Source organism: Phytophthora sojae (genome assembly GCF_000149755.1).
Source record: "Phytophthora sojae unplaced genomic scaffold PHYSOscaffold_2, whole genome shotgun sequence".
Lineage (NCBI taxonomy): Eukaryota > Oomycota > Peronosporomycetes > Peronosporales > Peronosporaceae > Phytophthora > Phytophthora sojae.
In genome coordinates this window covers 364,727-501,081 of record NW_009258116.1, presented here as the reverse complement: position 1 = coordinate 501,081, position 136,355 = coordinate 364,727, and the positions used below count along the sequence as shown (strand labels likewise).

Sequence of the window (136,355 nt, the reverse complement as noted above, 5' to 3'; positions counted from 1 at the left end):
CAAGAGATCAAGAAGCTGGTGCGCGAGGGAGGCCTGACTGACCTGTCAAGCCCTGTGCGTTAGGGCATCCTGAATGGCGAGGCCAGTTCTGAGGGGAAGCAGTTAAACCACTAAGCCCGCTGAATGGGGATTCGGTACGCGCCGGGCATAGGGAACCCTCAGAATTGTGTGTCTTAGCTTACGTCGGCCCTGAATTGAGGACCAAGAACCGAGATAACCAACAATGCCTGATTGAAGATGGAGTTGTGTCGTCCACGCAAGACCTTGTGGACTATTCGAGACCGCCCCCACCCTTGGAGCCTAAGGAGCCGGGTGAGAGGTATGGTTGGTGGGCCGAACACGATTCCGACGATGAAGGACGTAAAGTAGCGTTGGTTCACGGTTCGGTGGAGAATTTCAGGACGCAGATAGTGCTGGACACCGGAGCGTCAGTGAGCATGATAAGTTTGACTTGCGCGTAGGCTCAAGCTCAAGTTAAGCTCACATCGGCATATAAAGGTGTCCGGATTGGGTGGCGTCCCGACTTACATCTCCTCCAGCGCCCAGGTGAAGATCACTCTGAGACCTCGAATCGTGTACGTTGTGGATTTGTGGGTCACGAACATTGGAGAAGACGTGGCCGTGTTGCTCGGGATGGATTTCATGTACTGTGCCGGAGTTAGGCTCAGCATCCGGGAAGGACTCATTATGCTTCCTGATGAAGAGGCGATTCTCATGTACGGTGACACGATCCGGAAGAGTCACGGTATGGACATCCCGGTTGTTTCCCCTCATGACTTATACCTTCGGCCAGGGGGAAGCGCCACTGTGCGCGTTCATTATGGCAGGAGTAACCCGCAAAGAGATGTGGTTTGGGTCGGACGCGGAGACCGCTGGGTCACGGAGGCAATTTACGGAGCGAGATCCTGGGTCAAGGCCATCCGCGTGGTTAACATCTCGGACCGCGATCTGTGGATCGATACCCGTACGCCGGTCGCCCAGGTTGTGGAGTACGGACACTTCCGAGTAGGGGGTGTTTCGTGCGCCCTGGGGTGCGCAGGTATCAGGAATGGGAACGGTTAATCTATGAGAGCACAGCCTCACGTCGGGCTCGAGATGAAGAGGAGCGCCGGGTGGAGCGTTTTTGGGCCGCCCAGCCCCCCGCCGTCCCAAAACGCGCATATCCGTGGCCAACGAAGTTGATGACCCGGTCCGACAAAGACGACAGAGTAGTTACGAGACGGAGAGCTTGCCCTCAACCGGAATGAAAAAGGTTACGTTTCAGGAAGAAGCTGAGGAGATACCCCGGGGCGAGGAGTCAGACGTGCCGGACGATCAAGCGTCGAATGAAGATCCTGATCCCGGACGCAACACCCTGGAGGAATACTCGGCGAGCAGCCCGGAATTAGCTCCGGACTCTGGACCTGAAGGTGAAGTCGAGGAAGAATGCGAGGGAGATTTGCCTACGTCCGCGATGGACAGCACTGCACTCAGGCAGCTGGAGATCGAATAAGCTCGCTGCATGAGAGTGAGCGCTGAGGAGTTGGACCTGGATCCCGCGGTGTACGTTCATGAAGGAAGTGAATTGGTAGCATAGCTGAGGGACCAACTGGCCCTGCTCCCCGAATTGCATGATATCAGCCCGGAGTGCGACATTGACAAGATGAGCCCGGAGTGAGCACTCCTGCTCAGGAGAGTAAGCTGAAGGACATTCTGAAGTACCACAGGACAATCTTCCTGGGTGACGGGAACGCAGCTCCAGCGCCTGCCCGAGGCGTGGTGTGCGACCTAGACGTCGGAGACGCGAAGCCGGTGGTCCAACGGCCCCGAACCGTGGCTCCACATCTTATGGTGAAGGTTTACGAACTCTTGAAGAAACTTTTGGAGACGGGACTGATCGAACACTCTGAATCGCCATGGGCTTCCCTGATTGTGATCGTCCTGAAGAAGAACGGTGTCGACATTCGGATGTGCATCGACTATAGAGTCGTGAACGGTTTCATTCAGCTGTCCAGCTACCCGCTGCCTCTGATTGATGACTTGCTAATCGGTTTCGAGAAGGCGATGTGGTTCATGAGTCTGGACATGGCGAGTGGTTTTGGGGCGATTCGGATGACGGAAAGAGCCAAGCTCATCTCGGCATTTGTGTGCCCATTCGGGCATTTCCAGTGGGTACGGATGCCATTCGGGTTGAAAAACGCTCCGCTCGTCTACCAACATGTGATCAACAACTGTTTGTGGGGATTCGTTCGGTTGCCGCCCGAGGAGGAAGCTATGGTAGATCAAGATGTGCTGGATTACTTAAGGTTGGATCCTTCGCAGCCAGAAGCTGAGTACGACGGTGACGACGAAGCCGCCCCGGAAGAGGGACGTCTGCCCGCCCTGACTGACCAGATGACGGTGTTCAAGCGCAACATACCTGCACCACCCCAAATGGGCCCGGTCCTGGGGCAGAGCTCCTACATCGACGACATCGCACATGGAGCCACCACTTGGGACCAATTGTGTGACCACCTGAACGCGCTGTTGTACCGACTGAGGTACTGGAACATTTCGTTCAGTCTGCCCAAGAGTGAATTCGGGAAGCGGACCATTCCGTACCTGTCTCATGAGATCGGAGCTGAAGGGATTCGAGCGACTCCAAAGATTGTGAAGGGTATCCAGGACTCGCCGTTCCCGAAGACCCTGAAAGGGATCCAATCTTTTCTGGGAAGCCTGAATTATTACCACAAGTTCATTGAAGACTTTCCAGTGGTCGCTGTGGTGCTGTATGAGTTAACGGACGATCAAGTGCGGGACGGTCGAGATCTGACTCGGGCGAAGGAGGCGATCGACATCCTGAAAAGAAAGATTGTATCCACACCGATGCTCAGACACCCGGACCGGACTAAGCCGTTTGTGATCATCCCGCATGCAAATCAGTGGGTGGCATGTGCTGTCCTCGGACAGGAGTATGATGGCGTGATCCAACCTGTACGTTTCACGGGGCGTGTCCGGAATGATGCCGACCTCCGGTATCACATCGCCGAAAAGGAAGTGCTCGCGGTCATCCGGGTACTCCAAGTGTTCAAGGCCCTGGTCAAAGGATGCCCGCTGGTTGTGTATACCAGGTACTCCGTCCTGAAGTGGGTGATCAAGTCGAAAACCGCGGATGGTCGCACGGTGCCTTGGGGCGTTGCCCTATCACATTACGACCTGAACATCCGGAAATAGCAAAGGGACGAGGACGGATTGGCCGCCATCCTGGGTGCGGGTATCACGCCCAGAGAGCATCTAGATGAAGTGGCCGAATCGCTGATCCCGGCCAAGGGGCGAGTGAAGGCGCCGCCTGTGGTGAGTGTGGAGATGTTGGAGCCAGACTATTCGGGAGTCGCACTGAGTTTCGATGGCGCAGCTAAGACGTCCACGAAACAAGGAAGTTGCGGGTGTATACTGTGGCAGCTTCCCGAATGGACTGTCATCGAGGCTCGCGGCTACACCCTGGATGGAGTGACAGTCAACGCGGAGTACTATGGACTACTGAAAGGCATGACCATGGCGCTCCAGCGGGACATCGCGGACCTGGTGGTCGTGGGTGACTCAAGGATCGTCATTCAGCAGGTACAAGGACTCATCAACTGCAACCAGCCTCCCCTGCAGCGGAGGCTCGCCGAATGTCATGTGCTCAAGGAGAAATTCAGGACAGTCGGACTGGTACACGTCAAGCGTGAATACAACCAGGCCGCGGACTACTTGACCTCCAAGATACTGGCCGTGGGCGAAGATTGCGCGATTCAGGATGACGAGGAGCGGCAGCACTTGGAAGTGGTGTCCAAGATCCGAGAGCAATTGGTGAAGACGATTACTGCTGACCCAGATGAACAACCCACAGATTCGGGAAGTCCTTCTGACTCCACTCCCGGAATGTCTGCTGAAGTGGATCCGGGCCCCGGCCCGGAATCTGCCCCGCTCACGGAGGGAGCCCGGGTAATGGCGGTGCTGACAAGGACTCAGGCAGGACGCACGCAGGACGAGCCCCCACCCATGGGGCCCTTGGAATACCAGGCAGAACGGTGGCGCCGCATCAAGGCACACCAGGAGCAGGACGACTACTACCTCATGGAGATTCGGGACTTCCTGAATGGAGAGACAGATGACTTCTCCCCTCACAGGTTGCGAAAGATCGCCAAGGCGGCAGACTTTTTCGCCCTGGACGCTAGAGGCGTACTCTACTGACTTGCTCGGTCCACCCGGGATCGCCCATATGACGCCCATGATGAGCCGCGCTTGGCCGTCCCGGAAGCGCTGCAAGAAGATCTACTTCATTATGCACACGAAGACTACCAAGGTGGACACCAAGGTATTACGCGGACGCATGAGCGTCTACGTTCGGAGTTCTACTGGCCAGGCATGCATGCAGACGTGGAGCGTTTCGTGAAAGAGTGTATCGACTACGCCAGTGGCAAAGGGAGACCTCCCAATCCAGGACCGTCGCCAGGCAACATTGAGCCTAGACGCCCATTCGAGGTGGTCTCCATGGATTTCGTGACGCACATGCTCAAGTCAGCGCGAGGAAACACGTTTCTGCTACTATTCCAGGATGCTTTCTCTGGGTATGTAATATGTCAACCGATGTCCTCAACCACCGCCCAGGACGTTGCCGAAGCCTACGAGGAACGTGTCTTCAGGAGTTTCGGGGCGTCCTCCATGATTCGGTACGATCAAGATCCGAGGTTCATGAGCGAAGTTTTCACCAGGTTCCGGGAGATCCTGGGCAGCAAGCAACGAGCCACTCTGACCTATCGACCTCAGGCGAACGGCCAACAAGAGCGGTCGGTCCAAACGGTGATTCGGAGTGTCAAGGCGTAGGTCGCTGAGGCAGACCAGTCAGATTGGGACGACCATGCTGAGAGGCTGATGTTCGCCCTGAATACCTCATTCGACGCAACCCGACTTGACATCCCGTTTTATCTGGTGCACGGTTAGGATGCCCAGGGCACGGTAACTGCAATGTTGGGACCCAGACACTCCAGCCTTCCTGAACTGACGGCTTACGAGTGGAGACGCAAGTTCCAGCGAGACTACAGTTACGCCCGAGCATGTGCCGAGGATCTCCAGAAGAAGGCGAAGCGCGCCCAGTCAGAGGAGCAGACCCGGAAGTGGAACGAACTAACGGAGCGACTCAAGTCTGGATTCGAGAAGGGAGACGCCGTATGGCTCTACATCCCGAAGGTCCAGCCTGGATTGAGTCGAAAGTTGGCACACCTGTGGCATGGCCCGTTCCGCATTGATGAAAATCGGGATGATTTTCGGGTGCGCCTCAAGATCGAGGACACCGGCTACCGGGTTAACCCATGGGTCCATGTGAGTCGTCTCAAACCGAGGGCGGTCTTCCCGAAACGGCCCACGACTGAGCTGGACCTCGAGGATGAGGATGATTTCGACGCCGCACTATTGCCCGAGGACAGTTGGGAACCCGATCATGCCAATGCTGAGTACGAGGTCGAGCCGATCCTGGATTTGAGATGGATCAAGAGGACGCGGATATCCAAGCGCACTCGAGAATACCTGATCAAGTGGAAGGGGTATGCAGACCCCGAATGGATCCCGCTGTCCCGACTCAGCTGTGGGGCGCTACTGTACAAGTTCAACCAAGGGGCGAAGGCTAAGGCACGTTTCCAGGCTATGCAGGCTGGAGAGGATCACCCCAGGCAATATCCATCCTGAATGGATAAAGCTCAACTGACCGTACCCGTAAGTTGTGAGACGACTGAACCTGTTTTGATTACGAATGGAAATTTGGAGAGTATCGAATTGAGACAACGCACTTTCAGGGTGCGGACGCTATGATGAACCTAAGTGTGACGGTGAATGCGCAAAGATGAGTCGTTGAGATGATGAGAGCAAGGAAGACATAAATGACATCGAGTCTTGGATTAGTGGGTGTTACGCTATGGCATGCAGAATTGGGGCTGAGTTCCGAGCTCGACGCGGAAAACAGATCCTGGGCGCGCTACAGGAACTTCTTGGAAACCAGGTAGGGACAGCGGTCCGCCTCTGGCAGGAGTCGGAGGCCCAGCTGGGCCGGCGCGTGGCCGATGCGCTCCTCGTCCGAGGAGCAGGAGTTCCACTGCACCTGAGCGGGCTCCTGCTGGTCCGTCAGCGCGAGTTGCTCCTGCAGAGAGTACGGCTTGCCTTCGGCATTCTTCTGCGAGGGCGCCATCCAGATCCAGGAACAGCACTTGGCTAAGAACGTCCAGACCCCGGGCTCCTCGAGGTACGACGGCTCCAGACCATCGTCGACCGCGGCATCCAGCAATTTCTGGTAGTGAGCCCGGATGCTATCACATTTGGGTTTCCGGGTGTCAGCGAACTCCTCCGAATAGGCGTCCAACCGGTTGTAGATCGAGAACCAGTGACTAATCAGCCAGAATGTGCAGCGGTGGTCGCTCATAAATGTGACGACCTCATCCAGGCGCGCCAGAGCCTTCGTTCCAGCCTTTGGGGGCGCATGGCAGACCGGGAACTTGGATCGGTTGTCGAACATCTCGTCCCAGGGCTTGGCGCTCCACAGCTCCTTGAACGGCCCCGAAAGCCAGCGTGCCCGAACGGCGTCGCGCTCCTCAGGCTTGGACAGATTCGGGGTGTAATCCGGGAATCCACTGGTTTGCTCGACCGCCTTGGCAGTATCGGGCTGGAACTTCACCAGTATCCTATAATGACGCCAAGAAGTGACCCCGCGATCCGGGACCTCGATGATTTGGAGCTCTTCTGGGGTGAGCTCAGCATACTCCTTTCGGGCGAGGGTGGACTGCGTGCGCCGTTGGGCTGCGTGCGGACGCTTGGCCGGAGGAGGGGCGACTTCGGAGTCAGGGTGCTGGGACCCGGTGGTACTTGAAGTAGTGGAAGATGTGCTGTTGTGACGTTTGGCCTCTCGAGGGGGTGTGGTACGCAAGTCGAGCTTGACCTTGAAATGCTTAGTCGTCCTGAATATCTCGTCCCGCGTCTCGTCGTCAATGTCGTCACCCACCTCGGAATACATCGCCTGCATCACCTCCGCCTCCTCGTCTAGGCGGACGCTTTTCAGGGTGGGCCACTTGTCCGGTGTGTACGTGAGCTGCTCCAGTCTGGCATCGGCCTTCTTGTACTATCAGCTCGGGACGTAGCTCGTCCAAGGCGTCTGGTCCAACTTGCGCCGATACATGATCCGAACGAGGAGCTCGAGCAGGTCCCGGACGTGGAACCGAGGATGCACGTAATTGTCCCCGCAGACCAGGTCGAACGCGTCCAGGTAATCGAGTCCAGACTGCATCACCAACTGCACATCCAGGCGAAGCTTGTCCCAGATCACGGCATGCGCCACCAGCGAAGCCCGTGCGTCCTCCACCGACCGTGCATACGGAGTCAGCGGGTCCATCGCGTCCAGCTCATTCGGGGTGTACACCTCAGGGCGGAGCTGGAAGTGCCGCCCAGTTGCGCCCTTCGGCGCTCGGGATGTCTTGGCGGAGCGGGACCTGAGTGACGAGGGCGTGGACGGAGCAGACGAGTCTTGGGTGAAGTCGAAGGGCGCGTCCTTGGATACCTCCTTCGCGCCCGGGCCATCGTCGTCCTTCTCTTCCTGATCGTCGTCACCGTCGTCCACAAAGATGTAAGCCACAGGCTGTGCCCCGAAATCGTCGACCGCGTTCACCAAGATCTGAGTGGCCCAGCCGTCCGGAGGAAGTTTGTTGTCGTTGGCGGATTCCGGAAGCGCTTTCAGGCGAGGCCAATTGCCGTCAAGCCGAGTGTTGTGCCGATTCAGGAAGTTCATCGTCTTTCCCACGTTCATGGAACCGGCCTTCAGCCGAGAAGTCAGCGTCCGGACAACGGAACGGAGATCGTCATTTTCCCGGGAGAGCTTGTCGATTTGGAGTTGCAGCGCCTGTTCCTGGCGCTCGTGTTCTTGCGCAGCTCGCTTGAAGTCCCGGTCGTGATCCTTGATCCCCTGTTCGCGCTTCTTGGTGGCGACCTCCAGGGTCTCCTCCCAGCAGCGGTTCAGGACGGTGATATCGCGCTTGGCCATCTGCAGCTCGCTGTCCTTAGCCAGGTAATCCAGGCTGGCGGTTAGCCCATTCGAGCGAAGCTGGCGTCGGGCCTCCCGAAGTTGACGTAGCACGGCTTTCACCAGCGACGTTGTCCCAAACACCTTACGCGCGACGCCGTCGAGGTCGTAACACTGCAGGAGCGACGCGAGTTCGCGCTTGGCCGCAATACTATCCAGGAGTCCGTGGAGCTCAGAGATGGAGCGCCCCGTGTCGGAAGGCCGCAGGCGTAGCACAGTGCGGTGGAGCTCCATGCCCGGGTCCAGCAAGTCAATCAGCTCTTAGATCTATTTCTCTGTGAGACTTTCCATGGTCCAGAGCGCCTCGATGCCCCCAAAGCCGTCGCGCAGGAAGCACTCCTCGTAGCTGTCGAAGACCCGAGCCGGAACACCGACGAAGGTGAGGTTGAGGTCCGAACTGACCGCGAAGCGCGCCGGAGGTGCTTGACCCGCAAATTCCGGATGGGAGGATTGCGCCGCACGCGAGCGCGAATCCTGAAGACTCAGCCTGCCCTGAAATTCGCATTTGGCAGCCGAGGACGAGAGTGGTTTCATTTTCGTTCGGACATTCACGTGCAGAGGCACCTGAGGTGCGTACCCGAAAAATCCCATGACAGCGGCATGGAGGCGATCGGCGCTAGCGCTGCGACTCACGCACGACGTGCCCCCGAAGGCCCCCGTCTTGCCAGCCGCGTGGCCACCGGGCCGGCTGTGTCCTTCGCCTTGCTCTCGGTATTGCCGTCGCCCTTGCTACCGGCTGCACCAGTGTCGTCGTTGCCCTTGCTGCCGGCCGCGTCCGTGTTGCCGCTGGCGCGCGGATGTGTGCCAGTGCCCGCGGTTTTGACCACCACCGTCTTCGACTTGCTTGACGCGTCGTCAAGGGCGTTGGCGTTATCCTGCTGCTCATCAAGCGAAGCCTGGAGCGCGGTCGGCGTGTCCGCATGGCCAGAAGTTGCGCCGCGGTCGCCCTGCTCACCAGCCGAGCCCGAAGCACCCCCTCCAGTGGGAGGCGCGTCCGGGAGTTGCTCGGCGGCACGTGCAGGGCCGCCGCCATCAGACGCCTGGCACGCGTTGCAGTCTGCGTCGCTCATCAGTCGCCGGAGCGAGAGGATTTTGCGTTTTGAGCGCGGTTGCTGTTCTCGGAGAATGGGTTTGGATCCGACAGTTGGAATGGAGATGGTACTTAGCACGCTCGCCAATTTGGGAAGACGAACGCCGACCGTTTGATTCGGGATGACTGACCGCCCGGGATGGCTGCGCGCTCGTGGATGTCTGCCCATGGTCTGACACTTCGATGGTGTTTTCCTCAGTGTCAGTCCGTAGCCAGAGGGGCGGTTAACACGAGGCGACTTGAAATTTTGGAGAGTGCCCGCGCAGCTGGCCCGGGCGCCGATCCAGGGAGAGCGACAGTGTGGGAAAAGAAGAGTCGATTCAGGATGACGTACCTGTGGAACGCCCGAGCATGATGGATGAGATGTGGAGTGTGGATGCCTGGTCGCGTTTGACCTCAACTGGCCGGAGGTACGCAGCACCCAGTCCGGCCCCTACCTAGTCTGACGAAGGGAGACCGTGAAGTATCCCAGTGAACGTATCCCGGAGAGCTACCCTTCTTGGCGAGGCCAAGGCATCCCCAAGGTACTTCGAATCCCCAGCAGCCCGAGCGTGAAGCTACTCGAGCACACCAAGCCATCGATACCCTGAATTGTACCACCACCATGGTGAAGATGAACATCTAGGATACTGCGACTACGAAGACCCCGAGTGTGACCCGGCAACGAGTTGAGGACCTCAAGCAGCGAGACCAAGTGGACACTGAAGCTCGTGGAGCCGACGGCAGCCTGGATGGATAACCGACAGCTCGAATGGAATGCAACTACCCCGAATGGTGGATGACCATCCTGAATGGACAACGCCCGGAGTGCCCAAGTGCCGACCATCCTGAATGGACCATGACTGCCCTGAATGGAGAAGCCCCAAGACATCGCAGATATCTGCCAATGGACCAGCGCCCAGGAACGTGCCAAGTCAGCGAAGTCAGCAACCAAGGTCCAGTTCCGAGCGTGACTTGGTTTCACTATGGAGAGTGAGCCAGTCTGAGTTCGATGTGTCAGCAGTGCAGCAGATCCCCAGGTCAGGCACCCGAGTCCCTCCGACATCAAGTGATGAGTGTGCGCCGCGACGCGACGCCCGGATATACTGGAGCCAAGAGAACCCGAACAAGTGTATGAAGATATGAGCAGTGGAGACCGCGTGAAGAATCCAGCGGCCCTCAAGGTAACAAGACCATACGAAGACGAAGAGAAGTATACAACGAAGAAGAGAGAGAGATACAAAATAGAAGAGAGATAGCCAAAGAGAGAGAGAAGAGGATAAAGATCAACAGAGTTTATTTTGCGTTCAAGTGCACAAGTGCCTGGTGCGTGATTCGTCTAAGGACAGCCGCCGCCCACGGGAGAGTGTACCGCCTAGGAGCCCACGAGAGGGTGTACCATTCGGAACCCCGCTGCGAGCGTTGAGTAACGCCTGGTCCAAGGCCCTCGAAAACTTCTCACTACATCATCAAGCCAAGTCAGGTACCCAAAAGTATTGCCCATTCGGGTTGGTACACCTGGTGCATTTCCCAGTTGCGGCGTACACTCTCAGTGTGCGCTTGCATTTCATAATCCCTGTATTTTAGGAGGTTGTGGCAATCGCCCCCTAGGGCCCGATTGGAGATTGCGTGTGGTAGGAAGGTACCTGTATTATTCTCCTGACATTCAGGAGTGGTGCGTGTGGGGCATCCCGAATTTACCTGTATTCGGGGTGCAACCTAAATTGACAGGCTGCATATTGTGTGTACAGACTCTGTATTGATATTGGTTATTTTGGAGAAGGTCTTTGCTCGTGATCTCACTCCCATTCAGGACTCCCGGAACGAGTAGCGCCCGGAAGTTATCTTTATTCTGATCAATTGCGATTCCCAAGGTTGAAACTCGGTCCACCGAAGATAAACGACACCTATAGGGATTGCGCAAGGTCGCACGTCAACCGGAGCTTATATTCATTGTAAGTTTCGGGTTTCCGTAAGCTAAACCCTCCCGGATCTAAGCCTACCGGACGTACGCTATACACCCTGGACGATAAAGGCGTTCACCCGCCTCGCCTCAAAGCCATTGGTACGTGCTGTAGTATTTCTATAAATGAAGTGACTCACTATTTATCCAACAGATTGCAGCAGTGAAGATCTGCGACCTGACTGTCAAAGTAGTTTCTCTGAAACCGGTCTCTCTGCTGCCGGTAGGTATATTCACGACGATCATCTATCTGAATGGTGTAGATTCTGCGATGTGCTCGTTCCAGTTAAAGAGATGTTGTCGGTGCGTGGCACGAAGCCTTATCGTTTTCATCACATTTGTTTTCCTAGTGTTTTTTGTGCTACTCATGGTTTCTCGACTTTAATGTCGATACTAAGAAGCAACCAAGAAGTGCAAGTGGTCGGCGAGGGTAGGTTATAACCCAGTGCAAACCACCATCACTTTCAAGAGTCCGAGGCTTCAGCGCATTGTAGAAAAAAACGTGGTGGATCTTTTCGAAGTCAACCTCATTTTTTGTATTCGACAATCGTGACTCACGTCTCCAGCGATCATACCAAGGGCCTTCAGATCGTCGGTCTTCCATTGTACCGTGGAGCGGCCACTCAGCTGGTCGAACTCTGGCTTGACGATGTGGGTCAGCAGTTCATTGCGTGCAGCTGCATTCACATGTTGGCTTCCACGAGCTTCATGGTGTCTGCGTAGCTTGGGCTCATAACCACTTGAGATTATGCCGGCGAGACTTGGTAGTCGAGTGTTGGTTAGGAAGGAAATCCGAAAGTGTATTAGAATGAGTTAGGCCAAACTAACTATCATATCCAAGTCGCCTATGCTTAAACATGAATCGTACCAACGCACACCTCCTACTTCCAAGTATTAGAGGCTGGGGATCAAAAAGTAAATGCTGCAGATGGTATCCAGAAAGACAAGTTCAACTCGCCTTTCTCTCAGCCAATCAGAAGTGCCAAATCTTGGGGCTCCGCCAGTCAGATCCCAGTATTCCACCGTGTGTACCACAATTGCGAACCATCAGCAACAACTTCACAGCAAGCACGTGCCTCGATACAGAGACACACAACTAGACTGCGAAGTGTACAATTGCAACAATTGGATCAATCCGCAAGATATGCATAACTTGCAGCTACTGTGCATATTTGCAGATTATTCAAGTGATCGATTGCCACTATCCAGACGGTGTGTTGTGCTCGCCAGCCCAATCGGCGGCAATATTCTTCTCTATCTCACGAACCGAAAGAAGTTCTGAGGTTTTGAAGTTTCCGATCGAGCAACTTTGTGCTGCGATGGATTTATTAGCGACTGCAACGAGCAACGCCCTTATATTGTCATCCATTTGAGGGATCCACCTGCAGTGTCGTTCTTCTGTTAGTCAAACAGACAATAGACCAGCACTAAGAGCGCTCAACATACTCGACACATTTTCAATCAATGTTTGTGGCGAGCTGATACTGCCCAAAACTGTTTAAAAGCTTGCTAACAGAAATTAACATGATAATGGCACAATACACCTTCGAGAAGCCGTGTGTTACAGTGCTCGCTGCATGGGGATTTACATGTAGCGTTTATCAACTCCGTTCCCAGTTCTTAACCGCCCGACTGAAAATTCGATGCGACATGGGGAGCGTGGCTTGGTTGCAAAATTATTAACAGCACTATTTATTTTCCAGAAATTAATCCAAACATATTTTTTTCAGATGAGGATAGACAGAAGACTTCACAACAGGTCAGTAAATTTTGTAAAAAAGTCTTTGGATCTTGACGATTCACAAAGGGCAAAACAGAATGCTACTAAACCTTCCCAGCCCAATGACTCCAGTTATCACATGTAGGAATCATTTCATGTACGAAATCCCAGATAATGCATCCTGATCACACTGCGCAATTTCCTCTAAAGCTATCTATTACTCAACATTCAAGCGTATTCTGTACTCGTAACCAACATGCAGGCAGGTTCTACCACCGAACCAAAACGGTTATCTTGGTCTGGCTTTCCAACACGCTTCAACTACTTACCACAGCTGTAGCGACATTTGATGTTCTCCAGAATACTGCGGACCCGCCAGCCATCGGCATCGATAAGCTTCATGTCGTTGTCCATGACGCAGGACGGGAAGCCGGCAGGTTTGTGCTTGTCCACGTACATATCCGGAATGCCGAGGCCGTGAATTTCGTGCAGCAGCACCCCCATTTGCTCTTGGTCCATCGTGGCCAGCATATCATCTACCTCGACGCGCTGGCCCCAGTCACCGCCCGTGCCAATAGCACCTTCTCCGGGCTTGGTCGATGGCCACAGCGACATGTCAAATGACTTGCCCTTGCAGCCACTAGTGTCGGCATTGGCAGCTTGGCCCTGATGCTTGTAACACTCATCGGGGCACTTGGGACTTCCTTGGTCATCCAAGATGCCCTCGTAAATCGTGCCAAGCGTGTCGTCGCTCCAGTCCATGATGGACTTGTCGCGCACAGCGTAGCCCACGATGGTAATGTCTATCTTGTTGAACGGCCAGCACTCGTATCCTACCAGCTAGCGGTTCCACAGGTCCATCTACTTCATCAGCATGGCCTCGAACTTGGACGCCACTACCTTGGTGAGCTTCTTGTCGTTGTCCCAACGCACGCGGTAGGTGAGCTTGGCAAGCTGTGGAAATATAGATTGTTTATTAATTGATCTCTGTCCGCTGGAACAATCAATGATTGCAATCTCAACAATCTCAGCTACAATTATTGCAATCTAGCATTCTTTCTACTCTTGCTCCGCTACCTCATCTTCATTGTTGGCTTTTGACTGCACAATTGCTGCTGACACATCGGCCAGCGTCACAAGATCCCAGTTCAGCTTCAAGAACATGATGACTTCGAGAGTCTCGGAGCTCATGCTCTTCCGCAGGTACCCGATGGTGCTCTTAACGGTGGAGAAGAACCGTTCAACGACAACAGACGTTGCCGGAATCCAGCTCACGGCCAAGTACTTGGACTGACGAATGCTCATCTTGCGGGCCTTCTTGTTGATCTTTTCGTCTAGTGCTTCCGCAGCCCTTTTCCTCTTGGACTTGTTCGTTGCCGAGGAAGTTGCTACTCCAACTTGAGACGTCATTCGCTTCAGAGGGGTTGCACGATCCATCGCCTTGTAGCGGATGGCAGAGCGAATGATATCGTCATCAACGTGGGCGAGAGGGATGTTCTTGAGGGCGACCAGCTTCGTCCATCCGTAGGTATCAGCAGCATCCTTTTGTACGAACAAGCTGCGGATCGGAGTACAACCTTTCTTAGCACACTCCTCCGCTACAGCCTCGAACGTGGTGGCTGCGTAGGTGCGTCATCAGGTTCTTGTAGCCGGCACTCTACAGCTGCTTCACTACGACATCGCAGACGGAGCATGTACGCTCAGTTCGGGCGGGGGTCTTGAAGAGCAGCTTGACGACTTCAGCGTTCTTCATACTGGAGGTGTGGGGGGGTTGCTTTGGGTTCTTGTGCTTGGTGCAAATTGAAGAATGATGAGAGAAGCAAAGAGCGGTTTGGTAGTGATCTTACAGCTTTAACGAAATGGCGCGAAAGCGAATCTGGTAGCTGCTTTTTCTCCTCCAGGCTCGGTTCTAGCTCTATGGTTGGCGGAATGCAATGGATGCCGCTGTAATTGGCTCTGCGGCAATCTTTCGATTGTGATTGCCGATTGGGATCCCTCCACAATCAATTATTGTGATTGACAATCTTGACAATCTTGCAATCGCAATCATGTTTTCCACAGCCCTGTGAGCTTGCCCTTGTTGGTCACGAGCTGGTCGAAGATGAGGTTCTTGAACTCGCCCACCTGGTGTTCTCCCAGACCCAGTCGATATCTTTTCGCGTCACGTACGTGGTGGGGTCACCCTTGACGCACTTGCCACTGCCCGACGTGACCTTACCAAGGGGAGCGTGTTCGCCAGTCGAGGTCGAGGTCGAGGTCGAGTCTGTCTGGGATATATCACCCGACGAGCCTTCCGTCTGGGAAGTGCCGGTGTTACTCGAGTCAATCGACGACTGGAAGTTGAAGGAGTTGCCGGGCCCCGTGTGTAATGGGCCTACCTTGGCTCACTACTTTAGCTTACACGTGCGCGCACGTGTGTGAGGAAGCGTAGCGTAGTTTAAACTAGAGTTAATTATACTCGGGCCTCCGAGTATGGATTAATCTAAATAAACGATCCAAATAATGTTTTGGGGTTAAAATGAGAACTGTTATTTGTGATTTATGTTTTGACTTCCCCTAAATGTAAGTGCACGTTGTGTATTCCGGGTGCGGTGCGCTTGAGCGACCGCGACCTAAACGGGTACACGACGATTCGTGTACCTGCGAGTCTCAAGGATCTCCGTGCCAAGTTCTTGGCACGTGAGGAACGCGACGATCGTGGGACTTCGGGCGCTGTAGGTGACCACAGCGCTCGCACTACCTTCGCGTCGGCAGTGCGTGGTGATCTTCGTACGCCCTCACCATTTCTGGAACGTCCTGCAGTAGGACGTCCCGTGGCTCCCATGTATCTTGGTGAGGCGGAACCCTCTCCAACGAATACGATAACGAACCTGGTGCCGGTTCGTTTTCGGGATACTATGGTTCACAATACGCTCAACAATCCAGCGTGTTGAGCTGCGGGCGTCGCGGATCGGAGGCGGCGGTGGTGGGAACACGCCCCGGGTATGGTCAACCTGGGGTTGACCTTGGCCCGACGCTCGAGGAGCGAGTCGCTGCTGTGGAGCAGCTTCAGAGCCGTGAGTTCGCCGCTCTGAAGCAGGAGATGGCGACCCTGAGAGATCAAGTTGATCAGGCCTCGCAGACCGCGTCGGACATCTCTATCGACGTGGGAGGTCGCGTCGTGCGCTTGTCCCAACGCGTTCACGCGCGGGAGCAGAGGTTCGCTTCCGCTGGGGCTTCCGCTTCGGGCCAACCGAGCTAGGTGGCTCGTGCTGCCGGTATGGCTTTAGCCGCCCGACGTAAAAGGTCGGATGGAGGCGCATGCTAGATGGAATATCTAGCGTGTAGACGTTGCCGTGCCGTGCCAACACCGTGAACGGCCCGATGAAGCGCGGAGCGAGCTTGCTCGCCCCGAAGTCGGAAACTGCATGTTTAGGCAGGTTTTGAGTTGCTAACAAAACCAATGAACCCTTCTTGAATTCATTAGTATTGCCCCTACCAACATTGTCTGCGTTCAGCTTCTGTCGGTCGACAGAAGCTGCAATAGCGTCTTGGACAAACCGAATGACGGCTTGTCTGCGCTGCACGAATTTGATTGCGTCCGAGCTGAACTCGTTCAGCTCGTTTCCAGCAGTAGGCCCGGCCTCTGCGTTCGTCTTCGTGGTGTCTGTGCTCTGCACAGACACGTTCTTCTTCTTCTTCTTGCACTTGCCGGCGTCTGTGCCCTGCACAGACGCGTGCTTCTTCTTCTTCTTGTGTGTAGTCGCGGCTGACACTGTGCAAGTGTCAGCGGCATTCTGCGGCTGCAGCGGTGCAGTCGTAGATCCTCCCCCACTTAAGGAAGGAGCCACCATCCCAAGAAGACTCGGAAGGCGTGGGTGCCTGATGGCATTCACGTAGAACGGTGTATGCCCGGTCGAGGCAGGCACCGAGTTGTTGATGGCGAACTCCGCCATCGGCAGGCACTCGCTCCAGTGTTGGAACGAGTGAGCGCAGCTCTTAAGCACGTCTACGAGCACGCGGTTCACGCGCTCGGTCTGACCGTCCGTCTGCGGATGGTCCGCAGTCGACATCGAAAGTTGACTCCCAAGAAGTGTAAACACTTCTTGCCAAAGGTGTGCAGTGAAGCGCGGGTCTCGATCCGACACAATGTCGATCGGCATGCCATGGCGTTTGGACACCATGTCAACGAACAGACGCGCCGTCTGCTTCGCAGTCACTTCAGCGGGTACCGCAGCAAGATGTACCATCTTGTTGAAGCGGTCAACAAAGACCACAACGCCCGTGTTCCCCTGGCTGTCCGGGGGAAGACCGAACACGAAGTCCAAAGACATGGACTGCCAACACTCCGACGGAGTCGGCAGTGACTGCAAGGGAGCCCGCGCGAAAGGCGCAGGCTTCACACGTTGACAAACCTCGCAAGCACGGACGTACTTGCGCACCCATTTATACTGGTGGGCCCAGTAGAAGTCCCGCGTGAGAAGAAGATATGTCTTCTCACGGCCCGGATCCCCCTCAGTCGGTGCATCGTGATACTCATACATGATCCTGAGCCGCAGGTCATGGTCATTGGGCACGACAACGCGGTCCGCGTTGTCGTCGACTGCACGGTAGAGTAATAACCCATCGTGCACCCGATAACGGTGTGCACGAGCACGAAGATGCTTCGGCAGCTTCTGACGAGCTTTGTCAGAAGGTGCTGAGCCATAGGCCAGCAAGAGCTTCGCGTCAGCGTCGTGCGCGTACGCGGCCTTCACGTCGTCCAACAGTGACGACGTTGGGGTGATCGATCGCATGGCGTCAATGGCATTGACGTCGTCATCAGTCGTGGCGTAGTCAGGTCGACGCGAGAGCGCGTCGGCCACCACATTGAGTCTTCCGGGTTTATACTCAACCCGGAAGTTATACTCTGCGAAGAATGAGAGCCATCTCGCCATCCGTGCGAGATGTGCGGCGACTTCACAGCCGTCCGCAGCGACGCGTGGTCCGTATAGACCACGAACGGTTTGCTTCCGAGTAGATACACTCGGAACTTCGCGAGTGCGTACTTCATGGCAAGGAGCTCCTTGTCATGTACCGGGTAGTTGCGCTCAGCTGGCTTCGGCTGACGCGATTGGTAGTAGACGACACGATCACGGCCCTCGTGATCGTGCTGCATCAACGCATATCCGATTGCGAAGTCGGATGCGTCACACACAACGTGGAATGGGCGATCTTGGTCGGCCACCGCCAAGATCGGCGCCTCAGTCAAGCCCCGCTTGACTGCATCGAAGGCCTGCTGACACTCAGCAGCCCAAACCCACTCGGCGTCCTTCTTCAGGAGCTGTGACAGCGGGCGTATCATGCCCGCGTAGTCCTTCACGTACTTGCACAAGTACGTGGCCAAGCCAAGGAGCTGTCGCAGTTCCTTGACGTCCGACGGCGTCGGCCACTCATTGATCACTCTGACCTTCTCAGGGTCAGGGCGGACACCGTTCTTCCCGACGAGACACCCGAGCACGGGTATCTCGCTCGCCCCGAAGATACACTTCTTCAGGTTCGCATAGAGCTTGTGCTTGCGCATGAGCGCAAGCAGCTTCCGGAGATGCACCTTGTGCATCTCAACATCGCTCATCCCGTCCGCAGCCCGGCTGTGGACGAACACATCGTCGAAGTAGCTCGGTGCGAAGTCGCGCACCGAGCGCAACAAGTGCGTCACGCACCTGTTGAAGGTCGTAAGGGCGTTCTTCAGACCCTGCGGCATCACTAGCCACTCCCAGAGCATGCCGCTCGGCGTGCTCACAGCCTTGAGAGGGATATCGCTCTCACGCATGAGGATCTGATAGAACCCATCGCGCAGATCAAGAGCACTGTAGATAGTGCTCCTGGCCATCGAATCGATGATGACATCTTTTCGTGGTATCGGTGTCTGCGCCGGTATCGTCGCATCGTTCAGCTTGGTGTACGCATGAACGATGCGCCAGCCGCCCTGTGGCTTCTTGACACAGAACGTCGGAGCACTGTGCGGGGACTTCGATTCCCGCACTTGTCCAGCTTTGCGACGACTCTCAAAGAAGTCGTCGATCGCCTGGACCTGCTCTCGCGGCAGTGGCCACTGCCGCGTGACACAGTACTTCGTCCCCGGCACGAGATCAATCTCGTGCTGGATGCCCTTGTCCTGCGGAAGCTCCGCAGGGATCTCTTCAGGAAGTACGTCCGCGTACTCCCGTAAGATCTCGTAGTAGGGACTCGTCTTCAACGAGTCCCAGCTCAGCTCTTCAAAGCGTTCCTTCTTCGTCTTCGCACTGAGAGTGTCCTCACTCTCGGTGGTGGTCTCCATGAAGAACTGCCTCAGTTCTTCATTCTCGCTCTTCGTTCTCTCGGCGTCTGAGAGAATGCATATTTGCTCGATGCGTCCATCGTGCAAATCACGCGTGAAGCGCTTCCAGCTCATGACTGGGAGCGATGTCAACTCCGACGCTTGCGTCGGAGGGTTAGCGAGAGTTATCTCCCTGTACCGGAACCCGGTACAGGTACGCGTCAAGACGTTCAGCGTCTCGACGTCCGGCTTCTCAGCCTCCGTCTGCCCGGCAGACATTTCTTGTAGCGTCTCGGCCCCGGGCCGAGACTTGCGCAGCGACCTTCGCATGCGCCGTCTTCTTGTTTTGCGGAGCCCGGCTCCGCTTGGTTCTTGACCTCGTCCAGGCCCAGCCGTGGACGGGTGTTCTTCTTCAGTACCGCCGGCGGGTTCATCCCGCGGGCGAGCGACTTCAAGCCCGGCTTGGTCGCCCGGAGCTTCGTCGTGCAGCCCGGCTGCACGACAGCATGCAAGTTTTTCCGGTGCGGGACGTTTGCAACCGTCCGCACCGCCTGCAGCGTCGGCTCCCGGAGCCGGCACGCCATCTTCACCTCGACGCCTGTTATTGGCGGAGCCCTCCATTACGGAGGGTGCGTCGGCTCCCCGAGCCGACGAATCAAATTCACCCAAGCCATCGACTCCCGAGTCGACAGCGTTACGTCACCTTGGCTCTTATTATTGGTCAGACCTGATCCAATCAGATTCGCGTCAGCCTCCACGGCTGAGGCGTGTGACTCGCCTGCGTCATCCGTGCCCCTTGAGGCCGGAGACTCTTCCTGATCCGCTGAAAAGCGGGTGTCGACCTCCGAGGTCAACACATTTCCTTCATTAGCTGTCGGCGGCAACGCCGACGCTAGCTGCTCTTGCGCGCGTGCTCGCGCGCGCCCAGGGCGCTCTGGGACAGCGGCATTCGGCGATGTCTCGAGTGGGGAGTCGCGCGCAGCTGTCGGTGCGTGCGTAGCGGCAACAGGGCCATCGCTCACTGTTCCGCTGTCGCGACCGAAGCGCACGAGAGTGCGCTTCTCCCAATCGATGACCGGATCATGCCGTGCGAGCCACGGCATGCCCAATACAATGTCAAACTTATCGTCCAGATCCAGGACGATAAAGGTCTCGACAAACTCTTGATCTTCATACGTGAAGCGCACGCGTACCATGCGCTTCTCGGTCTTCACGACGGCACCCGTTGCCAGTCGTACTTCCAACATACTTCGAGGTGTCTTTAAATCCTCGAAGTCAAGCCTTGATAGACTTCGCAGTCGAACAAAGTTCTTCGACACGCCAGATTCTACCAAAGCACGAAAAGAGCCGCTTGCTCTCATCGAGTTCACATTCAGGATGACAAGGTCAGGCTTGTCATCTTGATTCTTGCAGTGAGAATGAATCTCACTGAGGGCTGCAGTCCTCAGTGTCGCGTGTCCAAGGTCGACACGCGGAACTGCATTACCAGTAGGGCGCCCCGCGCCTACTGGCGTCCAGCGTTTTTTGTTTGGTTGCGACGGTGCCCGACACCGCCGCGATAGCCATCCTGCTGATGCACGGGGGCCGTGCACTCCCGAGCAAAGTGACCGACTCTACCGCAACGGTAGCATCGCACATTGTTTCCTTGCGACTGCTGGGGTCCAGCAGTTGCAGCACTCGAGAGGTCCATGGGTTCTGGGCCTCCCGTCCTCACTACCGGGCGTGGCTGTGGCCTCGGCACATGTGCATGCAGCTTAGCCTGCCGTAGGCTAAACTCCTCCTGCATTGCAAGAGTAATTGCCGACGATACGTAGAGCCGCAATGGCAGTGTCGAGTTCGACAAGCCAACGGAGGAGAGGTTCACCCTCTCTTCCGACATAGTTACTCACACTTAGCTTTAGCGATTGCGCGCGTGGTGTCGTCCCGGACGACACCGCGGTAGTAGCAGCAACATCGCGTTGCTCCATCAGGATGAAACCCAGAGCAACACCATGTTGCTCTGTCGGCGTTAGCGTACGCAGCATCGTAGCTACAGCCGCCTCACCAATGACTGTTGACAGTCGTTGGAGAGCCTCCCACTCTGGATCCGACAGGTGGGGACAGTCAGCGCGTGCAACGTGAGTTGCAGGCGTAGTGGAGCTTTCCATGGACACCTCTGTATCCATGGGAAGGTTCTCAGCTCCGCGTTCGTGCGGTGACGTACGAACTTCGGTAGTCGGTCGTTGGACGGACTACAGAGTGCTACCATGTGTAATGGGCCTACCTTGGCTCACTACTTTAGCTTACACGTGCGCGCACGTGTGTGAGGAAGCGTAGCGTAGTTTAAACTAGAGTTAATTATACTCGGGCCTCCGAGTATGGATTAATCTAAAAAACGATCCAAATAATGCTTTTGGGTTAAAATGAGAACTGCTATTTGTGATTTATGTTTCTGACTTCCTCTAAATGTAATATTCTAAACTGGGAATCTGCCAACGGCTGGTTGGCAGAATTCCAATGCTATGCATGTCGCTCATTGGCTAAAAGATGCTGCTTTCAGCCAATAGGAATCCTAAGTCTCTATGGACCACCCGTCGTGGTGGTCGTAAATGTATGTAGCATTTGGTGTGTCTACACCAAGGTCGAGAAAGTCTTTCGAACCTCTTACAGACGTCGTGTCTGTTAGAGTTACAAGTGACTGTAGCCACTTGTGCGTGTAACCCTGTTACACCGTGCCGGCATTGGAGGCAGTGAAAGGCAATATTCCGTATTGATATTAATGAAGTGTGTGAAGAGCAGAGAATAAATAATTACATTATTTTGCACTACGTCTAAGCGTACATTTGTATGAACTTTTGTGTGCAAAGAACATGACGCTCCGTATGCGTATGCCACATCGTACATGTGCATGCACCCAGTACTTATTTTGTACTAGTAAATGGGGGCATTGCAAGTTAGTTGGTACCGTAGCATGTCTTAATTAGTGTTGCAGTTTTTAATAGCACGTGAACAACATACTTCGAAGTAGTAGATTTCCTCACTATTGTAGGACACCTTAATTAATTGAATCCATCGGCTGGCGAACGACGGGAGGACAGTACGAAGTTGTCGGCGGTTGGAACAGTAGCTGGACGATCCAGCGTACATGCTTCCAAATTGGCTTACAACTATTTAAACAAATATACACGTGTAAGTTAACCCGATCAGAATCTATCGATAGAAAAATAAATGGTGCATGGTCTTAGCGCTAAACATCAATCGGATTGATAGACAGAGTATGACTTCACCGTTTGCTATGCTGATGCAGTGGGCGCTGAAGCCATCATCAGCGATGCCTTCATTGTTCGCTCACTTTCGATTTCGCGCTCGATCACTTAAGACAACTACCACTACAGGCACACATATTTTCGAGAACTCATCACAAAACTAAATCACTACCCGTCTTTAGCGGTTAGCTACGACGTCGAATTGGAACAGTAGCTAGCTACGGCTGACCGATGGTGACGCTCGGTCTCTCTACAGTTTTTCAAGGCGGCAGATCTGCGCCGACAACGCTGTGAGCACGATGACCAAGATCTTGCTAGATGAAGCAAGTGCCAGCACGGATGCCAGCCACAGACGCCAGACGTTCCGTCCGCGCGTGGGACGCGGTAGGAAACCCCCGATTGTGCAGATGTCCCAATTCGGGGACTGGTGGTCCGGGGGTTCGTAGTTCGCGGGAGTGAAAATATATCGATATCAGATCCGACAACACGGACACACCGGCCAAAGCATTCTACACAAACAGTACTACGACTCAACGAAGGCTGCCATGGGAGCCATTATTTCAACACTAGAGTGTTGCAGATCAGTAACACTATACGTAATTTATTTTGGTTGCACCATCCCAGTTTTATCTTGCAGTGTAAAGTATCCCGAAACGGGTGGCTCCGTGTCATTTCAGAATTATCGCCTTGGACGCACAGCCCCTCCCGCTTCACGAGCAGGATAGCTGACTTCAATCGAAGCCTGCTGCGCTGGAATTGCCGCACGTACTCCTGACGAAGGTAAGTCTGCAAATAGGAGGTTAGAGGTAGAGGTTACTGCTGCTGACTTGGAGGGTGGGATGCTTTGGGAGGCGATATCTGGTCAGGCTGTTAGTTTTGCACGGTTCGTGCTTAACATATTGAACGAATGAGTACTGGCATCGAATGCTTTCGCAGACACTTGGTTGATCATGTATCCGTCGCGATACTGTACATGATATCGCGAGCTCTACCGGGTACATATTAGCTGACATGCCCCGGCAATGAGGAGAGTTTCGTTCTCGAAAGAAGGCGATTCGTCTTCTTGTTGCTACACTGCTCTATTAGTACTCGTACGTACAGGTAGTTGTGTACTGTTGTATGCTGAGTGCCGCTGCGTCCAAGCTGGACGAACCGAGCAGTATGTAGAACCACAACGAAGTGCTACAGACTCTTTACGTGTATTACATGTATACTGTACCATGAGTAAGCTGTTGTGGTGGGAAGGGAGAGGAGTTCTTACATCGAAGCACTTAGTGTTGAGGATATGTACCGATTCCTATAGTAATCGCTACGGTGGTAAAGTGGTCTTCTTTTTGAGCTGAATTCACTGCTCTCTGCATGTAGAAGCTACAGTAGTCAATTCGGTGCATGCATTGTGTACATATTGCACTTGTGGGTTGTTTGGTCTATGGCGGCACTGAGCTTTCCCCACACTGGTGGAATTGTCCTTATGAGGTTGTCCACTGCAAAATACTCGGAGTATAAGACAGAAACATTAAGATTCTCGGTCGAAAGCGTACACGCTTCATTGAAGTGGGTGTTACTGCCTGGCGATCATCACTTCTGCATTGCTGCTAGTGAGCGTCAAGCCTTGGTAAAGCTGCAACTCACAGCTTAGGAAGCGCCTCTCATATCGTTGATGTTGACTCCACATAAAATTATGTGTCTCTACATACGGTAAAATAACGCTACATGCATTCTGCAGTGCAATAAATTGCCACGGTAGTGTTGCGTTCCAGTAACACTGATACCACAATGTTACCGATGCCCAACACCGTAGTGTTGCAATAATCAGTGCCGGCTGCCATAGGGAGATTTGGAAATACTTCTCTGTCCCACGAAAGTATGATGATTTCGAAATCGTGCTCTATCTTCGCTTCTACAGCAACGGACAGAATGTAACTGCCAGCATTGATTGATGGTGAAGACTCTAAGCTCGCTCATCGATGTACCTTACTAAAACACCCGCTCCAACTGAAGGTATTCTATTGGTAAACGCATTTATTATGAAGATTTGCGCAAATTTATAGTATATTAAAGTTTGTATTGAAAACATAATCCATAAACACAAATCTAATTTGATTGGCCAAAACAATAAATTAGGGTGACACGGATAGTGCATGGTATCTTAGTTTATGCACACGGGTACCTTGCCTTTGGTCCGGTGGCAGTTCCTGGTGTCGGCAGTTGCATTCTGTCCGTTGCTGTACTCAAGAATTTTGGCCATGTGAGGCCTTATCATGAAGCTTAGAGGCAGGCGCTAACGCCTGATTTTTGCTCCATTATCTGTGAGAACTGAAGGAGGCACAACGCTTTTTCTGCCAGCAATTTTAGTCCTCCGTAGGTTTTTTTCGTAATTCTATCAAAAATTAGCGATAATTCATCGAAATTTCAGGATGAGTTGCTATTGCCAATGTTAGCTTGGTGAACCAATTACAGCTTGTGGAAAGGCCTGATAAGCGAGATATCTCGCTTCAAAATTAACGAGGTTTTTCTAATCAAGTGTGCTATCATTGGACAAAAACCAATTTTTGCCCTAACCAACGTCAAATGACCAATGACATTCGTTGTGTGGTACAAAAAAAAACTAACTACCTATTCTTTCGTGGGACAGAGAAGTAAGACTTCTTTCGACTGGTGCGAAACTCCAACCTAGCATATGTCATATGAGGCCTTGGAGAGACCGTTTGCAACCGGAGCGTAGCGGAGGTCTGCAATGGTCGGCGCGTAGGCCGGAGTAGTTGCACTGCGAAGTAGTTACTATCTTTTTACCGACGCCTTGCCCGCCATGAGCGAAGCGAAGCGTAGCGGAATTGGCGGTGCAAACGAAAAGCTCACCTGTTCTCGGTTAAATACGATTCGCACCAAATTCGCACGGTTTTGAAAGACTGTCGCACCAGGCGCGTGTCATCGAACGACATTCTCACGACTTTCGAGCGACACACCATTTTAATGCCGTGCCAGCGAGGTTTTGAGTAATTTACAATGTTCTATATGCTTTGAAGTGCGCACGGGGCAATTGCTGCGGCTATGAAGCAGCCGCAGGAGATGCCGATAGATCGTAAAAGAAGTACGTCCTAACTCAAAATACTAAAATAATTTTCGAAGTCACGTACTTCTTCCACTGAGGCCGCCTAACGACAGTTCTTCGAACTGCGAATACTAGCGCACCTGCAACGTCCTTGATCAGACTGGCAAACCACAAGCAATCAGGTAAGAACCACGGCTCCAGGTACAAGGCATATCGCTAATACATGGCGGAATAGATAATTCCACGCATAGCTATTCTATGTTTACACCATGGGCGTATATTTCTTCATCTTGGATAAGGTCGCACAACTCTAGTAAAGTCACACCTCTATAAATGACACCCAGTTAAGACGCTGTTTCAGTTGGCCTCCAATCAGGGATCCGTAAAACATAATAAGGCGGTTAAATATATTCCATATTAAGTATTTAATTATTCATTTTCTACGAGAATATGATTTTCGCGTATTTGCAGCATTTTCAAATACGCTGTGCAATATGCTAGACAGCCAAAGGATGCACATTTCTTGATCCAGATCTCGCATATCGCCAAATACAGGTCGCTCGAATGTATCTTTTTGAGGTGTTCCACACAACCTGCCGCCACAGGTAACATTCACCTAAAATATCATCTTAATCGGGGTATGCGACTTCTGTTTTTCCACTGTACTCTAGCTTAACTTATTGTTTGTATGAAATCCTCCAGATACTGCTTGATGTCGATGAATCAAGTTGGTCAGGTATGGGCTGAGGGATTAATCAGGCCAGGGATTCCAATCGCTCCTTAACTCTGAAATAAATTTCAGAGAACATGTAAATGCATGCACAGTGTGCATTGCACACGGTAGGTGGGGATTTACTCAAATGTAAGCGGCTGATGCAGCTTTATTTTTCTTAATACACGTAGCGGTAGATTTCTCAGCTCGCGCTCTGTTTTCAACTTGGAAAATATTTTTTTTAATACAATGCCTTCAGGTTGGGTTATCTATTGGTAATAAGTAAGTGGACGAAGTTCCCCCATGCAGAAGTGGCATATTTCGCGTCGTTGATTAATCAAGCAAAAAGTAACGAGAAACTACAGACACACGAACATTATTATTAACCTTATCAAGCGCGATACGACGACAGCTTTTGTCGTGGCAACAACTCTGACGTGTACGTGCAATTGCTCGTGTGATCGTCTGCATCCCATGTGTACTGTACGGTAGACAGATGTATTACGGTGGCTCGACTTCCTGTAGCGCGAAATCCGCCGTTGACAGGAGAAAATATAAAAATCACCATCACCACACTGAATAGCACCATCCAAACCTGACCTGGACTTTCGCCATGCAAGAGATATGCGCCCTTGGCAGAGGCCGTTTCAACGAGCGTAAATGTCGCACTTTGGTGTACGGGTCGTGTTAATTTGTGTATTGCTAGTGTTTAGATTGGGTGCGTTTAATGTGTCACAGCATGTCGCCATCCGTGTACGATTGGTGTGGTAGGAACAATCGCAACCCAGCCAGTTGTCATTCGGACCTGCAGCAGGCAACGGCGAGACGGACAAGATGCGTCGCGTGCGTGACAAGGAGTACGAAGAGAAAGCTGCGATCAAAATTAAGAGTGAGATGCTTCAGAATAGTAATGATGACAAACCAACAGCACTGAACTTGTCTTGCATAAATGTTTTGAAGGATGAAGTGTTCAATAAGGAAAGAGGAAACTACAACAACGATCTTAAGAGTATGTATTTCGTTTTGTGAGTAAGATATCGTTTTGTGAGTAAGATTCTCTAGAACAACAGCTCAACCCTACACGAACCGAGGCAATTCCAGTGTGATACCAGTGTGATACCAACATCCGTACTACCATTAGAAAGCGTAACGCATGCTCTTGCCTATAGCAGCATTGTTGTGCTGTAAAGCGTAGATCTACGCATGAGGAGCTTGAAAAATCATTTCCTTACCTCAAAGTATGACTCTGTGAGTATGACCGAACAGGAACTACAGCTTCAGCAAGATTAGTTCCGTAATGGCTTGCATACATGATTTAGCACTACCACACTTACTGAGCCGTAGTAACGCCGTTAGCTTGGACGTAACGGACAATTTCGCGGTCGTTAGCAGAACCAGTGCCAGTATCAAGTGTTGCCCTGAAATTGTCGAAGTAACCACTGATTGTAAATAACTTAATTTGGATTGTGATGACACCGCCAGAGAAACGTGAAGTTCACTGGTAGATGTGTATGAAGCCCTAGAGGTCGATGCAGCTTGCTTCCGTAGTACCATTTTGAACCGTAAGAGGAGACGATTCCATTGATATCTCGCATGACCACAAAACTAACATATTGTGAGTGAGATGCTCCAAATTGTATATTGTTGCTTTGCTCGGTACGGGACATAGCGTTGCGACGTCAGCTAGTTCCGTAGTACCGTTCAAACACTAAGACTACGCCGATCCCGATGATTAAGCTCATGTGTATCAAAGCTCCAACGCGAGAGTGAGAAGCCCCGGAAAGTGATCTTCTGTGGTTTATGTCCGATCCAGCGCAAACCCGTTGAGTGGGGGACGGCCTGGTACTTGCAGTTGTTCTTCATTGACGGCCCTGTTCCCTCCAGCCCCACGACGAACTCGGCGGCTCACCAGAACTTGCTGCATGTTGCGATCGGTCATCTTGAGGATGTTGAGGCTGTGCAGCAAATGCGTGCAAACTCCGAACTTGAACCAGTATGCACATGGACAGTGAAGCAGTTCCACATTGACGCTCCAACCTTCCGGTGGTTGGTCAAGCCACTCTGCCCGTGCGTAGTTCTCGCCGAAGTTCGACGTCCGGTGCAGGGATTCCTTGGTACGATTGGTGTCGGGGTTATATGAACGTTCCGGGGCAATCATTTTCACGAACACGAAGGCGGGATCCGTCGGAGATGGTAGCGCAAACAGCATATTCTTCTTCGCCAATTCCTTCGCGCGGCGCTTGAGGTTGCTAGTCGGGGTGCAGTTTTCGTTGAAGGGGCGCAAGTTCACCGACTCTGTGTGGATGCAGAGCGCAAGTTGCTTCAGGAGAGCCCCCATTTTCAAACGCGCACGTCGGGTGTAGTCTCGTTTGAGCAGTTTATTAAACTGCTCAACCGGGTTGTTGGTAGACGCGTAGCCGGTAGGAGTATGATAGCATTGCCAACGGTGCGGATGCGTACAGGTTTCAATACATGTTCGGCGAGGTTTCGGCAGAAGCTTTTCTGGGCTTCCGTTAAATGCCTTCGCCGCGGTGACGCCTGCGCCACCAGGTGGACTCCATCTTCAAAGATCGAGATGCGCTCAGACTGCGTACAGGTGAGAATCTTCGCCTGCCAGTGGCATGCCAGGAAGGGGATGCTCTCCGAGCACGTTGTCGACGTGCACTTGACTCGCTGGTAACGCGAGAAGCAGACTGTGCAGTCCATGAGTTCACTCTTCACGTACTTGTGGCTCTTGAACGCATCGATGAGCGCCATGCCGTCTTGGTTGGATGCCCCCTCAATGACAGGCACCCATGGGATGCGAAGGCGCGCTGCCATCGGGCGGGTGGTGGTGGTGGTTGGGGGGTGTTGGTGCCTTGAGTCTTGGTCTTGCCGCTTGATTCCTGGACCGCCAAAGGGAAAGTGAGACGCGTTCATTGGTTAAGACACTGGTTTGGTTGGTGTGGGTTAGTTGTCTTGTCGTGCGGTCCAGTGAATCCAGGTGCCGATCCGTAGTGGATGGTGCAAAATTGCATTGGATGGTGATTTCAGTGACTTCGTATACTAAAACGTAATGGACGGTATTTTTACCTGTTTCTCCGTTGAAAGCCACAAGCGACTTGATCCTTGAAGATTTGCCTAAGAGAAGAGCCTAAAATCCACAGACAGACTATGCCAAGCATCCCACGAGCAGAGAGGCAAAAGAGCACTACAACCCAAATCTACGAGCTCGTGCCTGCCAAGCGAGCACGAACTATGGGGTTTTTCAGCTTCCCCATTTAAATACGGCACCCCGCGAGCAGCGCTCGTTACGGATCCCCCTTATTGGGCAAAATAAATTAATTCAGCACTACTTGAACGTGCCGCCACCGTCAGACGTCGCCAAGAGACCCGAGTGCTACTCCGTCCCGTGCAGGAGAAGGCGTAGCAGCAGCACCAGCGCCAGCGCGAGCAGCAGAAGTACGAGCAGCCGCCCGTAGTGCGAGGCCCCCAGCGAGAGCTACCTGCAGTAGGAGGAGGCCCCCACCACCGCGTGCCGCCCGCAGACGTCACTAAGAGGATCGCGAGCATTTCCATTGCGTTGGGTAGGAGAAAACACGAAGGACGGTGGTGGGTGGTAACAGAGAGCTTATTGGCATGGTTCGACCACCTGTTGCAGTTCGTGAGGCCGTTCAAGCTTATCAACCCTCTGCGGGCTACACGCTTAAACCGCCTACTGTCGCGGAGAAGTCATTCATTTTTGAGTGGGGTGTACGCGTGGAGTATATCGACAATGATGAAGTGAAAACTGGTTGGTTATGTCTTGCCGACGAGGCGTGTCGACAGGCAGGTGTGAAATTGGTGTTGTCACGAGCAAGAACATCTAGAGCAACGGAGCATTTACGAAAGGTGCATCGAATCTCGTCGAAGAAAACGGCGGCTGCAGTTGAAGGGAAACGAAAGCGAGATGAGACGGTTGAACGGCTGCTCTCGTCGAATTTGTATCGAACAAACCCTCAATGCCTTCATTTGCTGCTGGAAACCCTTCGCATCGTGAACAATAACTTGTCTTTCTGTAGCGGCGAGTACGAAGAATCCCGAGTAATTCGGCAGGTGGTGGTGAGAGAAGAGATGCAGACTACGGTAAATGCAGAGCGAATTGCGAAGGCAATTGTCGAGCTTTACAGCTCGACCAAAGCGGAGTTAATTGACTTCTTAGAACGTAATCGCTCCGATCGCGCGAATTTTGTGATCATGACAGACTTTTGGACTTGTCGTACAACTCATCGGAAATATTTAGGGTTGCGGCTTTATCTCGTGGATGAGTATTGGCAAATGCGATCGGTGATGCTTGGAACGCGAAAATTTAGCCCATCGTATGGAGATCGCGACGTTGGAATTCAAGGTCCATTTTCGGCGTGGCTGGAAGAAATTCTAGTGGATTTCAGACTTCGGAAAGATTTTGTTTGCTGCCACGAGCGACGCTGGGCCTGATGTCAAAAACTTGCTGGCCAACAAATTGAAATACAGGTGGGAATGGTGTGTTGCGCACATGGCCCATGCAGCGACAAAGGAAGCATGTGGAATGAGAAATGATGAAATTAAGTCGCTGAATCCGGGGATGACTAAGTTGATTTCACGAATTAAGAAAACGATTTACCAAGTTCGCACTGTGGAAACTACTGGCAATTTGTTTCAAGAGCTGTGTAGAACACAAACTGAAACTGGAACAACCCAACTTCTTGATTACAATCCAGCCCGATTTTTAAGTCTGACGACAGCAATTAGAAGGATTCTGGATAAATGGACTGCGATTGTTGCCTGGTATGATGAGAGGGCACGAAAAGCAATTTGCGAAAACAAAGTTCCGCCTACTTTTCCACTACAAGACGATCAGCTAGATTTGATTCATCTACTCTCATTGCTACGGCCGGTTGCGGGTGTTAAGCATATGTGTCAAGCTGAAGAACCCTCGACATGTATCCTGCGCATTTCTTCCTGGGTCTGGACGCTCAATGTCTCCAAACGACTGGTAAGGGCTGCCTCCGTGCGCACATCGTACTCGTTTTGCATCTTAGCGAGAGTATTCAGATGCGTCTCCAGCATAGATCTCGTGTCTTGCAGATCCTGCTGGAACTGAAGGGTAGTCGCGTGTTGGCGTTCTACTAGCAGCTGCACTCCTTGTTGCGTTGACGCCTGTGCAGTTAGTAAAGCCTCGCCTTGCGCCTAAGTTTCTTGTAGGGCCGCATACTCCGTTGCTAATGCCTCTGTGCGCACCCAAAACTGGTTAACGACGCTCTCCGACTGCCCATCAATGGCCAGTAGCTGTTGCGCGCGTTCACCATCGTCAAACCCACCCATCCTTCTCGTAGCAACAACTATTTCTTGATTAGTTGTGTCATCGCTCCGATATTCAGCAGCTGCGGCAGCCCTAGCTTGCTTTTTAAACAGGTCATGACCATTTTCGCTCCCCAACTCGTACGCCAATCCCGCAACCCAAGTCGCTTACCAATACGTCTGTGCGCAGCACGTGGCGGTGGGGGTCTCCTCCTACTGCAGGTAGCTCTCGCTGGGGGCCTCGCACTGCGGGCGGCTGCTCGTACTTCTGCTGCTCGCGCTGGCGCTGGTGCTGCTGCTCCGCCTTCTCATGCACGGGACGGCGGAGTAGCACTCGGGTCTCTTGGCGACGTCTGCGGGCGGCACGCGGCGGTGGGGGCCTCCTCCTACTGCAGGTAAGCTTAGCCGATATTTTTACGGAAAAGATAGCGCCCATGTTTTCGGTTGGAGGGGGTGAAATTGACTCAAATCAATCGGGAGTGTCTGAGCAAAATGGACACCAGTGGCATTTGAGAGGCACGAAGAGCCTGCAAACTTCACCCCAGTGCCGTGGCTGCCCATAGTATTCCCTGCTCAACGCTGGGTCGGTCTTCAGAGGGTTCTTAGCGCCCGCAGAGCGACGTTTGGCAGCTTAAGGTCACCTTAGCCCATGGGCTTTGCAGCATGTTTGCCGGCCATGACACCCGTCCCACAAGCCGAACATGTTTGGAAATGCTTGAACATGTTTGACCATGTTTGGAATTTCTTACTTGTTTTCAGTATGTTGACTACCCTAACCCGTTTAGAAAACATGGGCTGTATCAACGGCCTAATTTTTTTATTATGTTCCGTACATTTTTGCTGTTTTTTAGCCAATGAATTCTTGTTTTTTTCGAGCGGGCTCGTTGTGCTCCCCTGTAAATCGGATCATGGAAGAGCGCCCAAATCCCAACGAGCGCGCTCGCAGGCTTTTTGCTGCTCGCGCTCGTTCCCGCGAGCAGTGCTCCTGCTCAGCTCGTGGGATGCTTGGACTATGCAGTTTATAACTTGCACTAACAGCGTAGTCGGTGGCGGGAGCGCTTCGAATGGTGGTGGAATACCACCATCATACACACGCACATGAATCGCGGGCAGTCACACGAATGCGCATACTAATCAGTGTCTCCCCGCATGCTTCTACTGTTGTCAGTGTAAGCCTTTGAGGACCGGCTTGCGCTCCATCACAACCATGAGGTTGCAGTACACTTTACGGACAGAAAAACGAGCTTCAAAGCTCGCTTTGGTCCCACGACCCAGCTGGAGTCCCTGCGTGTGGCCCCAGGTGGAGCCCAGCTTGGGATACACCTGACGCTGACGCACCCGCCCTTGCTTATACCGGTAGCTGATCGCCTACAGCGTCCCTTTTGATGGTAAACACGTTCTTTCGTTTTTGGCGCTTACTTAAAAACTGATATTACTGGCGCTAAGCAACCACGAATGCCACGCGAATACGGTCCCCAACACAAGGTTACTGTATTTAAATAGGTTGCATATTGCTTGTGCTTTCGTCTATCATCAAACTCCAACTTGCACTTGGTCAAAGCATTGCTCAATTCTTCGCTGCCAGTCCGTTCACAGCGCCGGCACTCTCCTTCTCCTGCACTGCTGGTTTGGCTTCAGTGTCCGTCGTCTCTAATTTCCGCTTTCCCCCTTGTTGGGCGGATTCTTTTGGCGGCGCCGTGGATGGTGCAGCTGCTGGTTTCGCCACAGTAGTTGTTGCACCCGCGCTAGACTGCACTGGGGCTGCTGGTTTAGCCGGTGCAGCTGGAGCAGCAGTCGAAAGGCCTGCTACCGGTGTAGACGACGTCGTCACCGTAGGCTTCGGTACTGTAACTTTTACCGGGAGAACGGTTGCTTGCGTCGACGACGGTGTTGTAGCCACTGCCGGTTTTACAGTTGCAGAACTCGTTGCTGCGGCTGAAACCCCTCCTGTCACCGCCGGTGTCGCTGGTACGGCAGCCTTCGGGGTAGCGGTCTGTGGAGCCGCGGTCACTGAGCCTGTAGCCTGTACTTGTGACGCAGAGGACGAAGTGCTTGCTTGCATTTTCGCCGTGTTTGCCATCATTGCACTCATAGCTGCTGCCACTGCTGCAGCCGTCGAGCCAGGAGCAAACTTCAGTTGGAGCGCGGAGGGCGACGTCATCTGCTGCAACAAGGAAGACGCAATCAATGGCGTCTGCGGCTGCTGCTCCTTGGGGCGGCGTGGTTTCACTACCTTCTCCGTGGGCTTCTCGCAACTATCGCGGAGTACGATCTCACGCCCACCCACGACAATTTGCTGCGTCTTAGGTCGGCGGTTCCGGCGTTTCTTTGGAGGCTCGATAATGGAAGCCGCGGTCGTCGTGGTTACAGCAGTTGAAGTAGCTGGAACAGGTAAAGCTCCAGGTCTCACAGCCGCACTTGTCGGGGCAGGTAAAGCTCCAGGTCTCGCAGCTGCAGTTGCAGGAGTCGGTAAAGCTCCGGGTCTCGCAGCCACACCTGCCGCAGTAGGTAAGGCTACGGGTCTCGCAGTTGCACTTGAAGGAGTCGGTAAAGCTCCGGGTTTCGCTGCGACACTCGTTCCAACACCCGGCGCACTCACGGTACGTTGTAGACTTGCTGCTGTAGTGGACGGATGCGCACTTGTCGTAGACCGGTTCAATGTCACGGTCGGAATCGTAGATTTCGCTCCAACCGACGCAAATGCCAGGGGTAGATGGGATACGCGCATCGAATTCGTCCCTTGAGGGAAAACTACGGGCCGCATGAAACCCATAGGAATCCCGGCAGCAATGATAGTGTTGGCCGTGATGACGGGTCTAGCCGAGGCAGTAGCAGAACCTGCCGTTGCTGCAACTGCTGAAGTTGATGCTGCTGCGCTTGCTCCCAGCAGCTGTCTTCTCCAGTACTCGCTTGCAGCAGTGGTAGTGACGGGTCTTGGGGCGCTGGGCTGCTGTGCACGAGGGATCTCTTTCTCCAAAACACGATATGTCTTCAAGCGCAACTTGCCATGCGAGTGCGGCAGCTTCTCCGACGACTTTTTGCCCTTGTCCATGTCATTCAAGCGAACAACGAAGCGTCGGCCCGAGTTATCCACATCCAAGTTTCCGCATGCGTTGCCAAACACCACGTTATCTTCCACGATGACGTTCCCCGCGTGATAAAGCAGCCGCAAGCCAAATCGAGCATTCCGTTGAATCTTGTTTCGGCGCAGAAGCGCTTGTCCGCCCAGGACCGTAACACCCGAGTGCGCATTGCTCTCAACTGTGTTCATAAACATCACCAATGAACCACGCATCAGAAGCACGCCTGAACTGCCAGCGCCTCGAATTCGACAGTTCTGGAGCACCAACAACGTATCCGCTGCTGGGATTGTCGACGACGATGATGACGATGTCGCAGCAACCGCTTCTGCAGTAACCCGCGGTGTAGAAGCCGCCGACGCAGCTCCCGGTATCGAAACTCGCGGTGTAGTAGTCACCGGTACCCCCACAGAACCTGGTGTGGCAACTCGAGGCGTCATAGTCTCTAACGCCGAGGTCACCGGTGTGGTAACGCGAGGTGTAGTTGCCACTGCTGCAGGAACAGCGGTCGGGGTAACCACTGACGAAGTAGTTGCTGGAGGGATGGCCTTCAGGGCTGCAGTCACCGGAGCGGCAGCAGCAGCTGGTGTCTGGGCTCGCGCTGTAGCCGTCACTGGTGCGGAACCGTTAGGTACTGCAGAAGCTGCCACGGATGGAGTAACGCGTGGGGTCGTAGTCACTGGTGTGGTAACCCGCGGAGTTAAACTCGCCGGTGCTGCAACTGCCGCCGCAGCAATCTTTGGCGTGGCAATAGCTGTCGTTACTGCAGCTGACGCCGTTGCTGGTGTAGGAGTTGCTCGCGGTGTGGCAGTTGTAGATGCCACTGGTGTAGTAACTTGGGGGGTACTTGCACTTGAAGAGTCTCTCCGCTTCTTTTTCTTCTTCTTCTTCTTCTTCTCGCTGCGACCCCATACGCACACGCACGCATTACCCAGCCCATTGCCGTCAAACTCACAGTACTCCACACGCAGTTGTCCTTCGCCCACAACGCTCAGCAAATGCTGCCAGTTCGCCAGCTTCTTGTCTTTCTTCCGCAACGCGCGCCGACTTTCTTTGACTGCAGGTGTCTTTTCAGTGGCATCCGAGCTAGGTGTGATCTCCAGCGCAGCCGAATCAGGAGCACTACTGGTGCGCGTGAAGTGAAAACCACAAATCACACCACCACGAGCACTCCAGCGAAGTTGAGCACGGCAGGAACGCATTTGCAGCTCCACATGAGAGTCGGGAGTTGCCAATAATCGCAAGGATTTCGAGATTTCGAGAGTATCCTCGAGCTGGTACACTCCAGCACCAAAAAGAACCGTATCACCAGGTGCAACCTTCGCCAAAACCTTCGCCAGAGATTCAGGACATCCAGGCTCGAAGTCGCTCGCGCATACCTTGACAAACAACGACTGGTGCTGTGCAGCAGTGTGCCAACTCCGACAAACCATCTGCGCCCGATAACGTTCCGGAAACGGGGCCAACATTGCCATCACACGATGTAATGCAGGCGGTGGCAGACCTTCATAACCTCTCTCCAGAGCGCTCTTGAACTGTTCGTTCGCAACCCAAACCGGAGGGCATTCCCACGTTGCTTCGCGAGTATCAGCATTGAAATAAAACGGTTGGCCGGTGTTCACACATTTCATGAGGGTCCAAGCAGCTCCGGTCAGACGACGCTTGCGTTGCTCAAAGAGGACATGAGCCCGTTCACGACGATAAAGCTCCGTGTAACGCTCTGTTATCTGCTCGGCGCTGGTTTCGTCATCTTCATCCAATTGACCGACCACGAGTTCACCTTCAGCAATAAGGCGAGCTTCTTCTTCTCGCTTTTCAGCTTCCGTTTGTTCTATATCCTCCAACAACGTTGGTGCAGAGGGGTTCGAGTCGATACCAGCAAGTGCCTCCGCTTGTTGCGCCGGGGTGTAAGCATATAGAGGATCAATGTCTTCACGGAAATGGAGAGCATAGCGGTCCACTGGATTCAGCGAGTCCTCAAACCCTTGCAGCGACGATATTGAAGCCTTCCAGGCCTGCAACTTTTGTTCCTCAGCAGCATCGCGCGCTTTCTCGCGAACCTTTTCACCATGCTGATCTTGAGATTCTGACAATTTACGGCGCTTGGTAGGCTTCCGTTTATCCTTCGAGCTATGCCGTTGACGTTTTCGATTCGATCTGGCTCGGCTGGTGTCATCATCTTCATGATCATCGTCGTCATCCATGCTCTCATCGTGTTCCGACGCGTCGGGGGTTCCCAAATCACGCCTACTCCTGCTCCTTCTCCTTACTGGTGCATCGGTCTCTTCAGCGTTATCATCTTCTGCTGTTTCGTCGTTTCCGAACTCATCGTATTCTTCGTCGCCCCTCTCACTCGCAGGAATGCTGGGTGACACGGAGGACGGCGTTGATGGTCTCGAAGACGCGGCGTCACCTGGATGAGAAAGTCGAGCCTTAGACATTGGGGAAGCGACGGTACTAGCACCACCTCCATCTTCATCGAACTCGTTCTGCTCCTGAAGAAACTCCGCTCGTGCTCCCTTCATCGCCACGACATCCTCCTCGTCCTCAAGCTGCGCCATGGCGTTCTCCACGGTATCTAGTGACACCTCGTTCTCATCATCCATATCTTCGTCCGTTCCTTCCTCTTCAGACTCGGATTCAATAACCTCCGGCTCTTCGCCTGTACTACCAATCATAAGCTCGCGCAAGCTGGCTTTGGAAAAGAAATCCGTCGTAAACTGCCCCTCCGACATCACGAGGTAATCCAAATGCCGTTTCTGCTGCGCCTTGCGAAGGATGTTCTCTTCCACAGTGTGTTCGCTCACAAGTCGGTAGATATGTACATCACGAGTCTGTCCAATGCGGTGAGCACGGTCTTGTGCCTGCGCATCCATTGCTGGATTCCAGTCCGAGTCGTAAAAGATCACAGCATCTGCACCAGTGAGGTTGATGCCTAAGCCACCGCTCCGCGTACTCAGGATAAAGCAGAATATTTTCTCGTCGCGATTGAAGCGTTCCATGAGCATCTGTCGTTTGTCCACCTTCGTCGCGCCATCCAACCGGAAGTACGTGTGCCCATGCAAGTTCAAAAACACTTCGAGGATATTCAGCATAGAGCTCATCTGTGTGAAGATGAGGCAGCGATGGCCACCACGCTTCAGCGTGCGCAAAAGCGCGGCTAGTTGCTGAAGTTTACCACAGTCAAACTGCACCAGCGCCTTGTCTGGAAAGAACAATTGCGTGCGCTTAAATGAGTTGTGGTATGGAGCCAAAATGCGAGTGGCCACTGGGCGCGCGTGATTGGCCTCAAGCTCCTCGGCCTGCTTTCTGCGTGAAAGAACAAAATTGTCGTCGTAGACGAAGCCACCGCCTCCGTATATAACACGAGCAGGCCGGGCGCGGGCCTTCGGTACATAACATACCGACTTGTTCACCGCCGGTTGCAACGAAGCTAGCCTCTCCTCGGGATCTCGCACCATATCCTGAAGGGCTTTTGTCGGCTCACGGGCGCCGAGAAAGGGTTTTGCGCGGTGCATATGTACCTCCGTAGCTGGCGAAATGAACGTTGGCATCGTACAAGCTCGGATAACAGCATCTCCAAGCACAGGCTCATCCAAGTGCAGCCCGACCTGGATGCTCTGAAGCTGTGCGACACTGGTGCGTTTTTCCTCCCAGTACTTCCGACGCTTCGCTGCCAGTATCATGATTCTCCGAACTAGATCTTTCTTTCCCTCGTACGCCGGCGGCACCATTACAACGGTGTCACTCGGCAGTGGTGCACTCACATCGTAGAAAAACAGTTCTCTCCGTCGCTTTGAAGTGTACCTCTCGCTGCGCGACAACTCCAAGCCTGGCAAATTATTGCCCGTCCAAAGTGCCACGCGCGGACGCTCATTTACGATTTCGTCAACTAAATATCCGCACCGTGAAGGCACGTGCACGTGAATACTGGGCATATCCAACGGGGACGCGATTGGACGCGGCTCAAACAGATCCGGGTGGTTACAGACCTTCCGCAGCTGCATGAGGACGTTCATCATGCTCATAAAGTTGGCACCGCGACCTTTTCCACGACCAAACATTGCGCGACGAGTGCTGCTGCGCGAAATGAAATCCTCGTACAGAAATCGCTGGCGCTTCGACAACTGACAACTGATCACGTGTTCGAACTTGCCTGGTAACTGCTTCGCCACGTCTTTCTTCAACCGCCGCAGCACAAATGGACGAATAATACCATGTAATTGCGTCACCAAGTCCTTGCCACCTTCAACGCCATTATCCCCCTGTTGAGCTGGGTCCGTGCCATTTTCGACCATGAGTGCTAGAGGGTTTTGAAACCAGTAGCTGAACTCCTTCCGGGACGCGAACACGTGTGGCATGAGGAAGTGCATGAGAGCCCAGAGCTCCAGCAAGTTGTTTTGCAGTGGAGTTCCTGTGAGTAAAAGGCGACGCTGCGAGCTAAATGTCAGCAATGTTTGCCACCGTAAACTCTTCCAGTTCTTGATGTTGTGTGCTTCGTCCAAAATCAGGTAATACCACTTCTTGCGCTTGAAGCAGTGCGCGTCTTGCACCACGAGCTGGTAACTAGTGATGCAGACTTGGAACGCATTTTGCTTCGACCATCCCTGACGAAGTTCCTTCCGGCGTTTTGCCGATCCAAAATATGTAAGAACTTTGAATGCTGGACACCAACGCTTAAACTCCATCTCCCAATTCACAAGGCAGCTTGTAGGAACCACGATAAGGTGAGGACCCCATAGTCCTTGAGCACATGCCAGATGTGCCAGAAGAGAGATAGTCTGAATAGTCTTGCCGAGACCCATCTCGTCTGCGAGAATGCCGTTAATACGCCTTTCGCACATGCTGATGAGCCAATTTACACCGGCCTCCTGATACTCCCGCAAATCCAACCGCGACGTCAATATGTAAGGCCGCTTGTATCCACTTTTTCGTGCTGGCGAGGTATCTGCTGTTGTCGAAACTGAGGGATCCACCACTTCTGCCTTGTTGTCGTCATGTTCAGGACGGCCCTGCTTTCTATTCGTCTCTACAGCATCGCGTCCATCTTCTGATCGAGAGCTCTTGTTGTCGTGATCACCGTCTTCGTCATCATCTGATATTGCGGCGTATCGAGCTCGAAGCTCCTCGATCGACATTTCACCCTCTTCTTGCAACAACCTCAACTCTTCTGCAGTTTGGGATGGCGACGCACCACCATTTAATCGTTCCTCCTCATCGATAGTAGTCTCATCGTCAGCTTGGTCCACTTCTTCGCGTCTTGTCGGCACAAAGTCACCGTCTCCTGCGTCGCCATCCTCTTCTTCCTCGGCATCCGCCATTTCAACATCTTGGTCAGATTCGGGGGCGGCATCCTCCTCCTCGCCCTCCAAAGCGTGTGCGTACCGAGCGCGCAGCTCCTCAATGGACAATTCCGCTTCATCCTGCAGCTCTGCGACTTCAGCAGCAGCCTGGCTCCTGGGCACCGGTCCGCTGCGTCGTTCCTCGGCGGCAATCGTGGTCTCATCGTCCTCCTCCTCGTCCACCAGCTCAAAATCGCCGTCCTCGCTGCTGTTGTTCTCCACGGCGTCTCCATCTGCTGCACTCTCATCCTCCATGGCAGCATACCTCGCTCTCAATTCATCCATCGACATCTCGGCTTCCTCCTGCAGCATCGCCACCTCCTCTTCTACCTGCCGCCTCGACACGGGCCCGCTCCTCCTCTCCTCCTCGTCAATCGTGGTCTCGTCGTCCTGCTCCTCCTCCAGCATCTCAAAATCCCCATCTTCTTCCTCTTCTTCTCGTGGCTCTGCTTCCTTCTCCCCCTGCTGCTGCGGCGGCTGCTGTGTCGTGTCCCCCTGGGCCTCCTGGAAGCTGGCGGCCAGCGCGGTCGCGTACTTCTCCGTCTGCGCCACGAGCTGCGTCAGGTGCTTCTGCATGTTCCGCTGCCTCAGCTCGTCCGCCTGCAGCTTGACCTTGAACGCGATGATCTTGTCGATCTTGGTCCAGAACTTCTTGACGTCGCGCCCCACGCGCGCGGCCGTGCGGCGGCGCGCCAGCTCCTCGCTCTTCTTCTGCCGCGCCGCGCGCGCCTCCTGCCGGTCCAGGTGCGACACCAGCGCCTGGCTCAGCGCCTTGGCGTTGCGCAGCCGCCACTTGCGCTCCTGCGCGAAGTCCGCGGCCATCCACTCCATCTCCTGCAGCAGGAAGTCGCGCTGGCAGCGCGCGGCGCCCGCGCGCGCGGGCTCGGGCTCCTTGGCGATGGTCTTGCCCAGCGTCAGCGCCGAGAGCTTGAGCTCCAGCGCGCGCCTGCGCTCCTGCAGCGCCAGTTGAAGCGCCTCGCGCTCGCTCTGCGCGTCGCTTGACGGCTCATTGCGCGGCGTAGAGGCGCCCGACGGGGGCGCGGAGGGCGCCGGCGTGTGCGCCGTGGGCTGCTCTACAGATTGGGCGGCGGCGACGGCGCGGGCGGACGCGCGGCGCCGCGCCTGCTTGAGTCTCGCGTTGGCCATGGCCGCGGGCGGCGCGAGTGCGGGTGCGGATTGGAAGGTTGGGCGCTTCGACCGGGGAAGCGCCGGATTTGACTACCCGGAATAAACCAGCTGACTACCCAGGATGTAAATACGGTGTTATCTACGGGATAGATTTATAGGAAAATACCCATATTATCTATAAAAAAAGATGCGGTTTTTAAATACGGAATCGTGCTCATCACGATTCCGTATTTAAAACCGCATGGTGTTTTCTGCAGTGAAGGCTACCTCTACGATTCTATAGGCTGGTCTTGGGAATAAGTTTTCCCACAACTCCGTGTTTGGTCGCAAAAGGTTGAAAATGTCAAACGTTTCCCCAGCACTCCGTATTTTGGGAATTACCCCCTCAACGGCGGACGTTTAGCAGAAAGGGACCCAACCACTGAACAACCAACACAGCTGGACGCTACAACCCCGCATGTAGCGCTAAAAACTAGCCGCCAACCAACATACTTACGCTCCTGGAGCCGACCCGCGCACGCCACTTGGATGGCTTCGGGGAGCCATGTCGCCTCGTCACGAGTGGACTTTACCCTGGGCTGTTATGAGTGCGTCTCGGCCAGTGGAGATCCCATCGTGAGCTCAAGCTCGCAGCATCTCAGAATCGATTTGGTACTGGGGTAGACTTCCAGTCAAAGTGTGAGCAGCAATGCACAAGTCGGAGCGCAGGCCTCCCGTTCACGACTCGGATCGCCCGCGAGCCACGGACCGTCAGGTTGCGTACATTGGTGAAGGGCTCAACGACCCGAATGGGCTCGAGATCGGCGATATCGACATCGACGAGTCTCCGCGGGACAGGCGGACGGTGCTGGACTCGCTGGCAATCGACGTGGGTGAGAAATATCTGGACGATATCTACAGAGAGAACGGCAATGGCGGCGTCAACCCAGCCGGTGGCAGTGCTGATGAACCTCGAGAGGAACCCCATACGAATCCGTATCCGCCCATGGTGATGCCCGTTGAGCGCCGCACGGATAAGGAGTTGGCGTGGTTGAAAGTGCGGCAGCTGCTGATCGAGGAGGAGGAGTAGGCGTCGACCCAAAAGCGACCACACACGAAGAGCACTGGCAGGCCCGAAGAACTCTCAAAGGTGAAGAAAGCTCCGTGCAACACCGTGAAGCTGCTGGACTCCTTGGCGCAGTCGACAGCTCAGCACTTCTCGTATACTAGTGGTGGCCCTTCCGAGGCGGAAGTGAACAACCCCCCGCCGCAGACTTTCGTCGATCGAATGGGCAGCAAATTCTCCCAGTTCATGCGAGGGGGGAACGCTTCGTCTTCGGACGACGAGAGCAGCAACTCGACCAAGTCGTGGCGTTCTAATCACTCCGGGTCGTACAGCGAGTCTGTCGCCCCTGGCGGGTCTTCATCATCGAACTGGACGCTACTGGCCGCGCTGGAGCAGGTGACCAAGACGTGCCAGCGGATGGAGCTCTCTGACGCGTCCATGGCTCGGATTTCGTCCCATTTGGCCATGATCGACCAAATCGCTCGTGAAGACACAGGCGCGCCGGTGAAGCCAGGATCTCGTCGCCTCTCAGTCACGCAGTACTCGAACGAGTCGAGTGAGTACGAGAAGGAGTTCCGTGACGTGCCAAACCCGCTGGCTAACGTGCAGGTGAAGGTCGCTCCAAGCGTCCACAACTCCTTCAAGGCCTTCACATCGGCCCAAGACCTCAACGACACCATGGCAGCTTTCGACAACTTGATGGCGGACTGCGGCCTCAACGGCGTCAAGGTGGAGGAGCCGACGCGCGGTTCAGTATGGACGTGTACAAGGGGAGACCGGCGGTGGGCAAGCGCGTGTGTATTGTCGGTGCTGGTCCCGTTGGACTGCGTGCGGCGGTGGAGTTGGCGCTGCTTGGAAGCCACGTGACCGTGCTGGAGAAGCGGAAGCGATTTAGTCGGGAGAACATGCTGCACTTGTGGCCGTGGGTGGTGCAGGACCTGGCGTCGTTGGGAGCGAAGGTCCTGTTTCGACACTTCTGCAGGTCTAAGACGTACTTCCACGTGAGCACTCGTCAGCTACAGGTGATTCTACTCAAGGTGGCGCTGCTGGTGGGTGTCCAGATCCACACATCGACGGACTTTGAGAAAATTCTACCTCCTCAAGCGGACGTAGGCGGCCTACCGTTCTACACCGTCAAGACCTCGCCTCAGATCCCGATGGAGGAGTGCACCGCAATTCTAGGCGCCACCGGAGTGAACGACCAACTGGCCGAGCCTGCAGGCATCAACCGCTTTGTTTTCTGTCGCAATGAGAGTCTGGGCATCGTATGCTACTTCCCCAACCTGGAGACGCCCGACGAGATGAAGGTCAAGGAGTTCTCGTGGACGACGCAGCTCAAGCACCAGATGCTCAACAAACTGCGCGAGGTGGGCATCGATCTCGAGAACATCGTGTACTTCCGAGGCGAGATGCACTACCTGGTGATGACACCCAAGCGCCAGAATCTGGCGTGGTGAAGAAAAACTACCCGGACTCCAATGATCTGGTGAGGAAGGAGAACATCAACCAGATCGCTCTTCACGGGTTCGTCAACGCCATTATCAGGTACGCTGGCGTCCCGAGGAGGGCGGACTTTGAACGGATCAGTCTCTTCGACTTCAGCTCGCTCACTCGCGCTGATAAGGCCGCCAGCGTTCTCACGTCGCAGGGCAAGAAACTCTACGTTGGTCTCATTGGGGACTCGCTGCTGGAGCCTGCGTGGCACGAAGGAGTGGGCACTTGCCGCGGATTCCTGGGTGCGCTGGATGCCGTGTGGATGCTCGCACAGATCGGGAAGAAGGACGACAAGCAGCTTCTGGCCGACCGCCAGTTGGCCTACGAAGTGATGCAGCGCCTGTCGGGCCACCACCGCGATGAAATGCAGAAGAATGTGCGCAAGTACACAGTAGATCCGAGGTCGCGCTACACGGTCGACTTTTCTCGCGTTGCTTAGCTATAGTTAAAGGTAAGTTGTAGGTTTATTGCTAGGATAGGTACCTCTAAAACAACAAGTTATTAGCTCAACACACAACTATATATATTGGTTGAAAGGGCTAAACGACTCGAGGAAAGTCGATCATGTACCGTGACCTTGGGTCAACAGTGTACTTGCGTACGTTCTTCTGCATCTCGTCTCGGTGGTGGCCTGAGAGTCGTTGCATCACTTTGTATGCCGCTTCTCGGTCGGCCAGTAGCTGCTTATCCGCTTTCAGACCGATCTGCGCCACCATCCACACGCCATCCAGTGCTCCCAAGAATCCACGACAGGTTCCGACGCCTTCGTGCCATACAGGTTCCAGCAGAGAATCACCGATGAGTCCGACGTAGAGTTTCTTGCCGTAGGACGTCAAGACGCTCGCAGCTTTCTCCGCTCGAGTGAGGGAGCTGAAGTCGAACAGACTCACGCGCGTGAAGTCCGTCTTCCGGGGGATGCCAGCGAACTTGACGATAGCGTTGGCGAACGCGTGTAATGCGTTGTGGTTCACGTTGTCTTCCTTGACAAGGTCAGCGGAGTTGGGGTGGTTCCTATTCACCACCCCACGCGCCAGCAGGTTGTGCCTCTTTGGCGTCATGACCAGGTAGTGCATCTCGCCTCGGAAGTACACGATATTTTCCAGATCAAGGCCGACGTCGCGCATTTTGTGCAGCATCTGGTGCTTGAGCTGCGCCGTCCACGAGAACTCCTTGACCTTGGTCTCCTCCGTTGTCTCCAGGTTGGGGAAGTAGCAGACGATGCCCAGTGACTCCTTTTGGTTGAATACAAAGCGGTTGATGCCTGCGAACTCCGCCACTTGATCGTTAACACCCGTAGCCCCCAGCACGGCAGTGAACTCCTCGACAGGAATTTGGGGCTGGGTTTTGATCGAGTAGAACGGGTTCTCCCCACTCTGCTCCGGCCCGGGAGGGACGATAGCCTCGAAGTCCGTCGATGTGTGGATCTGGACACCCACCAGCAGCGCCACCTTGAGTAGAACGACTTGTAATTGGCGCGTACTCACGTGGAAGTACGTCCTGGATCTGCAGAAGTGTCGGAACAGGACCTTCGCTCCCAACGACGCCAGGTCCTGCACCACCCACGGCCACAAGTGCAGCATGTTCTCGCGGTTGAACTTGGTGCGCTTCTCCAGCACAGTCACGTGACTCCCAAGCAGCGCCAACTCCACCGCAGCACGGAGTCCAACCGGGCCCGCTCCGACAATACACGCGCGTTTATTGGCGGCCGGTCTCCGCTTGTAGACGTCCGTGTTGAACCGCGCGTCCAGAAGCTTGAAGAGCTGCTTCTGACGGAAGCCCAGCTTGCTGTATACAGCGGATCGGATGTGGTAGTACACGTACCAAGGCTCTTCGACTGTGACGCCGCTGAGCCCACACTCGACCAAAAGGCGGTCGAACGCAGCCACCGTGTCCATCAGATCTTGCGCTGCGGTAAATGCTTTGAACGCCTCACGCACAGTGGACGCCACCTTCACGTGGAGCTTGCCCAGTGGGTACGTGGGCACTCGGAAGTCGTAGTCGCTCGAGTCGTTCGACCCCTGGGTGCTCGAGAGTCGGCGAGCTGCTCCAAGTTTCTGCTGGACGTTAAGTTCTTCGCGTACGATGCGGTCGATCGTCGCCACGTGAGTCGAAATGCGCGCCACTGCCGCCTCCGAGAGCTCCGTTCGCTGACAAGCGACAGTCACTTGCCCCAGCATCGTCATCATAGCAGAGTGAGTCGACGACTTCCCAGGAGTGAGAGGCTGCTGGCCGTAGGAGCTCGAACTTCCGTGCGATGGCGGCCCGCCGCGCTGCAGGAACTGCGCCATTCTGTGACCCATTCGGTCGATTTGTCTCGTGAACATCGCAGGTGTCGGAGGTATCGCCGCATTCACCTTTGGAGTTGAGCTCTCGGACGACACACTGCTGTGAATACTCCCCGACCGCGCCAAGGAATCCAGCAGCTTGACAGTGCCGTAGCAGTCGATGGCGTACTCTTCGTGAGAGTCCACGGATTTCTTCCGGGTCGATACCTTCTCCTCCTCCTCGATCAGCAACTTCCTCACCTTCAGCCACGCTTGTTCCTTCTCCGTCCGGGCTCGCTTGTCGATGGGGCTCAGATGGTACGCGGATTGAGGGTCATCACTGTCTTCGTCGTTCGAGGTGTTACCCCCGTCATCGTCTTCGTCCCCTTCGCCCCTGTAGATATCGTCGAGATACTTCTCGCCCACGTCGATCGCCAAAGAGTCCAGCAGCTTCCGGCGGTGCTGTGGAGACAGATCATCCGCGTCGTCTTCACTCGTCAAGGGGTCTATGTCGTTCGGGTCGACGAGCCCTTCGCCGATGTAGGCGACTTGGTGGTGATTCTCCACGGCTCGGTGGCGGTCGTGCACGGGGGGCCGGCGGTCCAGCTTGTACATTCTTGTGCTCGCCCAAGCAAATACAGGAATGACGTCGCAAACTCGGCCGTTAAATGATACCAGCCTCAATTGAAGGCGAGCGAGTGGGTCGAAACGCTGTGAGCAAACGAGGACCTCGAGGCTTACGCCTAAGGTGCATTACGTGCCTGCGATGCAGCGCCTAAGTGATGAAGTATTATTGATACCTGTTTCGCAAGACTGGCCCCACTTCCATGCTCCCGGCACTTCGTTGAACCGGCCTCAAGGCCGTCGTGGCAAGGCCACAGGTCGGACAACCGATACCTTGAACGCAGAGTTCAGGTTGATAGGTGTACGAACGACTGCGCTTTGCCATAAGTATCGCCGAGCTCGGGCAAGAGTCAAACGCTGCGGTGCAATACTACGACCAACGTGCCCTGCCGTGGTAAAATACGATGGAGATCTTCCAGTTGTAGAAGTCAAGTGAGACGAAGCTAATACTTGATTCGCAGCCATCCCCCGCGGGGTGAAAGTCTCAACTCAGGGTTCATCTGGTCAGCAGATCTTCGCTCGAAAAAGGTTGTCAAACCGCCTGTCGTTCCCGCCGGAAAACCACAAAGCCACGTGGACAATTGGTTGTGAAACTTTTGCTTCGAGCGCACCGAAATGACGGGGACTGGCACCATTTAGCGTGTCTTTCGCTTTGGCCGTCGTGCAATCGCGCATCCCCAAAACATGCCACACTCTGGGTCGGTTGCCAGCCAGAGAGGTGCCGTATAGTAGCAAATCCCGGTTTGCGACTTTACCATTCAACATTTTCATCGCCGCCTGTTCTTAACCGGGGTTGTACGGGTGTACGTACAACCTGTGCAAGAGACATACCCGGTGTACGCTACACCCGTACTACCATTGAACGAGAAAGAAAGTGATCCGTTCACCTCACATTTCCTTATCATATTTTCTCATCTCCAAAGGGACTATATGCATGCTTCAAGTGTATCATGATTGATAAATATCTGATGCTGAGTATGTAGCAAAAGAGGCAGAACTTGGCAAAGATACACGAAAAGGTCCTCGTTTTACATGAAAAGGTACATATATATACAGGCGTCCCCGGCCTATTCGCCACAGTGGTACTTATGATGTTTGCGAATCAACAAGATTCACGCGGTCTGAATAGATGAGTATGTACTGACTTACTACAAGATGAGCTCAAGAATACGTGGAGGTATTCCCGCAACGTGCCACTTGTCACAGTAGGTCTCGCTGTACACTCATCTAAATCGATATGTTTGCAGAAGTAGCGCGCAAATCTTGAGAACTGCTTGTACTTCCTATGCGAGGTACATTAAAATATACAGCCGGGACTAGCCCGGGGACGCCTGTACACCCGTACAACCGCTGTTAAGAACACCCCTAAGACCGAGACCTCGTGAGCGCTTGATGCGTCGACGACGAATTGACGCGAATTCATTTCGCGCAATACTGTAATACTTGAGTGCAAAAGTATCCAGAGCTTCCCGGGAAACCGCAGTGGGATGTCCGTCCGGAGCGAGGCAACGAAGTCGATAGAGTGTCCGTGAACTGCGGGCGGATTGTGGTGGCAGTTGTGGCTAAAACTGATCGGGTCGTTGTACGTATTTGCTAATTTTAGTAATATTGAAATGGACTACTACTAAAATAGTAGTCCATTACAGTTATAATAACCCTTTAAACTTGATCACCGTCATACATAAACATTATTGGATTTGCAGAGTCTGATAAACGCAATGTAGCCGACTTTGCTCAATTTGTTTGACTGTTTGGATGACGGCCACGACCAGACTGCTATAGTAGTACTTTGCTATTAGATACACTAATATATTAAATGGTATATTACATTATGGTATTCGTTTTCTAATACTTGATTCGACAACATATTACTTTTATACGATACTAACTCAACAGCTTCGACTTACTATGCTATTTTTGAGCACTACTACCAGACTACGTCTCGAAAGCCAGCAGCACATTTGTCTTCAATCTCCAATTATAGTATCGCCAGTAAAGACAAATTAAAGCCCCCGTAACCTGGACATCTTACGTTTTCAATCAACAAATTTTGATCTCTCCAATTTCCAGCCAGCAATGGCTGTAGCCTCCGTCAAGAGATTTGAACACGAATGTGTATCGCGTGCTCGTTACACCAATTTACGCACTCTGATTGGTTTAAAATGCGTCTGTCGTTGGCCTCCTCCTTCACTGGCCCTCACAATTTGACTCCCTCAACCCACAACAAGCAGCTGACGATGACAAGCAACCTGTGCCTCCCTGCTACTGCTGGACCTGTATTACAGACTCCGTCCCGTGGTCGCCTCGATGGAGACCAAGTTCGAAGTGCCTGCACTGCCGTCAACACGAAAAAGGCGTACCGAAGCTATTTAAAGGGCATATCTACCTGGGTTCGCGCCACTTGCCAGGATGCCGAAGAATTCTTCTGCGAGGACGGCAGCCTTAACCTCGGCGTGTTCCAACCTACGCACTTCGAAGCGTTCCTGCTGCATAAAATGAATGCGGGCAGTCGACACTTAGTGGCTACAGAAGTGCGCTAAAAGATCTGTACCGCCAAAAGCGACTACCTGTGCCGACGGAGTACTTAGACGACATGAAAACGTTCTTCAGAGGGCTCAAGCGAGTGGAGGCGGATGAAGACCAAGCGAGGCGCTCGCGTCGAGTCGGCAAGGAGCCGCTGACGTTCTCTCTGTACGGGGAGCCGGCCAAGCGCACGCTGGCTTTGAGTGACAACGGGTTTGCACACCTATTCCTACTAACACAGTGGAATTTAATGTGCCGCTCCAAGTCAGTAGAAACGCTGCACATCTCACATCTCCAGTGTGCAGACGACAGCGTCGGGTGCGTCCTTCACAAGACCAAAACAAACCAAGAAGGATCTGGGCCCAAAGACCCCCGGCACATCTACGCGAATCCTTCGCAGCCTGACTGCTGCTGGGTGCTGGCACTCGGACTCTATCTCGGCTCCAACCCAACGCTAGTCCCTGGAAAACTGTTCCCGGGCTCCAACCAGAAATCAAGATTTTGCAAGACAATTGGGAGAATGCTCGAGGATACGGGAGAAAAGGCGTACGGGACTCACTCCATCCAAAAAGGAGTCGCTACGTACGCTAGCAGTGGCAGCACCGGTGGTCCGTCAATTGTTAGTGTGTGTTTGAGATGCGGGTGGTCGCTAGGTGGTGTTCAAGACCGGTATTTTCGGTACGAAGCTGCTGGTGATCAATATCTCGGGCGGGTAGTTGCTGGCCTGCCTCAAAACAGCTCTCAATTTGCTGCGTTGCCCCCTCACTTCAAGGATCCGCAAGCCGAATTTATTCGAGACTGTTCCAAGCAAATGTTTCCCGCATTGAAAGCCGACGCACACGTGGCTCCTGTGCTCCAGCTGTGCCTTGCTTCCCTGGTGACGCACGCCGATTTTCTTCGCCAAAGTCTGCTACCGAAGCATGCTTTGCTTTCTTCCTACATCTTTCGCGATTCCAATGTCATGGCACGACTCTCCAGCATGCTGATTACCGGTTGCAGTACGTGGATGCGCCCTACTGGTATACCCCCACGCGTCGAGCTTTTTGAGCAGCACATGAAGACGCGACAGGCGCTGAACCATCTCCCGGATCTACTGCTGGACGGATTTGCTAAGCTACTGGACGAGAAATGCGTGAGTCAGCAAAGTGTAAAGCGAGAAAACCTCAGCTCGACGATCCGTGTACTGCTAGAGGAGGCTGGACTATGGCAGGCGCAGCAGCGCATTCAGCAAGAGGCAGCCCAATCAAGTTCAACCAGCATCGTTTATCACTGGCAATCAGATGGGCGCTTTCATCGGATGCCGCAGGATTTTGCTTTTCCACAGCTAGATGCGCTAAGTGTGTGGCGTATTTGGTGGCTTGGCCACCCTGCTGCCGGATACCCGCCTTTTCGGGCGCTGCAGCCATCTGACTTCACGAAGACCAACCGCAAGATGTTTTCGGAATGGACGGTGCTGGTCCGACATATCGTCGCTGGTGTGGAGGCAAGTACAGGGGCGAGAATGCAGCGACCAACTTCACAGCGTGTAGCCGACGATCTCTACCAACTCGGCATAGCTCATGTGCCGATGAAGCCGCCTACACATGCGGCGAAGCAACGGCCCGAGCGAGCAGTAACCACACTACGACGAATCCGGTAGGCAATCCACGAGTCGAATCCGGAGGCGAGGCGTGTGCCATTTCGTCACAGGAAGCGCACTAGAAGCACCAAATAGAGGTTAACAGCATTAACAAGGCGTTAGTCGTGATGACGCAGCACATTAGCTCGTTCGATAGATGCTTGTTCGTCTTACCTCGCCACCGTTCCCGTCCAAGATGCACGACAATGGGATCTGGCGCCCCGCAGAGTGAGTACTGCCCTTCAGTGATGAGAATATTAGCCAATCAGACGACGTTCGGTATGCGTGTCACGACCCGGTCACGGATCTCGACACAAGTCAGTGAAAACCGTGGTACATGCTGCTTTAACGTCAACATCTCAAGCCACAATTGGGCTGTGATGCCAGCTCACCGGACACCAGTTTCGCCCCGACTACTACTATTAGTAGTAAGCACTATTCTTGGTGGCGCTCCCTTACTCGCCTGAGCCGCCACCACCCACGTCAGAATGCGTGACGCCGCGCGTAGAAGAGTTTGGCGGTCGAAGCCTTCCCCCCTCCCTGTCGAACGCCGCCAGTGCTACAGCATTCAACAAGAGGCACAATGACATCTGCAAAGGTGCGGTCTACCTATGAGAGCGACCAAGTCAAGGGCCAACTCACTATCAGGACGAACCGCGGGTCTGGCCACGGTTTAAGACCAACCCTGATCAAGATCTTCTTTGGTTTCCTTGTGTGCCACTGCATCACGTGGCTCATTTGGCTGATCCTGCTGAACTTCGCCCCGAATGACGTTGTCAACAACCTCATACACACGGACGAATTCGACGACGGAACGTTTTGTTTGCGCTGGTGATACTCGCAACGACTGGCCGCTCGATCTTCGTCGTTCTCTACCTTCTCATCCTCGTGCAGCTACTGCGAATGAACCCAAGCAGCAAGCGCGTCGTCCAGTTCCAGCAGGCCTTGTCTCGGATTGAAAGCACCATCACTGAAACTCGACCAAGCGGCTGAAATCCGACGTGGTGGCCAAGTCGTAACTTCTACCTTCAAGCTGGCTGTGGCTCACAGCGACAGCAGAGCACGACAAATATTCGTACGTCCTAATTTATAGCTTGCCAGCTTGTTTTTTCCCTGAACAATACTAACTTTGCAGGCTGTACATGTACGTACTCAGAGACTATGGATGAAAGTCGGAGATCTAGCAATTGAATCGGTTATTTTGTACAGTCTGCTGGAGTCTGGGTCGCCAGAGATTTTTATCATCGTCTTCGCCGTAATTATGGCGTCGAACGCACTTTCGTGCGTTGTGACAATGCTTCTTCCGTACAAGCACACGAACGTATTGGAGACTTTGGTGGGTATCATGTACGTCCCCTGCTTCTAACTTGTGCTGGATGGCCTTATTAATTCCTCCATTTATTTTATTTTATTTTATTTTATTGCAGGTTCGACTTGATTGTCGCTACCGAGTTTCCGACGTTCGTGCTTCTGTACTGCTTTTCGACCTATGAGCTCAACCGAGCGCAACTTGCTATCAACATGGAAGTCTTCCCCCCGGTTTTTATGAACGATCTGCCCGAGTCATCGCTGACCCAGTCCAGACAGCGGTTGTAGACCAGAGACTGCGAGCGCTTCGTATTGTATCCACGCTGGACTTTTTCACTCGCATGTTCGTTAACTCGACGCTTTGCTACCGAGACCACGACGCGGTCATGTTGTTCCAAAACCCGTGCAAGCAGCGAGGCAACGTGTACCCAAAGCGGCAATATCCCGCAGCAGTATTCTTCATCCTATTTACCATTGGTCTCGTGGTTTTCGTCTCGGAAAGTTTACGCACGTCGACGCTAGCGTGCAATCCTCATCCAGAATGTGCCATGTACGCGCGGCGGTGGACGGTTCTAGAAGAAGATTCTGTTACGCAGTGCCCGTGCTTGATACTGATTGATCGCGATGTTGCCCCGAAGACCTACGCAGAGTGGCTGCAACCGAGAAATGCCACGGAAAAAGTCGCGTTGCTAGCGTCAAAGGGGGAACTAGAGGGATTATTACTCACGAACCGGTATCTGCCAGTGCTTCCGGACGACCTACGACGATGTACTAACATGAAACACCTGTACGCTATCGGTGCTTATATATTTTCCTCTTGACTAGCATGTTACTAAATGTGTTAGTTGCGCTTGCAGATCATTGGAGTACACTCACACACAGGCGCTACCTGCCTGGATCAAAGAGTTCAAGATGCTCGAGTTCATGTGTGTACTTGAAAGTTTTTTGTTATTCATATATTTACGCACTGACACGTTGTTTTATTGTTCTCAACCCCCAGACACGTCGAAAGCAAAATGGCAAGCCCGATGCTTTCTCTCCCCGAGGACATGTTCAATGATATGACTTCGCTTACCTTCATCCATTTCGCGTCATTCACCCCATGGCGTACCTCCCCTCTTTCCACGGCCTCACAAATCTCCGATCAGCCACATTCGCCGTCTTCCTCACCATGCAGGAATTGCCCTCATTCGACAACCTCCACCATCTCGAACGCCTCGTGATTGCAGGTGTTCCGATGCTCCACAGTCTCCGGGATTTCACCAACGTCAAGAACCTCAAGTCTCTCGTCGTGCTCGACCGCGGGGAGTGGTGCTGCAACGGGTTCCTGGGCGAGCGACCTCCACAACCCGCTGTGCCAGCCTCATCCAGTGTGGGGGTCCCCCGCTGCAACGTGTCTACCTGCCGACCGAACCAGCGCCATCGCGTCTGCTGCCACCCTCGCGGCAGTCCACAAGTTCCGCTCGACGGTGTGCGGTCCGGTGCTTCGACCCGAGGGTCTCGATGGACCCCCCCCCCGTGGACGTCTGCAATGGGACGTTGTGGAAACAGTGCAATGCCCCAGGCAGTCCCGAGGCCATGTGCTACAACGAGCGGTTGATGGTGATCGCGTGCACCATGAACCCGCTGCCTATCAAGATGCGGCGCCTGCAGATCCGACGCGGCGTCGGGCCCCCATGCTCCCGCGCCATTGGATCGTGGCTCGGGTGCTGAGGGGACGCTATCCATAACAATGAACGGCGGAGGTCGCGCCCAGGCGTGACTCGTAGAAGGGTCTCGACGTGGCTCTTGGTCGACGCGCGTGGGCCGTCCGTCACCTCCACGGGATCTTCATGGGCCGGAAAGATCCGATACCCTCGCAGCAGCAACTCGTTCCCCATACTTCGACTTGCGGGAGATCGATCGAAAGCATGAGGGCCCAGCGTTCCGAGGAGGCGGCGATGCTGCTGTCGGCGTACCAGCAGGCGGCGCAGCGCGACGCGGAGCGCATGAGGCAGCGCCGTCGAGCTGTGCGCACGTTGTTCGGGGTGGCGGGGGCTGCGGCGCTGCTGGTCGGGTGCATTGCGGCCGTGGACGTGTTCACCTTGAACGGGGGCGACGGACACAACACCATGACGCTGCAGGTGCGGGCCGGGGCTCAAGACGTGGACGACGAGGCCATCGCCATGGAGTCGCAGTTCGGCTGGAACTCGATTGGCTACGGATGGTGCTCGATCAAGTCGTCCACGTGGTGCATGTTCAGCAAGGACAAGGAGAAGTGCAAGGAGGGCATCAACTGCTACAAGGACCGCGTGCAGGCGAGCGCCGACGACGATGGCGCGTACGAGGGGAGCGGCAGCGGAGACTTCAACGCCACGGTGGGGGACGGCGTGGACGTCGGAGAGGGCGACGAGGAGGAGGAGACCCCGTCGGCTGCGGCTCCAGCCACGCCGGCGGACAACCCGACCGAGCCGCTGGACTTGGGCGGAGGCGACGAGGAGGCCGGCGACGACGCTGAAGAAGCGCCCGCGGACGATGAAGGTGAGGAAGAGACGACGGAAGATGACGACGAGGCCCCGGCGGACGACGAAGAGGACGCCCCAGAGGATGAGGAGGTCGCTGACGATGAAGAAGCCCCGGAGGGTGACGAAGAGGAGACTGGGGAGGACGAGACGGTGACGGAGGACAAGGATAACGATGAAAACATGGGAGGCGAGGACTGAGCTGCAGGCGGCGTGACTGGGAGAAGAAGGAGGAGGGGTGGAGTGGAAATCTGTTAAGTGAAAGAGAGAGAGAGAAACAGGAGGAGGAGGAGGCAGGTCATTGAAACAGCTACGTGTAGTTGTGCGGCAGGAATGAAATGTGCGTTTTTTTCACTTTAGTTGCAGGGGCTGGTTAGTTACTTGCAGCCAAGCTCCGCCGTTAGATGCGGGTCGCCTGGTACCGACGCATTGCACTTGGAAATCGATATGTAGTACACGTTGTAGCACTTTGGCTTGACGCTATCGACTAAAAAGTTCATTGCGGCTCAAGACAAGATCGCTACTCAAAAGCACAAGAAGCAACCCAAGTTGAAGTGCATCCAGATGGAGAAGCCGGTCGAAAGAACTCTCAATTTCGAGCCCTTCCAGGACGCGCCAGTAACTGCGACTTCGTATGCAGGGTGCAGGTCCGCAGAGAACTACTGAAGGGGCTAGTGGTGCACCAGCGGTCGTCGGAACGTTTCTAGATCGTGTAGCTTTGCGGCGTGATTACGATTTATCCTGATTTTTGTATGCTTGGCAGCCGATCGAGTGGCCGGAAATACCCCGGTCAAAATGAAATGTATGTTTTCGTGTCGTGCGCGGCATCGCGCCTTGTGCATTGAAAATGTGGTCGCTGTGCGTGTTGCTTTACGTCGAGGTAGTAGAGATATCAATGATTCTGATAGCCTAAATACTTCTCTGGCCCACTTAAAATTAAGAAACAACATTCGGCATTAAACCTCAATTTAATGTGGACCCCATATCACATATGATTGGGTATAATCAACTGTTTCATCTTACTATTGGCCAAAATAAATGGGTCTGCGCATGCCGAGATGATCGCGTAGAAAAACCACAAAACTGTAGCCCTTCTAACAGTTAGACCTCCCTTATACTGGCACCTGCCGGGATGTGTCGGATTAGCTATATTTCGGCACTCTTGTTTTGTTTATTTCGGCACAGTGCCAGTTTAAGGAAATAAAGTATGCAATTTACTACAATTTCTCTAGCATATCGAACTGTTTAGCCTGGAAGATGCCTTCAAGGGCTAGAGAAGTCAACGAAGTGCGCCGGTCGTTCAGTTCACACTTCAATACGGAAAAATCGGATTCGACGGACGCCGTATTCGCGAATACGGTTGCCAATCCGCAGCAGAACTGGCGGAGATGTGAAAATGTCTTTGGAGCAGCAGCGTTTTGCACTGAATCCCAGGCCCGTTGAAGCTGGTCTCATACGATTCTTCCTCCAGGGCTGTGCGAACCATCTCATCAAGCAGATTGGCTTGACATAGCTCTCGATGCTCCCGTTCAACGGCTTCAATTTTTGCCTCACTCCAAAACAAAGCCAATTGATCGCGGCGAGGATTCAAAATATCTTCTGCAAACTGGCGAGGAGGGACTGTGACAAGCTCAGCTGGCATTACTGGCGGAGCCGGAGATGCGGCAGCGTCATTGTTGCTGTCTCGCTCAGCTTGTACATGCTCCATACCTTCAATTAGATGCAGTACAAACTTGCCAAGCTGCCTCAGAATCGAATTTTTGTCGGCATCTGCAACACTATTCATGTGATTCTTGACGAACGTCCCCTGGTCTTGAATAAATTCGAGCAAGTGTTGCTCTTTGAGCCAGTACTTCGTAGAAATCGTGTCATTAGCGCTAGATTGGAATTCAGAGCTAGGTACGCGTTCAACTCGTAGCAGTTTGCGAAGGTGATCTACAAGGAGCTCAATCTCTGCCATTTGCTGCGAGAGCAGGACATCCTTCCCCTGTATCTTGACAAACGTGACGTTCACCACCACCGTTATCCCACAAACAACAGCTGCATTGACCCACCATGATGGCGTTGGTGCCGCAGACACGTTTTCATCAAGGTGTTCTTCGAGGCGAAAATGGTTTTTGAATATCCACTGCAATGCGTTTCCCATGTACAGCCACCGATTAGTTAGTTTTTGGCGGCACCTCCCATTTCAGTAATCAGCGTTTTTTGGCGGCGAAGGTGAACAATTAAATCCTTTGTATTCTTCACAAAGTCTCCATTCCCAACAATGGCAAAACCGGCTTTCATGACCAGGTCCATCTGATGAGCAACACACCACACTCTCAGCACCGAGTGGGTGGCCTCTTTCTCTAAAAGAGTGACCACCCCACCATGACGGCCTGTCATAGTGTTCTCTCCATCCGATGAAATACCAACCAACTTCTGTCTCCAGTTAGCGAACAAAATATCCAGTACTCGAACAATCAGGTGAACTTGGACCACAGCAGTGTGGCGGTCAAACATAGGGACCGCGAGCAAGTGTAGGTTGACTAGCACGCCGTTGACGGCAACACGAACACGCTGATCCATGAAAGAGCGATCGGTGTGGGTTGTGATGTCGCAAGCAAATGCAAACCCCCACATATTGGGGTCTGCGATGAGGTTGCTGATGCGTTGAAACAAATAGGCAACTAGAATACGAGCATAAGTGCCTGTCATAGCGTCGATCATACCGTAAAGCTTCGAGTTCCCTGTGGCGTTATAGTGCTGCTGAATTACTGCTGCCGTCTGCCGAAACGACAACCCAACCGGGAGATGTTTGACCGAAAGAGTAAACCGCAGAGGCGTCTTAATTTCCACTGTGTATGTTGGAGATCGCAAGAGCTGGCGCCACCTGCGATGAGTGCAGTGGCGACGATAACGGCCTGCGACGACCACAACGACCCCTCCAGCTACACAACACGAAACTACCGATGCATATTAGCCTAGCACAGACATCCTAGCATCATCCAACCTAACTCATTCTGCAATACACCAGGTGCGAGGCACCACTACAAGGAGCAACCCGTGCAGGATCAACGAGTGCTCCCTTCAGGTTATGAGCCCAACTGGCTCGCCTTCTGTAGCGACCAGTGAAGACTTCGAAGACTCGCGAGGCGACAACGAAGACCTTGAAGAATACTCGGAGGCACGAGGTGCTAACGAGGCTGACGAAGACCACCAAGACGGAAGGAATACTCGCCTAGGACTGCCAGACGACCTGCACTTTGACCCTTCGGACCAAGAGACAATGGAGCAGCACGACCAGCTCCAGCTCATCCTTCGACTGCAGTCCGAGCTGGCAGAACTGAAGAAGCAGCTCGCGACGCGAGCGCCCCGTTCCCCCTCCATGTCGGATACTAGCATGGAAACCGCACCTCCATCACCGAAGAAGCCTAAAATCAAGGACGTACGCTGCTCGAACTTCAAGGGAAACGAGGTTTACCCTGGGTTAGGAGCTGGCTTCGAGAATTTCATCCACGAGTTCGAGCATGCAATAAGGACGGAGGAGCTCGTGAACGGATCCACCTGGACCGACGACATCAAGGCATCGGTGATTGTCAACTTCCTCGAGGGGAAAGCGTCTAGGTACTATCACAAGAAGAACTCAGAGTGGCTGCGCCGTCATAATGGTGACAGCATGCCGTACTCAGATGTGAAGCGCGCGATGCGTGCAGAGTTTGGCTGTAAACTAAGCCAACTCGAACTCAGCACGAAGATGCAGTATAACAAGCGTGAAGGCGATACGTGGCATGACTACCTGGAATACTTGAACTTCATCGAGAGCCTCATGGAAGGTGATCAGACAAAGATGGTCATGGAGGTGTTCGGAAACAATGCATGCCCCGAGTTAGCGCCCACGCTGTTGTCTTCAGTGCCCGACGACGCAAGCGATTACGTTGCGGAAACCGATCGCATGAAGCGACTGCTATACAAGCTGAAAGGTGACGGGCGCAGATGTGGTGCGAAGCGAGATGAACGCAAAAACCGTCATGCTGACCGCCGGAACCCGAATTCACATGGTCACCGCAGCGGAAATCGCCACAATGATGATCAGCATTGGCGTAACCAGCGAAACAACAACGACAACTCGGATCGACGTCCGCAGCAGCAAAATAACGGCCAAGCCTTTGCCGCCGCTGGTCATCGTGGTGAAATACATTGCCATGTGTGCGGGAAGCCTGGTCACAAGATTTTCACGTGTCCACTCGTGGAACAGGCAAAACAACTAGCCACCAGAGGAAGTGCGAACGTAGCCGCTGCTGATGATGACGACACATCTAGAGATTCTGATGATGAAGGCTATGTCTGGGTCGCTGCCGACGGTGCCGAGCGCGGCGCTTCTGCCACGAGAGGAAATGTTTGGACAGTGGATTCGGGAGCAACTCACCACCTTTGCATCGACCGTGACCAACTTTTCGCGATAGAGCCAGCATTCCTGTCGGTGCGAGTGGCGAATGGAGATCTTGTCGCCGCTACTGAGAAGGGAAAGACTGTCATCACGACGATGGCAGAAGGAGTGCCTCGTACTGTCCTGCTAGAAAACGTGTACTTCGCAAAAGGTATTGACCGCAACCTGATTTCAGTGGCTCAACGCACCGCTCGAGGCTACACCTGCACCGTTGGGGAGGAGCAGTGTACAATTACGAACAAGACGGGCAAGATTGTTGCCGAAGTGGGTAATTCAGCCTCGACTGGGCTTTGGTCTGTTGGAATCGAGCAAGGCGCGGCCTCCTTCGCAGCAATGACGACCTCTACGCTTCAGCAGTGGCATGAACGCCTGAGGCACGTGAACTACCAGGATCTGGTACGCATGATTGACAAAAACCTCGTTGAAGGCATGGTTGCCTCTAATCGGAAGGTGGATTTCTGCATGAACTGCGCTGAAGCGAAACAAGCTCGACGCGCGAAGAACAAGCAGGATACTTCTACATCTGCCCCAACGGACGAACCGGACGCTACCTTGTGCGTTGACCTGAAGACGGACATGACCCCGGATCGGCTCGGTCACAAACACATTTTGACCATTGTAGACCACGCTACGAACTACAATCGCGTCTACTTGCTCCGCAAAAAGAGCGACGCGGAAGGGCATTTGGAGGACTTTGTTAGCGAATTTGAGCGACAATACGACACCAAGGTGAAGATGATTCGCTCAGACGGTGGTGGTGAATTTCGCAGCACCAGACTCGGCCGCTTCCTCCGCAACCGGGGTATTCTCCACCAAGAAACGGAGGCGGGCATGTCATCATCAAACCGAAAAGCAGAGCGTTTTCACCGGACTGTCATGGATTCCGCCCGAGCGATGCTCTGGGCCTCGGCATTGCCACAGCGATTTTGGGGCGATGCTGTTCTGTATGCGAGCTACATTCGCAACTATCTGCCGACTCGAGCGAACGCCGACCATGCGTCTCCCATTGAGGCCCTCTCCGGAAAACGACCCAGTGTCTCGCACATCCTCAAATTCGGCTCGAAGTGTACGAGCCACATCGCTCATGCAACGAAGCGATCAGCGAAAAAGCGCGCTGAAAGAGGAGTTTTTATTGGCATCGACTTCAAGAAGAAAGCGTACCGTGTTCTCATCCCGCGAACCAAACGTGTTATTTCTACAACACACATCCGGAACGTTGACCGTCTGGACTCGTAAGTCGTGGGGCGATACATGGACGCCATCGACGCAGACAATAGCGGCGAGGAGGAGGATGCTGGCGATCAACAGTACGAAACCAACACCCCACATGACGCTAATGGTGAGGAAGCACGGGCTGGTAGCCCTGCAGAGCAGCATCAACTTACGTCGCGTGCCATCCAGCGCATCTTTGGCCTGAATCGAGGTACACGAGCACTACCACGCGATGACTTTCGGCTGCCCCAATCTTTTCTCGAAGAGTTCGCCACTCCGGCATCTGTCCTGCTCACTATCGTACTCAAGGAGGGTACTGCCTTTGCGGTACTACTAGAGCGTGACGGGATCAAGGAGCCAGTAACTGTGGAGGAGGCAATGAACAGCCCGTATTGGCAGGAGTAATCGAAGAAGAGCTTCGAGCAATATCGAAGAACGCTACCTGGGAAATTGTGGACATTCCTACTGATGGAAATCTGATAAGTGCAAAATGGGTGTTCAAGCTCAAGTTTGACTACAAAGGCGAATTGGAACGGTTCAAAGCGCGGCTGGTAGCGCGCGGCTTCACTCAAAAGTTTGGCATTGACTTCGCAGAGACGTTTGCGCCCGTGCTCGAGATCGCGAGCCTGCGGTTCATTGTGGCCCTCGCATCTCAGTGGCATGCCGTCATTCGACAAGGAGATGTTCCTAACGCATACCTGCGAGCAGACCTCGATCGACCCATCTACATGCGCGCCCCTGTCGGACTCCAATTACCCAAGGGCAAATGCCTACTGCTGCGAAAGAGTCTCTACGGCCTTAAACAGAGCGGCAAGTTGTGGAACGACACTATACACCGCTACTTACTGGAACTTGGCTTCAGGAGGAGCCAACTCGACCCGTGCTTGTATTTTCGTTGGCGTGAAGGCAAGCTAACTGTACTGGGCCTCTACGTCGATGATGTGGTGGTCGTCAGCCAGCGTGAGGGCGATTCCGACTGGACGATGCAGAAGCTCGCCGACCAATTTCAGATCAAGGACATGGGTCCAGCCAAGAAGTGCTTGGGAATTAACATTGAGCAGAGCGACTGCGGCATCTACCTCCACCAGACAGCCAATATTGACGGTTTGCTGGCAAAGTGCGGCATGGAGAATAGCCGCCCCGTGACTACGCCGATGGAGTCAACTCGGGACCTGAACGGAGAGGACAGCGAGCCCTTCTACGACACTAGCATCATGCGGGAGACTATTGGGTCACTACTATGGATTAGCAACTGCACTCGACCAGACATCACGATGCCTGTGAACTTCCTGGCGCGTTTCGTCTCAACGCCTACGTCGACTCATTGGACTGCAGTCAAACGTATCCTGCGCTACTTGCGCGGCTCGCACGAGTTGAGGTTGCACTTTCCCCGGCCGCAGGCACCCCGACACACTATTGAGGCAGCCATCTTCAGCGATGCAGATTGGGCCGGGGGCAAGGACGCAAAGTCGACTTCAGGAGGACTGCTCACCATCAACGCCATGCCCATTTCGTGGTACAGCAAGAAACAATCTACGGTCCCCCTCTCTACAGCCGAGGCTGAGTACATCGCTGGGGCGACGGCAGTGCAGGACTGCTTGTGGGTGAAGCAGCTCCTGAATGAACTTGAGCTGCACGGCAAAGATGATAATATCGACTTGTACATTGACGACCAGAGCGCGATCAAGAACATGGAGAACGACGTGACGACTGCACGCATGAAGCACATCAACATAAAATTCCACTTCATACGCGACGCCATTCGCAAGAAGGAGGTCAGCGTGACCTATTGCCCTACGACTGAGATGAAGGCCGACATTTTCACGAAGCTGTAGAATCGGATCATCATGGTCGAGGAGGACTGTTGGAGATCGCAAGAGCTGGCGCCACCTGCGATGAGTGCAGTGGCGACGATAACGGCCTGCGACGACCACAACGACCCCTCCAGCTACACAACACGAAACTACCGATGCATATTAGCCTAGCACAGACATCCTAGCATCATCCAACCTAACTCATTCTGCAATACACCAGGTGCGAGGTACCACTACAAGGGGCAACCCGTGCAGGATCAACGAGTGCTCCCTTCAGTGTAGACCCCATCCACTACCGAGCCGAAAGCACGAAGAGCCCTCGCAACAGTCATATCATCATCTTCATCTTCAGCATTGAAAAATACCTTTCCAATCAGCTCAGTCACAATCAACTCTGGAAAAGAAAACCGCAACACAGCACTCTCTGTGTCAAAATAAGCTACCAATTGGTTGCTTCGAGAAGTGAGATCAGCAAAAAATACAGCCTTCTCTGCGTCCCTGAGACCTGTGTATTCTCCCCACTTAGCTGAGTGCGCGGAAGTATTGTGCTCGATGTAGTTCTGGGGTCGGAAAGGAGCCTTGTAGTACTTGATATTTTAAGTACGCTTTCGTCTGCCCTTGGATGCTTCCTCTCTACCAAAATATCGGCAAAACAGGCAGCGGACCGAGCAAGCCGCTCCCCCAGCGTCACACGCTACGACCTCGAGTCCGTACTACAGCTGTGAGCGTCTTAGAACGGGGTTTTACGCGAGGGGGGCTTCTTAGAGTCGCTTGGCTTTAGCTTCTCGTTTGTTCACTGCTTGAATTCTGCGATTTTGAACGGTCGCTTATTTCGGCACTCGAAAAATCTTCAAATAGGCACATTGCCATACATAAACTTCAAGTGCCGGAATAAAGGAGGTCTGTTCCAACTCGTCTCCAACAGGCGCTACAACATCGACACTAAGAATCAATCAGAGCGTCGCTGTCCGTCGGTCACAGAAATCGTCACGCTTATTCGCTAAGTACGATTCCCACTAAGTTCGATTAGCTGCCGAGCGTAGCGAAGGCAGACCCCCCCCTTGCGATCCAGCGGGACCGCAGGGCCTGCCCAATACTATTAACTAATAACACTGCGAGTAGTGCAGCGAGCCGACGAGGCGAGCGGAACGGGGGCGATGAGATCACCCCCGTTCGGATCACCGCGTTATAGCAAAGCGATAGGTAGCTGGGCCTGCCCTACTACTAAGTATAATAGTAAGGTAGCGAGGTTGGTTCATATAAACACATTGTAAGCCATAGCAGCGCATAGTTAGTTATAGCAGCACGTAGTCAGCGATAGGAGCGCATAGTTAAGCGCTAGCAGCACGTAGTGAGCGGCATGCACGTATAGTTAGCGATAGCAGCACGCAGAAAGTGATAGGAGCACGTAGTAAGTGATAGCAGCAACGTTGTAAGTGGTAGCAGTGCGAGTACATGTAGCGCAAGGTGAGCTGAAGGTGGTTAAGTATTAACAAGGAGCCGAGCTTATTTCACTATAGTAAAACTACAGGGACAAACTAACTACAACTACCGCGTACTTGGCTCTCAACGTGATAAACATCCTTCGAAGTATATGCTATTGCAAAAAGGGGTTCATGTGTGTGTATTTAGGTTACTTACACTACGCTGGTATTTATTCTTTCTACCGCGCCATGCTGAACCTGAACTCCCTTCCGTTCTCTGTATAGCATTGGAGATCGGGATACAGGCTAAAGGCTAAAAGTGGTTCATGCATCGATAGCTTATGTTATGTGTCGGTATGTAGTATAATGAGATCTGAATAGTAGACGCTGACATTCAATGAGCTGGAGTTCTATGATAGATAACCTTGGACGCGCTCTACCTGTATGCTAAACGCTGGAAACGGAACTTGGATAGTGCAACGTATACTTCATAGATACGAAATGCAAAGTTGTTACTTTCAATGTCTTAGCGGCTGTGGTGCAGGTGGTGCGCTAATGTGCTTATGTACTCCGCTTAGACTAATACTTAAATAAAAATAAGTTTTGATGAGGCCACATTATCGCAGCCCGAAGTTGAATACATTTATGGATCATATAAATGCCGAAACGATCCCGATATGTATATGTTCACGATGTTTTAATAAGAACGAAGCACTAACGATATGCTAAGGAGAGGTATTGCGAAGCGTGAATTGTTATTTAGGCTTATAGCCTTGATACAGAATGTAAAGGCTATACTCTTGGACCAACTAACAGAAACCATGGCAGAGTGATACACTTGGTAAAATAACACGTATACAGACTTATGAGAGCACACTAAACACGAGCTGTCCTAAATGCAGATACTTTGTAGTTTGGGTTGAATACCTGCGACGATGTTGGACATGGTTTACAACACAGTACCATGCGATAGAAAATATATTATCTTGCAAGTGCATCTACTTATGGTAACACTGACGTGATGAAGCTGATACCAGCCACTTTTAACCATACTAAGAGTACTCCCAACATACAAACACCTTCTTACGTGCATACAATCCAAATTAATGACATTTGACTGGAAAACAGCCCACCGGAGCGAAGTGGAGGTGGGCGGCCCTCACTACTACGACTAACCTAAACTTACCGCCGCGTAGCGGCGGCGCTCGGCTGGTAAGGGTAAAGCAGTCACTCGCGATTACGGTGATATGTTATTTTCTAATATCGCTAATTTTTGACGGCACCTCGCTAAAAAACCTAATGTTGCCTAAAACAGACTTCAGATAAATGGCTGTTTCTCTTTTCTTTCTGCTGCTAGATTTTTTTAAATCATAGCGTGAAACGGAGCAAATGCGCAGCTTTCGGTCGAGGTATTGCGAGTCACCAAACGATTTTTTTGTAAAAAGTTATGTCCAGAAAACCGAAGTGTTGTTTCTTATGTGGGCCAGAGAAGTATTTGCTAAGTTACATCAATTTTCCCTTAGGTGGCCGGTAACCGGTCGCATTACCCTAACTGAGCGCTGGGAAGGACCACGGAAGAGCGTGTGTCAACCCAGCTAATGAAACAACCCTGCTTTCTTTTGCTTCCTCAGGGTCGTTTCTCTTTTGTTTTGCAACGCTATCAATAGGTCTCTGGACAAGAAGCAGGCAGCCTGAATCAATCTTCATAAGACGCGGTTGATGGACTTTATTTGAGGGCCCAGCCCAGCCAGCCTCGTACTGAAGTCAGGCGAGCGGCGTGATGCAGTCCCCTGCATTCACCTACCTCCCAACCGAGGAAGACGACGGACGCGAAGTCTTCGACGGGAACTTGCATCGCAAACCTCCTGCGAGCAACGCTGCAGCAGCCTCGCAGACGAAAGTTTACCCCACGGAGGCGCAAGCTGCGAAGAAGAGTCCTAATACCAAAGCGAGCCCCCACAGACCGGTAACCACCCAGCGTGCCACTCAGCCGCACACGCCACAAAGCATTTTCTTTCTCATCTTGATCGCCGTATCGGGTTGCACTAGCTTGGGGTGGACGCTCTGGCTCATCCTGCTGAACGTTGCTCCGAACGACACGGTGAACCGCGTCATGAATACGGAAAACTTCGACTACGGCTCGTTCTGGCTTTTGGTGGACCCCTCGAAGGCGATGGTGGGGGTGGAGACCTTCGGTCTGTCCGTTGTAGCGCTGGGGTACGTGGGCGTTCTGGTCAAGATGCTCCCGTGTATTCGACGCTCGAGACAGAGCTATCTGGTCCACCGAGTGACCAACCGGTCCTTGAGAGACAAGGTGGAGAAGGCTCTGAACGACGCGGCAGATTCGAGTAGACGAAGTCGATTGGCTTCTTCAGCTGCGAGGTTGGCCGTGTCACTTACCCACGAGGACAGCCCGACACGGAAAATTACCGTACGTCTCATTTGCTTACATTCCCGATGTTGGGAACTCCTCTCACAATTTGTTGTATTTTGTAGAATTTGTTGATGAAATTTGTCGACTTGGCGCTGGAGACGCTCCTCCTGTATCAAATGCTGGACGCGGGATCCCCCCCACCGCTCATTGTGGTCTTCACGTTCATTGTCGTTATGAATGCACTCGCTTGTGCAGCGATGATGTTTGTACCTCATGAACGTTGCTGAAATTCTGATCGACATTCTGTAAGTTTCGTGGTAGGTTTGGTACAAGTCGCTCTACCAGGCGTTAACCATTTATTGTGCGTGTAGATTCGACTTCCTCATTATCGTCGGGTGCCCCATGCTCGTTGTCTTCTACTGTCTCTCCAGCTTCACCTTCAACCGAGCTCAATTCCCCATCAATCTCAAGGTTTTCCCGGCCGGTTGGTTCGAGCAGGGAGCGAGTGTGATCGCAGACGCGGAGCAGACAGCAGTTATTTACGAGAGTCTCAAGTCGCTTCGTATTATGACGGCGCTCAGTTTCTTCACTCGAATTGGAGTTAACCTCACTTTGTGCATTCGGCTGTGGAAAGTGGTGGACCTCATCCACGATCCGAAGAAGCGGTGTACCAGCGTGTACCCGAAGCGCCATCGGTTCGGAGCTATTGTTCTCCTCATTTACGCTGCGTTGCTGATTGTTTTCGTGGAGGAAAGTATGAGGACGTCTGCGTTGGCCTGCGAGCCGCACCCCGAGTGTGTAGTCAAGGCAAGACGATGGACGATTCTGGAGGATGAGTCGCTGACCCAGTGCCCGTGTCTGATGCTGATCGATCGCGATACCGCACCAAAGACTTACGCGGAGTGGGAGAGCCCAAGGAACGTGACGGACAAAGTGGCACAGCTTGCTACTATGGGCGAGCTACAGACGATTCAATTGACGAACCGCTATTTACCCGTCCTTCCTGATGAGCTACGTGGCTGCAAGAATCTTGAGGCATCTGTACGGTCTACACTTGTTTTGGATTCATCTTCGTTGAGATGACTGATTTTGCTTTTATCTTCTAGGTCGCTAGAGTATACGCACACTCAGACGTTCCCGATGTGGGTGAAGGAGTTCACCAAGCTCGAATACTTGTAAGTTTATGCCGACAAGTTGGTCAGATTATCCTTGAGTTTTGATGTTTAAAATATATTGATTGATGATTTAGGCACGTGGAGAGCAAGTTCACGAGTCCGATGGTGGTTTTACCCGACGATATGTTCGAGGACATGTCGGCTCTGACCTTCATCCACTTCGCTGCGTTCATCCCGATGGCAAAGCTGCCGTCCTTTGATGGCCTCACTAACCTGAAGTCGCTCACATTGGCTGTCTTCCTCTTTCTCGAAGAAGTCCCGTCATTCGACCACCTTCAGAACCTCGAGAGGATTGTACTATCGTGCGTAACTGCAATCGATAGCGTACCCGACTTCTCCCAGATCAAGAACCTCAAGTCGTTCGCAGTATCGGATCGTGGTGCCTGGTGCTGCAATGGCTTTCTCGGCCAATGCGACCTTGCCAACCCCAACTGTGGGGTTCATCCACTGTGGGGGAGTCCAGTCGTCTCCTGTACGGATAAACGCGCCTCAGCGGCGACTCTCGCGGCTGTTGAGAAGTTCGACGCCACCACGTGTGGTCCCGTCCTCCAGCCTGGAGTTCTCGAAGACCTGACCTCATGGCCCCGTGCAATGGCACAATGTGGAAGCAGTGCCCTACAGTGGACAACGTCGAGTCGATGTGCTACAACGCGCGATTCATGGCAATTGCTTGTACTACAAATCGATTTCCAATTGAAATGCGGCGGCGACAGATCGCACAAGGGGTGGGCGATCCGTGCGATCCGAAGGAGGAGGCTTGGCTTGGGTGCAAGGATAGTTGATTCACTAGATAAACAAAATAAAAGATTGTGGATCGTGACGGGTTATCTTTTTTTCTAGTCCATTACCCATGTATTCCTAAATGCAACTTATTCAGGCAGAAACAAATCACTTATCGCTGATGAAGTGGCTGGCTGCTATGTCGAAGCAGACGTGCTCGAAATCTACCAGGATCTCTGGTCCGCCCAAATGGCCTGAACCATGTCGAGCTCCTTGCCGGCATAACCGACAAAGCCACCGAGCTGGTAGCCGTCGGGCGCGGTCTCCTTTCCAATGTTGGCCGAGTCCAGAACGGGGGTGCCTCCTTCGATCTTGTTGCCCTTGTCGGTGGTGAACTTGATGTAGAAGATGCGCGTGTGGCTGCGATACTCGTCCCAGTGCGCCTCAATCTCGGTGACGTGCTCGCCCGCGCTCAGAGAGAGGGTCTCGTTGTCGCCGCCATAGCCGCCGTGGTACAGGGTGTGGTCGTCCCGCCAGAAGTCCGTCATCACGAGGCCCACGCCGTTCACGCGCTCGCCAGAGCGGATTGTGATGGACTTGACCTGTTGTGCGGGCATTACGACGTCCAGGTCGGAGTACTTGTCGCCGTGAGGGCCGCCAAAGATCTCGCTCAGTTCAGCAGGTCAGCAGCTCCTGTGGCCGCCAGCACCGCCGTCGTCAGAATCTGGAAGATGAACTTCATTGTTGTCGCTTGTTCTCTTGAGGAGGAAAAATGAATAGTGAGTTTCCGAGCTCTTGTACTTGGCGCAGTGGTTCCAGAACGAGAACGCCCCTTGTCCGAGTAGTTGAGGGACAGCAAATAGAACTGTATTATATCTTTAGGATCAAACGTTGGATCGGTTGGAGGGAGGATATGTTACAAACATGTATGAAAATCATCGATACTAGTGCGCTGCGTTGACAGCAGGATAAAGTGTAGGAAGGGTCAGCTAGTATTGTTTGGGTAACGCTATAATTCGCTTGCCCGTTGATTTGAATTGCGAGGTCGGACGCTATACTTGTTCGCACTGTATATTCCAGGCCCATCGCAATCATAAAGTGTAACAGCAGTGTGTGGTAGGTCCGGGCTACAGGCAGAGTTACCAAGCAAACCGCAGCCATCAAGATTAAGAGCGGGGTTGATTATTTCGTACATAGATAGAAATCAAACTGGGCTACTGTAGCTTCCTCTGTGCCTTTTGGCTAAAGTGTAATGTATCGCTATAGTGGTTGTGGAGGAGTGATCGAATTCAACTTGCTGGTGGGGAAGTTATTTGAGCGATTCTTCGAATGATTCGAATCAAATCCCAATCGCTACGTTTAAACGACAGCCAAAGCCGAATTCTTTCGCAACTGAAGCTTTACCGCAGTCACATTTTGTTTGTATATCATTTGGTTTTTAAAAATGCATGTGCAATTGTAGCGCACAGTATTCAGCTCGCGTTGCAGCCCAGCCACGCCTCAACGTCAGGGTCGCAGGGATCACCAACGCCCCGTGCGATTTGTCGACGTCTCATCTCGATCGGATAAACATTCGTCGTGCAGGCGATGCCCATGAATCGGGCGTTGTAGCACATCGCTTCAACAGTCGCACTGCTTCCACATGGTCCCATTGCAGGGCGCCATGAGTTCCGGAGTGGGTGGGCCCTCCAGCATGGGATACATCCGGCAAGCTGTTCATGCCTGGCATCGACGCCAGCACCAGACGCTCGAGATTTTCGAGCTTGTCGAAGGACGGGACTTCGTCGAGCAAGAGGAAGACAGCCAATGTGAGCGACTTGAGGTTAGTGAGGCCATCAAAGGACGGCAGCTTTGCCATCGGGATGAACGCAGCGAAGTGGATGAAGGTCAGAGACGACATGTCCTCGAACATGTCGTCGGGTAGTGCTACCATCGGACTGGTAAACTTGCTATCGACGTGTCTAATATACCATAAAATCATTAGCGTACTCAACACATATTTTGAGATCTTGAGAAAGCACCAAACCCACATAAACTCGAGCTTGCTGAACTCCTTCATCCACGACGGGAACGTTTGCGTGTGCGTGTACTCTAAAGATCTGCGTCAGCATAACAAAACTAGTTAGAACATTCAAAACAACGTCCCCCCCCCCAAACCATTGGGGTCATACAGGTGCCTCAAGTTCTTGCAGCGTCGCAGCTCCTCTGGAAAAACAGCCAAGTATCGGTTAGTCAGCTGAACGGTCTGTAGCTCTCCTTTTACCGCCAGCTGAGCAACTTTATTCGTCACATTGACTGGGTTCTCCCAGTCAGCATAAGTTTTCGGCGCGATGTCTCGGTCGATCAGCATTAAGCATGGACACTGGGACAACGATCCGTCTTCGAGAATCGTCCAGCGACGAGCGCTCACAACACATTCCGGGTGTGGGCGGCACGCTAGCGACGACGTTCGGACGCTCTCCTCCACGAAAATCACGAGCATTGCAGCGTAAATGACGAGGAACGCTGCTCCCAATCGGTGGCGCTTCGGGTACACGCTACTGTGCTGCTTGTTGGGGTTGTGGATGAGGTCCACAACCTGCCAAAGTCGGAGGCAGAGCGTGATATTGACGCCGATGCGCGTGAAGAAGCTGAGCGCCGTCATGATCCGCAGCGACTTGAGACTCTCGTAGATGACTGCGGTCTGCTCCGCGTCTGCGATGACGTTTGCTCCCTGCTCGAACCACCCGGCAGGGAAAACCTCCAGATTGATGGCGAACTTGGCGTGGTCAAAGGTGAAGGCCGAGAGGCAGTAGACCACCACGAGCATGGGGCAGCCGATAATGATCAAAAAGTCAAACCTAAGCAAAAAAGGTAAGTAGAAAAGGTTAGATCAAAGCCTAGGCATGGGCAATACATGAGGTTTTCAGGATACAGACAAGATGTCGATGAAAGTCTCGGCCAGTGGCGCGCGTTCGTACGGTACGAACATCATTGCCGCACAAGCGAGGGCGTTGGATGCGGCGATGAACGTAAAAATGCCGATAAGAACCAAGGGTGAGCCGGCTTCTAGCATTTGATACAGTAGCAGCGTTTCAAGCGCCAGATCGCCAAACTTCATCAACAATTTCTGCAAAACAAAGGAGAGAGTGAGCGTGGTTTAAGAAAAAAACATAAAAAAAGGAATTGGGACGTACGATACGTTTACGCGCTGGGCTCTCGTCCTGAATGAGCGATTTTGCGAATTTCTTCGTTGTAATAGCCATTTTACTGCTCAGGTGTCTATCACTCGTGTCACTCTGAGCCCTCCCCCTTTTGCTGCTCGCTTGGTGGATCAAGAACGCGTTCTTTCGTCGATGAAAGCGGGTCACCACCTTGACCAGAACGCCGAGATACCCGAGCGCAACGACGGACATGCCGACCGTGGCCACCGCCACCAGGGCCTCCGAGGGGTTTACCATGAGCCAGAAGGACCCGTAGTCAAACGTCTCCGTGTTCATGACGCGGTTCACAGTGTCGTCGGGCGCGACGTTCAGCAGGATGAGCCAGAGTGTCCACCCGAAGCAGACGCAGACCGCCATCGCGATCAGCACTAGCAGGAGGACGGACTGCAGTCCGTGACGGACCCCAGCGGACTCAAGTGACTTCGGGCCAGAGTTTTGGCGCTTCGAGGAGCTCCCCGGCTTGCCCAAAGTGGGGGAAAACCTTGTTCGGAGAGGGTGCCTGAGGGAGCGAATGGCGCTTGAGCCTCAGTGACGAACCGAAGACTTGCCGCTCGACGCCTTTGTCGAAAGCGAGGTTCGACCGCTCCATCGAGGGCTCCGACGAACTATCCGTGCCTGGGAGGAATTAGAAGTGTGGACGGACGGTGAAGAGCGCTAAGAAGGACGGACGAAGTTCGTCTTTAGAACTGGCAATCCGTTGTCCTCGTCAGAGGAAGCTGCTATTGATAGTGCCACGACCAACCACCACGAAGCCCAAGGAATGCAGCGAGTGACGTCGCCTCATCTGTGCGTAGATCCACTAAGCTCGCGCACTTCTTTAGCAGCCTTTAATTAACATATATAAATGTAGATTTAATATTTAGACAACGCCGCTCTCTCCGTTCAAGAACCTACTTACACCCCAGCCACGCTTCAAACTCCGGATTGCACTTGTCTCCAACGCCTTGAGCGATCTGCCGCCGCCGCATTTCAATCGGAAACGGGTTCGTAGAGCACGCAACGCCCATGAACCTCGCGTTGTAGCACATTGACTCGATATGGTCGGGTCTCGGACACTGTCGGTACATGGTTCCGTTGCACGGGGCCATAATGTCAGGCGTGGGCGGACCTTCCAGCAATCCGGGTCGGAGCACGTCCCCACAAACAGTAGCCGAGAATTTCTGGACCAGTTCCCGTGTAGCTTCAGTAGCTATTTTCTCGGTCCGATTCGACGGTAGGCAGGTAGCAGCAGGAGTCCCCCACACTGGATGCACCATGCACTTCTCGTCGCTCAAGTCGCAGTCTCCCAGGAAGCCATTGCAGCACCACGCGCCTCGATCCGATACCACAAACGACTTGAGATTCCGAACCGGGGACAAGTCCGGCAAACTGTCGATCGATACGAGCGCCGCTAGGACGAGGCGCTCGAGCTTGTGAAGGCTTGTGAGTGGAGGCACTTCCTGGAGGGATAGGAAGGCAGCCATTGTGATCGACTTAAGGCCCGTGAGACCCTGGAAGGACGGCATGTGCGTGATCGGAAGAAACATCGCCAGGTGAAGATAGGTGAGCGACGACATGTCGTCGAAGAGATCGTCGGGCAGAAACACCATGGGACTGGTCACTTTGCTCTCTACATGTAAGAACTCGAGTTTGTTGAACTCCTTGACCCACGGGGGGAATGTCTGCGTGTTGGTGTATTCCAGCGACCTGGAGGCATATTTCACGTACGGTTAGAAATTTACAGTAGTAGAAAGGTAACCCCATGTAGCAGATATGCAACGTACAGGTGCCTTAAGTCCTTGCAGCGGCGAAGTTCGACTGGAAGCTCACCCAAATATCGGTTCGTCAGCTGCAGCATCTGTAGGTCTCCAGTTGTGGCGAGTTGAATCACTTTGTCCGTCACGTTCCTCGGCAGGATCCACTCGTCGAACGTCTTGGGGGCGATGTCCCGGTCGATCAGCATCAGGCACGGACATTGTGTCAGCGAATCATCCTTCAGAAGCGTCCAGCGATGGGCATTCACGGCGCATTCTGGGTGTGGCTGGCATGCCTGCGTAGACGTACGCATACTCTCCTCGACAAAGATCACCAGAATCAGGGCATACAGCACAAGTCCAATGGCTCCAAGGCGGTGGCGCTTCGGGTACAGACTACTGCGTAGTCGCTTGGAGCGGCGACTGAGCCCCACGACGTAGCGCAAACGCAAGGAGAACATGACGTTGACGCCCACCCGCGCCAGCAACTCGAACGCGGTGATGATGCGCAGAGACTTGAGGCTTTTGTAGATGACGGCGATTTGTACCGGGTCCGCATTCACGCTCGCACTCTGTTCGAACCAGCCTGACGGGTAAACTTCAATGTTGATGGCGAACTTGGTGCGGTCAAAGGTGAAGGCGGACAGACAGTAGAGAACGACCAGCATTGGGCACCCGATAGCGATGAGGAAGTCAATTCTGCATTAAAACAATTCGTGAGAATCGACACCATTCAAACAATTAGGATAAGTTTCAAGAGAACTTACGAGATATCGATGAAAATTTCAGCGAGCGGCGCGCGTTCATACGGCACAAACATCATGGCCGCACAAGAAAGCGCGTTGAAGACGACCACTAGCGTAAAGAAGGCGATCAGTGGAGTTGGCGAGCCGGACTCGAGCATTTGAACGAGAAGAAACGTCTCAAGAGCCAAGTCACCAAACTTCATCAGTAGTTTCTACATAGTTGATAGCGAGAATTAGTATAGTTCAGGGATGACCACGAAGAAGAAGAGGAAGAACAACGTACGATTCGTTTCCGTGCCAAACTCTCTTCGTGAGTGAGCGAGACAACCAGCTTTGCAGCTGAGGAGGTCACTTTGCTCCCCGTTCGGTCTTCGGCCGCATCATTCAAAACCTTGCCCACCTTTTCCACCAGAACGTGGCTGCCGCGGTGGACAGGAGCTGCGTACTTATGTTTCCGCTTGAAGGGGAGCATCGCGACGAGAACGCTCAAGTACCCGATTGCCACCACGAACAGCCCAATCGTAGCCGCGACCATCATCGCCTTCGGTGGATCAACCATGAGCCAGAAGGAGCCGTAGTCGAAGGTTTCCGTTTTCATGACGCGGTTGATAGTCTCGTTAGGCGCGACATTCAGCAAGATGAGCCACAGCGTCCAAACCAAGCAGACACACGCCACCAGAGCAATCGCCACTTGGAAAACGAGTCGTGACTTCTTCGCTCTCGAATTTCGCGGTCCTGTGGCCGCATTGTTACCGCTGCTGCCTGCAGCTTTCGACGCGGTTGGGTAAATTTTCCTGAGAGAGGCAGGGTCATTATCCGCAGCAGGTTTCCGGAACGAAGGACTGTGGAAAACTTCACGTCCGCCGTCTTCATCTGCAGCTAGCGACTCGAACGCTGGCTTTCGCATCGCTTTCCGGGTATTGAGTTGCCTGTGCTTGGTGGTGTTGCTCCTTGAGACGAGATAAGGGAGTGATACTTGGCGAGACACTGGTCAGAAGCACACGTCTTATGATGAAAGCTTCCTCGTCCAACCTATTTCCAGAGTGAGCACATTTACGGACCTGCTCAGTCGCGTCTTGTCTGAGGAATCGATCTTATCGTCCTTATCGTCCTTATCCGTTTAAGAATACATTACCATACGCAACAAAGGCAACTCACGCGCGTGCACACCGGGGGATTGTATGTCCAAAAAAATCCGTCGTCTCCTCTTCAAACCACGCAGTACGTATTTACAATACGCGCGGGTCTCCTACCAGTATCTACAGATAAAAAGTGTGTACGCCCACATTCAAAACTGCGGCTGAGCCAGTGAGAGTTCGGGCTTACAGCACGCTGACGTTGTCACGCGGAGTGCGGAAGTTGGCGAGCGGGCCCTGGGCCGTCGTGGACATGGGGGTCTTGCTCTCCAGCTCGTCGAGCATGGCCTTCTTCTTGCGCACGGCGAAGATGGCAGCGGCAGCCACGACACCCACGGCACAGCCGATGCTGATCACGACGTACGGGGTGCTGCCGCCGCTCTCCTCGCCGGCCCTGTTGGTCACCTGCTGCACGCCGTCTTCCTTCGAGGCGGCAGAAGGGGTCTGTCCGATGGTCTCCTCAGTGGACTGGGCGGTCTGCGAGACCGTGCCCGTCAACTTGGTAGAGTCCTCCTGGCGCAGGTTGTTGTTCTTGTTGGTGGTGGAGCTCTGCTTGGCGCCAGCCTCCGCCTGCGAGGCCGAAGCCGATGCGGACTTCTGAGTCTGGTCCTGGTACTGGCCAGCCGAACCGTTCGAGTGAGAGCTCGTGCCCGACGACGGGGCCGAGTTCTGTTCCTCGGGCGAGGGCGTGGAAGTCGGCGTGGGCGTGGGCGTGGGGGTCGGCGTCGGGGTGGGCGCCTGAGTGGTGGGGGCCTGCGTCGGCGGCTGCGTCTGCGGGGCGGGCGTGGCGCCGCCAGTGCCGCCGGGGCAGAACGTCAGGTCGAAGTCCGTAGCCAGTGGGCACGTGTGCGTCTTGGTGTCGTCCTTGGGGAACTGGTAGCCGTCCGCGCAGCCGTCGGCCATGCACGTGAGCTCGACGCAGCGACCGCCGTCCGGCGAGTGGGGCGTGATCTGCATGGCCACGTTGAAGCCGACACCGCCCGTCAGGTCCTTGCAAGCCTGCAGGCTCTCGCAGTACTCGGGCTGCATGATACAGTATAACGCAAAGATACCGTGACGTTAGCATTTAATGCGGGAGAGAGGAAGCGGACATTCGCGTCCCGCTCGAACAGCAAAACGGAGATTAAAATGTTTAGTACTTACGCCGCTCTTGGGGCCCGTGGGGATGATGCTGATGTCGTACCAGACCTTGCCGCCCTCACCCGAGAACTCGGCGACTGGAACACAGCACGAACTAGCGTTAATAGGCTGTGTAATGGTGTGAACTCGATAGGGTATTTGGCTGCAACTCACGAGTGGCCTGGGCGCCAGTGCCCCACTTGAACACGTGCGAGGCCGAGCCGGGCGCGATAGACTTGGTGGTGGTGCCGCCAGCCGCAACCTGCTCCGTCTCGGAGCCCGAGGGCGACACGTGCGCGAGCGTCATGCCATCGTCGCACATGTTGGACACGTAAACGTTGAAGCCCTGCGCGACGCCGTTGAGCAGCGCGAGGCCCAGGAGGGCGTGCGAGATCGTCTGCATGACCATCCTGAGTACAGTACGCTTTTGCCGCGAGATGCAAGAGCGTGGAGGGAAATTCCTGAATGGAGCGGCGCCAGCGCTTCCGGAGACCCGCGCCTATCCTGACTAGATGCACGGTCTCTCTACCATTGCGAGCGCACGACCGCATGTCCTGCGGGCGGGGCGAGACACACTTCCAGCTGGGCATTAGGCGCTGCTGGCAAAAGAGCCAGAGACCCAGCGAAAACTAACGAACACGATGCGAGGCGCCAGTTCGGCCAGGATTAACCGCGTTTTGCTGCTCGTGGTTGAAACCCGGGGGCTTCTCTGCGCTGGTGGACCCGCCCCGAGCCACAAATCCCCGCGCGGTCAGAGCACCCGACACCTGGGTCGTTCGATTGCAGAGACGACCAACTGCAAGCGTTACACCGGCAACAGGCAACCACCAGCAGGTTTCGCGAACACCGCACCGCTCGACGAGCCTCGAGTGGTGGGGGCATGTACCGGTACTACAGTCACACACACGGGAGAACTCTGCATGTGAGCGCCAACTACGCGTTGAAGTATACATGTATTAATAAGTTTTGGTGTGGAACGTCGACCTTCATGGGCTTTGGGTCCATGACTTCCTGGCGTCACGGTGCCTGAGATCGTTGGGCGAGATCGGCACGGCCTTCCACGTCCTGGGAGATGACGTCGGAATGTGCGCGAAAATGCGCCACATTGCGGCGCTTGTGACGGTTCCCCCAAGCGCGCTCGACTGCAAAATGCACTGTTTGCAGCGGGGAAAACTTCAAGTATTCGGACGTGGTGGACAGACAACGTAGAGGCCTAGCTCTCCTTTGCTCTTGGAGGGTCTCGCCAGTGGCGATCCTATCGGCGGCGGTGGCGACTTGCCACCGCCGCCGATAGGATCGAGCGTGCAGCCAGCGTCGAGTCGAGTCGAGTTTGGTACAGTCGCCTTTCATCAGTTGGTAGAAGATTAAACGTGCTTTCCCGCCTAGAGGGAACGATGCGAGGGCGTTCCGGCCAACTTGTAATGCTGGTTGCGAGTACTGTACTGCAAGGCAGATACCGAGCGGTGGAGATGCAGATGATATCGGCCTTTTCCGCCGTGGGGGAGCCAAGTCCAAACGCGCGAGATAAGTCGCAATCGCGATTGCATAGCCAAAATAGAGTCAACGAGTCACGACACCTGGTATTTTGATGAGACCTCCATGCCATGGACCATGGACGCTACTTCCTCTAGACGGTGGCGCTTCATACATCGCGAGCTCACTTGAAGTCGCTGCTTCAAGCTTCAAGGTCGCCCGTCGACAAGGTGGCAGTTCCGAAGGTGGCCCCTTGCGATACTTTTCTGTTCCCACCGAGACGTGGTTACTGCCTGGTCACTCGCAACACGTACAGCAATGCTTCTCCTTTGTCGTACAGTACGCTTGAATTGCTGCATTTCCTCCGTGGGTGTAACTTACGAAGATTTCTGGAAGTGGTACTCTAATACGTAGAACTATTATACTGGCAGAAAATGAAGGGGTTGGTGGAGAGATTACAAAATTCGGCGACTTACTAGCCCCTTCATTTTCTGCCAGTATAATAGCATTCGACGGCGAAGAGGTCAAAAGCATTGGTATTTTCGCCTAGGTTCCTTCATGTGCATACCCCACCCCATACAAAACACTAAGAAGCTGCCGTCGACACTGCATCGAACGAATTCACTGGTGCAAAGGTTATTTATTTATTTAATTTTACTTATGTATTTATTTATTATGTTTCGTTTGGTGACTAACAAATGTAAATAGGAAGAGAAGTGCTCCTATTGCTGCAACTTTTATCGAAGCTTCGAAAGTTCTTTTGCCAAGACTCGTTGTGCTCTTTATAAAGTAATTCTGAGTGCATTTACAGTCGACTTGCTTGTCATTATCGGACGCCCCATGTAAGCAGACTTCGTATGATATCGTCTACTTAAACATTAATTTGTTTGCCCGTGTTAACATGCATGGAATACTGCGTTACAGCAGTGTTTGGATAGGTTTTGAATATGCCGACAAATTCGTCAATTCAGACATTTCGACAAGCAGCCCCAGCAAGGAATCTGCCTTTGCTGGAAGCCATCAAAGCAAGTCTAGGACTTTAATAGTCGGAACTCAATAAAGTCTCTTCGACTACACCTTTTCAACTTCAAAACTGCAAATTGTAAGTTCAAAACAGCAAAAGGTAAGATCAAAACAACAATACTCTATAAATGTATGCGTGCCAACCAATGAGCTGTGTATAAAAGTACGAAGCTGGCCTGGTCTCTGCTCGTGCAGTTTTGAACTTACCTTTTGCTGTTTTGAACTTACAATTTGCGGTTTTGAAGTTGAAAAGGTGTACTAATACTACTACCTACTACTATCATGCATGGAATACTGTAAGCTGTGAGCAATTTTCTCCTGCATTTTGCTACTACATGTACTCTTTTTCACTTCAATATGACCTCTTTGGGTTTTATGTGTACCACACACATTATGCGATTGGGCAAATATATGCTAGCCTGTTCGCTGATTCGTCAAAAATACTAGTATGCCAAGAAAAACCTCAGTTCTAAACTTGTCCGGTCTAATACATGTATCGCCAAAACTTGAATGAACTCCTGGTCGCTCTTTACGTAGTAATTGGGAGTAGCAAAAATACACCAGACGCGCTGTGGCGTAAGCTTTCCGAAGCTACTTTCAGTTTTATCAAACTCGATCTACGTGACGAGATAGATCCCAGAAACCAAAGAGGTCATATTGAAGTAAAACATAGAGTACTTTGAATTAAATGTCTCATATCAAAGCCACCAAAATCGTCATGAGTGCGCGAGTGTTCTCAACTCTAGTTGCAATCTTGCATTCTTTATTCAACGTTGGCAGTGCACAGTTCTTCAAGCGTAGCATTTCCGAAAAGCCGATTCAATATCTGTGATCCGATCGTTTCAACTCCCCTGGTACAAAGTGATCGTGTTCATGCACAGTACTAAGAAATACCGTATTTGCATTTTGTTATGGTGTTAGTTCGCCTTGCCCCCAGCTCGGGAAGGACGGTCTCCGAGGTAAATGCGATATGCCATTATGGCCACGAAAACCGTCATGATAACGTAGTCCGCAATCTCCCCGGAGTTGGACTTCGTTCGGGCAACCGTCGTCTGGAGCTTCTGAAGTTGGCCTTGCTTGAGTTTGGTGGAGCCTTTACTCAATCCAAGCAGAGACTTGACTTTGTCGGCAATCGCTCTCTCCTCCTCGCTGAAACGAACGACGTGGCTTGTCCACTGTCTTCGAAACACCCTCTCGCACGAGCTTCACAGCGGTTTCTGCGTTAGCGTCCTTCGCAGCGACTGCATGGTCGAGAAGGCTCGAAGCGAAGACGATTGCCACCACCACAGCGTAAAAACTCGTCCGCATAATGAACCAATTTTGACACCTTCTTGCGCGCTTGACGGCCGATTTCGAAGTGAATACAGTGTAGTGCACAGCACAGGGAGTGCATCTGTTGTGGCTGGCGCGCGGTTGCTGAAGCAAATCGGTTGTAGTATTTCATCAAAAGCGTAAACAAGAGCGGAAACTACAAAATATATGAACTGGATCGTACGTTATCACGATAAATCTACACCGGTTAGGTATTTGACTTTTTTTTCTTTCTGAGTCTTACCCGTTACAAGCCTTCGTGTCTAATAAAAATACAGAGTTCTTAAGTCTGGCATCGCAGTCAGAAGCACGATGTTCCACACCCTTCTGACTATCTGGTAGTCACGATTTCACATCTTGCTGTTCATTGTCCGGATACCTAGGTGATCATCTCAAATTGCATTACTTTCAGTAAGCTTACATGACATGATGTACCTATCGACCATAAGACATACGAGGCACTGGAGAACTCACAAGACGAGGGTATTAATAAATACCAGTGACGTCGCTGCACGACTCGCCGGAGGTGTCGTCATCCTCGAGGCCACCGCGAAGCTCTAGGGCTCGCAATCGGGTACCCGTTTCTTGTACCCGCTCTACCCGCCTCGGGTATACCCGGTTTCGGGTCGGGTACGGGTACCCGAAGCAAACCTCGGGCGGTGCCACGGGTACCCGAAGTTGACGAAAATAGTACTAAATAGTAATAATATTTCTTACTTATACCAGCTATATCATGCTCCTACGCAGTCTTCTTTTAGCCTCCACAAGTCCTTTTCACTCTGCATTGATTTCGCGTAGTTCCTACTGAAATGTTTAACTTTAGATCTTTTAAAACCGTGTCGGGAGATGTAACAGTTGGTCCGTCCGTACAAAACCTTGAGCCCTGGCTGGCCTGGGTACACCCGTGGCTTGTGGGCGGGCGGGTACGGGTACCCGATCAGCACCATTTGCGAGCCCTGGTAAATACGACCGATGCTAAAACCCCCATTATTTCAAGGCTAGCTGAGGTGTTTCAGCTCTTCACGAAGATGAAAAGTTTCAATTACAAGACCAAGCTACTAGAAAATCCACGGCTCTAACAACTTACCTGTGCGGTAGTAAAAGGGTACAAACCGAACTCGGGAGCAGATGAATGGCTATTGCCTCGAGTACTCAGGCGGTTGCTATCAGACTGGAAGGAAGCTCAGATGAAGAATTGGCCAAGGGAAAATCGCAGATTTCATTCTTGAAGCTCTGAAACTCGACAAGGACCGGTTTATTTCTATGCGGAGTCCACTACTGGTCCTACGTGGAGATGATAAACCAAAATCTGTACAAGCTGCTGCTTGCACAAATACGGGCGCATGCCATCGACGATGTCGTCGCTAGTTTCATCGGGTCAGCGAAGCGGGAGGTGACTGGGTCGACGATTGCCCAGAAAGTGGAGGACTTGCTGCCCGGCAGCTAGATGTCCCAAAGTACAGACGACATTTTCAAGTTCTGAAGCTCAACACTCTAGACAAAAGGCTCTCCAATTACCCTCAAATGGGCATTTGGATCGCGTACGTGACTAAGGCGGATGGGAAGCAAGCAGACGAGGAAATGTACAAGATCCTTAGAGCGGTTTACGGCGACGGCGAGCTGGCGACGATGCTTGCTGGATCGAAGCAGTACTTCACGGGTAGAGAAGAGATTCAACATAAAGTTTGGGTGAAAACTGCGAAAACAATTATCACCGCTCTGAAACTGAACACCCAAGGCGATCACCTTTTGGAGAGCCCAGCGTTTCGTTCCTGGGCCACCTATGTGGCAAAGCTAAGTCCACAGAATGCTGACGAATTGATGTTTTCCGCTCTAAAAACGATACAGAGACGAAACTTTGGCCAAAATGTTTATCGCGGCGAAAGAGAGCGTGACCACTAAGTCTATTGACGGGAAATTGGAGCAGGCTCAGATGAAAGATTGGTTTCGTGATGGGAAGCCCGCAGGTGATGCTTTCAAGCTGCTGAAGCTGGGCGATGAAGTGGGCAATTTGCTGACCAACCCGTAGCTAAGTTACTGGGTAAAGTATGTGGAGAATTTGAACCAAATCTGTACGCAATGCTGCTAATGAACTTAAATACATCCAAGCTCACCGCCACAGACGATAAGTTCGTTGAGATGCTGATGAAGGCGAAGAATGATGCCAGGACGCGTGTCATAGCTGGCAAACTGGAGGTGGCACAACTCGAGGCTGAAGGAGGAGAAAACCGCGCTGGATGTGTTTAAACGCTTGGATCTTGACGACCAAGGCGCCTTCCATTTGTATCGATGGAACGCGAGGGCCTGGGTGGCGTACGCGACTAATCTTGACGCCAAAGACGTGGATGTTATGCTGTTGGTGGTGCTGAAGCCGTACTATAAATAACGTGGCACGCGGCTGGCGAAAGTGGTGGTGACAGGCAGGGCTGTGGCCGATGACATGGCGGGCAAATTTGAGCAAATTGCCCTCAACAAAGTGGCTGCGCAAAAAGAAATCGGCGGATGACGTCTTCAACTTCGAGCTGAAAAATCATGGTGGGCGCATTTTTCAGGGTCGAGATGTGAACTTTTGGGTCTCGTTCGTGATAAAGCTGGATAAGGAGGACCCTTACAAGACGATGTGGTTAGTATTGCAGCAGCACTTCGACATGACACAACTCAGCCCCATAACGCAGCCCAAGCCAGCCGCACAACGGAACTAGGCTGGCAGTTGGTGCTCGAGATGTGGCGGGGCGAAAAGGTGACAGCCAAGTGCGCGTTTGAACATTTAAGGCTGAACACAGGCAGGATTGGGGCTGTTCGAGTCGTCGAGACTAACAGTATGGTGAAACTGGATCCGAAAAGCGCGGATGAAAAGATCTTCTCAGTGCTGCAATCTCTATATTTCAAGAAAGACCTCGCGAAGCTACTTGCAGCAGAGGGGGAAATCGGAGGAGATTGCTGCGAGGCTGGAGAAGCAGTTGCTGCTTAGCAAAGGGAAAGTAAGTGGGAAAGCTAATATTTTTTTAAACCCGTAGAAGAAGCTCAATTTGGCTGATTGCGACGACAGATTTTAAGTTCGTAGGTCGTATTCGCGAACATGAACTTAGTTAGCCCCAACATCACCGAAGAGGGAACTGTGGGGTTGCTCACACTTCGAAGTACAATTTAAAAATTGTACTTCGATGATCTTAAAAGATCGACACTGATGCAATCGAATGCCACATTGTGTGCCTTGACTGCAAGAAGTGTACAGTAAGTAGCATTGGGACCTGGCCAGTTCAACTTCTCTGTTTTGTTTGTTTTTAGTTGAGGATCATTATGGTCACTTAGCTATCAGCTAACGACTACTAAAGACCGGGTCCTCAGATGCCAAACCTCGTCATCTGAAGAATAGGGCAACTTCCCTATTACAAAGTGATCGTGTTCATGCACAGTACTAAGCAATATACTATCGGTATTAGTATTTAGTTTATGGTGTCAGTTCGCTTGCGGGCTGCCGCCAAGTCGGGAAGGGCGGGCTCCGAGGTAAATGCGATATGCCATTATGGCCACGAAAACCGTCATGATAACGTAGTCCGCAATCTCCCCGGAGTTGGACTTCGTTCGGGCAACCGTCGTCTGGAGCTTCTGAAGTTGGCCTTGCTTGAGTTTGGTGGAGCCTTCACTCAATCCAAGCAGAGACTTGACTTTGTCGGCAATCGCTCTCTCCTCCTCGCTGAAACGAACGACGTGGCTTGTCCACCGACTTGGTAACACCCTCTCGCACGAGCTTCACAGCGGTTTCTGCGTTAGCGTCCTTCGCAGCGACTGCATTCGAAGCGAAGACGATCGCCACCACCACAGCGTAAAAACTCGTCCGCATAATGAACCAACTTGGACACCTTCTTGCGCGCTTGACGGCCGACTTCGAAGTGAATACTTGCAGTGCACAGTCCAGGGAGTACAGATATTGTGGCTGGCGCGCGATGGCTGGAGCAAATTGCGGCCAGTTTTCTAGGTTTGTACTGCGAGTACCGTATTCATGTTATGATTATGAAAGAAATTGGCATAAACATGAGCTACGTACATGTAAAACTAGGGCTCCGCGAAGGCTGGGATAGGAGAATTTTGGTATAAACCTCTTTTTTTAATGTTTTAATTACTTTTCTTTTTAGCCACGGTCATCTCCTGAGCTTGCTTCGCAGCCGCAGCATCTGCCCGAGAATTTGCCAGTTCAAACTGTCAACCGGCAACATTTTACAAACTTAAAAATTCGAGCTTTGGTTGAGATCTATGCGGAGCTTGTAAGAAATACAAACGAGTGCTATTGTACAGTCTGCTTCAATTGGTCTCTTCAGTTCATTTTGTTCCTACTAAGCATACTGCTTCATACCAGTGTTGTCGGTAGCGCACCGGTTCGATCTGCCCTGGAGGGCCCAGTGCGGTACCGGGGTCATACCAGTGTGATACGTATCCTACCGCCCACGCATATAAACCTTTTGGAGGGCGCCACCGGAGTCGTACCGGTTTCAAGAAAATGCACCAGTAGATGTCAAGAGGGTTCATCTTTTGACTTGATGTACCACGGATAAAATCCTATTTGGTCTGCGATAGCAGCACTAACGTTGCTTCCTATCCCAGTAAAATATTTTACAGTGTACAGTACCGCACGTCAGGTTCGCAGCAACAAGCTCTTGCGTAGTCCTACTTACGAATATTATCACATTTTGATAAAATACCTCGATAGCTAGTAAGAAATATATGTTGGTTTTTGGAAAATATGAATATGAAAGTTAGTGAAGACGCGGTGGCACCGTAAGAAACTCATGCGACCACACCAGCGTCAACTTGCAGAGTGAGAAACGTGGACGATGCTATCGACATTTATTACCGGGCTAAGCATAGCGTGATACTCCTGGCAATACCTAAGACTCGAACTCTCTTTTTGGAGCCCATTTACGAACGCACGCACCGTTAATGGAATATTCGCAGTCAATGAAGAAGAGCGACGAGTACGACGACCTCCGCCGAAAATCCCTGCGGGCTGCCACGCCCAATGCTTCACTAGCGAGAGTCCACCCCGGCAGCCACGATAGCAGCTCCGAGAACGAAACGACCACGAAGGCAAAACTCTACGACTCGACTACTGCTCCGGGACCAGATCATGCCGCGAAACCCGTTTTGCTCCAAATACTGGTAGCCTTCGTTATCTGCACGTGCTTGGTTGGACTGTGTGGCTGATTCCGTTGAATATTGTGCCCAACGACACGGTAAACCGCGTCATGAACACGACAACGTTCGACTACGGGTCGTTTTGGCTTATGGTGGACCCTCCACAAGCGCTAAAAATCGTGGCAGCGCTTGGTCTCGTGCTGGTTGCAGGCGGCTACCTGGTTATCCTCGTTAGAATGGCCAAGTGCCGGCGCAATGTGAACGTAAAGCAAGCCTTGGACAGTCGTAGCCAACCGGACTTCTTGACAAAGATCGAAAACGCTCTGGAAGCTGCAGCTTCGGAGCCTTCGAGGAACAAACTATCGGCTGCTATCGCGAAACTTGCGGCCGCGCTCGCCAATGAAGACAGCAAAGAGCAAAAACTGATCGTACGTACGCTAAAACTTCCACAAGAAGATCGCGTACTCTAACCGAAGGCTGTTCTTACCGTAGAAACTGCTGATCAAGTTCGGCGACTTGACTCTCGAAACCTTTCTCCTCTATCAAATGCTCGAGTCTGGGTCTCCTACAGTGCTGATCGCCATCTTCACCATCGTCGTAGCGTCTAACGCGCTAATTTGTGCGGCCATGATGTTCGTCCCGTACGAACGAGCACCACTAGCGGAAACTATCATCGACATTGCGTAAGCGGATTCGGTTTTGTATCAAATCCCTGAGCCAACCCTTATATTTTCCCCTGTTCCTGCTGCAGGTTTGACTTCGTGATCGCCGTCGCGTGTCCAATGCTGACCTTATTCTACTGCCTCTCCACCTTCACCTTTGATCGGGCCAAGTTTGCCATCAATTTGGAAGTTTTCCCGGCTGGTTGGTTCGAACAGGGCGCGCGAGTCATAGCCGACCCCGTTGAGGTCGCCGTCATCTCCAAGGCCCTCAAATCGCTGCGTATTACGTCGGTCATGGACTTCTTGTCCCGCACGGCTGTCAATGTGATGTTGTGCTACCGTCTGCGGCACGTCGTGGACCTCAAAGAAGCAGCGCAGCAGCGTGTACCAGAAGAGGAGTCGCGTTGGTGCCATTCTTCTAGTGTTGTGGGCAGTCTTGTTGGTAGTTTTGGTCGAGGAGAGCATGCGGACATCCAGCTTGGCGTGTAAAGCCCACCCTGAGTGCGTCGTGAACGCTCGAAGGTGGACGATCGTCAAGAGCGGATCGCTCACGCAGTGTCCGTGTCTGACCATGATCGACCGCGACATCGCTCCGAAGACTTACGCAGAGTGGGAAACTCCGATCAACGTGACGGGCAAGGTGATGCAACTGTCAGCAACAGGAGATCTCCAGACACTGCAGATAACCAATCGGTATCTGGCCGAACTGCCGGAGGAGCTTCGGCGGTGCAAGAACTTAAAGCACATGTAAGCTTCGACTAATGCTCAGAAATTTTACGATGACCAAACACTAAACCGTTGTGTGCATGCAGTTCAATGGAGTACACGCACACTCAGACGCTACAACAATGGGTTAAGGAATTCACAAACCTCGAGTATCTGTACGTGTACGCTGGCAATGGTCGACAGCGTTAGACACTGACCACTGTGTATCTCTAAAACGTTTAGGCACTTGGAGAGCAAGTTTACCAGCCCCGTTGTATCACTGCCAGTCGATATGTTCGCCGACATGTCCTCGCTCGCCTTCATCCACTTTTCCGCATTCACGTCGATGACGGAGCTCCCTTCGTTCGACGGTCTCACGAATCTCAAGTCACTGACCTTAGCGTGCCTCCTCTCCTTGGAGCAATTCCCTCCTTTCGACAACCTCCGGAAGCTTGAGCGACTGGTATTGGCCTCAATATCCGCCATGGACAGTCTACCAGACCTGTCCCCCGTGGTTGATCTCAAGTCGTTCGCTGTATCGGATCGAGGCGCGTGGTGCTGCAATGGATTCACAGGCGATTGCAACCTGGAGGACCGCAAATGCGGCATCGCCCACCCTGTGTGGGAGAACCCCGTGGCGACGTGTTTGCCTTCGAATCGCACACGAAAAGTGGCCACTGCGACGACACTGAAAGTGGTGGAGAAGTTTGCGTCGACTGTCTGCGGGCCAGTACTCGAAGTTGGCGTTCTCGAGGGCCCACCGACAGCAGACATCATGGCTCCGTGCAATGGGACTTTGTACCGACAGTGTCCGAGATCCGACAGCGTCGAGGCCATGTGCTACAACGCGCGGTTCATGGCGATCGCGTGCACCACGAACCCACACCCGATCGAGATGAGACGTCGCCAGATAGCTCAAGGTGTGGGAGACAAGTGCGACCCGGAGGTGGAGGCGTGGTTGGGCTGGCTGTAAGTAAGAAAAAAAAAATATCGCCTCTTTGATCAACGTTTGCACTTGAATGCGTCATACTCATAGTGATCACAACTAGAGTTTATACTGAAAAGGGCACTACTTCTAAAGTCTAACTAAACAATATCTACCGATAACCTGAGCCTGGAGTGGACGACGTCTCGGACGCAGTCTCCACGCCGCTGAGCGCCATATCCCACACGGACTTGTCCTTGGCCTCCATTAAGCAGTTCAAGCAGAAGCGCAGTGTGCACTGCCTGACCGCTCCCGTCTTGGACACGTCCACCGTCATCTTCTTGATCACGCTGCACTTGGCGCACATGGCGCGGCGGCAAATCGCGCACTCGGAGCTGACGGCAGTGATGGCGAACTTACTGAAGTTCTTGAAGCACGTCTCGCAGCGCTTGGGTCGGGGCATCCCGGCCCGGTCCGAGCCGCGTGGAGGCGCGCCCTTCTCCTTCATCAGCCACGTGAGTTTCTTGACGTACGCGTAGTCGACCACCTTGGAGGCGCTGATGATGGCTTCAGCGCCCACTGCAGCAGCCACGCGGTCCATGATCTTGCCTCCGGGGTCGCTGTAGTTCCTGCAGTACTTCTCCACCTTGCCCGGTCCCTTTTGTCGGTCGATGAAGCACAGACTCAGCTTTGCTCGGATGATGCCGAGATCCGTCAACTCGGGGACACCCGGGAGGGAGATGGAGTGCATGAGGTAGTACCCGACCTTCTCGCCCTTGGAGTCCTTGGTGAGCCCCGTGGCCTCCATGATGAGGTAGTCGCGCTGCTGCATGATACTCGAGAGCACGGCCGGCCGCTCCTTGGCGAACCACTTGATACCGAGGAACTGGAACGGATCGTCGTGCGTCGGCTTGCGGATGGTGGCGAGGATACGAGCGTCGTCCAGGCGGTCGTTGATGTGCGAGCTGCGCCACTTCCAGGCCTCGTCGGTAGACGCGAAGGTGCCGAACATGCAGTCGTCCAGTGAACCATCCACCGTTCCGTGTAGAACCATCACGGGGCGCTGCATGAGCTTGTTCTTCGCCAAAACGGAAGAGGTAGAAGATTCTACGTCCGTGCTCATGGTGGACTGCTCCGTGGCTGCTCGACTGCGGTCCCCAGTGGACGATGTCGCGCTCTGACTGCCGGGTGAGGACAGCCCTCTCAGCTGCTTCTCCAGCGTCGTGGTGCTCTCCACGGGTCTACGTTCGCGATACACATTGAGTCCGTCCCTGGCGCGCACCAATCTCCATTTATCGTTGGAAAACTTGGACCCGCCAGCGAAGAACGCCTCGTTCTCCTCCAGAGTCTCGCGAACTACCGCCTCGGCCTCCTGGATCAGCGCGTTCTGCTGCTCCTTGGTCAAGTTCAGCGGCGGGAAGGCGTTCTCCGGTAGAGTGAACTTCATCCTGTACTGGTAGTGTGATCTACCCTGCTACTCAGAGAGACAATCCAATTGTGCCAGCCAGTTGTCTCGCTACTTATGCTCGATGATCGACAGGCAGGCAGCCACCCGACCGGTGGGCCACCGGCGGTGGCAGAACACTTCTAAGCCTTGTTTTGTCCTTCCGTCAAAGCCTCCCACGGCCGTCAAACGGAGAGCCGTTCACGTTATGACGCGCTCCCGCCAGGTGGGTCCTTTGTGTCTTCCTGTAAACCACGTGTTAAGTGGACTAACGTGTTAAAGCAGGCGGGAAACCACAAGTCATTCAACATAAGCGAGCCAGGCCGTGTTGATCCCGTGCGCATACCTCCACAACTACACGACCGCGATCTTTCTGCCCTGCATTGCTGACACCTTCGAGAGGAAGTTGCAGTGCAATCCAAACTGTGCCGGCCCAGGTACAGTGCAAGGTGATCAAGTGTGACCACGACACTGCAAGGTAAAAGTCTGTTGACCGTCGTCGCGTGTCCTGCGCGACGCTTATGATGGCGCAACCCCCTGGATCATCTCGTGGACGGGCTCGCGGATTTTGATGGGCTGTCGATCCCCGAGATCTTCCCGGGGAACGACGAAAGGTTGTGTACGGATCTCCCCAGCGAGATACCCGTATATATATAGCCATACAATCAGGAAGTATAACCCACGCTTGTTCTCTGAAATTTATTTCAGAGTCTACCGGTGGCGGTGATACCACTTTCCGCGCTGTTTGAATATATTAGACTATAGCAAACGCCCTCTTTGCTTGAATGCTACATCTGCTGTACGGGTCACCCATTTCTCAAACTTCATAAATATAGTTTTTTGTTAAAAAACACAGGCTTCGTAATTTAAAGGGTCTGATTGTCCGGACATTTTATAGATAAGACTACACAATACGCAGTTATCGATGCAGAGCAGTTTGTAAAACCCGTTATATCGTATACCTCTTGCCGTTATGAATCACCCACGTGAATGTTGACCCTGTCGGCGACGCGTCCATCTTCGCGCAACCCGCATCCGTAAGTAATTTATACGGTAATTTATGGCGTGGGGTTTTCTTGGGATAAATGCAACTTCCTATTTATCCCGTAGGGTCCGAGCCCTGAAAATTCCAGAACCCAAGGCCGAGGTCAACAAGGTCAACCGCGCACCCCAATACCGTGGGCTGCGCCAAGGCGCCCGGGCAGCGTTTCTCCTTCGTGTCCACCGTGGCGCCATCTCCACGCGCCGTATCGGGCGCGTCGGCCTGGCGAGAACATGGTGGTCGAGGAGATGCTCGCGTTCTGCGAAGGTCTGAGCAACCCAAAGCTGGGTGTTGGGGCCTATCATCGTAGCAGCTGCGAGGCTCATGCTCATGGCTCTCGCACGCAGATCAAAGGTGGGGTCCCGCACTACGGCGCAGCCCACTCGGTCAACTACGACTCCTGATACGGGCTTTGCCCGGAAAGGAGCGAGGAGTACGCGGACGGGTCCATCAAGAATATCCATCTCGTTAAGAACCCCATCAACACTTACGTGGAGAACAATTGCGCCACGATGCTCAGCACCACAATGACACTATCGCCACTGCCGCAGAGGCGACTACGACTCGAGGACTTAGTGCCGTATCACGAATCAGTAGTAAGTGAGTATAACTAGTTTTTGCTGTTCTGTTGCCCTCCTACACTATTCTGCTTGCAATCGTTGCTACCTCTCACGATGTAGCTTTCTAGCCATGCCAACGTCGCACTGGAAATTTCAGAGCTTCCTCGTGCTCAGCACGACTTTGTCATTCTTACGCATTCCTGAGCTTACAGTATCAGTATCTGTACAGTATCACCCCCAGTGCAAAACTGAAGCAAGACGGCACTTTGATTGTGGTGAAAAATGGCAATTTGCCCATTATATGTGAGACGTTGCCATAGGCAACCAACAACTGGGAAAATGGAGGATAGTGGCTAGACGGATAGAACATTGATTACGTTCTGTCCTTGGTTCTGTCAATTCATACAGAACAATGCACAGAACATTACCTGTATTACTTTATAAAATACCTTGTAAAACTTATCACGCACGCTTATCTATCGCATTATTGGAGCTAGTTCCCTTGTTGCAGCACACACAATGGACAGTACTGGGGCACGTGTCCAGCGGTGCTGCACTGCACTGGGTAGTATGGGTAAAGCTGGCTCCGCTCGCTTGGGCGTCGTGGAACTGGTCGTGGGTGGTGCGGCCTTGGTGAAGAATGCTCTGGGTCGCCATCCCCGCAGCCACGGGGCACTTGGAGCGTGTATCAGCCCAAATAGCTTCGTTGTGGCATGGTGCAACGGGAAAAGTGGTTCTTTTTAAACGTGGAGCCAACCAGGCCTAGTTATCGTGGGATGCCGGATCCAATAAGTACACGGTATATACATGCCAACGCAGCTAGACATATGAAGGCGAATTCATTGTAGGCTTAGTGATGTTTCTATCTGCAGTACCATTCGTTGCCCTTCACGAGCACCGACTAGAAGATCAATAAGTCGTTCGCAACCGCCACTGCTTTTGCTAAAAGCTGCTTCGACATGATGAAACTCGAGGGCAAGAGCGTGAGCTACCACGCCAATGACATAATGCCATACAATCAATTGCCTGATCTCCCGCGCTAAGCCAAGTGCAAGCGGGTGCAGGTTCTCTGCGTTTACGAGTTTAGTACCCTGAAGAGTTACTGTAGATGGTTTGCGTCTGCATCTAGGAGTAACCCGGCTTTATCTACTTCTCCACACCGAAGGTGCTCAATTTGTAAGGATGATAACCAACGAGCCGTACCTCTGAAGTTTGGTGTGATGCCGCCGGACCCTAACCGACACAGCTCAGGATGGAAGATACATGTATTGCGCGCACCATGACCGATCTCGACATCACGGCCCAAAGCAAACCTGTCTGACCGCAGTGACGTTTGCGGCACGTTGTGTATAAAGAAATTGTTGCTCTCCAAGAACGAGGGCGGGGGGTTCCCGGGAAGGGCCGAGACGTACTCTACTTGACTGGCAAGAGGAGAGCCAACTCATACCTACACCAGATGCATTGTCCCGCATTTTGCACTCACTGGCGCCCACAGCCTTCATGGCCTGCTCTAGCCATGCCACCACGACGAAGATGCCGTGAGGGTGAAAAGCTAAGCGGGACCGACGTCCGCTGCAATGTCGAGTCGATGCTGATCTCGCTGGTACAATCGAAAGCGGGGATATCCGCAGTGCTGCGCCTTCATAGCACGTAGCTTGCTTCGGCTGTGTGAATACATGGAACCCAAAGGACCGGGCCATTGTATAACGTAAGTTTGATCTATTTAAGCTTTGGTCACTCCGGGCTCAACGTTTGTGGCTGTCAAAGCTCGATGATGCGATCTAGGTAGCTGTACGAGTTAGACCAAGTTACATTTAGGACCCGGTGGTCTTGGTAGCGAGCAGCTACACACGTTTGCAGTGGTGGGGTCTTTCGGACGAATTGCGCTGGCCAAGTTGAAGCGCCCAAGCCTCCTTAATTTGATACTCAGACTCTACAACTTTATGTCGCCTATACCGAAACGCTCCGAGGTGTTCCTCGCTCATTTTAGAATTCGACGCCCACGAAGCACAACGCAAGAATGGCGCTGACACACTTACAGGTTTGAACGAATGAACGAATGATGTAAATACTTTCGCTGTCTGTAATGACCGACGCTCGCGTCTGCATGCTGGTGTACACGGTGAGCTGCTGTTGAACCTGTCTGACGGGCTCTGGCTTGCGTCAGGGTGCGTGTATGCCGCTGGCGCTTCATTTTCCGCAGTGTCGGACCAACGGCGGCGCTCTCAGTGCCTAGTCGTGCATCAAGACTGTGCTCCTGCGGCTATCTTTGACGTGTCGGTCCCGGAAGCCTTCTTCCACGAGGGGCATTTCATGCGAGTTCATGGCGGAACCTGTGCATCAAGCTCGAGCTCAGTGAGTTGAATTGAAGACCAAGGCGGGGAGGTTCCAAGTACGGGTTCTTCGACGTAGGCAGAAGAGTTACTGTCCGGACGAGCCCTACTCGACGAAGTCTACATCGACTTGCTGCCTTCAGCAAAGGAAGTCTGCTGTGCAGCGAGACATCGGAGAAGACGAGGGCGACAAGTCAGAGAGTATCAGTCGGGTGAAATGTTGACGTATGCCACGACAGCTATCCGCAGCTCCAACAAGGTGATCGTACGCATTAATTGTTGAGTATAGCCATGATGGCACAAAAGCTGCGTTGATCTATTGTGTAAAAGTAAATAAACCTTTGTTAGCTCCCAATGCGCTTTTGATGTAAACGCTTCTACGGGGCTTTATACTGAATTCAGTCTTTAGCACTTCTGCGCGTCGGTATCCGGTCGCTAGTAACTTAAATTCCTTTGTCGGTGGCGGTTGCCCAAGCGCATGAAACTTACAGCACTGTTAGCTTTGACTTCACGATGTTTATAATCAACGCGAGCTTTATCAGTGTGCATGGCGTGGTGAAGCAAACAACGCTATCGTTTGAGCACGATGCGCGAGGGTTGTTGGCAAGTATGTTCATCTGTGGCACTTGGTGCTTTTACTGCTGGTTCTAATAAATTGTTCTGTCCAATGTTCTGTCCGGCTATGACAGAACACTGTACAGAACACCCATTGTGTTCTGTCCGTCTAGCCACAGCCAAAATGGAGGGGGATGGATGGTGTTCACTGAACACTGTTCAGCTCTCCGGGTGCTGCTTCGAGCAGTGAGAAAAATGTCCATAGGTACAGGAGCTTACACGAACAGTACGGTACAGTACTCCCATCCCCTTGGTCGCATTGACACCTTGACCTTCATTATGAAAACCGATAAAAACGTCAGATACGCTTTTTCACGGTTATATACGCTTTTATATAGTAAGATTCATTTTTTATTGCGGTGGCATTCCTGATGAACATCTTCATGGCGGCGAATTACTCCAGCTAGCACACATGCTCGTACATGGCACTTCTTATACATGCTCGGACAACCGAACACCATTTCGCGTACTGCACGCCCGAGCAACCCGACGTCATCCTTTTGTTGAACATGACACATGAAGACTGAATTGAAAGTATTACCGTGCTGAACAAGATATTTATCAGCATCCGTGCCCCAGCGTTATTTGGGCGATCCCCCTTCAGTCCGATAGCAATGCGCAAGCCGGCGGTCACCATGCCATTTTCAGAGTCGCATCAACTTCAACTTACGCGAAGTCCTAATGGTTAGAACACCCTTTAGGCCATTTCAAACTGATAAAAACGGTCATTAATCAGTTTGATTCGAATCAAATAACAAACTGACCCATCCATAACCTCCATACATGTACTGTACAGTGTCGATCGGGTGTGAGTTTGTTGTAAGCGTGATCGGTATGGAGTTCCCGCGTTGTGGCAACGCTTAAGCTCGACGTTGTCGACCCTTGGACCCTTCCTCGGTACTGTCCACGTGTAGGCCCACCTAATCAGCTCGAACGTGGATCGAGTGGGTCTCGGAGGCGTGCTTCACGTTGCGACAACACGTGACCAATCATGTTAGCCTGACTGCAACCATTACCACCTACAATTTTTAACGCATTGGGGGAGGATCGGCCAAAAGCCAAAACGAGCCGTTCATGACGCATTCGCCGGGCACGAATTAGGTCAAAGACACAGTGGAAACCACGTGCATATTCGGCGGCGAGCATACAAGTTTTGTTGGTCTTGGTCATTGATACTTTCGGAAAATCGTGATTCATAGTTTTCCGTTTGGATATGTCAGACTCACAGAGCATTGAGTTAGCATCGTTGACTCTTCTCAATTGAATAGATTTTGTGGTAGGAATTCTAAGTTGTAAATTGTGGGCCGCGAGTGACTTCCCAAGTCAGCCAGCACAGCAATGAGACTGGAAAGATGACACGAGGGTTTCTTTGCAAGTACTCCCGACAGACCTCAGAAAATACAGTATCATATTGAATTGCAAAAGTTCGGTCTCCATAATAATCATTTCAATATATCATTCACCAATAATATGTATTTATTTCAATTACTTTTATATGGAGATTCACGTTAAACTTGGTTTTTGTATAGTTAAATATTTTACTGAAAATTGGGCTTCAATAATAGTAATTTCAATACGACCGGCAACCAATAATACATATTTCCGTACACAAATACAGTAATTGCAATGGAATAATTATTTTTTCCGAGGCCTGGTTCCCGAGTACAGGAGCTCGAATGGGACTACAACTCGCGTTTCGCCACAAAGCCCGAGGGTGGCGCTGAAGGTAATAGTCAGAACTATATAATCGAAAACAAACCAGCATTGGCCATAGGCTAAGAAACCTCAGCTCGAAGCAAATGCAGCAGAGTTCAGAAAATCAGTATCTTATTGTTGCAATTCTCTGATACTTTCCGGTCGTGACTCAGCTACATGATGTCCCGCAATTTTCCCGCGATATCCTTTGCATATTTGGACGTCGTTGCTGCTTCGTCGAGCATATCGCCCAGCTTATACTTGCTAAAGCGCCGCTGTAGCACCTCAAGCATGGACTTGTATGGGTCGGCCTTCTCCACCATCATCACGTAAAAACCCCACGTGGGTCTGGAAAATGATTTGGCCATGTCTCTTCAGTACGAAGTCGTACACGTCGCCCGCGGATTTCCCTTCGGTTTTCCACATTTTCAGCACGATACCTCGCAATTCAGCGGTAGGCGCTTTCATATTCGCTCGGCGCAGTCCAGTAGTAAGCATGTTCGCCAGTTTGCTGTCCGTTTTTAAGTACGTCTTCAGTACCTCGTACACCAATTCAGCTGCATTTTGCGCGTTCTTCTCCGTCACAAAGGCCAACCAGGTGTTGACCCTCACATTCCACAAAAGCGTAGTGTCCTCCTTGTCAAGTTTCAGCAGCTTGAACACATCATCCGCTATCGATCTCCGCTCTCGCCAACTTGGAAGCGATCGAGCGTGTTTCCACGTGTTGTTCTGCTTTGGCGATCATTTCTGCGAGCTTGTTGTCCGTTTTTGCGAGTTTGGACGTCTTGATCTTCGCTAGCAATAACACGGTCGAGTCCTCCCTAAAATCGTCCACGTATACCATCCAGTTGTTCAGCACAGGGCTACTCAGAAGATCGTCCACCTCGTCGTCCAACTTAAGAAGCTTGAACAAACCATCTGCAGATTCTCCACTGCTACGCCAGTCCTTGTACTGAGCCTTCTCGAGGCTGGCAGCGGTGGTTTTAGTGCTATCGTGGTCCTTCGCTGCAGCCAGCATCCGAGTCAAAGCTGCTTCATCCTTGAAAGTTTCCTTCAGTACCGCCAGCATCAACTCGTCTGCGTTCTTCTCGTCCAGTTTCGTCACGTAGGCGACCCAGGTAACAAACCTCGAATTCTCAAACAGCTTGTCGCCTTGATTGTTGAGTTTGAACGCGGTGAAAACGTCTCGCGCGGGCTTCTTCTCACCCAGCCAAACCTTCTCAAGTGCCTCCCCCATTCGGTCCCCTGGAAAACTCCTTCGATCTGGAAATCTGTGTAGCTGGCTCGGTGTCGGTGTTATACTTTCGCAGTACCGCGAATATTTCCTCGTCTGCGCGTTGGCCGTTCACTTTCGTCACGTACGAGACCCATGTTCTCACCCTGGTGATGGTAAAGAAACCCTTGTCTTGTGCATTCAGCTCTAGACGCTTGAAAATGTCGCCAGCAGTGCTGGGCATCCAGCTTTTTAGTAGTAGTTCCTCCGCATTTTGGACTATAGGGGGGGGGGACGCAGCAGCGCTTTGCTTTGCTGAGCCCAGTAACCCCGCCAGTATGACGTTGCTATCATTCAGCTTCAGTAGTCTCTTGAACAGCCACTGATACGGATCTTCCTTCTTCATCTCCATGTAGTTTACCCAGTTTTTCAGTAGTGGACGTTGTAGGACGGTGTACTTCTCCTGGTCAAGTTTCAGAATCTGGAACGCCTTCTCTGCGCTTACTTTGTCGTTCAGCCAGTTCTTCATCTGAGCAGCCTCCAGTTTGGTAGCGACGTCCTTCGCCTCAGCCAATTTCTTTCCTGCCACGATCATCTCCACCAGCTTTTCATCGCTGTATCTGGTAGCCAGAGTAGCCGCAACAGCCATGCTCGCCTGCTCGGAGCTCATCTTGGCCTTCAAATACCCCTTCTCCACTGCGCTGAACCACTTGGCAAACTGGTGGTTCTTCAAAACCTCGGTATTTGCAACGTAAAGTTTCAATTTGAGGAAGAGCTTGTCCACTTCGCCTTGGTTGCTCGGTTTCTTGGACACAGCTCCAGCGAGCGCTCCAATGGAAATCCTGGTCGTTGGCGTTATATGCGTGCGATGTGCGCGGGTCCTTAGGTGCCGCTCGGCTTGGTCGCTGTTCATCTCGATCTGTACTCCAAAGTCCGACGTTGGGGAAGTAGTGGGTCATGGAACAGTACGCCGGCAGTTTTTTTCCTTACCGTAATTTACCACCAAGAACAATCGCAGAACCTTCTTTTGGGGTAGCAGCCGTTTTGGCGACGCAACCTCTCGACCACCTCAGTGCGAAAGAAACGCCTTTTCAATATTAGGGTAGTTTTATAACCGCTCGATCACCGAGATCTAACAGCTGACTATTTTGGCGACGCAACCTCTCGACCACCCTGGTGCAAAGGAACGTCCTTTACATATTATTGATACTTCAGATAGAATCTAATGGATATAATCCAAAGCAATAAATTTTCTATAGAAAGAACAAATGATCCTGATACAAGAATCTTAATTATATAAAGTCCATATCATATCATATATCTACGATCAACCGATCCAACCGAGCATAATAACGATGCCCTCAGTCCAATGCTGTGGTCTTACTAAACGTATTACTTGCTGTCGTAATTATATAAGAGACGGATTGTTCTGTCATCGACACAAGAATCAAGAACCAACCGATATTAATGGTTTTAGAGATCTTAGATTTTGCTGTCGCTTTGTGAAGAAGCAGATCTTATCAGGACTCTTGATCGATGAAAATGATGATGAAGAAAAACTAGCATCATTTCTATCCTTTAGACAAAAAATAGGACCCATTTTAAAGAAGGGCTGAAGATGTTAAGTTTGTCATTCTATTCGATAGATGTATTCAACAACTTAGTTTCCACCCAAAAAAGAGATAACATGACATTCGAACTCACATTTGGAAAGTACAAGAACAAGCCAATTGAGGAAGTATATGCTTCTGACCCTGGCTATTGTCGTTGGATGCACAACCAACCCAGCCTTAACATTAGTGAGGATATCAAGATATTCCTACACAGCAAGTTCCTAAATAATGATAATTCATATATGATGACTTGGTGCAAGTACAAGGGTAAGAGTCTGAAACAGATCAGTCGTATGGATCCGAACTACATCGACTGGCTTCGTAAAAGTGAATTCGTGATTGAGAAATGCCCAAAGCTACTCAAGGAACTTAACTAAAGAATTTTTTGTTTGTTTCAATAAGTCGTATTTCGAACTTAAGCTGTGGTATAATCGATAATTTCACCCGTTAGGCGATCGAAGCTAAGCTCCTGTTCGCTAATAACGAGGACCCGCGTATTCACACCTTGGCATCCTGCGTTCGTACCCTGGATCTGAATCGCTTGGGGTACATCGCGCTCAGTCAGGCGACTGACGTCGGCAATAAGCATGCGGTTTGTGAGCGACCACGTCTGATAGTCAAGTAGTCCATTTACGAGCTCAGGGGTTAGATCTCCATTAATCGCTGAAATCTTAGCAACTTCGTTGGTAAAATGGTGGAAATCATAGTCATGACTGATATCGAACACCTGAGTCGAGCCAATACGAACGTTAAAGTTGCGAATCGACGACCCGGGCTGTAGAGTGTATGGAGCGCTATCGAAGGGGCTCTGGAACTGCTGAACAGTAGCAGAAGCAAATTTGTTTGTCTGTTCCGCAAATGGAAGAAGAACTACGTACTTAGCATTCTTAACACTTGCCGATAGCTGTAGATCGAAAGAAGCATTTAGTTGAGATGAGGACTTACCAATGCCGGCGCGTTGGTAAAACCACTGAGCGTAGCAATCGTTGTAGTGTACCTTCTTGACAGGTTTGCTGATGATAGCGTGAGGGTTCTCAAGATGCACGAAAGGAACATACAAACGAGCCGTAGTGAAAGGCATTTACGTACCATCGATGGTAGGTTCAAGAGTATTAACAACAGCTCCCCAAGCAACACTAAATCCAGCAGATGCGGCAAGCACACCACTCATCGGATTACCGGTAGCAGAAGCGGCAATCATGACCGGACAACTATTACCAGACGATAGAGTAGTAGAGGTTAGCGACATACCCTTTGAAGCATCTACCGCGACTACAGACGTTCCCTGATTCACGCGGAAACGCAGGCGAATTTGAGGGTTAGCCATCAAGTCAAGCTCACGTGCAGATCGGTGAGTTTAATTTTAAGCATGTAGTTCCACGTCCCCGTGATTGCGTTAGCAGCAGTACCACCAGCTACGAAAGCTCCACGCGAGGTCTGGTTAGAAATGGTAGTCGATGCAGCAGCACCACCTACTGACGGCCACGAGCTGGAGAAGTCAGCGCCAGCCGTAGGAGGATTCGATAGAAGGCGCTTAACGAAACCATCATTAGGAATAGTTGCACCACCAGGAGGAGCCGAGACAGCAAAGGAAGACGAGAATGCCATGGTGTTTGAATATCCATCACCACTGGTAGATGCGGATCCAGAACTGTATGATACCGACTGAGCAGCGTCAGGGTACAAGAACGATTCAGCTCCGTGCTTTTCAACGTACTGAGGGCTGTAGTCAGTCTGAGCACGAACGTTATTCCAAAAGAGCTTGTAGTCAGCCATAGAGACGATAGTCTTTCCATTGAGTTCCAGACTCAGACTATCAATAACGTTCCAATTTCCGCATTTTAGAGTAGCACATAGACGATTCGCAGCGGCAGTTTGAGCAGTGCCACCATTCTTCATTGAGACCTTGTAGGGAAGCATAATGTAGGCATCACGGAGGCTTGCGAAGCCCTCGGAACCGTTAAGCTGAGCTGTAGCATCGATAGTGATGACACCATTCTGGTACGAGCCCTGATTTAGGTCAATAACGTGCGGTACACGCTTGCTCGAAGATACCTTGATCTCCGGGTCGCTCTTAAGCGAGCTCTGGTACAAGTACTGATCGGATAGTTGAGTTTCGCTCATCGTTGAATCTATATGGATCCTAATATAGTTTGATAAAATTAAATATTATGTCGCACCTCATCAAGCCAATCACCTCAGATCATGATCTCATCGAACTCGCTGAGAAAATGAACGTTCAACTCGATAATATATTCGCATCAAATGAGATAAAGTCCCATCTCTCCAAGAAAGGGTCATTTCTAATTCTAACCGATGCGGTCGATGCTGGAGAGAAGTTCCTACTATCAAAGGCTACCAAGCCAGAACATGAGGATCTAATCAGATCTGTGCGAAAGGAGGTTCGTCGTCGTTATGGTGTAGGAGTAGCAAAGAAACGCCCAGCAAAGGGCTCGCCGGAGATGAAGGAACGAATGGCAAAGCTGCGTGCTATGCGTAAGAAGGGTAAGTCTGGCGGTTCATTTACGTTGTAAAAAAATACTTTGGATGGCTTATTTTTTTGGTCGAATCAGAAGCATGATGGATACTGACGTATCTCTAAAAATCACTTTTTTATCGTTTTGGTTATAGATACTGAGAGTAATACTGGCTCGAACGCCATTATGACAATTCATCCATGCATACTGGGAGGGTTTGTATGAAATGACCTTTCCAATAGCGGCATCGCCTCTATCAAAAGCGCTGACAATATCACCAGAAGCCACGTATTCATTTTTAATCAGATCGCAACGAACGATGTAGGAACTGGTTGGGTGAATTTGAGGAATGATGTTCGATAGCTGAGCACTTGCAACAGTAGCTGATGTAGAGGGATAGGTGCCCACTGTGAGTCCAACTACTTTTCCAAATTCTACATTATCGATGATCAATCGAGGAACTCGAGTGGTAGTCGGCAATCCAGTACCGCCAGCTGAGTATAAACCGGAGGTAGGTCTGGTCCATGTATCTCCAGTAGTTGGTAGAGTTGTAGGGGTAGGAGAGAAATCAAGCTGGCAAGCGTAATAGACACTGTTAGCACTCATCTTGATATAGAATACATTATTCCCAGACGGATCGATGAGATACGCTCCAGCGTTGACAAGAGAAGTCTGAATGCTTCGATTGATATCGTCATACGAATAGATACCATCGGGGAGGGATACACTGATTGTGGATACAGTTCCAGCGGTAGGTACTTCGATTTTGAACGTCGTGTTCTGAAACTGCATTGAATCAATGTTATACTCACTGTTATACATCGAAATAGATTGAATTGCGCAAACTACATCACGGAAGTCAGCCGCGGATCCGGGGAAGGAGTATTTCCAGGTTGAATTGGTACCATCTTGTACCAGATTGGTACTATCGAGTTTGATAAAGCTGGACATATCGATTATATGTTTGTAGGCATATTTTGTTTGATAAATTGGAATTAGTCCTCGATACGGATCGGTCTATCGAAGTTATACCTGATCTGTCCCTTGACTGAGTCAATGAAGAGCATTTGCCCCTTCCGCTCAGTTGCCTTGTTGTAGTAATAGACGATCGAACGATCATCTACAACCTTGATATTGAAGTCTTTAACGACCATCTGCTAATCTCGCTTTGAATTAGCCTTTAGTATCGCTACGTACTTTGAATTCAAGCGAATCATCTTGTCCGTTGCAAAGTAGCTGTGGCTCAAGAAGATGGTTGATAGCTTAACATGTCTCCCTCTTGTGAAGTAATGACTGAACAAATTCTTCTGAAGTAGCTTGTCATTGCTGTAGTCATCGATGATGACGAGCTCAGGCTTATTGGAATTAATTGGCGTATGCCGTACCCGATCAACACTCGGAGGCGAGTCAGGGTCGGCGAATGTGATAAACCCATCAAGCTTATCACGAAGATACTCATACAACTCCTGGTGAGGATTACGAGCAATGATCGTTAGATGAGCAAATACGCGAGGAGAATGCTTGAGGATGAACATACATAAGTTGTTCTTCCCTGAGAACGATGGACCCAGAACCACCATTCTAAACAGCGCTTTGATGTCAAGTGCTGGAATATCACCCATAGAGGCGCTTTTGAATTTTTTAGGGATTGAAGCTCCGAAATCTGGAATACCGCTCATGATTATCGTCTAAACTATATAGGATCAAACAAAGATGAGTTCAGGTTTTTCTTATCCTAACCCGATATTCACATCCTCAATTTATAACCCTGCATTTTATCTTCAATTGGATGCCAGCGGTTTTCTCACGTATGACTATGCTCAGACTCTTTATCTGAACAAGTATGACTATCGCTTGTCATACATCACTGGTGTCTCTCAAGGCGTAGTATCACCTGGTGTAGCGCTTGTCCCTGGAAGTGGTGGGGACATCAGCGGTCTTGGAGCACTTAGCTGTAGTAGTCTGACTGTTAATGGTGCTTCCGTATCAGGTGCCCCATCGTACGTAGTTGGTATTACTCGAGGTCAGGCAGCGATTAACAAAGCCCTGGTGCTTGATGGATCCGGAAATATTGGTACGATTAGTAGCTTGGTGGCAACATCTATTACAGGCACGCTTCAAACAGCGGCTCAGCCAAACATTACTAGTCTAGGTACACTCTCATCGCTTACAGCGACGAGCATTACTGGGACGCTACAAACAGCTTCTCAGCCCAATATTACTAGTCTAGGAACACTTAGCAATCTAACCCTTAGCGCTGGTGGAACCGGACTTTACATTCCGAATCTGAAATTTTGGGATGGGGTCAGTGCTTGGACGAACTTCAACCATTCTTACTTTCTAAATGTTATCGAAGGAGGCGCTTCAGCCAGTAGCGTTGTGGTTCTCAATAGTACGAAAGATTACTCAGGCATTCGCGATCTTAGCATCACAAGAAGCTTTACCGCTTCGATATCTATATCAACTCCAACGCTGACATGCGATACTATTTCGAAAACTGGTACTCAAACTATGAATGCAACGACTCTGAATATCAATCCTACTACGCTTCAGATTAAGGGGACTACTCTCAATGCTACTGGTACGGAGCTGAACAAGCTTTCCGGTTGCACAGCAACTACGGCTGAGTTGAACTATCTGGATCTTACCTCCGGAGCAGGAACAGCAGAAGCATCAAAGGCTCTTGTACTAGACTCTAATAGTACCATTTCATCAGGTATCTCATCTCTAACGTCAACCAATCTGATATCCACTACTTCTACCCAATGTCATTGCGGCCGGAACATCATTCACTTCAACTACACGCGCTTCAGACTTCAATCTAATCATTCGCAACCAGAGCAATACTGTAGGTGCCCAAGTCGGGTTATCCTTTACGATTGAAGGAACATCAGATATGACTACTTATACCCCCTCTGTTAATCTATATTGTACTAGAACAGCTACTTCAGCTCAATATAGCATGGCTGATTTTGCAATTAGTACTCGTAGCTCTTCTAACGCCTTATCCCCAATGACCGAACGCATGCGTATCACTCAAGCCGGATATATTCGCTTCGGATGAGCTACTAGTACTGCAAAGTAAGATATTACTTCTAGCGCGAATTTACTAAGCGGGTCTTGGCAACGCGCAATGCGTATTCTAAATGATCAGGCTACTCCTATCGAATTCGAGGTGCAAATATACAACGATGTCGCGGGAGGAGCTAACGGGGTAGCTCTTGGTACAACTACCACCGGCCCTCTTCGATTTATGGTGAATAATACAACTAGAATGTATCTTAACAGTTCAGCACGTCTCGGGGTTGATTTAGGACCTAGTTGGTCTCCAGAAGCCACTATCCATTCTGGAGGCGAGGTCTGGGCTAACACATACATGAATATAAAAGGGAATGGCGATGGCTTTGCGAGATATCGGTTCAATTGGAGCCAGACTGACTATCCTGCGATAGGAACTGACGCAACAATCGGGGCTATCCGTATTGGAAAGTGCGACGCTAATTATAATTGGACAGCATACGTACCAGTTCGTGGCGGTTCGTATACAAACGCTTCGGACGTGAGACTGAAGGCGGACATTGTAGACTGTCCCTATGGTTTGGCAAGCCTTATGAGAATGAGACCTAGAAAATTCAGGATGGTTCAAGAGCACACTACACACGTTGGATTCATTGCCCTGGAGATGTATGAGGTCATACCAGAAGCTGTAGAGAGAGGAGCCAACGACGATATGAACCAAGATGGATTTCCAGTGAATCCGTGGGGCGTTGATCTCGCTAGTTTGACCTCGGTACTGTCTAAAGCAATCCAAGAACAACAAGACCAAATCAATTATCTCAAAGCTGAACTCGATGAGTTGAGAGCGACTATCTCTGAGTAATATATATATATATATATATATATATATACAACAATGGGGTGCGGACCAAGCAAAGGTTTGCAAAAAAATCTCACGAATGATGAACCGAATCAGATTGTTGGATCTACACTACTAAAGGCTGACAAAATCGTTATTCTTGGCGACTCTGTGTTCCTCCCTACAAAGAGTCCTGACGGTGAGTCAGCCATCCTCGAGGTCAGCATCAGCGACAAAAAATCAGTGTTTATCGAGGATATCGGTATAAACTGGTGAGGAATGGCATTGCTTAGATAGTAAAACAAAAAGTACGACTTTGCGGCAAAAAAGGCCCATGAATCAACAGCAAAGCATATACGATGGACTCAATCTACAAACTAAACGTTTTAACAGTATTTGGCTTCTTTTTTTTGGGTTGGTAAGCCCAGACGCGACCACCTTCAGTCTGAGTTGAGGCATCTACCTTCCTGATGGACTTGTCGAGATCAGTAGCCCAAACAGCTGCCTGAGTCTTCTGGGGGCGATCATGGATGATTAGGTTCTTCATGGTAGCTTTCAGCTCAGCAACGTTGAGATCGGCGTTATCGCCGTAGCTACCACCAGAACTGGAAATAATGCGCGGATTGAAGAAGAACATTGTCTATATTACCAAAAATATTATAAGAGACGAGTGATAATTTGCTTAAACTCTTTATCATCGATCAATCGATTGCTGTACATATCAACCGTGAGAGACTTAAGTTGCTTGATGATACTCGGATTGTCATTGCCTAATTCCATCTCCCCTTTCAGCTTGTCATACTCAGTTCGGAGTGTCTCTAACGAATCCGTGAGCTTATCGTGGAAATTGTATTGGAGATGAGTAATAGCTAGGATTTCCTTAAATAGTTTCTTATCATCGATGCTCAGCTTATCGTAAGCGGCTTGATCGATATGCTGCTTATAGACGAGCGTTTTAATCATAGATTGAAGGCTATCGCTAATTTGACATTTAGGGCCACATTTACGTCGATTTGGCTGCACAATCACGAGGGTCTTAGCATCGAGGTCAGGAATACGGATATATTTACTACCGAGCTGCTTGTAGGTATATGCGGATGGGGTTGCTAATCCTTGGATCTCATTGAGGTTATATGTACGCCCGCGTCGAACGACACCTTCCAAAGGTGCTACACCAGCTCCCTTCAAACCACGCTCCTTTAGCTTTTTCTTAAGGCCGCTACCTTGCGGCATATGTTTGAAATGGGCACGAGCATTAGCGCGCTCTACCTTCGCTCTCACAGATGCTGATAAAGGATTATCGTTATAACTCATTTGATTAACTTCTTCGAGTTCCCGGAGCTTATCGTTATAAGCACGAACCTTAATCGAGTAGGCTGCCTTGGTAGCTTTAACAGCGGATACAATTGGGCGCAATCATATGACTATCTTTACTTGATTTTTCGCAAGCTTCTGATAATACTCGGTGAGAATGGTCTTAGCTTCGATTTCCGGAATAGGACGATTTTTATCCATGTATTCCTCTCTACCGGTCTTTACACCAGGTCGTTCATTGATGTTATTTTCAGCTAATTCATATGGTTTTACTTTTTTCTCATTAGCCATTCCAGTATTGGACACTAAACTTAGTCCTTTCTCCTTGGTAATGGACAAGAACCGTTCGAGCGTAGCAATCCAATCAACATCCTTTTGAACAGCTGGGTGATGCTTGTTTGAATCTACACCAAACACGTCAATTCTAAATTTGTCGTCGATCCATAGATATCCACCGCGATACTCTTTACCGTTCTTTAGAACAGGGGTTATTTGTCTTTCTAGTTTGTTAGCTAAAAGTAAGTTTTTATTCTGAATGATAAACCATGTCAGTTTGTACTTAGCTTCATCATCGTCCAACTTCGTAGAAGTTGATTTATCCAAAAACTTCAAATCAAGCCTGGGGTCTTTTATGGGGATATCAAGGTACTCAATGTCATCTTCCCCTTTCCTCTTTCTATCAGATCGTAGTGGTTTGTCTTCACTGCGCATTGAGCCAACTTCATCGATTGAATTGCTCTCACCGTTATAGAAAATATCTCGGATTTTTGATTCAGTAGCAACCCAATCAAACGAGTCATATTTTTGATATTTTCGACCAGTTTTAACCGAGCGAATAGAACCATTTTCGCGAATGACTCGCTTTTCGTCATCACTACCATCTCTCTTTACAGGGTTGATCCCAATTGACGCCCAGTTAGGATTGGATTTAAAGAATGCTTTAATCCAATTCCTTGATGTGACCTGATCTTCTCTATCCATAATTGCTGTATTCGTCGAGGTCTCGATATCTTTCATCCTCACGCTATTGTCAATTCCTACATTAGCGATTGTAGGCTTAACGATCCCAGCATCAGTCATGCTAGGCTTAGCAGTAGCTGTTGCATCACTCGTATCTGGCTTTACGCTAATTCCAGTATCAACCATCACATGTTTAACATTCACTTCCAATGGGTCAGTATTGGTTCCTGTTGTTGATAACTCAGGGTTTATTTGAGAGTTTTCATATATCAAAGTTTTTTTAAGGTCTCAGCTGACTCGGATGAATCTGTCTGAGTTGTTGCTGTTGTTTTCTTTGGGAGGGTAGTAATCCCGTTGGAAATATCAGACGCCCACGAGGCTCCTTCAAACATCAGGCGCTTAGCTTTTGTTTGACGGACTCGGCGCTCAGCTCGTTCGAGCAGCTCCTGTCGCTTTTGCTCTCTCTGAGCGAGGGATGAGAAATTTGGAAACATTCCGATACTATATGTTGAGAATCATAAAAAAATGAGTCTCTTAATTACGTTTCTACCAGTAGCTTGGCATAACGGAATCATGTCGGAATGGTTGATATGTATGGCAAATCCGATTTCGCTCATTGAGGAGATTGAGATATCGATCCCTGATACAATGGAAAGGGACACCAAATATTGCTTCCAATTCGTGTCTATATTTTCGATTGACTACCGTTTTACGGAAATTAGCTGCTGCATCGAGATTAAGCAACTCGTTCTTGATTCGGCTCACTTCTTGAATGATCCAGAGCTTGCGTCGAAGCTTTAGAAGCTCACGTTCCTTTTCGGTACAATTTGGGCACATTATTTCAAGATCAGTGTGTATACATAAAGTCAGATAATTCAAATTATCACAAAAATATAAACAATAATATATGGGTCAAAAGCTTACGGAGGATATCTCCATTTAATTATTATAAAGCTAATTATGGCTCATTTTTTTGCGCCCAATACTTCTTTTCAAGCGATGATCTTCTGTTTTTGTTGATCAAGCGCAGATTGTCTTGCTGCTCCCAGGAGTCAGGCTCATTCCCAAGCCACCTTATGAGATATTTGAACTTCCCAGAACGCATCTTCTTGTGATCCAAGATTTTCTCAGCCTCAAGAATGTCGCCTCGGCTAATAGTAGCATCGGTTGTCTCTGCTTTAACAAGTTTGAGATCGTTTGGCGCCTTGTAGAGGGTACGACCATTCTTGGAACGAATTTGAACTCGGTATCCATCGATTCCGACGATTGTATAGACAGCTTTGCTCCATCGCTAATTAAAAATTTTATGATATTTAAAATCATTGGTATAATCTTTTTAATATTATTTTATTATTTACAAAACAACACCATTTCGGTTTTGAAGCTGCAGCTTGGTCGTATTTTAAATCACTTATTAGCTGTTTGTTGTCATGCTTTAGAGGTAGAGCACTCGTTGAGCTAGGGGGCGTCGTACCCCGCCACACCTAAAAGACTACTTCAGTGAGATGACCCCAATTTTTAAGAATATTCTAATCGATTGTGCTGACGAGAGTGTGATTGGCAAGCATATGTTTGATTACAACGAGTCGCGCAAGCAAAGCCGAGCAAAGCCAGCTCGTAAGCTGATCGGTAGCTACTTTGGCGAAAAAATTCTTATTTACACACCATTGCTTAAGTGGTATTTTTCTCACGGCATGGAGATCACTCAGACTTACTGCTTTATTAAAGCCAGCTCTCATAACGCTTTTGCCCCCTTTATGGAGGCTGTATCCAATGCCCGGCGCGAGGGCGATGTTGATAAGTCTAAGGCTATGATTGCTGAGATGATGAAGCTGGTAGGCAACAGTGCTTTTGGTCGATCTGGAATGGACATGAGCAAACACAAAGAGGTTAAGTATGAGTCGAACGACAAAGCTATTAAAAACAAGATCGAACATTTTACGTTCCATGGTCTCGAGGAGCTTAATGACGCCTGTGAGATCACCATGAAGAAACGGCGACTCAATAACAAGAACCCCATCCATTTGTCTATTGCAATCTATCAGCTCGCCAAGCTACGGATGCTTCAGTTCTACTACGACTGTATAGATTTTTACTTTAGCCGCTCTGACTTTCAGTACCAGGAGATGGACACTGATTCGGGTTATATCGCATTTAGCTGTGAGAATCCTTTCCAGGATTGTATCAAGCCTGAACTACGCGCTCACTTCATGGAGCATAAATACGATTGGTTTCCACGCGACTACAATACTAAGGTGGCTAAGTTTGATCGTCGTACCCCTGGCTTGTTCAAGGACGAATGGTCAGGTGATGCTATGGTCTCACTATCGAGTAAAAACTACATTTGCTACCTACCAGACGCTGAGTACAAGGTCAAGGTTTCAGCTAAGGGGGCGCAGCAAGGGCGTGGTCGCAATGAAAATGTACTTAACCCCGACGGATTCGAGACTGTTGTGAGGGACCGTATCACACTTCAAGGAACCAACAAAGGTTTTCGACTTTCGAAAGAAACCAAGTCTATCATAACCTATACGCAAAACAAAACGGCCCTTAATTACTACTACGACAAGCGTCGAGTGTTAGAGGATGGTATCACGACTGAGCCACTTGATATCTAAGCAACTACCGACTGGGGTAATTTTTTGTCTATTATCATATAGGATCATGTCTGAGCTACGGAAGGATCTACTATCAAAACTCTACTATGACCCAAAAACCGGTTATATCGGGGCTCAAGCTCTGTATCAGAAGGCAAAGGAGATAGATCCTCAAATAACTCTCAAAATCGTGAAGGATTGGTATTCCAGTCAGGCTGATATTCAACGATTTCAGGAGCAGAAGAAGCGATTCGATGGATTCAAAATTGCTTCACATAACCCCAACTCATGGCAAATGGATCTTGCGTTTTGGGAGAAACGACCAATTTTGACAGCTATCAATATTAACTCAAGGTTGGGCTACGCAAAGCTCTTGTCAAACAAGACTGCGTTAACCGTTTTAGCAGCACTTAAAGCGTTTGTTCGCCTCCACAAAGTTGATATCCTGACAAGTGATAATGGTAGCGAGTTCATAAACTCGCAGGCTCAAGGATTCTTCAAATCACAACAACGAACCCGGTGATCATGGTACTATGGGGAAAATTGAGCGTTTCAACCGGACGCTAAAGCAGAGACTAACTAAAATGTCTCCCAAGCGGATTACGCAAAAGCTGATCGCCGATGTAATCGAAAACTACAACAGCACGTTTCATCGTTCGATTGGTATGACTCCGAATCAGGCCAAAGGCAAAGTAATGGATGCTGATCTCACACATAACCAAGTGGAGGCCGATAGAATTGAGAAGGAGTTTGAGGTTGGGTCAAACGTACTTTATCGTCTTAAGAAGCAATCATTTGATAAAGAAGCCGCGCATATCACACTCGAGGAAACCAAAGATTTTGTCGTTGATAATGTCATCAACGATACCCGGATATGCATCAATGGTTGTCACCGCAAGGCATCTCATTACCAAGTGCCCACAGATATAGAGCGTTCGCGTCATATCCGATAATTTTCTTGCAGACCTTACCTCCGCGAATCTTCGTCTCGTTGCGCTTAGCGTAGCGGTTGAAGATAATAGACGGACCTCCAGCGATGTTGGCCATCATCTTAGCGTAAATATCCTTCTCCTCTTGATCAATAGAATACGCCAGTCTGTTCGAGTTGAACTCAAGCAACTTCATATATCGAAATCCACCAAGCGACATATCCTTACGAGCTGTGTTGCACTTCACTCAGCTGATCAAGATGTTGCCATCGATGTGTCCCAGCTTATTGTTGATACGATCTGCTGAAGCAATGTCAGCGGTAAGCTGGCAGTAGCATAGACCACATAGATACTTTTGCTTTTGAAGCAACGTATTCAAATGCAGAAGTGTCATACCAAATTGTCGCTTTGCCTTAGCATCCTGACTCTTGTATCCACCCAAACGGTTAGCTGGAAATTGGAATGCTGAGGCAGGTTTCTTATCCGGATATTGGAGATTATTGAAGCAGGTCTGATACATGACCTTCTCCGAAAGCCCAGGTAGCGACACTCCATCAGCAAACATATCCAGATTGAAGCTCTTAAAGAGTTCTCGTTGAGCATTGATAGCCTTGATGAATGGGACTACATCGAGATTGTTGTACCAGATCAGTAGATCCTTGATGGACTTCATCTCATAGTACTCCCATACGAACTTCACTCGTTCGTAGTCATCATCGGTGATGCTTGTTCCACGAAGCTTGCTGTCAAAAGCTGACTTAGGTGGTAATGTGGTCTGGTTTAGTACATTGAAGGAAGTGATGTACTCGTAAGGGAAAAGACCTTTACCAAGACCACAGACACATCTAATTTTGTCATCACATTTGCAGCCACCGAGGTATGTTGTGAGATACTTTTCGTAGCTGGTACCAGCAGGTACATAGTTGCTAATATCAAGCATTTTCATGTTCGATGTAGCAATGCACATGTAGCTGGGGTTCTTGATGACAGATTTGATGTTGTCGGTACCGATAACGGCAAACAAATCCTTCTTAATCAAGTTAATATCGTACCGGCCAGAATTGAAACCAAATACTGGTACCTGATCAAGCTGCTGTTTCAGTTTCCCGTAATCAGACCTTTGCTTTCCAAACCAAGAATATTATGGAAATCAAAGAAGCTACCATACTTACCTTCTTTAATCCAATTCATCACGTCAGTCATGTTGTACTTCTTACCAAGATTCACTCCTGGAATTTCCATACCGGTCAGACCGTGGGCGTTGATGATTTTCTGTAGAAGCAACTTGTACTTATTGACATTGTACTGCTGGATCTTAACAGATACATCACCGATGTATTTGAACATATCCGTAAGTAGCATCATCGGATCATCATTTACAAAGCAACGCACCTCCTCGGTTAGGCTATCAGCTACTGATACAGACACCGGAATGTGTTCGTTCGTGAAGACAGTATTCTCCCCGTGTTGAGTCGCAGTAGAATTAAGGATGGCCTCACAGTCATAAACGATGAAGTGATCAATGTACTGGTCAGCATTCTTGATTGAATACTTCGTAAGTAGTGATCGTATTGCGTTCTGAGCTGGTTTGTAGATAGTTGGCTCAGCTGGGAAGCTTTCGATATTTACGAGCTCGCACTGATTCTTTTTATGGTTTTTAACCCTTTCAGCGCTGACGAAAACCATTTCACACTTAGGACATTGATACTTAGCCTGAAGCATATCGATGTTCTTGATGTAAAGAGCATGATTCTCGAACGATAAAATATCCATAGTCTCATACCCCTTGTCAGATCTACGAATACATTCTACATTTCCAGAAACTACATCCATCTTATATACGTTAATACCAAGTTGAAAGCAGTCTTCAACCTCATCGAGTTGTAGTAGGTCAATGGGCTTGAAACTCCTAAACAGGCTCAACGAATATTTAACCCCCTTGAAAGAACAGTAGCGCTTGAATGCCTCCTTCACCTGAGCCTGAATTCTTCGAGGATCCTTCTTAGGGCTCTGGAATGTATGCCAGGCGATACAGTGGAAGACGCACTTGTTGTTGGTCTTGGGGAAGTTGATCACATGCTTGTTTTCGCGAATAATCTTAGGGATGACAGCTTCGCTATCCCCGAGAGCATGGTCGCGATGGTAGATGAAAATCTTGAATGCAGTGATCGCCTTTAGCTTATACCCAGAGCTGGGATAGTTCAGTTTGTCAGCCAACTCCATAGAACGGATTTCCGAAATCACCTTCTTTTGAATATCAGCCTTGCTATTGATAGCGATAGGATTATTGAATACATGAGTATTAGCGAGATTTGGGTAGAAGTAGCGAGTGTCGTCAGGATCGGTCTTGCTTACAAGTTCGTACCCGAGAGCAATATTTACCTTAACCGCACTCGTTTGTGTGGAAAGAACGTTCTCGAGCTTGTTGTAGAAATCAGATGGCTCGACACCCTCATATAGGTGCGATTCCATGTGATTACCATTGTAAAAGCGGTACTTAGGATCAGCCTTGTAGTCGGGCGACAAGTGTTTTTCAAGGGTTTCAATCGAAACACTGTACTGCTTAGATACTAATCTCTTGTTGATTGGACGCGAAACGTTGCTAACATAAACCATCTTGCCCGTTCTACCACGCACCTTAACACGGTAGCTACTACCCCATTTGATAGGTTGAATATTTAATCTCTTTAATCCTTCGAGTTCGTATGCAAACATGTTGCCTATATATGCTTGACTATATTATTCTCCGTAGATATGACTTTATAATTATTTGACCTTGTATCAGGATCGACTTTATATCTTAGTCATTTACAATATATTCTGAAATTAATTAATTCAAATATTTGGCTTATACCTTTTTGGAGGTTTTAAGCCATTGTCTTTGACTATATTGGGATTGACTTTTTATTTGAGAAAAAAATTAATTAATTAATTAAGTTCGGTTTCGTTGTTAGGTTCGACTTCACCGTCAATAAGTTCGGTTTTGGGTTTACGCTTGCGAGCTCGAATCTGGTCTCTATTCTTGTCATCGTAGTCTTTTTGATAAGATAAACGGGCTTCGCGTGTGCGCTGGTAGTAGCGCTTCTGCGCTGCTTTGATACGTTCCTTGCTAGCTTGGTATTGCTCAGGAGAGTACGTCATCGTTGTATATTAGTAACTTTATATTTATCAGGATCAATAAAAAACAATGTATTAATGCTGCATCAAACAAGAATCAGCTGAAATAACTAAACGTGGGAATAGATCGAGTGACCTGCCGAGCCACAGCACGCGCCATCTCAATGTCGGGACCTAACATGCTGGCGATGTCATAGTATCGTTCGATGCTCTCACGAATCCCGCCATTGTCACCACCCTCTCCGATAGGTGGTAACGCCTTTCTCAGCTTCAATCTCTTCACGGGACTTTGGAAACACGGGAGCTTGATCTCGGTGGTATCAGTATCAGCGGGTGCAGTCGGTGGCTGCACCAGTAGCGCTCTAATTACCTCGAAGGCTTCACCTGGCTTGTTGATCGCCGCTTTGTGGATACGGGCAGAACTGTTTATCTTCTCGGCCACCCAGAAGAATATCCACTCTCCTTTCAAATCAGTAAGGAGCGCCATTACTGGGTCGTCAACGAGCAGATCCAAAGCGATCAGCTCCGACAATGCCTGGAAGTCGTTGCTTGCCTTAACGTCTCTCTTCACTTCGATCAGCATCTTCACACCAGGCAGGTACTGCACCTCGGTCGGCCTCATCGCAACAAGATCACTCAGTATGAGGAGATCTGTACGTCCAGCGAGCTCAATTTCGCGACCAGGAACTTTAACTGTGAGGATGTTTGTGCCTCTTTCCACGCCAATCACGCAAAGTTGCTTCTCCTTGAGCACAGCGCCAATGTTGTGTTCCACGTATCGGCGATATCGTTTGCGCTGCTGCTCCTCAGTGAGTACGACCTCTTCGCCGTTCTCAATAATCACTCGTTTCCACTCGTATGGGTCAACTGAAGAACCCTCTCCAGCATCGAATGGAACTGTGCGCACAAATTCCACCCGAATATCCAAGTCGTTCAGAAGCTGCCTGCCCTGGGTCGAGGTTACCTCCGAGTGGACATATTTGCGTTTCCCCAGCACAGTCTGCTCGTACATCTTGTCAACCTTTTCGACGAGTTGATCCATCTTGGAAGTCTCGCTCGCTGAACCAAATGCACCCTCCGGAACTACCACCAGCACGTGGATTTGTCTCGACTTTGGAGCGCGCCCTTTCCGTTTGGTCATATTGTTAGCTGTCAACACGTCCTCAATTGTCCACGTAGCCTTCATCTTCTCGCCATCGATCAACGCTTGAATGTCCTCATGAACCTTTCCGTCCTCCAGATCCAGCGCAGCTTGGTCGTCGTCTGGCAGCCACGCGCCGTCCGCCGTCTTCGCCAGGGAAAGCTGCAGGTCCTTGGCGTCGCACGTGATAGTCGCCGGGTTCTTCGCCTTGATCGCGTCCTTCAAGTCTCCCGCCGACTGACCCGCGTCAATGTCCACAGGAAAGGCACTGCCCGCCGCACCAACGATCGCACAGAAGAGCTTCACCATCTTTCCTCGAGCCGGCAGATTCTGGAATGAGGAAGAAGGGAGGGAGAATTTCTGGCGTACTTAAGCGAACATGTCGGTGTGTGACATAGATTTTCAACCAACTACTAGTAAAATCTGCCGGCGTAATGTTCTATTGGTTTTATCAATGTAGTTTGAACGAGCGGTCCCGAAACGCCCTAAGATCCAAAAGACGTGGCTCTCGCTATAAAGTGGGCGTCGTCAAATCAACGTCTATTAGATCTGACCGGTTCAGAGGTTCTAAAACTACCCTCATATCGAAAAGACGTGGCTCTCGCTCTCAAGTGGTCGAGAGGGGTCGTCGTTGAAATCGCTGCTGTCCCGAAAGAAGGTTTCAGGAATGTTCTCGGTGGTAAATTACGGTAAGGAAAAAAACTGCCGGCGTAATGTTCCATGACCCGGGAAACGGTGCCCATATCCGACACTGCAGTCACCGGTATCGCTCCGATGAATGCCAACAGAGCGATGGCAGCCAACAAGCCAACGCGGAGCCCTGAGCTAGGCATTGGACAAATGTTGACTTTCGAGCACGTGGGCATCAAATTGAGAAATGGCAAGCCCAAACGCCGCGCATACGTGTACTGTAGCAATGTTTGCGATGGCATTTTGGCTTTTGCTGTCCTTAGATCGGCCCCGGCTGAGCCCCATTCAATTACATGCCAATACATATAATACCTAATGTATTCCCTGCTTGTCCACGTCTATCCATAAGCTTACTTAAGTACTGCATTTCAATGGCCAAATGTTTATCTTTCCTACTGTCCGTACCCGGATAAGTCACGTCACTAGCGAATCGATGGGAGCCAGCACAAGTTACGTACAGTGCAAAAACTTACTTTTGTTCAAGCCACGCCCAATGCCTCGAACTACATGCCGCCGCTGAGGTTCGGTGGATGGGACAAATTCAGTCTTTAGCTCATTTTAATAACGACAATATCAATGGAGGTATATAGCACAAAGAGCAACCAACCACCAAACATACCAGCAAATGTTTCTTGCGATGAGATTGATGTACTCGAGCTCATGGCGTGTATTCTCCATGTCTAGCTACTTACATGGTGATAATGATCTTGTTCGCTACCTTCGGATCGATTTTCTCGTTGCGAATCCACGCGGTTTCGCTGCGGCGCAACAATCCCTCGAGCTTAGGAGCAAGCTTCTGCGTACTCTCAACTCTATGTGCGACGCCAAATATTTGCTCCAGTTCCTTTACGCTATAGCGGGCCCTCAGGACCGAGAAGATGTTTCGATCCGCGTTCTTCGGATCCAGCTTGGTCACGTAGGAGATCCACCTTTGGAACGCCGGGTCTCTAAACAGCTCCTTCGGCTCGGCATCTACACAGAGTATCTTGAAGACGTTCTCAACCGTTCTGTCTTGACTCGACCAAAGCCCCTCCTGTAATCTCCAAACGTTAGCGCGAGTTTCAGCACTCTGCTGTGCTTTGACAAGTCTTCTCGAGTGTGCTGTCTGTATCTGTGAGCTTGAGCTTCGTCAGCAACTCCGTGTACGGGGTTTTCTTCAGATTCTCCGCGTACGTCGCTCAGGTGCCCAACAACGGGCTCTTCAACAGCTCATCCATGCTGTCCGTTTGCCTGTCCAGCTTCAAGAGATCGAACACGTCATCTGTGGACTTGCCAGTGCTGCTCCAGTCCTTGAACTGAGCCTTCTCGAGGTTCGTGGCAATAGTCTTGGTACTGTCACGCTCCTTCGCTGCAGCCAGCATCCGAGACAAAAGAACTTCATCCCTGTATGTTGCCTTCAGTACCGACAACATCGACTCGCCAGCATTCTGCTTGTCCAGTTTTGTCGCAAAGGCGGCCCTGGTAACAATCGCCGGGTTCTCGAACAATTGTTCGCCCTGCTTGTTCAGTGCTAGGCGCTTGAAAATGTCATCGGCGGTGTTGGGCATCCAGCTTTGCAGCAGCAAATCCTCCACGTTTTGAGCTATAGGGGACGCAGCAGAATTCTGCTTAGTTGCACCCAGCATACCCGCGGTTCGAATAGCGCTATTATCGTCGAGCTTTAGCAGTCCTTCGAGCAGCCACTTGTACGGATCATCCTTCCTCATATCCATGTAGTTGATCCAGTTTTTCAGTTGCGGGCTCTCTAGGACACTGGACCGCTTCAGGTCAAGCTTCAAAAACTGGAACGCGTCGTCTGCGCTGACTTTGTTACTCAACCAGTTCTGCATCTGTGCAGCCTCCAGTTTGGTAGCCATCTTCTTTGTCGACGAGACTTTCTTCGCCGCCACCATCATCTCCACGAGCCTCTCATCACTGTATTTAGCGGCCAGAGTTGACACAATAGCCTTGGTGGCCTGCTCGGAATTCATGTTGGCCTTCGAATACCCCTTCTCCACTCTGTTGAACCAGCTTCTAAACTGGGCGCTCTCAAACACCTAGGCCCGTCCATCGTGAAGTTTCAACTTGGTGAAGAGCTGGGTGACTTGCTTCTGGTTGCTCGGTTTCTTGGACATAGCTTCAGCCAGCGCCGTGACGCTGAACCCTCGCTCTTCCGCATGAGCACGAGTCCTCAAGCGCCGCTGGTTGTCTCTCAGCTTACCGTTTAACCCAGAATCCGAGATTGTCGCGGTGCCGTTTTTCTTGCCGGGGACTGCAGCCGATAACGTTGCCAGCAGAGTGAGTGTAAGCAGCAGGACGACGCGATGGCGCCTACTGGGGCTGGACATGCTTTGAAATTCAAAGTTTGAATCGGAGATTGGGTGCTTGCGAGGCGAATTGAGAAATGGCAGGCTAAGACTTCATGCGGCCAAATGCTTACGAGTAGCTTTGGCTTGTGCTGGTCAATGCCCGAAGCAACATGTACGCTGTTACAATGTGGGATTTTGATTTCTGATGGGTTGGTTCATTGTTGCAGTAATCAAATGTACATACATGCAGGATAAAGCGGTTGGGCTACAAGTGCTTTTACTGGGATAGCAGTGGCCGATAGGTCATGCTGCTAGGCAGCCCAAATCGGGTTAATTCGCGCCTCGGTAACTGAAGCCAGTAAACTGAGGCCGGTATCGTGGTCCGCTGTCTTTCTCCTGGTGACCCGGTAACTGGAGCTGGTAACTGAGTCCGATCTCGAGTCACTTGACTTCAGCCATTCGCATTCTAAAGCAACCGGCACCTACGTACGTACCTATCCCCCTGCTTTTCCTTTATCTCGCGAACTATTGCTCAGTACAGCCACAAGTTCCCTACACTAACATGGTCGCGCGTTTTTCGCCATAATTCGCCACTATCAGGTTCACTACGACGCTGAATTCGAGACGTGGTTTCGGCTGACTGTTGTAGTTGACGTCGCAGGCCGTGTCTACCTCGGTCTCGCTGATAGGCGCCATGGGACTACAGCTATTGTGCAATTTCACATTCTACCACTAAACCAAGCAGCCGGCCTACGTACCTAGCCACCGCACTAGGGCCCCGCAATGGCTAGGATAGGGGTCTTTTGACCGTATCTGTAGTTGTTTTGTTTTTAGTTTATAGCAGGCTTTTTATCATTACCCATTGGCGTCTCCTGCGCCTGCTTCGCAGCCGCAGCATCTGCCTGGTAATGCGATCTGAAAAGTAGATACTGTCTAGTAAGTTTGGAGCGGTTTGAGGACAACACGAGTTTTAACTACGAAGTACAAATGCAGTAGCTACAAGACCGAATGTGTGACCGCAGGAGACACTTACTCTATAGCCCTCAATTATATCAAACTTTGACATTGAGCAGACTATTTTTTTAGAAATCCTTAAATTTCAAAGCTTACGACTACGTTAATGGCCCCACGACCGCTACATGCGGCGATATTGCAGCTAGGGGGGGTATACGGCGCGCATCTTGGCGCTAGAAGTCGTGGTCTACAGATAATTTTCAGGGTACAAACAATGCAAAGAAAACAAAACGCAACGTTACTATTATACAAGATATTCAATGCTCCAGGTTTCTCATAAAGGTCGCCCATGAAGCTGATAGTTCTTCCTCTCACTTGCTAGGCAAGAGAGGCGACGAGTAGTTAAGCTTTGAGGTTGCGCTCGCACACCTTGATAGTCGTCGTAATACTACTGCTGTGGTGAAAGTTCTGGCTGCCCCCGTAAATTTGCTATCCCAGCCTATGCGTAGCCCTAGTTACAAACTGAAATATGAAAGTGCTGTCTTATAACCGCCTACCTACGATTCCAATGTCGGGTCATATGGGTCTCCAACGCTAAGTGTTACTAAGTATCTGACAACGGCGCATATCGATATTGTACGGCATTGGCGAGCAGCTGCACCCCATGAACCGAATACTGTAGCACAATTCCTCATCGGGCTTGTTCCACTGCTGATACATGTACTTTGCGCTTTTGCTGACTGCCATCGTCTCCCCCGTTGGTGTGCGCTGGACCGCATCGGGTATGTAGGACAGAACCACACAAAATCCCATGAAAACTCCTGTAGCGTCTTTATTGCCCTGGCAGTCGATTTAGCAGCGGCATTTAAGTAGACCCCTGCTGGGGTCCCCCACACCAGATAAACTCCACACTTTGTATCGCTTAAATCGTAGTCACCGAGGAATCCGTTGCAGCACCAAGCACCTCCATCAAAAATTATAATAGACTGGAGGTTCTCGAGTGGCACGTAGTCCAGAACCAGGCGCTCTAGGCTGTGGAGTCAAACGAGGACACCGCGTGCTCTTTGAGAAGGATTACAGAAGACATGGTGAGAACGGAGAACGAATCTAGTTTCCACTAAAACCAAATATCAAAAAACGTACAAGTATTCCCCCCCCCCTCCATGCTAGATTGGCTTAGAAGTGCTACGTTCGTTTTCCCTTTTTGGGTCAGGATAAAAGTCACGAAAACATCCGTGCTCAGCTCGTAAGTAAAGATCTCTCAGTTTCTCAGATGACCACAATAGAGACCGTATTTCTCACCCTAGTCTCAACTTCCAACCAGCGCGCTTGTCCAACAGCGCCAGCTCAGTGCCACGAGCCTGTTTCAGAGCAGTCCAGCTCCAGCGAGCTAGAAACCAGGCAAGATGAAGAATTTAGTTATTGGTAGTAGTAAGTGACTTTATTTAGCCTTGGCCATTAAAATCCTGGTGGTCTTACTGTTTTTTTTCTCTCTTCTTCTACAGCTTCCTCTTTCTTGTTCTTGACGTTGTCTCGTTCTACGGGTGAACCCTGATCTTCACGCGGGGGCTCTTCTCGATACTCTGGTTCATTCTAGAGGTCCGGATCCGTCCGTCTAACCATCTCCTGGGGTTAACGTTGAATTTAGTTATTGATGTAAATACCGCCGTGTTAATTTTTATTACCAATGGTGGCGGTAAAATGTCCTAGGCGCGTGGAAAGCAAATTTCCAGCCCGATGGTGTACATGCCTGACGACTTGTTCGAAGACATGTCGGTTCTCACACTTATATTCACTTCGAAGCATTCCTTCCAATGGTCTTTTGATGGTCTCTCGAGCCTCAAGTCGCTGACTCTGGCCGGTTTCCTGCTTCTCGAAGAGCTCCGTCTTTCGATGGTCTTCGCAGACTCGAGCCCTCGAGCGCCTCGTTCTGATGGTCTTGCCTGGCATTACAACCATTCCAGACCTTGCATCACTCGAGAACCTTCAGTCGTTCACCGTGTCTGATCGTGGCGCATGGGTTCCTGGGAGACTGCGATCTGAGTGACGACAAGTGAGGCGTTCACCCCCTCAGCAGCAACCTGCTCGGCTTCTGATACCCGAGCGACTGAGGTGACGATGAAGACGCTGCAGAAGTTTTGATTTAGTATTTGCGGTCCAGTGCTGGGTCCTTGAACAGAGGAAGGAAACGATGGCGGGCCTGTTGAAGTTGAAGTTTTCCGCCCAAAACAAAGAGATGGCTACCTCGCCCAAAACAGCGCATTTTGGGTATCCGCGGATGCGTAATCGTGTAGCCAGACTCGGATTGGCTGATTCACGCTGCGCTGTGATTGGGTTGACGCGCAGCGCGTCAGAGTCCCACTCTCTGACCACCAGCGCCGCTTCAAAAATCACCCTGCTCCCCCAACCGGCAACTGCAACGTCCAAAGTCTCCGCAAGCCAAAAGAGGACAGGATGGACAAGTCGGCAGTGCAGACGAACGCCGCGTCTTCAGCCAAGATTAAACCCGTCTCCATCCGCCGCAACAGCCTCTGCAGTTGGTCACCACGGGCTCCGATGCGACTAGCTCGAGACACTCGACTCATCTCCAATTGACCGACGTCAATCAATTAAGCCATTTCATGCATGGACATCGTCCGTCTGTGTTGAAGTGCAGGTCCCGCGTGGCAGCATCTGATGCCGTCCCGATGGTGTTGTTGTTGTCAATGACCATGACCGCAGTACAATACTATTTACAACAGTAACCTGCAGACTTCCCCTCGGGGTCTTCCTACCTCACTACTTTCAGCAACAAAAATACTTTCCACTCCCAGATTTCTCCATACTAGAGTCCACCAGGAGCTTATAACATACACCTCTCTCTCGGGTCCTCCTCCTATCACACCGCTTAGGAGTCCTTCATGAGCTCCAGCACCGCACTGAGCTCCTCGCCCGTGAACTCGGCCGGCGCAGGGTTCGAGCCGTACCCTGCTTGGGTCTGCGCCTGCTGCTGCGGCGGAGACTGCGGTTGCTGCATGTTGTGCGGCGACGAGCTCTCGTACTGGCGCTCCATGTCTTCTTGGCGCATGGGCTGCGAGTACGGCTCGGACGTGGCCATGAACGACGTCGTGGTCGACGTCGGCTGGTACGAGCTCACGAACACGTTGGTGTCGCGGTACGACGAGTACGGGGCCTGAGCTGACGCGTACGAGCCCACTGACGCGTAGCTCGGGCTGCTAGACGTCGCCATCTCCACGGAGCTGGCGGGGGTGGTTGAGTCGTAGTAGCGGTGCGAGGACGTCGGCGGCAAGTGGGTCAGCGGGTGGAACGACGAGCCCAAGAGGCCGCTGCTGGGCATCCCCACCGTCTCGGACGGGAAGGCGCGAGTCGGGAACGGCAACCTCGGAGCGGGGGCTTGCGACCGGTCGTCCATGAACGACTTGGCAGCTAGCACCGGGCCCGCCACTCGGCGGTAGTCGTTCTCTTCCCGCTGAGGCTCCTTGTGCATCATCATGGGACTCGGACCCGGAACTGCGAACATGCGGCTGCGGTCCTGCTGGTAGAAGTCGTCGTGCATGACCGACTGCTGCGGGAACTCGACGTGTCGGGGCTCTGCGTCGGGCTGCATGAGGCCCATGGGGGAGGGCATGACGCGGTTCGACTTGAGGCTCGTGGGGCTTCGCCTGTCCAGGAGGTGGTTGCCGTTGCTGGCGTTCACGTTCTCGTCGGCGGCGTGGCTGAAGCCCTCGGCCACGCTGCTGTGCAGCTTCTGGTGCTGCACGTACTCCTTGTAGTTGTCGCAGGCCCACGAGCACGCCGGCTCGGTGCAGCGGAAGAGGTTCTGGCCGTCCGGGAAGTGGATGCGCATGTGGCGCTTGAGCTTGGTGCTCGTGTTGAAGCGCTTGCCGCACGTCTCGAAGCAGCACGGGTACGGCCGCTCGCCGCTGTGGATGCGCTTGTGGCGGCTCAGGTTGCCCGACGTGTTGAACCGCTGCGCGCAGCCCTGGTAGTCGCACGCGTACGGCTTGGTGCCCGTGTGGATGCGCATGTGGCGCCGCAGCGCGAACGAGCGCGGGAACTGCTTGCCGCAGTGCACCTCGGGGCACACGAACACGTCGCGCTTGGGCTGGCGCGGGCTCTTGGCGGCGGCGTCGGCCTCCGCCTCGGTCCACGAGGACTGGAAACTTGACGAGGCAGGAGGATGGGGGAGATGCGCCGCCGCATCCTCCTCGTCGTCAATGCTGCGGAAGGCGGGCAGGGGCTTGGTGGACGCGAACACCACGGGCTCGGCGCCGGCCAGCGCGGAGGGCGGCGGCATTTGCATGCGCATGTATGTGGCGGCACTCGTGCTGGCTGAGTGTTGAGGGGGGAGTGTTGAAGTGAGAGCCTGCGCGGGAGGCGGCAAGATGAGGAATGAAGAGAAGGTTGGGGCTTTATCTTGCCTGTAACCGTAATGTAGCCGACTCAGCCCCCCCTCATTCGGCAACCAGCTCTGCGCCCTGTCGCTCCGATCACGAACAGACTCGCGCAGGCAAAAAATAGTTATTGTAAGGGTATTGGTTTTTAAATGTTCCTTTAAATAGAAAATGGCTTGAAACCTATATTGGGCTCACGCTGGAAACCAGAGGGAATCCGTTGTTAACGGAAGGTAGCGGCTGAAGCGGTCAAATGTTGCATGCATTTAACACAGCCAGCACCGGGCGATCACGCTCCGGTTCTACACGCTGGACGTTCTTTTTACCGGCACCCATAAAATCCGAAAATGGGCACGTCGAAGTTGCTCATTCGGATCGACGAGCTTTGCTTGCTTGCCAGCTTGCTTTGCTGCCTGTGCAGCACAGCGCAGCCCCGACTCCGCTCAGAGGCTCTGAGCGGAAGGAAAGCGGAGAGGACTCGATAGATACGTACCAGATCCGAACGCAATTAGCATTTCAACCACTGAGATGGGATCTTTGAAATCGAACAGGAACTCAGAGTCGTAGGCTACGACTCGATTATCTCCGCAACTCGTGCATTCGCAACGGAGAAATGGGTTCAGATAAAAGAGCTACTAGCTGGTCGCCGCGGTGTCCTAATACATGTAGCTCATTACGCAAGCCTCGACTTGTGTGACAACGACGACGACAGCGTTGTAGAGTACGAATGCATCATGCAACGAAAGTTTTATGGCGTGCAGCCTTATCCATGCCCATACCGTAGGTCTCCACTCTCAGTATGCCCACCTGAATGAGGTGCTTTGCGGTTTCCGGTGCTTCAGAGTAATGCTGCGTCAACTAGCGCTCCTCCCGCACGGAGCAACGCCTTCCTCGGCGATGCATGGGGAGGGGTAAAGTTGCTGTTGCCACCTCATTGTCATCGTGGAAGCGGGGGGCGGCCACGTGTAGCGACTGCAATGCTCGATCCAGCATCTTTTGGGCATTGCAAACCGCCTCGAGTCCCCATTTGCAGACCCAATTCAGAGGTGTTGGCCACACTTGCGCGCCCGGCTATGACCAAAAGAATCGATCAAGCCGAGCAAGGTAGCAGGTGTCCACAAATCATATGGCTACAATCATGGCGAAATGCCGATGATGTGACCGTTCACTTCGACATGCTTGGTGCGGATGATACAAAGGGCGATGAAGGCAGGAGGATCCTGTCGTGGAGAGAGATAGAGACCGTCAAGTGTAACAGCGCTGCATTATTATCCGCTGCGTGTTTCATCTTGGCACAGGCCAACTTGCAGTGCAGATCGAGACGGCGCGCGTTGCCCGCGCAGACATAGGGAGAGAGGTGGCAACAGCGCAAAAGCAAGACGCGTTGACACGGCCGGGCAGCTGCTGCCGCGGACGCACCTTACTCACGCGCCTTTTGCGCAAGCGCAGCTTGCGGACCCTGCTGGCCTGCAAACCCGCCGTCTTCCGGCATTACAGGCGGGGCTATCCCCGGTTTTCAAAGCGCGAGGATGGCGGCTTGGCCCGAGCGCTCCGGGTCTGAAGGGCAACAACCAGACACAGGCAAAGCTTGCTGCCGCCGTCTCGCTCACGCATCGGCGATGGCAGCGAAGGACAGCGCTAAAGATAAAGATGTTCACCTACAATCAAGTGTAGCCATGTCAAGCTGCATTATCAGGGAAGATGGGGGCGTATCGCAGCTCTGCTTCGTGTGTTTGTTTAACGCCACCACCAGAACGACATCCGCCCCGCGCATCGCCACGTGACACGAGACCGAAAGAAGCAGCTCGTTCAACTTTCGAGCAGAGGCATGGACACACAGTGTATGTGCGAAGGATAACCCCCGTGTATGTCATACACGGAGGTCTGTAGCATCCGAGCTATGCTTCAACCTCCGGGTCGCATTTGTCGCCCACGCCCTGTGCGACCGCATCTTGATTGGAAACGGGTTTGCGGTGCAGGCGACCGCCATGAACCGAGCGTTGTAGCAAATTGACTCGACATTGTCAACTGCAGGGCACCGCCTCCACATTGTGCCATTGCATGGCGCCACAGGCGCTGGTATCGGCGGGCCTTCCAGCCGATGACAGTAAGTGTCGCCGCTGGGGCCACTTTGTTTCAGTGATTGGAAAAAAATATCTTGGGGTTTATTGCGGATTAAAATTTAAACTGCAGGACACTATTGGCATGGTAAATGCAATACCAATACTCAACTGCACACCCAAGAAATATTGCAATACTCGATTGGAACGCAGTAAAAATTGCCTGTTTGTAGTAACCTATAGCTATCAGTACTGCGGGAACGCCTTACAGCATCCGCAACAAGTCGGCTGTCCCGGAATGACCTAATTCGAAGAATTTGTTTCATGGGGCATGATCACATCGGCCAAGTTCGCGCCCAACCTGTTTTGACTATCCGTCATACGTACCTGGCAAAAATAAAGAGCCTTTATACCGAAGATGATGTACCGTGCAGCAAGCGCGAGTCTTATAGGGACTAGTAGTTAAGCCCAAAGCCTTCGTTTCCCCTACTTCCATCCACCACTAGTTGGGGACGAAGTCCCCTCTTATAATCAATCATCTATCACTCCTCTTTACTCTATTTCTTACCTCGCTTTACTTACCTCTCTTAATCTGAGACATGAATGGTTAGGGTTTATTGTGGGAACCGATTAGATTGTCTAATTGGAATATAAATCGGCTGGTTAAGCAGATGATTAAGCTTAATCGGGTCTGATTTACTAAATCCGACCTCCTAATTAGATCGACAGCCTAAGCTTTGCACTCTGATTTGACAGAGCAGTCTGTTGTGCCTACAACGCCATGTGGCAAGCTGATTTAGCTGCTCAGTGCTTACAAAGCTCTGGACGACTGATTTGCATGCTAATCAGCCCGAATGTCCGACACCCACTCGGCATTCGGCGGCGGATTTAAGGTAAAACCGACAAACGCTAATGCTGACGAGAAATGACAGCGCAAATATATGGCTTTACAACTTGATGAATAGATAGCAGTACACGTCGACTGCTCACAGAGAAGTATTTATGCATGCGATGCTATTGCTCGTTTGTAGGAGCGCGAAACAGTCAGCTCGTGGTGGTAAGTGGTCGTTCCGCGTATTGCTGGCGGGTAATGAGGCAATCCCGCTACAATGATTTATACCCTTACCAATGACATATGCAATCATAAGGATCCCCGATTTAGTACCAGTCAAATCTCTCATGAACGCTGCTTTATCAGCTAATCCGCTCGGACAATCTAATCGGTTTCCACAATACATCTAGAATCGCTTCCCCGGGGTCAAAAATTGCGCAAAAAACCTTGGTTGAAGAACCCTCTTTAGATCCATAGAAGCGCTTTACTGCGTAAAAACCGGAGTGGCCCCTTCTGAGAAGGGGTAGATGCCATTAAAGTGGGGGACACGATTTAGCCTCGACGATGAACGCTAATCAAACAAGCAGCGGGAAGCGAATCGCGGGTTTAGATAAATTGCTATACTTTAGATCGCACCGAGCACAAACAATATGCCACCAAGTCCTCGCTTCACTCTGATTTAGAGCGCCAAGTCAGCGCTTGCATCCATTACTACGAGTGAGTTAGTGCTGGGAAGGGTAGAATTGCTAAAAGAGAGTGCACTTCAACTTGCCTGCATGTGCTACGCTCACCATGCAGCCTGTAGCCTACAGATAGCTCCTGGCAGTGGCGCAGATGGTCTCCTTATACCTTGGGGGCCCACACCCCGCACTACGCAACTTGCTCCAAGCCGCAACGACGGGTTCGTTCGCTGCCCTGCTGGTCGCTGGGCCCTCCTACGCGGACATGCTCCCGCGCGGGTTTGCTTTGGCTATGCTCCTCGCAACCACTTGCTGCCGATAGAATAGGGAATCTTGCGATAGTGTAACAATTTTTAAATTGTGTTAAGTGATATAGTATAAGTGATATGGTAGTGTAACGGGTACACTGTACCTTATGTACATGGCTACATCTATGACAGCGGCGGCAGTGTGCTGGGCGAAGATCTGGGGAGGTGCGATGAACGAGCAGTCGCTGGAGCGTGTGGTGGCGACGTACGAGCGCCGCACGTTCGCGATCTTCGGCGCCAACAGCCGCCAGAGCGAGCCCGGGCCGGCGCGAGCCGAGAAACCAAGCGGCGCGGGGCTCTGAGTTGCTGGAGGCACGAGGCAGCAAGCGGCGGCCAGCGCTCGGTGCCTCACACTCCAGATTTGGCGGAGTGGGGTGCCAGTCAAGTTACCCGAGACGCTAGCAGGCCGACAGCGTGGCCAGCAGAAACAGACAGTAGCAGACAGCGAGCGGCGAGCGGGAGGCGCCAGGCGACGGCTTAGCTCACAGGCTCCCAACAGACCGGTACGCACGAGTGCGGGGTGAGGCGGGCGACGACCAGCGAGTCGGCGCCAGCCAACAGACTAGTAACGCACGAGTACGTGTGGTGAGGCGGGCTACGGGCGACGCTCGAGTCGAGTGCAGCGAGCGAGCCGCAGGAGACAAGCAAGTTGAAGCGGAAGAGGAAGACGAACAAGTTGCAGTGACGAACAGCAGCGTGTGTATTGAGGTTAATAAATAGGACTACGTCCGGCTACTTCGCGGTGGCCGTTGCAGTAACTTACACCCCGGCGGACGTTGGTGCAAGCGCAGCGACAGCACTTCGAGCAGCGTCAGAACTCGTTACAGTAGCACTAGAGAGGAAGTACGGCGGGCATCGGGATCCGAGATGCTGTCTGGAAAATCGAAACCGAATATTATAGCTTTTAACAACAATTATCCCTTGCTACATGTATTTGCTTTGGGCTGTCGGCTACCACTAATTGATCTTGAACCGCTGGTGCTGCAGTTCACCCTTGCGGTTAACCGTGGTCTAGGGTTTCGCGAGATATAGTCCAGCATCATTATTAATAGTGCTCTCTTGCTGCTGGTGTGTAATTGACGTCGATTATCTTGACCTCGCGACAGATAGTAACGTTATTTGCTGATAATGAAGACTTCATCATCAGCTCCACCAGTGTTGCTAATTGCTTATTGGTTTGATGACCTGCACGGGTTAAACTGAGACTCTAAATTGCAACGGTCGCGAACACGCCCTTAGCCCTAAGTTTGCTTCACTACGTGCTAATGGTGATTGATAAGATCAATTAGAGGGTGGGGACGTCGGCCTGAAGTGGAGACTCCACTGCAGGGTGTCGACCCCCTAAGCAACTCAACGGGGCAACGCGACTGAGATGCTCCATTACTAGTTAATAACTACACCATTGCATGGCGTTATTCTCATAACGCGCACTCAAATTCACAAAGTGCGCACTCAAATTCAAAATACCTTCTATAATGTATACCCTTATAGTAATTTAGGCATCTGAAATATTATAGTATGATTTGCTACGGTACATTTCCTAGTCTATATCACAAATAATGAACTTTAAAACGGAATACATATGAAACCTATGCTATAATACAGTGCATGCAGGAGCAGCGACGAATAGCTTTTCATGAAGAATTGGCAAGTAACGATTCGTCAACTGAAGGTTTGTAGCCCCCTCCCCTCTTCGCAGCAAGTTGGGCCACTTTCTCGGTCAATTTGACTAGACTCACGCATTCAGCCTACGTATTCGGCGCAATATCACGATCGATCGTCATCAAGCATGGGCATCGTGTCAACGAGTTGCTCGTGTGGGTTATCCAGGGGCGTGGTGAACGACACACTCTGGGTGAGTATTGCACGCGATCGCAGACGGTCGCACGCTCTCTTCGACAAACACCACGAGATGGATATCGGATACGATCATAAGAACCACGGTTGGGTAGTTCCGCTCAGATATATGCTGGTGTGTTGTTTTGTTGGGTTTTCTTGCAAGTCGACGACGCACCGAAGCCGAAGGCAGAGCATGAGATTGATGCCGATCCGAATGAAGACGTCCAGCCCAGACATGATTCGCAGCGACTTGAGACTTGTGTATGTTGATAACTGCAGTCTGGACAGGATCCGCAATAACACTTCCGCTCTGTTCAAGCCAGTCCGTCGGGTACACCTCGATGTTGATTGTGAACTTGGCTCGGTCAAAGGTGAAGGCATACAAGCCGTAAAGCACCACGAGCATCAGGCACTCAATAATGATGAGCAAGTCAAACCTGGAGATTAGAAAATATTTGAAAAGATTGAGCATGAGCCTTAGAAAGCGAATAGATTAAAAATGCAACGATCATCAAGTTGCAAGCAATCGATGAGGATTTTAGCAGGGAACGTTCGTACGGAATGAACATCACCGCAGCACATGAAAGCGCGTTCGATGTTACAGCGGCGGTAAAGATTCCGATAAGGACTGTAGGCAAACCAGGCTCGAGCTTTTGATAGAGAAGAGCGGTTTCCACGGCAAGACCATCGAACTTCATCGCGAGTTTCTACAGGCAGGCAGCGCAAGACAAACCAGTATCCGATTAGTGCAACCATGATGAGTCGAGTGGGCAGCGATACTTACAAAGGATTTTCGCGCTGAGCTACCGTTGTGGACAAGTAATGATACAGTTTTCATGATCGCAGAAGTCAGTCGGCCGTCGGTTTGATCACTCACAGTCTCTTTTCCATCAGCAGTTCTTTGCCTGTATTCTGATAAACCATACACGCTCGCTTTCGCTCGCGTCGACATGGTAATCTTGATAATGATTGCAACATAGCCAGCAGCGAACACCGCAAGGCCAAACGAGCCATAGGCGAACGACTCCGTGTTCATGACACGGTTCACCGTATCGTTAGGGGCGGTTTTGAGGAGAATGTACCAGAGCGTCCAGACAAACTGCTGCCACCGTCGCGACCGGACCTTGCAGCAGCATGGAGTAGAGGCTTTGTTTCAACGTTGGCGGGCTAGGAGTCGCTTGATCTTTCGCGTTCTAGCTTGACTTCTCCTGAGGGATGCTATCCTTACTAGCTTGACCAATAGGACAAGCCTTCGAAGACGCCGAGAAGAAGTGCTGCGGAGACTTTTAACTTCACTGTTCACGGCCTTGTGCCCTTCATGACCTTCCTGTGTTGGTTGCAACTTCACTACCGAGTACTGCATCAACGACCCTCAGCAACAAGCTATGACGGCCGTCCGCGTAAAAGCTGAGTGGCGTTCTCGAGGCCACCGGCCCAATAATCGGTTCTAGATTTACTATCGTGCACCTCGTATAAAATCACAACTTAATTAACCATTCAAATGTTAATACTTTTTAAGTGATAGATACTTGAAAAAAAACGGATTTCTGCTAGGTTTGTATATATAAACTAGAGTCAGCCCTGCCGAATTACATGTAGCGGTGCACGACTGTACTACATGCATGCACTCGGTGAGGGATGAGTAGTGGCGTCGTTATCGGTGCGAAGGAGCATCGCAGTGCGACCCACAAACTTTTCGACATGACCTGATCCATGACCTGACCTGTGCATTCAGTCATGCGCGTGCGTGCATGAGTAGCCCCGAGTATACGATAGTGTATGGATCCTAACCATGATTACAGTACCTGAAAGCTTGTATTACGTCGTGCATTGACTAGATATCGATGATAATGTTCCGATGTCTTGTTCTTCTGCATCGCTTTTACCTCGAGGGAGGAGGCAGGGGCGGAGCTAGGGTCAAACGGGGGGGGGCGCCTTGTTTTCGAGGGGGGCACGGGACTTGGGGCAAAAAATAGTAAGCATTATAGCATTCAAAGCGAGGTGGAGGCAAAAGTGGGGGGGTGCCCCCCCTCCCCACCTAATCGGGCCTAGTTACGCCCCTGGCTGCAAGCAGCCAAACAGGGTGGAGAGGGGTCCTGCAGTCAACTCTGCCGCAGACTGTTCATGGCTGGTAGCGACGACCAAAAGAAAACAAACCACAGTTTCCTAATCCCTCGCAAGGGGGTAATTCAACCGTAGCCGCCAGTACGGAGGACTGGGATACACGGTATGCGGCGTTGAAGCAGAGCTCACCCTGAGCGCAATCGGCGTTAACCGAGAAAAATAAATAGGGGGGGGGGGGGCAGGCACTAAGAAGAACAATTCGAAGTACATTGCTTAGCTATAAATAACAAAAAAGTTATTGCCAAGCTGTACTACACTCGGGTGCTAGGCAATAACCGAAAAAAAATAGTGCATTCATACGCCGAGTTCTACTTTTTACAATTTTAATTGCTTTTAACCCTTACGTGAACGAAGGGTGCATAATGCTCCCATCGAGGTATTTTTGAAAACAAGGTGCGATTCCAACCCTTTGAAAGGGGCATAATGCCTCCTTCCACCCGAAGGGGCGCTCAACCTCACCCAGTTTTATTTTGACCAATCCAGTGTAAGGCGAATAGGGGTAATGTATGCTCGGCTGGGCTTTCACCTCCAAAAACAGATGAAACCCTGCTAAATGTGATGAAATTTACGCGATAGATTCCTGTCTTTGGTAGATGAGGAGCTTGAAGGCGGCTGCACGAAACCGTCGTGGTACTTGCGGTTGATTTAACGTGGTGGTGAATGGAGGCTGAGTGTCAGTCTCGAACTCGCCGCGTACGCCAAAGATGGATTTCCGTCGCAAAGGCGACTATGTAAAGGTTTCTCGTGCGTATTGAAAGTTTTTGCGTGTGGATTGGTTGCTAACTGTCCTGTACAGTTTGATGCTCCGATCAAACTACACGCATCGGATGGCAGGCGCATTTACGGTGATCCAGCGGAAAATCTCAAAACGGTTGGCATGGCATAGCATATAATCTCCATCAAACAGCATCCTTATTGTTTCCCCTTGTACAGGCACTTTCTTTCTTCAGCTGTGAAATGGAAGTAGAGTTTGACGCCCTCAATCCAGTCTACTGGCCTTCGGAAGACCGAGTACGTTTGTACATTATGACGTTCGGTAAAATGTATGATTGCTAAGGGTCATGTCAAGGAATACGAGCGCGGGTTCGGGTCCTCGGTGGACGTAGATGATTTCATTGCGGCGCTACCAGTGAAATAAATGTACGCTGTCTATGCTGCTGCGTGGGAAAGCGGCGGTGAGTTCACCGGTAAGCTCCTACACGACTTTCTCTTTATGATGCGTTGGTTGAAGACTTCGATGGATATCTCTGAGGTAAGCTTTTTGTCGGAACTTTATAATGGCTTCTTAGGTCGCTTACTTGCATTCACTTGATGATGTTATAGATCACCCGCAAGGATATCAAAGCTCAACTACAGTATCTGGATGCGTACCTATCGCGAAAACACCGTGCTTTAGACGTTCATGTGGAGAAATATGTTGCGCTACAGGCCGACGCTCTTGCTAGTGACGACGCACGCAACCGGCACGTTGTTGATGGTTTCAAGCGTGAGCGAAGCTACAATCTGATGGATTTTCTTTCGAGGGCCATGGAAGTTGTGGACGTATTGGCCGAGCAGCTTGAAGACGAGCGACTCCAGCGGAAGATTTGCAACTGCGAGAAGTGCTGCTACTACCGTTTTCCTGAGTGGTTAGCGGAACAGCCGTTCGGAATGGCCCCCGACACACTGCCACCAAAGCGCTTTCACCGTCATAGCTGTGAAACGTTCTGTCTGACAGAACACTACTACAAACTCTAGCGTAAGGCAAGCGCCAGTTTGCACGAGTTGTAAGCCTGTCAATTTCTTTTTCTCTTTGTATTACATGCTAAGTTGTCTTTCACTACAGTTGTGATTAATGTCGCTTGGAGCTGTCATCAGACGTGTACTGTGGACAAGAAAAGCCGGGTTACGCATTGGTCGCTGGTTATAATGTAGTGGGATTTACAGATTATCTAGCTGCCGTTCCTACCAACGCAATAGTGCAATCTCGTCGGTCAGTCCGCTCGGTGCTGCCATTTGTCGTTCCGCATGGACAACGCGTCCAGGACGTGCGTGGAGTCGCCCGGCGTCTTGTCCAGTCATTCGTCTCGGGGTTGACTAGGACGTCCAGAAGCAGCGTGGTGGTGTCGGCTACCTAGTCGTCAGCAGCCTGCTGTAAAACAACCTGCACAACAGTCATCGCCTTCAAGGTGGCAGCCTCTCCCACCATGATGACTGCCCAGAATGATGACCTTCAGTAGCGTTGAAGGGCAGATGCTGCGCACTTTCGGTAGCCATGGGATGCAGTGGCCCAGTCACGATGTCTGCCGAGATGATACATGGTATCGAGAAGCTTGGCCACGCCCACGGTCAAACGCAGACCTGATACCCAAGTCGTTGGCGAAGCTCACGCAGTACAGCGCCCTACGGCTTAGTGGTGTGGCAGCCGGAGAAACCTCCGTAGCGTACTATCCAGCCGTGTAGAAGTAGCAATCGTACCGTGGTGGGCAGGATTTCGCCTGCACAGGTGCACCACGCCCGGCATGGCGGCATGAACTTGGGGATGTCGCCTCGTATGACGCCAAGCTCGGTGTCCAGCTGTAGCAAAGCGTTCCGCGGCTGCGACGTAGACATTGATCGTAGGGTTCAGCAGCACCGACGCCAAACACGATGTCCAGCAGCACCGACGTCGAGTACAGCGTCCAACAGCTCGGATGTAGACGCCAAGCATGACGCACACCAGCACCGACGACTCTGCGGCTTTGCCGCCACGAACGAGGCTCAGAAGTATACCGAGATCCGGCAACTCCGACGCCGAGCATGACGCCCACCAGCACCGACGACAAACATGGCGTCAGCGGCTCCGACACCAAGAACGAAGCTCAGCAACTCCGACGTCGAGCACGGCGTCCAGTGGCTTCGAAGAAGCCCTCGAGTGCATTACTCAGCGGGCAAGGGTGTGAGCTTCGCGGGGCTGACTTCGATCATGACGGCCAGTATCGAGACCATGTCGACGCGCACGGTGCGCAACGGGCCTTCGTGTTGCTGGAGGCGAACAGGGCGCGGTGGACATGCTCCTTGTGGCGTCTGCCCAGACGCGGGACTCGTCATGGGCATGGGGTCTTCAGCTTGGCAGCATCCGTGAGCATGGGGTTCGTGTGTAGGGCTCCGAGTAGCTTGGTGGCAAAACGCTGGCACAGTTCGCAGGAGCCGGCAAAATCGGAAGTGAGCGATTGCATACAGATAGTGGTGACGCATCAGTGAGTAGTACAGGGGGAGGGTCACGTGATGGTCATGGCGATCGACGTTTACTACTAATAGCTTGGCATTTCAGGTGCCAGGACGCCACGGCGCCATCAACGGCAATATCACCACGCAAAATGTGCCGGGCAGCGAGCACGCTGCCAGCAACAAGATTACGCAGGTGGTAACCTGAGTAGTGCTGGATGCAGGCTTGAGTAGTGCTGGGTGCAGACCATCGCTGTGGCCAAAGTGTCCACGTTGCCTACAGCGCGCGCGGGGTGGGGCTGCCGCCAGGACACCGCGGCGCCATTAAAGGCGCATACCCTTACGCAAACGGAGTTGAGCAACGCGCAATTTTGCCGGCGCCATCATACCGTTACTGATCGTTTGATTAGATTTCTGCGACGGCCAAATGGCGGTGCTAAATACAGCTGGTGCGGCGGCGGTGACACCGGAACAATACGGTGGTGTGAACGACAGAGGCGGCAGGGGTGAAATTGCTGCGCGTGTACGGCAGGTAGCTTTTGCAGACTACCGTGGTGCTTATTTCTAACTGTATGAACTACCATTTCCGCTTGTTCTAGATCCTCTTCCTACCACACGTATTGTTTTAGGTACGTGCGTCGCTATCGATCGGCAGCGTACCCATTCAGGCAAAACGCAAATTTTGCGGTTAGCTGCAGCGTATCCAAGCTTTTGGCAGACCTGTCCAAGCTTTTGCGGTCTTTTTGTTTCCTCTATTTCTACCAATAATCGCTCAGAGAGTTTCGCCTATGTCTTCGGTTTTGCTAATCCCGCCAATCACTGGTAGCGATCGTGATAACGCTGTGTGGTGATTGGCTGGTCAATGTAGCAGCGGGCGGCAATTGGTGGAACTATCTAAAGCTTTGGGCGCCAAACCGCGATCTTGCGCGCACGGCGCCGCTTCAAATCAATCGCTCACTTCCGATTTTGCCGGCTCCTGCGAACTGCGCCAGCGTTTTGCCACCAAGCTACTCGGAGCCCTACACACGAACCCCATGCTCACGGATGCTGCCAAGCTGAAGACCCCATGCCCATGACGAGTCCCGCGTCTGGGCAGACGCCACAAGGAGCATGTCCACCGCGCCCTGTTCGCCTCCAGCAACACGAAGGCCCGTTGCGCACCGTGCGCGTCGACATGGTCTCGATACTGGCCGTCATGATCGAAGTCAGCCCCGCGAAGCTCACACCCTTGCCCGCTGAGTAATGCACTCGAGGGCTTCTTCGAAGCCACTGGACGCCGTGCTCGACGTCGGAGTTGCTGAGCTTCGTTCTTGGTGTCGGAGCCGCTGACGCCATGTTTGTCGTCGGTGCTGGTGGGCGTCATGCTCGGCGTCGGAGTTGCCGGATCTCGGTATACTTCTGAGCCTCGTTCGTGGCGGCAAAGCCGCAGAGTCGTCGGTGCTGGTGTGCGTCATGCTTGGCGTCTACATCCGAGCTGTTGGACGCTGTACTCGACGTCGGTGCTGCTGGACATCGTGTTTGGCGTCGGTGCTGCTGAACCCTACGATCAATGTCTACGTCGCAGCCGCGGAACGCTTTGCTACAGCTGGACACCGAGCTTGGCGTCATACGAGGCGACATCCCCAAGTTCATGCCGCCATGCCGGGCGTGCAGGCGAAATCCTGCCCACCACGGTACGATTGCTACTTCTACACGGCTGGATAGTACGCTACGGAGGTTTCTCCGGCTGCCACACCACTAAGCCGTAGGGCGCTGTACTGCGTGAGCTTCGCCAACGACTTGGGTATCAGGTCTGCGTTTGACCGTGGGCGTGGCCAAGCTTCTCGATACCATGTATCATCTCGGCAGACATCGTGACTGGGCCACTGCATCCCATGGCTACCGAAAGTGCGCAGCATCTGCCCTTCAACGCTACTGAAGGTCATCATTCTGGGCAGTCATCATGGTGGGAGAGGCTGCCACCTTGAAGGCGATGACTGTTGTGCAGGTTGTTTTACAGCAGGCTGCTGACGACTAGGTAGCCGACACCACCACGCTGCTTCTGGACGTCCTAGTCAACCCCGAGACGAATGACTGGACAAGACGCCGGGCGACTCCACGCACGTCCTGGACGCGTTGTCCATGCGGAACGACAAATGGCAGCACCGAGCGGACTGACCGACGAGATTGCACTATTGCGTTGGTAGGAACGGCAGCTAGATAATCTGTAAATCCCACTACATTATAACCAGCGACCAATGTGCAACTCAAGTTCGCGCACGCATCAGCGCTGTACACACGGAATAACAATTTAGCAAGGTAGCATAGGAAGCCTCCTTCGTACATTTACATATTCAAGCATTGTCAACCTACTCACACGGAAGTATCGTTCAGATCGCTCACGATCGATCGAGCGGCGCGAGGTCGAGGTTGCTCTGTCGGAGTGTTTGAGGGTACCATGGACGCCTCCTTCAACTTGTACAGCGATGATGATGTACGGAGGTTGCCTTTCTCTGAGAAGAGTTGGTTAGGAACGTAGTAGCGATGAAACTTTTCCCAACATGTCAGGTCCGTCTCCGTGCACATATACGGCTTGATTTCTTGCTGGTAAATGCCGCGGCAAAGACAAACATTATGTCTACCGCAATAGTCGGTCTTTTCCGTCGCGTATCGATCCTTCCAGCGACAGACACATGCGCGCCGCTTTCTACTGCAATCACCGAGGACTTGTCGTGATGTCACAGCAACACACCGCTTGTGGGGGCTTCCGTCAGGTATGGTAGACTGCAGTACTGCTGTCGAAAGAACTGGCGAAGGGATTGGCTCGTCGGAACCAACAGCATCAAACGCAATACGGCCATCACTCGGCGCATCGACCCATTTGCCAGAAATTAGCTCCGATGAAAGTTGAATCATGAAATCCCTGTGCGAATCGCGGTCTTCAGACATATCTACCACCTGACGGCGCGTTAGATACGCGTTTGATCTGGCAATGTCGATGAGACCAAGCGCCAGTTTCTTATGCCACGGCTTGAACGAGTGGCCGTCAGCAATGGAGAAACGCGCCCGAGTCTGGTCGAGTCTGTCGACGCCTTGCATGTGCGCATTATACTCTTTCACACACATAGGTGCCGGGTAAATTTGCTTAGTCGCTCCCACTTGGCGATCCACAGTCCCTATCACCGACGAATCAGCGTTCGAAATGACCTGAACAATACTCCCATCGCACCACGACGCAGCCACGATACTGTGCTCGGAAGACCCACCTTGCCGATAATCGCCTCGAGTTGCGGAGTTCTTGTCTAGTACTGTATGTTTGGGGAAGTGCTTGCTTGTACCCCTCGCCGTACCTCGTGCGTAGAGTCCTTCAAGTCGCAGCGCCTGCAATAGTTGGACCGAAGTATAGTAGTTATTCATGTTCACGATTCGATTGGATCCATAGAGAGGCCGAACCACTTCAAGAACGAGCATCCGGA

The 136,355-nt window shown here is 51.7% G+C and overlaps 37 protein-coding genes across 37 annotated transcripts; 14 read left to right on the top strand and 23 right to left on the bottom strand.

Annotated features, from left to right (window-relative positions):
- Positions 1–2,844: 2,844 nt before the first annotated feature.
- Positions 2,845–4,194, top strand: PHYSODRAFT_252122 (hypothetical protein; the record flags this gene model as incomplete). Its single annotated transcript, XM_009519930.1, has 3 exons — positions 2,845–2,952; positions 3,193–3,312; positions 3,421–4,194. The coding sequence occupies 3 exons, from the start codon at positions 2,845–2,847 to the stop codon at positions 4,192–4,194; spliced, it is 1,002 nt and encodes a 333-aa protein (XP_009518225.1).
- A 1,777-nt stretch (positions 4,195–5,971) lies between these two features.
- PHYSODRAFT_253774 (hypothetical protein) lies at positions 5,972–9,502 on the bottom strand (the record flags this gene model as incomplete). The annotated part of the gene is made up of 5 exons (XM_009519929.1): positions 5,972–7,105; positions 7,172–8,319; positions 8,344–8,546; positions 8,693–9,116; positions 9,484–9,502. The coding sequence occupies 5 exons, from the start codon at positions 9,500–9,502 to the stop codon at positions 5,972–5,974; spliced, it is 2,928 nt and encodes a 975-aa protein (XP_009518224.1).
- A 4,368-nt stretch (positions 9,503–13,870) lies between these two features.
- PHYSODRAFT_295543 (hypothetical protein) lies at positions 13,871–14,564 on the bottom strand (the record flags this gene model as incomplete). The annotated part of the gene is made up of 2 exons (XM_009519928.1): positions 13,871–14,430; positions 14,510–14,564. 2 exons carry the CDS (start codon positions 14,562–14,564, stop codon positions 13,871–13,873), a joined length of 615 nt encoding a protein of 204 aa, XP_009518223.1.
- Positions 14,565–20,014: 5,450 nt separating this feature from the next.
- Positions 20,015–20,898, bottom strand: PHYSODRAFT_366850 (hypothetical protein; the record flags this gene model as incomplete). The annotated part of the gene is made up of 3 exons (XM_009519927.1): positions 20,015–20,248; positions 20,459–20,595; positions 20,712–20,898. Coding segments are annotated over 3 exons (558 nt in total), but the record flags the coding sequence as incomplete, so codon positions are not given.
- Positions 20,899–28,388: 7,490 nt separating this feature from the next.
- On the bottom strand, positions 28,389–28,974 carry PHYSODRAFT_353787 (hypothetical protein). Its single transcript, XM_009519926.1, has one exon. The coding sequence runs from the start codon at positions 28,915–28,917 to the stop codon at positions 28,438–28,440; it is 480 nt and encodes a 159-aa protein (XP_009518221.1). The 5' UTR covers positions 28,918–28,974; the 3' UTR covers positions 28,389–28,437.
- Positions 28,975–29,715: 741 nt separating this feature from the next.
- PHYSODRAFT_481348 (hypothetical protein) lies at positions 29,716–31,198 on the top strand (the record flags this gene model as incomplete). The annotated part of the gene is made up of 2 exons (XM_009519925.1): positions 29,716–30,476; positions 30,538–31,198. 2 exons carry the CDS (start codon positions 29,716–29,718, stop codon positions 31,196–31,198), a joined length of 1,422 nt encoding a protein of 473 aa, XP_009518220.1.
- Positions 31,199–32,962: 1,764 nt separating this feature from the next.
- PHYSODRAFT_483737 (hypothetical protein) lies at positions 32,963–40,963 on the bottom strand (the record flags this gene model as incomplete). The annotated part of the gene is made up of 3 exons (XM_009519924.1): positions 32,963–33,777; positions 33,931–34,800; positions 34,891–40,963. 3 exons carry the CDS (start codon positions 40,961–40,963, stop codon positions 32,963–32,965), a joined length of 7,758 nt encoding a protein of 2,585 aa, XP_009518219.1.
- A 526-nt stretch (positions 40,964–41,489) lies between these two features.
- On the top strand, positions 41,490–43,923 carry PHYSODRAFT_324211 (hypothetical protein; the record flags this gene model as incomplete). Its single annotated transcript, XM_009519923.1, has 5 exons — positions 41,490–41,560; positions 41,654–42,010; positions 42,056–42,719; positions 42,761–43,411; positions 43,450–43,923. 5 exons carry the CDS (start codon positions 41,490–41,492, stop codon positions 43,921–43,923), a joined length of 2,217 nt encoding a protein of 738 aa, XP_009518218.1.
- Positions 43,924–44,023: 100 nt separating this feature from the next.
- PHYSODRAFT_253756 (hypothetical protein) lies at positions 44,024–46,363 on the bottom strand (the record flags this gene model as incomplete). The annotated part of the gene is made up of 1 exon (XM_009519922.1): positions 44,024–46,363. One exon carries the CDS (start codon positions 46,361–46,363, stop codon positions 44,024–44,026), a length of 2,340 nt encoding a protein of 779 aa, XP_009518217.1.
- Positions 46,364–49,256: 2,893 nt separating this feature from the next.
- Positions 49,257–49,541, top strand: PHYSODRAFT_403285 (hypothetical protein; the record flags this gene model as incomplete). The annotated part of the gene is made up of 1 exon (XM_009519921.1): positions 49,257–49,541. A coding segment is annotated over one exon (285 nt), but the record flags the coding sequence as incomplete, so codon positions are not given.
- Positions 49,542–49,706: 165 nt separating this feature from the next.
- PHYSODRAFT_486917 (hypothetical protein) lies at positions 49,707–50,534 on the top strand (the record flags this gene model as incomplete). The annotated part of the gene is made up of 1 exon (XM_009519920.1): positions 49,707–50,534. The coding sequence occupies one exon, from the start codon at positions 49,707–49,709 to the stop codon at positions 50,532–50,534; it is 828 nt and encodes a 275-aa protein (XP_009518215.1).
- Positions 50,535–51,096: 562 nt separating this feature from the next.
- PHYSODRAFT_358957 (hypothetical protein) lies at positions 51,097–54,680 on the top strand (the record flags this gene model as incomplete). The annotated part of the gene is made up of 10 exons (XM_009519919.1): positions 51,097–51,334; positions 51,431–51,588; positions 51,649–51,860; positions 51,941–52,052; positions 52,097–52,608; positions 52,667–52,747; positions 52,822–52,928; positions 52,970–53,290; positions 53,386–53,527; positions 53,719–54,680. 10 exons carry the CDS (start codon positions 51,097–51,099, stop codon positions 54,521–54,523), a joined length of 2,688 nt encoding a protein of 895 aa, XP_009518214.1. The 3' UTR covers positions 54,524–54,680.
- Positions 54,681–62,034: 7,354 nt separating this feature from the next.
- On the bottom strand, positions 62,035–62,361 carry PHYSODRAFT_481648 (hypothetical protein; the record flags this gene model as incomplete). Its single annotated transcript, XM_009519918.1, has 1 exon — positions 62,035–62,361. A coding segment is annotated over one exon (327 nt), but the record flags the coding sequence as incomplete, so codon positions are not given.
- A 2,620-nt stretch (positions 62,362–64,981) lies between these two features.
- On the top strand, positions 64,982–67,532 carry PHYSODRAFT_295536 (hypothetical protein; the record flags this gene model as incomplete). The annotated part of the gene is made up of 5 exons (XM_009519917.1): positions 64,982–65,632; positions 65,897–66,621; positions 66,682–66,750; positions 66,825–67,422; positions 67,464–67,532. 5 exons carry the CDS (start codon positions 64,982–64,984, stop codon positions 67,530–67,532), a joined length of 2,112 nt encoding a protein of 703 aa, XP_009518212.1.
- A 162-nt stretch (positions 67,533–67,694) lies between these two features.
- PHYSODRAFT_487709 (hypothetical protein) lies at positions 67,695–68,144 on the bottom strand (the record flags this gene model as incomplete). Its single annotated transcript, XM_009519916.1, has 1 exon — positions 67,695–68,144. A coding segment is annotated over one exon (450 nt), but the record flags the coding sequence as incomplete, so codon positions are not given.
- An 878-nt stretch (positions 68,145–69,022) lies between these two features.
- PHYSODRAFT_295534 (hypothetical protein) lies at positions 69,023–71,030 on the bottom strand (the record flags this gene model as incomplete). The annotated part of the gene is made up of 4 exons (XM_009519915.1): positions 69,023–69,569; positions 69,642–70,310; positions 70,431–70,579; positions 70,647–71,030. 4 exons carry the CDS (start codon positions 71,028–71,030, stop codon positions 69,023–69,025), a joined length of 1,749 nt encoding a protein of 582 aa, XP_009518210.1.
- Positions 71,031–71,532: 502 nt separating this feature from the next.
- On the bottom strand, positions 71,533–75,821 carry PHYSODRAFT_349608 (hypothetical protein; the record flags this gene model as incomplete). Its single annotated transcript, XM_009519914.1, has 8 exons — positions 75,582–75,821; positions 75,432–75,505; positions 74,479–75,311; positions 73,436–74,081; positions 73,174–73,364; positions 72,437–73,105; positions 71,670–72,359; positions 71,533–71,626 (listed from the first exon to the last, which is right to left on the bottom strand). The coding sequence occupies exons 1-8, from the start codon at positions 75,814–75,816 to the stop codon at positions 71,533–71,535; spliced, it is 3,432 nt and encodes a 1,143-aa protein (XP_009518209.1). The 5' UTR covers positions 75,817–75,821.
- Positions 75,822–80,738: 4,917 nt separating this feature from the next.
- PHYSODRAFT_324203 (hypothetical protein) lies at positions 80,739–81,243 on the top strand (the record flags this gene model as incomplete). Its single annotated transcript, XM_009519913.1, has 2 exons — positions 80,739–80,977; positions 81,063–81,243. The coding sequence occupies 2 exons, from the start codon at positions 80,739–80,741 to the stop codon at positions 81,241–81,243; spliced, it is 420 nt and encodes a 139-aa protein (XP_009518208.1).
- Positions 81,244–86,060: 4,817 nt separating this feature from the next.
- Positions 86,061–86,687, top strand: PHYSODRAFT_310590 (hypothetical protein; the record flags this gene model as incomplete). Its single annotated transcript, XM_009519912.1, has 1 exon — positions 86,061–86,687. The coding sequence occupies one exon, from the start codon at positions 86,061–86,063 to the stop codon at positions 86,685–86,687; it is 627 nt and encodes a 208-aa protein (XP_009518207.1).
- Positions 86,688–86,811: 124 nt separating this feature from the next.
- Positions 86,812–88,086, bottom strand: PHYSODRAFT_479174 (hypothetical protein; the record flags this gene model as incomplete). The annotated part of the gene is made up of 2 exons (XM_009519911.1): positions 86,812–87,771; positions 87,877–88,086. The coding sequence occupies 2 exons, from the start codon at positions 88,084–88,086 to the stop codon at positions 86,812–86,814; spliced, it is 1,170 nt and encodes a 389-aa protein (XP_009518206.1).
- A 6,906-nt stretch (positions 88,087–94,992) lies between these two features.
- PHYSODRAFT_253712 (hypothetical protein) lies at positions 94,993–96,454 on the bottom strand (the record flags this gene model as incomplete). The annotated part of the gene is made up of 3 exons (XM_009519910.1): positions 94,993–95,591; positions 95,728–95,789; positions 95,871–96,454. The coding sequence occupies 3 exons, from the start codon at positions 96,452–96,454 to the stop codon at positions 94,993–94,995; spliced, it is 1,245 nt and encodes a 414-aa protein (XP_009518205.1).
- Positions 96,455–97,228: 774 nt separating this feature from the next.
- PHYSODRAFT_482906 (hypothetical protein) lies at positions 97,229–97,531 on the top strand (the record flags this gene model as incomplete). Its single annotated transcript, XM_009519909.1, has 1 exon — positions 97,229–97,531. The coding sequence occupies one exon, from the start codon at positions 97,229–97,231 to the stop codon at positions 97,529–97,531; it is 303 nt and encodes a 100-aa protein (XP_009518204.1).
- A 41-nt stretch (positions 97,532–97,572) lies between these two features.
- Positions 97,573–97,974, bottom strand: PHYSODRAFT_389162 (hypothetical protein; the record flags this gene model as incomplete). The annotated part of the gene is made up of 1 exon (XM_009519908.1): positions 97,573–97,974. A coding segment is annotated over one exon (402 nt), but the record flags the coding sequence as incomplete, so codon positions are not given.
- A 506-nt stretch (positions 97,975–98,480) lies between these two features.
- PHYSODRAFT_324199 (hypothetical protein) lies at positions 98,481–99,278 on the bottom strand (the record flags this gene model as incomplete). Its single annotated transcript, XM_009519907.1, has 1 exon — positions 98,481–99,278. One exon carries the CDS (start codon positions 99,276–99,278, stop codon positions 98,481–98,483), a length of 798 nt encoding a protein of 265 aa, XP_009518202.1.
- Positions 99,279–99,325: 47 nt separating this feature from the next.
- Positions 99,326–99,688, top strand: PHYSODRAFT_484231 (hypothetical protein; the record flags this gene model as incomplete). Its single annotated transcript, XM_009519906.1, has 1 exon — positions 99,326–99,688. One exon carries the CDS (start codon positions 99,326–99,328, stop codon positions 99,686–99,688), a length of 363 nt encoding a protein of 120 aa, XP_009518201.1.
- Positions 99,689–99,706: 18 nt separating this feature from the next.
- Positions 99,707–100,582, bottom strand: PHYSODRAFT_484369 (hypothetical protein; the record flags this gene model as incomplete). The annotated part of the gene is made up of 2 exons (XM_009519905.1): positions 99,707–100,223; positions 100,281–100,582. The coding sequence occupies 2 exons, from the start codon at positions 100,580–100,582 to the stop codon at positions 99,707–99,709; spliced, it is 819 nt and encodes a 272-aa protein (XP_009518200.1).
- A 762-nt stretch (positions 100,583–101,344) lies between these two features.
- PHYSODRAFT_407189 (hypothetical protein) lies at positions 101,345–101,581 on the top strand (the record flags this gene model as incomplete). Its single annotated transcript, XM_009519904.1, has 1 exon — positions 101,345–101,581. A coding segment is annotated over one exon (237 nt), but the record flags the coding sequence as incomplete, so codon positions are not given.
- An 8,804-nt stretch (positions 101,582–110,385) lies between these two features.
- Positions 110,386–111,510, bottom strand: PHYSODRAFT_479961 (hypothetical protein; the record flags this gene model as incomplete). The annotated part of the gene is made up of 1 exon (XM_009519903.1): positions 110,386–111,510. The coding sequence occupies one exon, from the start codon at positions 111,508–111,510 to the stop codon at positions 110,386–110,388; it is 1,125 nt and encodes a 374-aa protein (XP_009518198.1).
- Positions 111,511–112,215: 705 nt separating this feature from the next.
- On the bottom strand, positions 112,216–112,428 carry PHYSODRAFT_482804 (hypothetical protein; the record flags this gene model as incomplete). Its single annotated transcript, XM_009519902.1, has 1 exon — positions 112,216–112,428. One exon carries the CDS (start codon positions 112,426–112,428, stop codon positions 112,216–112,218), a length of 213 nt encoding a protein of 70 aa, XP_009518197.1.
- A 73-nt stretch (positions 112,429–112,501) lies between these two features.
- Positions 112,502–113,854, bottom strand: PHYSODRAFT_253824 (crn1-like protein; the record flags this gene model as incomplete). The annotated part of the gene is made up of 1 exon (XM_009519901.1): positions 112,502–113,854. One exon carries the CDS (start codon positions 113,852–113,854, stop codon positions 112,502–112,504), a length of 1,353 nt encoding a protein of 450 aa, XP_009518196.1.
- A 1,559-nt stretch (positions 113,855–115,413) lies between these two features.
- Positions 115,414–116,562, bottom strand: PHYSODRAFT_310589 (hypothetical protein; the record flags this gene model as incomplete). The annotated part of the gene is made up of 2 exons (XM_009519900.1): positions 115,414–116,245; positions 116,300–116,562. The coding sequence occupies 2 exons, from the start codon at positions 116,560–116,562 to the stop codon at positions 115,414–115,416; spliced, it is 1,095 nt and encodes a 364-aa protein (XP_009518195.1).
- A 1,509-nt stretch (positions 116,563–118,071) lies between these two features.
- PHYSODRAFT_484056 (hypothetical protein) lies at positions 118,072–118,478 on the bottom strand (the record flags this gene model as incomplete). The annotated part of the gene is made up of 2 exons (XM_009519899.1): positions 118,072–118,176; positions 118,281–118,478. Coding segments are annotated over 2 exons (303 nt in total), but the record flags the coding sequence as incomplete, so codon positions are not given.
- A 736-nt stretch (positions 118,479–119,214) lies between these two features.
- PHYSODRAFT_487014 (hypothetical protein) lies at positions 119,215–119,524 on the top strand (the record flags this gene model as incomplete). Its single annotated transcript, XM_009519898.1, has 2 exons — positions 119,215–119,362; positions 119,442–119,524. The coding sequence occupies 2 exons, from the start codon at positions 119,215–119,217 to the stop codon at positions 119,522–119,524; spliced, it is 231 nt and encodes a 76-aa protein (XP_009518193.1).
- Positions 119,525–120,364: 840 nt separating this feature from the next.
- On the bottom strand, positions 120,365–121,813 carry PHYSODRAFT_480345 (hypothetical protein; the record flags this gene model as incomplete). The annotated part of the gene is made up of 1 exon (XM_009519897.1): positions 120,365–121,813. A coding segment is annotated over one exon (1,449 nt), but the record flags the coding sequence as incomplete, so codon positions are not given.
- A 3,784-nt stretch (positions 121,814–125,597) lies between these two features.
- On the top strand, positions 125,598–126,053 carry PHYSODRAFT_324195 (hypothetical protein; the record flags this gene model as incomplete). Its single annotated transcript, XM_009519896.1, has 2 exons — positions 125,598–125,664; positions 125,884–126,053. The coding sequence occupies 2 exons, from the start codon at positions 125,598–125,600 to the stop codon at positions 126,051–126,053; spliced, it is 237 nt and encodes a 78-aa protein (XP_009518191.1).
- Positions 126,054–127,573: 1,520 nt separating this feature from the next.
- PHYSODRAFT_295526 (hypothetical protein) lies at positions 127,574–128,626 on the bottom strand (the record flags this gene model as incomplete). Its single annotated transcript, XM_009519895.1, has 4 exons — positions 127,574–127,720; positions 127,766–128,002; positions 128,028–128,297; positions 128,375–128,626. The coding sequence occupies 4 exons, from the start codon at positions 128,624–128,626 to the stop codon at positions 127,574–127,576; spliced, it is 906 nt and encodes a 301-aa protein (XP_009518190.1).
- Positions 128,627–131,687: 3,061 nt separating this feature from the next.
- PHYSODRAFT_324194 (hypothetical protein) lies at positions 131,688–134,235 on the bottom strand (the record flags this gene model as incomplete). The annotated part of the gene is made up of 6 exons (XM_009519894.1): positions 131,688–131,762; positions 132,172–132,270; positions 132,333–132,533; positions 132,652–132,800; positions 133,943–134,024; positions 134,062–134,235. The coding sequence occupies 6 exons, from the start codon at positions 134,233–134,235 to the stop codon at positions 131,688–131,690; spliced, it is 780 nt and encodes a 259-aa protein (XP_009518189.1).
- Positions 134,236–136,355: the final 2,120 nt, after the last annotated feature.

What these genes read in the sequence shown, in the direction of transcription:
- PHYSODRAFT_353787 (XM_009519926.1), bottom strand. Translation starts at nt 28,917, where the DNA reads ATGGCAGCGCGCCTTCGCATCCCATGGGTGCCTGTCATTGAGGGGGCA.